Genomic DNA, 144,179 nt, shown 5'->3' on the forward strand with positions numbered 1-144,179 from the left:
AGAAAGGACTAGAGAACATCTCCAGAAACACCAACTCAACAAGCAACACAATGACACTAAATTCCTATTTTTCAGTACTCAGTGTCAATGGACTAAATGCTCCAATCAAAGACACAGGGTATCAAAATGGAGAAGAAAACAAGATCCATGTATATGTTGTCTACAAGAGACTAATGTTAGACCTAAAGATATCTGTAGATTGAATGCAAGGAAATGGAGAACCATGTATCATGCTAATGGTCATCCAAAGAAAGCTGGTGTAGCCATACTTATATCAGACAAATTAGATTTTAGAATAAAGATTGTAACAAGAGATGAAAAGGGCATTATATCATAATTCCAGGGTCTATCCACCAAGAAGATCTAATAATTGTAAATATTTATGCCACCAACATGATAGCATCCAAATATATAAATCAATTAACTGCAAACAAAGAAACTCATTGACAATGGTACCATAATAGTAGAGGGCTTCAACATCCCACTTACAACAATGGACAGATCATCTAAACATGAAATCAACAAGGAAACAATGGCTCTGAATGACACACTGGACCAGATAGATGTAACAGATATATTCATAACATTTCATCCTAAACCAGCAGAATACACATTATTCTCAAGTGCACATGAAACATCTTCCAGAATACATCACATACTGGGTCACAAATGAGCCCTCAACAAGTACAAGATCAAAATCATACCTTGCATATTTTCAGACCACAATGCTATGAAACTCGAAGTCAACCACAAGAAAAAATTTGGAAAGACAATAAATACTTGGAGATAAAAGAACATCCTAGTATGGAATGAATGGGTTAATCAAGAAATTATAGAGGAAGTCAAAAAATACATAAAGGCCAACGAAAATGAAAACACAAGCCAAAACTTCTGGGTTGCAGCAAAGGTGGTCATAAGAGGAAGTATATAGCAATCCAGGCCTTCATAAAGAAGGAAGAAATGTCTCAAATACACAATCTAACTTTACACCTGAAAGAGTTGGAAAAAGAACAGTACATAAAGCTCCAAACCAGCAGAAGTGGAATAATAAAGATTAGAGAAGTAATAAATGATATCAAAATCTAAAAAACAGTAGAACAGATTAATGAAACCAGGAGCTGGTTATTTGAAAGAATTAACAAAATTGATAAACCCATAGCCATATTGATCAAAAAGAAAAAGGAAAGGACCCAAATAAATAAAATCATGAATGAAAGAGGAGAGATCACAGCCAATACTGCAGAAACAAAAACAATAATAAAAAAATATTATGATCAATTACATGCCACCAAATTGGGCAATCTGGAAGAAGTGGAAAAATTCCTAGAAACATATAAATTACCAAAACTGAAACAGGAAGAAATAGAAATTGTGAACAGACCCATAAACTGGAAAGAAATTGAATCAGTAATCAGAAAATCTCCAAACAAACAAGAATCCAGGGCAGATGGCTTTCCAGGGGAACTCTACCAAACATTTAAATAAGATTTAAAACCTATTCTTTTGAAGTTGTTCCAAACAATACAAATGGAAGGAAAACTGCAGACTAATTCTACAAGTCCAGCATTAACATGACTCCAAAACCAAAGATCCCACTGGAAAGAACTACAGACCAATTACCCTGATGAACATGGATGCAAGAATTCTCAACAGGATACTAGCAAACTGGATCCAATAATACGTTAAAAGAATTATTCACCATGATCAAGTGGGATTTATTCCTGGGATGCAGGGCTGGTACAATATACACAAATCAATCAATGTGATATATCACATTAATAAAAGAAAGGATAAGAACCAGAGGCATCTAGGTGGCTCAGTTGGTTAGACATCTAACTTTGGCTCAGGTCATGACCTCATGGTTCATGAATTCAAGCCCCCTGTCAGGCTCTGTGCTGACAGCTCAGAGCCTGGAGACTGCTTTGGATTCTGTGTCTCCCTCACTGTCTGCCCCTCCCCTGCTTGCTCTCTCTCTCTCTGTCTCTCTCTCTTTTTCTTTCTCTCAAAAACAAATATACACTAAAATAAATAAATAAATAAGACAAGAACTATATGATCCTCTCAACAGATGCTGAAACAGCACTTGACAAAATACAGCATCCATTCTTGATAAAAACCCTCAAGAAAGTAGGGATAGATAGAACATACCTCAAGATCACAAAGGCCATGTACAAAAGATCCATCACTGATATCATTGTCAATGGGGAAAAACTGAGAGCTTTCTCCCTAAGGTCAGGAACATGACGAGGATGTCCACTATTGCTACTGTTATTCAACATAGTGTTGGAAGCCCTAGCCTCATCAATCAGACGACACAAAGAAATAAAAGCATCCAAATCGGCAAAGAGGAAGTCAAACTTTCACTCTTCACAGATAACAAGATACTCCATGTGGAAAACCCAAAAGACTCCACCAAAACATGGCTGGAACTGATACATAAATTCAGTGAAGTCACATGATATAAAATCAATGTGGAAATCGGTTGCATTTCTATACACCAATAATAAAGCAGCAGAAAGAGAAATCAAGGACTTGATCCCATTTACAATTGCACCCAAACCCATAAAATACCTAGGAATAAAACTAGCCAAAGAGATAAAAAAATTCTATACACTGAAAACTATAGAAAGCTTATAAAAGAAATTGAAGAAGACATCAAAAAAAATGTTAAAACATTCCATGCTTGTGGATAGGAAGAACAAATATTGTTAAAATGTCAATATTACCCAAAGCAATCTACAAATTCAATGCAATCCCAATCAAAATAACACCAGCATTCTTCACAGAGCTAGAACAAACAATCCTAAGATTTGTATAGAACCAGAAAAGACCCCAAATTGCCAAAGCAATCCTGAAAAAGAAAACCAAAGCTGGAGGCATCACAATTCCAGACTTCAATCTGTATTACAAAGTTGTAGTCATCAAGACAGTATGGTACTGGCACAAAAACAGACACATAGATCAATGGGACAGGATAGAGAACCCAGAAATGGACCCACAAGTGTATGGCCAACTAGTCTTTGACAAAGCAGGAAAGAATATCCAATGGAAAAAAAAAGACAGTCCCTTCATCAAATGGTGCTGGGAAAACTGGACAGCGACATGCAGAAGAATGAACCTAGACCACTTTCTTACACCATACACAGAAATAAACTCAAAATGAATGAAAGACCTAAACATAAGTATCAAAATCCTAGAGGAGAAAACAGGCAACAATCTCTTTGACCTTGGCTGCAGCAACTTCTTACTTGACATGTCTCCAGAGGCAAGGGAAGCAAAAGTAAAAATGAACTATTGGGACCTCATTAAGATAAAAACTTCTGCACGGTGAAGGAAACAATCAACAAAACTAAAAGGCAACTGATGGGATGGGAGAAGATATTTGCAAATGACATATCAGATAAAGGGTTAGTATCCAAAATCTATAAAGAACTTATCAAACTCAACACCTAAAACACAAATAATCCAGTGAAGAAATGGGCAAAAGAAATGAATAGACACTTTTCCAAAGAAGACATTCAGATGGCCACCAACACATGAAAAAATGCTGAACATCATTCATCATCAGGGAAATACAAATCAAAACCACAATGAGATACCACCTCACACCTGTGAGAATAACAACAATTCAGGCAACAACAGATGTTGGCAAGGATGCAGAGAAGGAGGAACAGTTTTGCACTGCTGATGGGTAATCACAGTGGTGCAGCCACTCTGGAAAACACTGTGGAAGTGCCTCAGAAAATTAAAAATAGAACTACCCTATGACCCAGCGATTGCACTACTAGGTATTTATCCAGAGAATACAGGAGTGCTGATTCGAAGGGGCACATGCACCCCAATGTTTATAGCAGCAGTATCAGTGATAGCCTAAGTATGGGAAGATCCCAAACGTCCATTGGCTGATGAATGGATAAGAAAGATGTGGTGTATATATGTATATACGTATACACACACACACACACACACACACACACACACACAATGGAATACTATTCAGCAATGAAAAAGAATGACATCTTGCCATTTGCAATTATGTGGATGGAACTAGACTGCATTATGCTAAGCAAAATAAGTCAGTCAGAAAAAGACAAATATATGATTTCACTCACATGTGGAATTTAAGATACAAAACAGTTGAACATAAGGGAAGGGAAGCAAATATAAATTAAAAACAGAGGAGACAAACCATAGAGACTCTTAAATACAGAGAACAAACTGAGGGCTGCTGGCAGGATGTTGGGTGAGGGAAGGGCTAAAGGGATGAGCACCATCAAGGAGGACATGTGTTGGGTTGAGCACTGGGTGTTACATGCAAGTGATGAATCACTAAATTCTATTTTTGAAATTATTATTACATTGTATGTTAACTAACTTGGATTTAAATTGTAATAAATAAATACATGAATGAATGAATGAATAAATAAATAAATAAATATAAGATTTTGTTTATGAGAAAAAAGAAAATATGCATTTTCTAATGGATTATTGATAGTGGATAGAAATAAATGAATTTTATGAACTTAAATAAAAAGACAGTATTCAAGTTAGATTTAAAAAAGCTTATATATAAGAGTGAAAACATATGGTATCTGTCTTTCTCTGTGTGACTTATTTCACTTAGCATAACACTCTCTAGTTCCATGGTGGAGGGGAAGGGAAAAAAAAGTTAGAGAGGGAGCCAAACCATAGGAGACTCTTGAAAACTGAGAACAATCTAAGGGTTGATGGGGGGTAGGAGGGAGGAAAGGGTGGGTGATGGGCACTTAGGAGGGCACCTGTTGGGATGAGCACTGGGTGTTGTATTGAAACCAATTTAACAATAAATTTCATATTAAAAAATAAAAATAAATAAAAATAAATAAAAATAAATAAAAATAAACAAATAAATAATAATAAAAATAAAAAGCTTACATAGCATAAGTATTTGTAGTTCATATGTGACAACACTGAAAAAATAAAAAGGTCAGCAAAGAGAAAATTATGTGACAAAATTAAAACGAGGCCAAATAAAATATGAAATTTAAAGGGAAAGGCATGAAATTGAACTAAATAGCAAAATTTATGCAAAGAAATTAAATAATCCCCCGGAAAATGTCAGTCTTGACTAATTATATAATATATATACTGTATCTACAAACACACACAGACTAATAGAGCCTTAAAATGAAGAAAGCCAAATCAATAGAATTCCCTGACATTTTTTTAAGAATTTTTCTCACAGATCATGTTCATCAATCACACTTAGTAAAATAAGAAATCAATAATGAATTGACAGTCAAAAAATAGATATTCCTAACGAAATGGTAGCCCTACATCCTGTGAGTTTGGATAGTACAAGCCACACTCGTTGATAATTTCAGGTTACAGAATAAAGAAAAATGTAAACTTAAAAGCATTTATAACTGAACCTCAGCCTAAATGTACATAAAAAAAAGTGTCTCATGCAAATTACTTACAGTGGGATTTGTAGCTTTAAATGCATTTATTGGAAAACAAAAATAATTGAAAAAACATGGAGTGAGCATTTGAATCAAGAAGTTTAGGAAAGAAAAACAAGATAGATGCAAACAAAATAGAAGAAAGAAAATAACAAAGATAAAGGAGAAATTAATGAAGCGGTACATACAAAATAAATCAAACAGTGTTAATCAATAAAGAAATAAATGGATTCTCTGATAAGGCTAACAAAATTGAAAACCTATGTAATTGCAATTAAGAAAGGGACATGAGTAAATACCATTAAGAGAAAAAGTGATACAGATTATAATAGATATTTTTACACCACAAGACATTAATTCAAGCATAATCATCAATAACTTAAACATTTAAATGCAAAAGGAGCACCAGGGTGTCTCAGTAGATTAAGCATCTGACTCTTGGTTTCAGCTCAGGTCATGATCTCACAGTTCATGGGATGGAGCCCCACATTGGGATCCGTGATGACAGTGTGGAGCCTGCTTTGGATTCTCTCTCTCTCTCTCTCTCTCTCTCTCTCTCACCCTACTCTGGTCTCTCTCTATCTCTCTCTCTATCTGAAAATAAGTAAATAAATATTTTTTAAAAACTGTAGAAAAGCAAAAAAGAAAAAAGCTAAATGCAATCGGTAATTTCCCAGAAATATATGAATTATCAAAATTTATCTAACCAGGAAAAATCCTGAATAAACCAATCCTTTTTTTGCTCAAATGCACTCAGATTTATAAATGTCCCCCATTGTATCCTCAATAGCATAAGACTGGGTCTGTTTTATGGGAGTTCTAGAAAACTCTGAGACCATTAATTCTGGGCTTATTTAATTTCTTCCAGACTCTAGAAAGAAACAGGAAGATATTCAACTCATTTTATGATACTAGTATAATCTTTATGCATGAACAGAATATGGATGGCGCAAGAAAATGATATTATTTTGGCCCATCTCACATATAAATACAGATATAGCAATTTTTCATAATTTTTAAAAGACAATATTAAATACAAAAAGGATCATGCTAAAAATAATACATCACAGAAAAAACTGCTTATGTCAGGAATACAGGTATTATTTTGCTTTAGAAAATCTTCTAACACAGTAACTACATAATAGTTTACAGAAGAAAAAACAATGTAATTATGTCAATAGCTTCAAATTGAGACAATGAATGTATTTAGCACTTTAGCTTGGTAAATTTCTAATTGTTAAATTCTGACTGTATCTCTTGCTGAATGAGGGTGAAAATAAGTTCTTTTATACAATGTTAGGTGTGTAAATTGATATAGTTATCCTACAAAAAACTTTGTATTATAAATTATTTTTTTAATGTGCAGGTGTTCTACCTGTAGTTATGTACTACACAAAATCATTCCAGGGCATCTGGGTGGCTCAGTTTAGCTCCAACTCCTGATTTTGTCTCAAGTCATGATCTCCTGGTTCTCGGGTTCAAACCCAGCATTGGGCATTGCGCTGATATGTGGAGCCTGCTTCCCATCCTCTGTCTCCCTCTGTCTCTGCCTCTCTCTCTTGCTCGGATACTCTCTCTATATCATAAATAATAAATAAGCATAATAAACAAGCATAAATAAATAAGCATTTAAAAAAATCATTCTCACAGGGTCACCTGGGTGGCTTAGTCGGTTAACCATCCGAATTTGGCTCAGGTCACGATGTCACAGTTCTAGGATTTGGGCCCTGCATCGGGCTCTGTGCTAAAAGCTCAGAGCCTGGAGCTTGCTTCGGATTCTGCGTCGCCCTCTCTTTCTGCCTCTCTCCCACTCACGCTTTGTATGTCTCTTTCTCAAAAATAAACATTAAAAAATAAAAAAATAAATAAAAATCTAATATTGTGTGTGATATATATACTTAGATATCATTTATGTAAATTTTAAAACACTACTATTTGTATATTTTTTCTTTAATATCATAAGATAATATTTGGAAAAATACAAACCTACTGATAATCATAATTGCCTCTAGGCATAACTGCAGAGACTCTAGATAAATAACAGGTGACAATTTCAAGTTTATACTTTAGGTTCTGTTAACTTTAAAAATAAAACTGTTATTTTAGCAGCAACAGTGAATTTATTCCGAAATAGCAGAAAATTGGCAATTCAGGACAAACAAGCTATGGCAAATCTTAGGCAAGTCTGGAGAACAAAAGAAAGTTATATGCCTTATAGAGGATGGGGATTGTTATAGAAGGGCTGTTATAAACAAAACATAGCATGTTGTTTACATTATAAACACAACAGGAGGTCTGTTATAAACAAAAAGTTCATTGGAGTAAACTGGGAGTTTGAAATGCAGTGGCTTTTCATTGGCTGAGTTGTGACAGTCTCTCATTGGCTGAGTTGTTGCTGGGGGAGGAGCAAAACCTTTTCCTCCTGCTGGGTAGTAAAGTAGTAGCTAAAGTATTATCATTTGCAAGTTATGTCTCTTCCTGCCCGGCTGCAATGGATGACAAGTGGTAGGGGCTAGGAGCTTCCCCTTCTGGTCTCCTGGATCCATTTTAGTGAGGTTTCCCTTTATCAGGTTTCATAGTTCTAATTAAAAAACCAAATAAGACAAAGTATTCATATGTTACTTATCAATAAAATGAATTAAAAAATTCAAATCAAATATTTCAGAAAGTTAGAGTGATTTAATTCTCAGTGTTGGAAAATAAGTAATTATTATATTTCCTTTACCATTTTTCTGATTGTTTTCCATTCCCACAGATCTCTCTTTCATAGATACACACACCTGTTTAAAAGCATAATAAAGGAAGATAATTCAAGCATCAAAAAAAAGAAAAAGAAAAGTAGTTTTGTATAGTGCAGTGGTGTGAATGTTTGGGCTCCCCCAAATTCATATGTTGAAATCCTAATCCCAATGTAAAGGTGTTTAGAGATTAGGCTTTGGCGAAGTAATTAGGTCATGAGGGTGGAGTTCTCATGAATGGGATTATTTCTCCTAGAAGAGGCCAGAGAGCTAACGAGCTCTCTTTTTGCCATGTGAGGACACCACAGAAACATGGCCCTCTGTATGCCAGGAAGAGTTCCCTAAGAACTGTGCTGGCACCCTAATCTCAAACTATCAGACTCGAGGGCTGTGAGAAATAAATGTTTGTTGTTCATCCAGTCTATGGTGATTTCTTATACTGGCTCCAATGGTCTAAAATACATTGGTAGAGAAATAATCTGGAAAACTACTGGAGACCAAGCAAGACACTAATTCAGGTCCCTTACCCCGTACGTTGTGAGGGAAGATAAACAGGGCCCATCTGAAACTGATATAGTTGATAACCACTTTTGATTAAGTATGGGCAAGGCAGGGGAATGAATAAAACACATAAAGCTTGGGGCGCCTGGGTGGCTCAGTTGGTTAAGCGACCAACTCTCAATTTCGGCTCAGGTCAGGATCTCACAGTTCCTGAGTTCCAGTCCTATGTTGGGCTCTGTGCTGACAGTGTGGAGTCTGCTTGGGATTCCCTCTCTCTCTCTCTCTCTCTGCCCCTCCACCACTCATGCTCTCTCTCCCAATAAATAAATAAATAAACATTAAAACACACACACATAAAGCTTAAGGATGATAAGATTTTATTTATACCAGCATGGGCATTCCAGGGGGCACAGAGGACACATGCGGAAACATATGGACCTGAGGGCACGAGAGGAGGTTGAGCCATGGAAGTGGAAGAATGGAAGAAGAAGGGCTGCCATCTGGGCTGGGATCAAGGATGATGACTCACGAATAGACACCAAGAGAAGGAATCCTACCAAGACAGGATATTCTGCAGTTGCCAACCTGCGTTGGAGGACAGGACTGACACAGCGTTTGGTGGAAGGAGTTAGATTTAACCTGAATCATGGGCAAACTCAAAAGAACTGGACTAAGAGAAATGGGAAGGCAGCTGGGTGTGTTTCCTTCCTGAGCCCTTTGGAATGTAAAAAACAGGAGTTGTTCTTGATGTATAGAATGATGTGGGGAGAAGCTATAGTTCATTTTATGAGGTGGGGCAGAATTAACCTGGGGCGTATACAAGAATGGGAGTGTTTTCAGTGAATAGCACACAAATAAATAAATGGAACAATCTGTTGAGACTAAGTTTTTCTCTATGGGCCATCTGGTTCATATCAATTAGCACACACTGATTTTATTTGATCCTTAAATAGGCATTCTCTCAAAGAGCTTCTAATGTAACCTTAATGTGAAACTGTTCCATATATACATAAAATAGGTACCCTTTAGTACTTCATAAAGGGCAAAATATAGTATGTCTTAGTTGCAAATAAAACACCAATTGTTACTATACTATGTGTGTGTGTGTGTACACATACATATATATATATATAATATATATATTCACTTACACCTATTCATACACACACACACACGTATACTAAGTTTTTACTTTAATATTTTCACAGCATTACACCTGTTAGATGTCAAGTTTTTAACACAAGTTTCTTCATAAATGGATAAATACTATGGCTATCATATAAATTATGTTGCCTTAAGAAGTTCAATATAATTTTGTTACTTAGGGGTTGGCCTCATATATTTTCAATATAAGTTCAGAATGCAACACATTATCATTTATACGGAATTGGGTTAATTGGATATTTGGGTTAATTGAGAATATGTTCAGTACATAGTTGGGTTACCAATCTTCAAAGAATTAAAGTACAATAAAATATATTAAAATGAAAATTCTACTGAACATAATTTAGTATTCCCTCTATGTTTCAGAAAGAACTTGAGAATCGTGCAGTTCTCCAGGATAATTGTTACGAGCATTAATTATCTTGTATTACTACCATACATTCATGGGTTATTAGAGACTAAGCTCAATTTCAACAAGATGGGTAACATATCTAGAAAATTCTTTTCTGTATTATTTTTTAAAAAATCTATAATATTCTCATTTATCTATTTGTATAGGATACATGTAGAATATGACCCTTAAATATGTGGATTCTGAGTTTTTGGCATTACTATATTCCGTTACCCACAACCTAATGTTTACATTATGGACTTCCAAGTAAATAGTCCGAAGATTTTTTTTTACACATTCCAAGAATATTTTAATAGGCAATTTATAGTTCCTGATGTTTCTATTTTTAAAGTCCTTTATACTCCAAATTGATCTCGATGATTATGAGTGCTAAAATACCTGAAGGACAGATATAATGTGAATCTATTGTCAAAATGTCAGTGTATTTTTTAGCCCAATACTCGTTATTTTAATAAAGAACTTTTGAAAAGTGGCAGCTTCCTTAGAAATAGTGTATAGTGGTAAGAAATAAAATGAAATGATAAGAACCATAACTTATTACACGTACTATGTGCTGGGGACTCTGCTGAGCATGTTACCTATAACAACAAATTAAAACGCCACAAAAACGTTACGAGGTTGTCATTGCGACCCCTGAGTTAGAAATAGGCAAATTGTGGCCCACAGATGTTGAATGACTTGCCAAGATTTACACTAGCAAATAGGATTCTAGCCTCGATTCTATGTTCCCAAATCCTCGTCTATAATGGACTATAAAAGGCAGGCTTACATGTTGTAATTGGTCATTCTTGCATTATTTTTATTCCCTCTTTAAAAATAGGGTAACGGAGAAAAAGATTCTTTGAGAAGGTTTGCAGGATTGTATATGGCAAACTCAGAACTATAACCTAGGTCCTATAACTTTTAGTCTTTCTGCTACCCACTCCCGCCTCCCTATATAATACAATAATTGGCTTTCGTCTTTGTTTAGACCCTAAGATTATTTTTATATGATGCATGTCCCGCATATATTCATTAGGAAAGTTCACATTTTTCTTTAGACATTTAAATTAATTCATCTAGAAATTTGGAAGCTTCTAAGATGCCCGTGGACTGATTGGAAACTCCAGTGATTTTTGAATGAAAGGGCTTTTGAGTACACAAATGAATGAACCAGACAAGTGCAGCTGTGTTTAGAATGAGGCTTTATAATAGTCTAAGGCAGACTTTATTAGGTATTCCCTCTTAATGAGTTCCATATAATTCTCCCAGTTAATAAGTTAAAGATCATCTTTGTAGCTGACAAGCCTGAAAATTCTGACTTAGATTTATAAAAAAAACAAAAACAAAAAACAAAAAACAGAACAAAACAACACAACAACAAAAAAACCCCTGTTAGCAAAGCAAGCGGATGTGCTTGTGTGCTTGTGTCCTAAGGAGGAGATACCTAAAAGCTATATGGCGTGAGGTCGCAGTCCTCAAAGAGAAGTGGACAGGGTGTTTACTATTGTTAAATGCCATTTCCCTCCTGCTATACTTCCAACTCTAATAAACACTTAAAAGAATATCCCATGGGAACATACAGTGAACTGAGCTGAGCTTTTCAAAAACTGAAATCATTTGCCTCTTCATCTTGTTTACCGTTTCACCAAATGGGGGGTTTCTGTTATGTGTCATCGATGGCATAGGGTGAGGCAATGCTAATTGACTAATAAAATCCCTGTTTGATGAGGTAATTGGGAAAGGACCTGTAGTTTGACTGCATTCTTGCTGAAGGGGTGGAGGGCTCTGACTCCTTTTGACAGCCTCGCTGTGAATGATATTAATTGAACTGCAGTTGCCTCAGGCTGCAAATTGGGATTTACTGAAAAATGTTTCAAGCTACAGGATTAAGATCAGATGGGAGTTTTAGTTAAGAAACAAACATTAGGTAAAGTGCATTACATCATCAGCTAAGGAAAATTTCCTTTACTGTTCATTATTTCCTCAGCAATGTTAACTAGGAAATAAAATTCAAATAGCACTTCGACATTTTTAATTGCAATGTTTCTGCACTTTACGCATCATAATTTTCTTTTTTTAGCTAATGTCTAGCTTCAAAATTCTATGATCAATGGTAAAATGGCCTTTATTAATGGGTATATTAAAGTATTTCTTACTTACTTTTTCTTAAGACAGGTTTTTTTCCTTTTACACAAATGATTTTGTTCCTCCTTATGCTTTGATAATATGCATTATGCGTTCTGATTTGTTTTATAGTGATTTGGGAATTTAACATATATTTCCTTCTCACACTGTTGACTCTCATTTAGGAATGGAATCTCTGTCTTCACAGTTTTTGGTTAACACCTATTAAGATATTAAATACCCAAGAAGCATTTACCGAGCTACATTTTTTTTTTTCAGTATTCTAGGCTAAAGAGGGTTTAGAAAGAATTGTCTGGGGTATGATATGTGAGATGTGAGAAATTTTAAAGTACTTGTGGAAATGTAAATGGTATTTATTGTTTAGAATATAGAAATTCCAAAATTTCATTGTTCTTGCTGAGTAAGGACAAAATAAAATAATATATATGCATATATAACAATATATGGGTATATATGTAGAGAAAATATAAAACATATTAAATATAAAATATTAAATGTCTGTATATATGTGTATACACACACTAAGATTATAACCAACCTTGAATATAACATTCATATTATCCATTAATATTAGTCACAAGAAAGTCTGTTTAGTTAAAAAGTGAGGGTGAGTTAATGAATGCTAAATTATTAATATGTTATATAAACATATGCTTTAATGTGAAAATATAATTGGAATAAATCTGCTATTCTAAAGCAAGGTAATATTCTAACAAGAAAGCATTGAGTAAAAGTTATCAAAAATATTTCTAACCATTTATCACAGGCTTGGTATTGTATTTTTAATATTTATTTATTTTTGAGAGAGAGAGAGAGAGAGAGTGCAAGAAGGGGAGAGGCAGAGGGAGGGAGACACAGAATTGAAGCAGGCTCCAGGCTCTGAGCTGTCAGCACAGAGCCCAATGCGAGGTTTGAAATCACAAACTGTGAGATCTTGACCTGAGTCGAAGTCAGACGCTTAACTGACTGAGCCACCCAGGCACCCCTAGGCTTGGTACTTTAAAATTTTATATTCAACTATTTGCGTAAGCTGAAGTTTTCAGTGTAATAGATGATAAATTGAGTTGTTTTTAGAGCAGCTTAAGTTAAACACTGTGTATGTAATGGGAAATATTTTAACTTTATTTTTCAATAGAGATGTAACCATATGACTAAAAGACAATGTTGAGTGAAAACACATCAGTTAAAAGGAGTATTTAAAGACATGACATCCAAGGCTGGCACACGTAAAAGAAATAGTGAAACATAAACCACTTTCCTGTAAGGCAAGGTACCTGGCTGAACTTGACACTCCAATCACTACTAAATGAAACATAAAGGTCAAAATCAATTTGGTTGGATTTCAAAATGTGAGCAGAGGAGTAGTATGAGAAATAGCTTCAGGGATAAATTAAACATTTAACAGGAGAGAATCTCATGTCAGAAAGAGGATTTTTTTTACTTAGCTCATTGGGCAACACAAGGCACTTGAGATGTTTGACCAGAATGCCACGATCACAGTTTTATTTTACAGAACTTAACATCATGATAATTAAGTGAAATATATGAAACTGGATTGGATCTTGAACACCCCCTCCGAACACAGTGGGGCAATTGGCAAATTGGAATAAAGTCTCTAGAATATAGCATTTTATTAATGTTAATTTCTTGATATGGATACTTGGCATTATGGTGGTACCAAGTTCTTGTTTAGGAAACGTACACTGAAGTTCGTAGAGGTAAAGGGACATCACATATCTTCATGCAACTTTATTTTAAATGTTTCAGAAAAAAAATGTCTCAAGGACACACACACGCACTCACACACGCACACTTACACACACACACGCACACATGCATACACACACAGTAGTGGGGAATAAAGCAAATATGATAAAATATTCACATTTGAGGAAACTGGATAAATGGTACACAGGAATTCTTTGGAATATTTTTGCAAGCTTTCTAAAAGTCTGAAACAATTTCAAAAAAGCTATAAAAGTAATATGTCAATGACATAAGATAGGTTAAGAGATGACTAGGTTGTGAGAGTTTATCATGATGAAAAGCTACATTTGTAGCTTTTAGGAGGGAAATCTGGGAGAACTCCCCAAATCTAAAATGTATACATCTTTCAACTAAGTAACTTCACTTCTGGCATTTGTCTCATGGAAGAATACTCATATGTGCACAAATTTCTGTTTAAGAGGAAGCTACATTCAGGCATATTCATGCTATAAAATAATAGGAGACAGAAGATAGACCTATGAATGTCCAATATGTCCTCACAAAGAAAGATCTCCAAGACATATTAAATAAAAAATAAGCTAATTGCAAAACCAAACATATGGTAAAATCCCCTTTATGTTAAATCCCATTACATTAAATTATCTTTCATATTTAAAAATTGGATGGGGGGGCACCTGGGTGGCTTAGTCAGTTAAGTGCCCAACATTGGCTCAGGTCATGATCTCACGGTTCATGGGTTTGAACCCCACTCTGGGCTGACAGCTCAGAGTCTGGAGCCTGCTTTGGAATCTGTGTCTCCCTCTCTCTCTGTATCCCTCCTTGACTTGTGCTCTCTCTCAAAAATAAATAAATGAACATTTAAAAAAACACAACTGGATAAGGGTGCCTGGGTGGCTCAGTCATTTAAGGGTCCAACTTTGGCTCAGGTCATGATCTTGGGGTTCGTGGATTCAAGGCCCACATTAGGTTCTGTGCTGACAGCTCAGGGCCTGGAGCCTGCTTGGGATTCTGTGTCTCCCTCTCTCTCTCTGCCCCTCGCCCACTCATGCTTTGTTTATGTGTCTCTTTCAAAAATAAATAAATGTTAAAAAAATTTTTAATTAAAAATTTGATTTAAAAAAATGGATAGAGTTGTAAATGCCTAAGGCAGATGCCTAAGGTGGTGACCTCTGGGGAAAAGAGAAAAGAGCTTGGAGAGCAGCTGCCATGACAGCAACTTTGAGTGCTTACTCGAAATACATCTTGGTTTCTAATACATCAAGGTATTCATATCTTACTTGGGTAATTAAAAAAAAATGAGTATCACACAGTTCAAAAAGAAGCTGATTTGAGGTGCCTGGATGGCTCAGTCAGTGGAGCATGTGACTCTTGAGCTCAGGATCATGAGTTCAAGCCCCACATTGGGTGTGAAGCCTACCTGATGAAAATAATAATAATAATAAGCTGAGTTCTAGTGGAGCGAGTCTGCTGTAACAGTCTGATAAGGAATGGGAAAGGGCAAGTGAATTAGGGTTGTGTCAGCAGAAACAGAGAGGAGGAAGTGGTAGGTGTGAGAGGGAGAATCCATATGCCTCGGTACTTGAACGGGTGTAGAGTGAGAGAAGGAAAGAAGATTTAATATGGCTGACTGCAACAGGGACGGCTTTAACAGGAATAGGGAATAAGAGAACCTACTGATTGTGAGGACAAGATAATTTTTATTTTGGAGACACTGGATCTGAGATACTGAGATACGGTAAATACACTGCAAGTCTCCTAGAAAGACATAATATTTAAAGACACAGACCAGAACTACCCTGGGGTTAAGCGACTAAGTCCTTGAGCTAATAATTATAGAACAACTGTTAAGTGGACACTAATTGGACTTCATTGTTATGATCACTGTCTAATGTTCCACTTGAAGTTCTATATACACACTTAATCCTTAGATGGCTATGTATTTAGTTTGGTATTAAAATTGATCTTAGGAGGCTAAAATATTACAGAAAGGAATTCATTCACATTATTTTCAATAAATAAATTCTTGTATAATGAAACCTGTCTTCCATTTGGTACATTTCCCACTTAAAACTCTATATCTAAATCAAACTTCTGAATATGAGTGAAATTTGCAGAAATATAAAAAATGTATTATAAGCAAATGCCATTTTTATAAATAAAAGTTGTAAATGGTTTAAGTCTTACTCAAGGCATTTTCTTCCTAGCATGGTTCCATTAAGATGTTACTGCCTTGGGTCCTTGCAGGATATTGAAGTCCATCAGTGGGGTTACTTGTGGCATTTTAAAACTATTCAGATGCCTGAGCTTTTGCAACTAGGGGGTGCTGAAGTTCTACAGAGGATTAGATTACATCTTATTTTTTTAAAAATTCGGTAATCGGTGAAAATTTTTAAAAGTTAAAGTCTTTAATAAAATAGCATTGAATGACACATAGCAATTTGCATAAACAATATTTAAACACACTTTATTGTCGAATTAACCATATAAACTCTCATCTGCGACAGAACTCTCCAAATAATGTAAATATACTTATTTGGTCTTATGTTTGTGTTATATGAATTACTGATAATTCCAATTTCAACTATGGAGAAATAAAAAGGTACATTGGGTGGATACCACTAGGATATAGGACACTTAGAGACCAGAAATTGCCTACTTTCAAACTGAAGATCAAAGTAAATAAATCTAAGTAATCTAGACTTGTAGCAAGAACAAAAATACAACTAGAAGGCCTAACATAGACAAAGACATTATATACTTAATCTTTAAATGTTTTATAACAAATCCGAAATTATTCAAATAAAAAAGAAATGAATTAAAAAAATTTAGTTTTACTTTAAAATATGTAAGCATTTTAATAAAATAAAGAAGCTAAAATCCTTCAAAGATTTTTTTTTTCAAACTCGTTACTTCTAATAATAGGGTATTTTCCTCTTGGTTTCTTAAAAATTATGTGGAATCATATATCCATTATTATATTCCAATTTAAAATATTTATGACTCTTTAAGGCACAATGATTTTGTATATTCTATATCAACAAAATGAAATCCATGAAAATATATTTAGGCTTTAAGATGGATTAAATAGAATTTCTTTTGTCAGAAACATTTAGTCAATGTATCTATCCTTTATTTTTATCAGAAGCCAGAATTCAGTATGAATTTATGTAAATCCAGATGTCCCTCTGTTTCAAAAATGCTTACCGTGTTTCATAACCTGGCATTTTGACAACACAGACACACTTTAAAATGAGCTGATTTTACAAACTAGTAACTTTTTGAACTTTATTTCTCCACAGAGCCCACATAATTATAGTTAATATATTTCTACTTACAAAGTTTAAACAATATGTAATATAATTTTTGCTTAATCTGTGATAGTACCATCTAAAATTATACAAGAATAAGATGGCTTTCTCTGAAAGTTACAAGGAAGGAAATCCAAAATACTACATACATTAGAGTGGTCATCATAACAGGATCCAGCGTGCACATCATTTTATTATCAGAATTATGTGAAATATTTGCAATTTACACTAACCGAAGAGAACGGTTTAGATTTTATTGTATGGAGTATGCTTATCCTTCATTTATTCCTAAAGCAATATGTTTGCTATACATATATACATCATCAGTAGAGCACAGACGTAACAAGATCATGCTGCCATTCGAAAGTTAGGTGCCACATTTTTATTACAATCACATGGCATCCAAAATGCAATATATTGCTATGAAAATGCAAAATTTTTCAGACTGGCATTTATGAATGAGGTTGGTCACAATGACATGGGATTTTATTTTACACAAATGAAAAAGATTTATCATAAATATATAGACCAATATATAACATTGAAGAACAAGAAGCAGAAAGGAAACAATGCTCTTGCGTAAAGATCAATTCGCTTAGCTGCTGTTGGAATAACAGGTTTGGCAGGGGGCGGCTTCTTGTTGTTCTTTGCCTGAGATTTCCCAAGCCCATTGTTGACTTCAATAGGTTTTCCATAGCAGTCATAATTGGATAATTCGAAATCTCTTGGTAAGCTTCCAACAATGCTGAAGTCATTAGACCTCAGGTCAGACTTAGAGGTGCAAACCTTTTTGCATCTTGTCTCTCCAACCTGAGAATAAAAATTAAGGACAGGGTATATTTAATTTTTTTTCTATTCATAAAACATCTCTTCAAAAGGATATTTAAAAAATCTGATGGTCTAATCAGTTGACTATTATCTCTGTTTGGCAAAACAATTTAATAGCAACTGATTAGACCATCGGGTTACCTGAACATTTAGGGCTTGAAAATGTTGCCCATATAACAAGGCTTATGTCATGGAATAAACTTTTGACAGGTTATTTTATGTCAAAGGATCAAAGCGCAAACCAACATTTATCTCAGGCGCTTCCAGGCTTGTGAGAGTTCTCAGCTGAAATACCAATGAATAAAAATCCAATATTTAACCATAACACAGACCACATTACCACAATATGTGGATTACGGAAATCTTCTGGTATTTCTAACCTTTGACTTCCCCATGGATTCTATTTCCAAAGACGGTGGTTTATAAATGACTGAGGCATTTATCTCCTCAATGAGACAGACTCTGTCTCCAAACCACACTCACAAACAAGATCTAAAAGATGGTCACAATTACCATGAACCAAAGATTTACTGGTGAAAGGCATCCATTCCTAATTTGTTGACTAAATTTGAAGAGCCAACCACACTCAGAGAATCTAAAGAAATTGTGTGTATTTCAGCCAGATCATAAGCCATAGAGATTATTCAGTTGATGGTCTCTGAATTATTAAATCTGCATTCATTCCCCATAACATACATAACAATTATTTTACACTGAACTCTAGCAATCAGAAATGCTCTTAGAGAAAACAGAGGTGTAGGCTAACCCCAGTGTCTAGGATAGCCCTGATATTACAAAAGGCCACAGAAGGGCCAGCTTTTGACTCTACTGCTTAATTTCCTACTGTTCTTACTCCTGAGTTCTATGCTTCACCTTTGGGATCTCCATTATCGATATTTACTGATTTTACTGAAAAAGGAAACTATGTCATTATATATACTGTCGGTATACTATAGTTTTTGCCTTGTTAGTATAATACATATGGATTCTACTTACCCTAAGTTACGGCTGGGTAAAAGTTATGCTTACTCTAAGAAATAAAACACATTATTTCCTAGAAGTACTTCAGGTAGCAGGACCTTATCCTTTATCTGAACAAACACTGAGACATATTTTCTGGGCCAGAGCCAGATGGCAGTGTCTAGAGGTGGATAGCACACATAATTAAGATACACTGAGTGGAAAATCCAAAATGTGTTTATGCATCTCCTGTCATTATATATGTAGGTTATTTCCATTTTTTTTTCAATTATGAACATGTATTGGTAATGTTATTTTTTCAGCTGGTATGCAAGTGTTAGCTTGATCATTATATACTTTACACCACATAGATATTTGTACAATCCCATTGAGTAAGAATGTTTAAAAAATACGTTTCTATAAACATAATTATACAAAAATACACAAGAAAGAAAAGATATGGAGTGCCAATATATTAACATATTTAGAGAATGTTTGTTATTAAATAGCCCAAATGGAAACACATTTCCATCCTGCTTTGATGGGACTTTGTTTTAGCTACCAGCAGCCAACCTTAAGAAAGAGGATCCCCACCGCTTTTCTAATGTGCCGTTACAATTTGCCAATTGTGAGATCTCAGCTGAGCTTAGAAGAGTAATTGTGTCTTGATGAGGTATCTGGTTTTGACGGAGCAACCACAGGTCTAGTGTCTAGTCCATACCAATTTATGCACTGTGTCTATGACAATATCTGGCAAAAAAGAGGGGCTGGTGAATGAGAAAGACAGCAAAGGTAGCAACTAAAATCTAAATTATTTAAATAGGACTTTGGGAAATCATATATATATATATATATATATATATATATATATATATATATATAAAATTCATGAATATATATACTTGACTATTATAAATATTTGACCGTACATGAGTATTGTATATGTGAATATTATGAATTATGAATATAATGATTATATATGATAGAAAATAGATTTTATATATATAAAATTTACCTTTAGACCTTCCACTTAAATTTCCCAATTGGAAATTTCAAAAGGCCATTTTCAGCAAGCGGTTTGTCATTTAAGCTCCACCACCATGACAGACTCACGCACATACACAGACTCATCTTATTCACATTCACACACCTTCCGTGTAAGTGTGCCAGAAGGAAGCCCGCACTTAAAGCTCAAATTTTCCAGTGCTATCTGAGGAGTCGGTCTCAGTATGTACCAGTGAACTTTTGTAAAGAGTAAAATGACTACCTTCACTGGAACAGAGGTTGAGAACAGGCTCTACATATCAAATCTGTGCACTATCCTCAGACTCTCAGAGTAATCTGCAAAATCTGGGACTCTGTAGCTATCCCAGTCTTTCTCCCTTTAGAATTCTCTAAGAAATCTAAAGTTTTAGATTCACTAACTGTGCTTTAGAATCCACTTATCAAAACAAAGGAGTATTCGGGCTTCTGCCAATAGACTTAAGAAGCATGTTTCTTCTCAGTGACTTTACTTTTTCACAAAGAAAGAGATGCATATTTACATGAGAAATACATTTACTTTAAGTCATATTTTATAGACACCTACATAGCTCTAAGTATAGTTTTAGTATCTATAAATAACTAAACAAGTAATCAAATTTATATGATATTATAACCTAAGTCACACATAAATGCTTCACATTTTCTAATCTGTTTTATTTACGTAAACATATTCTTAGATTCTGCTAGCAATTTTAATAATTTTAAAATTTTACCTACACAGTTTATTCAAAATGTGACACAGGATGTTATATTTATTCAGAGAGTTTATTTAAATATAGTAAACATGTCAGTAAGAGAAGAATAATTTCTTCAATGTTAAAATAATAAAATAGAAAAGTACTCCAAAGGGCTTCAATTTGGTTACACTAAATCTTCAATCATTTTATTCATTAAAACCTCTTTTAGAAACATAGTTGAAGATTCTTCTATTTGAAAAGAGTAGGTGTGTGTGTGTGTGTGTGTGTACTGATGGAGAGAACCTCTTCTACAGAAATATTTTTTAATTATGTGACACGACTGAGAAAGAAATAAGAAGTCCTCAGATTCCTTAAATAAGTCATGATTCATTAACAAGTTGGCTGCTCTCCCCTTTTTCCATTCATCAGAGATTTTATACAAACATAACTTTTTATTTAGTTAATACTCTCCACACATAATTATCATATCTAATATGTACATAAAAGTATAAATTTATTAAAATGTTTTAAGCAATTATAATATCACATGAAGAGGGATTCAATAAACTCCTTATAAATGAGATACTAACCCTACATAACACATTATTAAAAGTGATCTTAGTTATATTAATCTCCAATCTAAAATTTCTCAATTTTTCTCAGATAAATATGTGTCGTAATTTCATCATATAAACTTGTCACTTTTGAAAATCACTGGTAGCAAAAATGAGGTAGCAAAAATGATAATGAAACTGTCAGGAATAAAAAAAAATGATGCAGAGAATAACTTACTAATGTTTCAAACTGAAGCCTTTAAGATTTTCTTTGTTGTCCTTTTCAGTTTGAGTCACACATTTAAAAGCAAATAACCTTATGCAATATTCCTTGACCAGAAGACTTACGCATGATTTCGTGGTGATAAAGATACCTTCTGCAGTTGATGAAAATACGTTCAGAAGGGAATAATCTCTATATATTTTACTAAATTTAAGTCATTCCTTATTTTTAAAAATTTAACATTACCATAGGAAACAACTATCCCATTGAAGCATGAACAGTAGATTTTATTTTTAATTCAATCAAATCCAAAAGCAAGGATACTATTTTTGTCTTTCATTCACAACTTTCTTGTGAATGGTACACGGCACACACTAGGCATTGAGAATAGGGTGGTATTAACAACAGTAGGTCCTCACTGTTTTTGCTGAATTAAAAGAAAGAAATGTGCGAGTGAACAAATTAGTAAACAAAATATTGTAATGGTTGAGGAAGTCCTAAATTTACCTGGAAAATTATGTATGTATGATGACAGATTTATGTATGCAGCTAAAATTATAAAAACACGTTAAAAGCTAGATTAAACTATCATTGCTCTTACATTTTTTTATATCTTCCCTTTTCTTAGCAAGGACAGTATTATTTTAAATATCAGCATCAAAAATTTCCTATAATCCAAATTTCACTGTGTGTCCAATTACTATTCCTATGCTGTCTAAAAATAAATGACATATCATTTTGAAACCATGCCCCACAGTGTTAATGAGACTGAAACCAGCAGAAAGTTTAAAGGTTGTTTTTTAGAGAATTGTTTCTCCCTAATCAGCTATTGTGTCTTTTCAGACCCCACTAACAAATCCACTAGCTGTTTCTACAGAGACTTGAACTCAAGGTCAACTGATATAGTTCCAGCCTATGAACAAGCAAAGCCCTGCATTCCTTAACAGATAATGAGCCTAAGACCCCATTCCAGTTTATGACAGCTCTTGGAACATGCCCATAGCCCCTTGTCCTTGGCGTAAAATAACCTCCTGACTGACGCCAGGAGCTGCATTTTTCCTTCTCTGGTGTTAAGTCCCCACCCCAAAGTGAACACGGGATGTATGCTGCATGTATGTTTGCTCAATGTGTGTATTCCACCTTTCCTCATGAATAGTCATAAGTTTCCCTGCCCTTTTCACCAACATATATGTAATCTCCTACCCTGAATTACCCTTTAAAAACCCTGCTCCTTAACCTGGAACCTCGGAGATGGTCCTTGGACACCAATCCGCTGTCTCCCCAGGTTGCCAGACTCCTAAATAAAGCAATCTTTCCTTTCCAGCCAGCACCTGTCTTTTGAGTATTACCTTTCCAGTGGCAAGCAGCCGAAGTTGGGTTTTGCTAACAATTTCATTGAAATTACTTAGCAAAAGTTTGTGATTTGAAAGCAAAATACACTGGAACAGATGCATTTTGAAACCAAAAACTATATTTTTCACAGCAAAACCATCAATGAAAAAAGAAACAATTTTTTAATTTCTTTTTTACATACTTTTATGTGTCAATGTGTAACAATCTTATTGAATTTATCAAGCTTACACATTTGCTCTAAGTTTGAGATATATATATATATATATATATATATATATATATATATATAAAGCTAAGTTATTTTCGGATGCATTCACATTCTGAAATCTTTCTCAGGGTACAAATACTACATAGGTCCAATGTTAGATTTAGAAATTGCATTTGGGGGCGCCTGGGTGGCTCAGTTGGTTAAGCGTCCATGTTAGGCTCAGGTCATGATCTCACGGTTCATGGGTTCAAGCCCTGCACTGGGCTCTGTGCTGACAGCTCAGAGCCTGGAGCCTGCTTCAGATCCTGTCTCCCTCTCTCTCTGTCCCTGTCCCCCACTTGCACTCTCTCTCTCTCTTATATAAATAAAGATTAATTTTTTTTAAAAAAGAAATTGCATTTGGCCTGTAAGCAATGAGAGTAATTTACATTTATTTCTGGAGATAAAAATTTCTGGCCAACTTTTAAACTCCCTAAGCATCACTCAGAATGTAGCAGGTTCAGAATTAAGACACGTGCATTTCTATTGGCAACCCAAACATAGAGAATTGAAATACAGAAGTTCTTAAATATGATGAAGTTTTCTTCATTGGGAAATTATTTTAATGCCTGAAGACTAAAACTTAAATAATATAATTCTGGGGGAGAGTTCAAGATGGCATAGAAGATCCTGAACTCACCTCTCCCATGGACAGAACAAATCCATAACTGCATATGGAATAATTCCCTCTGAAGGGGATTGAGAAACTGGATTGAGAAGCTCAGGTGCTGACTCACGTGACATGGAAAGCAGTGCAATGAAGGGGATTGAGAAGCTGGATGAACAGAGCCTCTGCAACAAGGAAGAACAAAATGGGTAGAAGAGGCAGAGACACTGTCTCACTAAGGAAAAAAACACACCCGAGGTGCAGCACTCCATGGATCGGAGGGATCTCAAAGATACAGAAGTTTATTTACCCTGAGGAGTGAAAGATTGGAACTCCATGTAAGGCACATTACCCCTTAGATTCTACACAGGAGAGAGGAGCCCCCAAAATACCCAACTCTGGAAAGTTACAAGGCATATATTCAGGAAAACTATGAAACTATAGTGACAGAATAACCCACTTTTAAAAAGCTCATGTGCTGGCTCACTTGACATGGAAAGCAGTGCAAGAAACACGATCAAAAAGTGCGTATCTATAGGTGAAGGAGGCCTCCTTACTAATGCACCCACTAGAGAGGCAGGAGAAAGCTGGGCCTCTCTCTCCCCAGGAACTGAGACACTGGAGGCAGCCATTTTTACTATCTTGTTCTGCCATACTGATTTTGGCACTGGGGAGCACCATTTTGGATTTTCCCTTTAGACTGCTAATGTCAGAGGGCATGATCCACCAAGAGTGTCAAACAAGCCTGGGCCTTGTCTAGGCCTTACAGCCAACAGCATAATAACCCTACCCACCAGTGCATCTGCACAATGACAGCCAGGCATCGCAGCCAGCTGGTCCAGGGCCACTCCCACCTATCATGTACCCACAGCAGTCATTTCCCCACCACAACAGGAGAGTGCACACAGACTACACAGGGGACATTCCTGGGGCAACCTTGTTCTGGAGACCAGGGGGAATTGCACTTCTGGGCCCCAGAGGAGAACTTCTACATAAAGTTACTCTTCAAGACCAGGAAAAGGATCTGAACTACCCAATACATATAGAGAAAGTCAGGCAAATGAAGAGACAGAGGAATATGTTCTAAATAAAAGAACAAGACAAAACCTCAGAAAAAGAACTAAATGAATGGAGCAAAGCAATCTACTTGATAAAGAGTTCATAGTAATGGTCATAAAAATGCCTATCAAACTCAGGAGAAGAAAGGATGAACACAGTGAGAACTTTAACAAAGCTGGAAAATATAAGAAGGTACCAACCAGAGCTGAAGAATGCAATGACAGAAATGATAAATACATCAGAGAGAATAAACAGCAGATTATATGATATAGAATAATAGATCAACAATCTAGAGGACAAGATAGTGAAAATAACCCAAACTGAACGCGAAAAGAAAAAAGGATTTTAAAACGTAGGATAATTTAAGGGATCTTTGGGACAATATCAAATGTGCTAACATTCACATTAGAACTCATATAACTCAATATCAAAAACAAAATAAAACAGAAGATGGCGGCTTAGGAGGACGCTGGGCTCACCGCACATCCTGCTGATCACTTAGATTCCATCTACACCTGCCTAAATAACCCAGAAAACCGCCAGAGGATTAGCAGAACAGAGTCGCTGGAGCCAAACGCAGACGAGAGGCCCACGGAAGAGGGTAGGAAGGGCGGCGAGGCGGTGCGCGCTCCACGGACTGGCGGGAGGGAGCCGGGGCGGAGGGGCGGCTCGCCGGCCAAGCAGAGCCCCCGAGTCTGGCTGGCAAAAGCGGAGGGGCCTGACGGACTGTGTTCCCACAACAAGCGCGACTTAGCGTCTGGGAGGTCATAAGTTAACAGCTCTGCTCAGAAAGCGGGAAGGCTGGAGGACAAAGGGAGGGAGAGCTGCTGAGCCCCCTGACAACAGAGCTCAGTTTGGTGGGGAACAAAGGCGCTCGCCAGCGCCATCTCCCCCGCCCATCCCCCAGCCAAAATCCCAAAGAGAACCGGTTCCTGCCAGGGAACTTGCTCGCTCAGCGCAAACACCCAACTCTGCGCTTCTGCGGAGCCAAACCTCCGGCAGCGGATCTGACTCCCTCCCGCTGCCACAGGGCCCCTCCTGAAGTGGATCACCTAAGGAGAAGCGATCTAAGCCTGCCCCTCCTGCCCCCGAGCACCTTGCCTACCCACCCCAGCTAATACGCCAGATCCCCAGCATCACAAGCCTGGCAGGGTGCAAGTAGCCCAGACGAGCCACACCACCCCACAGTGAATCCCGCCCCTAGGAGAGGGGAAGAGAAGGCACACACCAGTCTGACTGTGGCCCCAGGGGTGGGCTGGGGGCAGACATCAGGTCGGACTGCGGCCCCGCCCACCAACTCCAGTTATACACCACAGCACAGGGGAAGTGCCCTGCAGGTCCTCACCACGCCAGAGACTATCCAAAATGACCAAGCGGAAGAATTCCCCTCAGAAGAATCTCCAGGAAATAACAACAGCTAATGAGCTGATCAAAAAGGACTTAAATAACATAACAGAAAGTGAATTTAGAATAATAGTCATAAAATTAATTGCTGGGCTTGAAAACAGTATACAGGACAGCAGAGAATCTCTTGCTACAGAGATCAAGGGACTAAGGAACAGTCACGAGGAGCTGAAAAATGCTTTAAACGAAATGCATAACAAAATGGAAACCACCACAGCTCGGCTTGAAGAGGCAGAGGAGAGAATAGGTGAACTAGAAGATAAAGTTATGGAAAAAGAGGAAGCTGAGAAAAAGAGAGATAAAAAAATCCAGGAGTATGAGGGGAAAATTAGAGAACTAAGTGATACACTAAAAAGAAATAATATACGCATAATTGGTATCCCAGAGGAGGAAGAGAGAGGGAAAGGTGCTGAAGGGGTACTTGAAGAAATCATAGCTGAGAACTTCCCTGAACTGGGGAAGGAAAAAGGCATTGAAATCCAAGAGGCACAGAGAACTCCCTTCAGACGTAACTTGAATCGATCTTCTGCATGACATATCATAGTGAAACTGGCAAAATACAAGGATAAAGAGAAAATTCTGAAAGCAGCAAGGGGTAAACGTGCCCTCACATATAAAGGGAGACCTATAAGACTCGTGACTGATCTCTCTTTTGAAACTTGGCAGGCCAGAAAGAATTGGCAGGAGATTTTCAGGGTGCTAGACAGAAAAAATATGCAGCCAAGAATCCTTTATCCAGCAAGTCTGTCATTTAGAATAGAAGGAGAGATAAAGGTCTTCCCAAACAAACAAAAACTGAAGGAATTTGTCACCACTAAACCAGCCCTACAAGAGATCCTAAGGGGGACCCTGTGAGACAAAGTCCCAGAGACATCACTACAAGCATAAAACATACAGACATCACAATGACTCTAAACCTGTATCTTTCTATAATAACACTGAATGTAAATGGATTAAATGTGCCAACCAAAAGACATAGGGTATCAGAATGGATAAAAAAACAAGACCCATCTATTTGCTGTCTACAAGAGACTCATTTTAGAGCTGAGGACACCTTTAGATTGAGAGTGAGGGGATGGAGAACTATTTAACATGCTACTGGAAGCCAAAAGAAAGCTGGAGCAGCCATACTTATATCAGACAAACTAGACTTTAAATTAAAGGCTGTAACAAGAGATGAAGAAGGACATTATATAATAGTTACAGGGTCTATCTATCAGGAAGAGCTAACAATTATAAATGTCTATGCGCCGAATACCGGAGCCCCCAAATATATAAAACAATTACTCATAAACATAAGCAACCTTATTGAGAAGAATGTGGTAATTGCAGGGGACTTTAACACCCCACTTACAGAAATGGATAGATCATCTAGACACATGGTCAATAAAGAAACAAGGGCCCTGAATGAGACATTGGATCAGATGGACTTGACAGATATATTTAGAACTCTACATCCCAAAGCAACAGAATATACTTTCTTCTCGAGTGCACATGGAACATTCTCCAAGATAGATCATATACTGGGTCACAAAACAGCCCTTCATAAGTTTACAAGAATTGAAATTATACTATGCTTACTTTCAGACCACAATGCTATGAAGCTTGAAATCAACCACAGAAAAAAGTCTGGAAAACCTCCAAAAGCATGGAGGTTAAAGAACACCCTACTAACGAATGAGTGGGTCAACCAGGCAATTAGAGAAGAAATTAAAAAATATATGGAAACAAACGAAAATGAAAATACAACAATCCAAACGCTTTGGGACGCAGCAAAGGCAGTCCTGAGAGAAAAATACATTGCAATCCAGGCCTATCTCAAGAAACAAGAAAAATCCCAAATACAAAATCTAACAGCACACCCAAAGGAACTAGAAGCAGAACAGCAAAGGCAGCCTAAACCCAGCAGAAGAAGAGAAATAATAAAGATCAGAGCAGAAATAAACAATATAGAATCTAAAAAAACTGTAGAGCAGATCAACGAAACCAAGAGTTGGTTTTTTGAAAAAATAAACAAAATTGACAAACCTCTAGCCAGGCTTCTCAAAAAGAAAAGGGAGATGACCCAAATAGATAAAATCATGAATGAAAATGGAATTATTACAACCAATCCCTCAGAGATACAAACAATTATCAGGGAATACTATGAAAAATTATATGCCAACAAATTGGACAACCTGGAAGAAATGGACAAATTCCTGAACACCCACACTCTTCCAAAACTCAATCAGGAGGAAATAGAAAGCTTGAACAGACCCATAACCAGCGAAGAAATTGAATCAGTTATCAAAAATCTCCCAACAAATAAGAGTCCATGACCAGATGGCTTCCCAGGGGAATTCTACCAGACGTTTAAAGCAGAGATAATACCTATCCTTCTCAAGCTATTCCAAGAAATAGAAAGGGAAGGAAAACTTCCAGACTCATTCTATGAAGCCAGTATTACTTTGATTCCTAAACCAGACAGAGACCCAGTAAAAAAAGAGAACTACAGGCCAATATCCCTGATGAATATGGATGCAAAAATTCTCAATAAGATACTAGCAAATCGAATTCAACGGCATATAAAAAGAATGATTCACCATGATCAAGTGGGATTCATTCCTGGGATGCAGGGCTGGTTCAACATTCGCAAATCAATCAACGTGATACATCACGTTAACAAAAAAAAAGAGAAGAACCATATGATCCTGTCAATCGATGCAGAAAAGGCCTTCGACAAAATCCAGCACCCTTTCTTAATAAAAACCCTTGAGAAAGTCGGGATAGAAGGAACATACTTACAGATCATAAAAGCCATTTATGAAAAGCCCACAGCTAACATCATCCTCAACGGGGAAAAACTGAGAGCTTTTTCCCTGAGATCAGGAACACGACAAGGATGCCCACTCTCACCGCTGCTGTTTAACATAGTGCTGGAAGTTCTAGCATCACCAATCAGACAACAAAAGGAAATCAAAGGCATCCAAATTGGCAAAGATGAAGTCAAGCTTTCGCTTTTTGCAGATGACATGATATTATACGTGGAAAATCCGATAGACTCCACCAAAAGTCTGCTAGAACTGATACAGGAATTCAGCAAAGTTGCAGGATACAAAATCAATGTACAGAAATCAGTTGCATTCTTATACATTAATAATGAAGCAACAGAAAGACAAATAAAGAAACTGAGCCCATTCACAATTGCACCAAGAAGCATAAAATACCTAGGAATAAATCTAACCAAAGATGTAAAGGATCTGTATGCTGAAAACTAAAGAAAGCTTATGAAGGAAATTGAAGAAGATTTAAAGAAATGGAAAGACATTCCCTGCTCATGGATTGGAAAAATAAATATTGTCAAAATGTCAATACTACCCAAAGCTATCTACACATTCAATGCAATCCCAATCAAAATGGCACCAGCATTCTTCTCGAAACTAGAACAAGCAATCCTAAAATTCATATGGAACCACAAAAGGCCCCGAATAGCCAAAGGAATTTTGAAGAAGAAGACCAAAGCAGGAGGCATCACAATCCCAGACTTTAGCCTCTACTACAAAGCTGTCATCATCAAGACAGCATGGTATTGGCACCAAAACAGACACATAGACCAATGGAATAGAATAGAAACCCCAGAACTAGACCCACAAACGTATGGCCAACTCATCTTTGACAAAGCAGGAAAGAACATCCAATGGAAAAAAGACAGCCTCTTTAACAAATGGTGCTGGGAGAACTGGACAGCAACATGCAGAAGGTTGAAACTAGACCACTTTCTCACACCATTCACAAAAATAAACTCAAAATGGATAAAGGACCTAAATGTGAGACAGGAAACCATCAAAACCTTAGAGGAGAAAGCAGGAAAAGACCTCTCTGACCTCAGCCGTAGCAATCTCTTACTCGACACATCCCCAAAGGCAAGGGAATTAAAAGCAAAAGTGAATTACTGGGACCTTATGAAGATAAAAAGCTTTTGCACAGCAAAGGGAACAACCAACAAAACTAAAAGGCAACCAACGGAATGGGAAAAGATATTCGCAAATGACCTATCGGACAAAGGGCTAGTATCCAAAATCTATAAAGAGCTCACCAAACTCCACACCCGAAAAACAAATAACCCAGTGAAGAAATGGGCAGAGAACATGAATAGACACTTCTCTAAAGAAGACATCCGGATGGCCAACAGGCACATGAAAAGATGTTCAACGTTGCTCTTTATCAGGGAAATACAAATCAAAACCACACTCAGGTATCACCTCAGGCCAGTCAGCGTGGCCAAAATGAACAAATCAGGAGACTATAGATGCTGGAGAGGATGTGGAGAAACGGGAACCCTCTTGCACTGTTGGTGGCAATGCAAATTGGTGCAGCCGCTCTGGAAAGCAGTATGGAGGTTCCTCAGAAAATTAAAAATAGACCTACCCTATGACCCAGCAATAGCACTGCTAGGAATTTATCCAAGGGATACAGGAGTACTGATGCATAGGGCCACTTGTACCCCAATGTTCATAGCAGCACTCTCAACAATAGCCAAATTATGGAAAGAGCCTAAATGTCCATCAACTGATGAATGGATAAAGAAATTGTGGTTTATATACACAATGGAATATTACGTGGCAATGAGAAAAAATGAAATATGGCCTTTTGTAGCAACGTGGATGGAACTGGAGAGTGTGATGCTAAGTGAAATAAGCCATACAGAGAAAGACAGATACCATATGGTTTCACTCTTATGTGGATCCTGAGAAACTTAACAGGAACCCATGGGGGAGGGGAAGGAAAAAAAAAAAGAGGTTAGAATGGGAGAGAGCCAAAGCATAAGAGACTGTTAAAAACTGAGAACAAACTGAGGGTTGATGGGGGGTGGGAGGGAGGAGAGGGTGGGTGATGGGTATTGAGGAGGGCACCTTTTGGGATGAGCACTGGGTGTTGTATGGAAACCAATTTGTCAATAAATTTCATAAAAAAAAATAAAACAAAATAAAACAATCCAGTTAAAACCTGGGCAGATGACCTGAATAGATACTTTTCCAAAGAATATATGCAGATAATCAGCAGGCACATGAAAAGATGCTCCACATCACTAACAATCAGGAAAATGCAAATCAAAAACACAATGAGTTATCATACAACATCAGTCAGAATGGCTACTATCAAAAAGATAATAAGTAACAAGTGTTGGTGAGGATGTACACAGAAGGCAATCCTTGTGCACTATTGGTGGAAATGTAAACTGGAAAGTAGTGTGGAGGTTCCCAAAAAAAATTAAAAAGAGAGCCACCATTTCATCCTGCAATTCTGCTCCTGGGTATTTATCTGAAGAAAATGAAAACACTAATTCAAAAAGACATATGTACCCCAATGTCAATTGCAGCATTATTTACAATAGCCAAGGTATAGAAGCACCTAGGTGTCCACTGATAGATGAATGGATAAAGAAGATGTGGTAAATACATACAATGGAGTATTACTCAACCACAAGAAAGAATGAAATCTTGTCATTTGTGACCACATTGGGAGACCTAGAGAGTATTATGCTAAGTGAAATAAGTCAGTAAAAGGTAAATACTGTATGATTTCACTTACATTTGGAGTTAAAAGCAAAACAAACAAGCAAACAAAACGAAACAAATAGACTCATAGATACAGAGAACAAACTGATGGTTGTTGGAGGAGGGGGGCAGGAGGATGGATGAAATAGGTAAAAGGAATTAAAAGACACAATCTTCTATTTATAAAAATAAGTGAGACACTGCAGGTAAATTTCAGCATAGGGAATAAAGTCAATAATTTTGTAACAATTTTGTAAGGTGAGAGATGGTGACAAATCTTACCGCACTGAACATTTCCTAGTGTATATAAGTATCAAATCATTATGTTGTACATATGAAACTAATTCAATATTGTATAGCAATTATTCTTTGATAAAAAATAAATAATTCAGCCTAATGTTCTAGATCCTATTTATCCTTTGTATCTATTTTCACAAATAATTTTGATATGTTCTATAGTACTCTGAAAATCTGCTTCCAATGAATCTCTTGTATCAATCCCACTGCATCGAATATATTAAGATTCCAAATTCCTTGCACATTGGTGTTCCCTATTACTAGATAATTTCTGCAATTATCCAGACCCCGTGACATACCATAAAATGGAGCTGATTGTGGCACTACTGAAAATCAAGCACCCATTCCATAGAACGTCTTTGTTTTCTTCTCTAGATCACTTAACCAGAGTTCAAGTTAGTGGGTAGGGGGATTAGGAGGTAGGAAAAATGAGAAAGTGGTAAAAGACTAGGAGATATAAATTGGGGGACTGATAGCTAGGGCCACATATTTAAGGAGTCCATATAGTGACATGTCCATATAAAAAAGGGGGCTCAAGTATTCCTCCTTCCATTTCTGGAATGGGGAAATAAGTATGTTTAGAAGGAAAAACAAACTTCCTCACAAGGAGCTAGCATGCTTCAAATACCAGTTTTTTTGTTTTTTTTGGTTTTTTGGGTTTTTTTAATGTTCTGAAGCACCCTTAACCAGCCATGAGCTCTTCCAAGGTACTATTTGGTGGTTTGGGTCATAACAGAAAGTAAAAGTAAAATACTGGGGGAAAGAACCAATATTTCTCTGAAAAGGTGTGTTCCTGGTGCATGAATGCAGTAAGTCTGAAACAGTCCAATAGGTAGAGCAGCTGTCACATAACTGAAGTGTTAAGAGTAGCTCAGTGACATGTCTAATCACTAGGGTGTGGCAGCCAGGCTACAGGTTCAGTGAGGATGCTGGGAGACTTGAAAAGAGTATTGGGGAACTCTGCTCCCGGGAAGATATAGTAGACATATACTGGACGTTATATAAAACAAACCTAAGAAGACTGTGAACAGTGGAGAAACAACCATTCTCCAGTTGTGGACCTTCAGACACATGGAACAACATGGTGGTGAGTGTCCTTTTCGCCTCATATATCCCAGATTTGAAGCTGAAGGAGCTGAAATTCAAAATGAAATTGGTACAGATAAAAATAGCTCCAATAAAAGTCTAATTCCTCTAGCCAAAGGACAAAGAAAAGAGTAGCTTAGCAAGACAAAAAACTTTATTTTTTAATTTTTATTTATTTTTTTTAATTTTAGAGAGAAAGCATGCCAGGGAGAAGGGCAGAGGTAGAGAGAGAGAATCTCAAGCAGGCTCCACACTCAGGACAGAGTCCAATGTGGGGCTTGATTCCATGACCCTGGGATCATGACCTGAGCTGAAATCAAGAGTCAGACGCTCAACCAACTGAGCCATCCATGCGCCCCAAGACAAAAAAACTTTTAGACAATGTTCTCTCTGGTCCAGTCAAACACCACACACAAAAAGGTGACCCCATCCCCACCCATGCCAGCAAAGGTTGAGTGGGGAGCTGAGTCTTCCACCTTTAGAGGCTGTAACAAGGTGCCCAACACTCCCACCGCAGTGGTATCAGAGAAGACCCATTAAGGTGAGAGGACTCCCATCTCCATAGACCACTAACAAGGCCCTGCTTCCCCCATTGCATCAGAGGAGACTGTGCAGGCAGCATGGACTTCCACCCCTACCCAGCAGAAACAGACCGCTTCTCCTCTTCCACACTGGAGGTGATGTCACAGGAGCCCTAGCTGAGGGGCAGGAATTTTATCACCACAAAGTGGTAATGAGGGCACCCCCCCCCACACACTGTGTATCAGTGGAGACCACATGGGTAATTAAAAACTAGCAGTCCCACCCTGCAACAATAAAGAGCCCCCAGCTATACTGTGTCAAGCCCTGGACTTCTACTTCCACTGAAGTCCTGAAGCAGCACCCTTCCTTCTCCCAGCAGGACAGGGCCAGAGAAAGCCATCTAACACAGAAAGTTTCAATAAGATTCATAGTCCATAACAAACTATGAAAATGTCCAGGTTTCAATAGAAAACCATTCATAATACGAAGAACTGGAGAAGATCTCAAATTGAATTTTTTAAAAAACAGAGTCTGTAGATAACAACACCAAAATGAAAAATGTTAGAATCATCTGAGAGAGGTTCTAAAACATGGATGATAAAAAAAAATATATTTCAATCAGGTATTATGAACATTTGTTTGAAAGCACTGACAAATAGAAAGACTGAGCAAAGAAATACAAAATCTCAGCCAAAAGAAAGTCCAAATGGAAATTTTGTAACTAAAAAATACATTCAGCAAAATATAAATCTCAGTGGATAAGCTCATCAGAAAAAATGGAAGGGGCAGAAAAAAGAATCAGTGAATTAAAAGATATAACCAAAGAAATTATCCAATCTGAACAAAACAGAAAAAAATTGACTAGACAAAATGAAGAGAGTCTCAGGGATCTGTGGGACTATAACAAAGGATTTAACAGTTGCGTCATCAGAGGCTCAGAAAGACAGGAAAAAGAAGGTGGGTCTGCAAAGGGTACTCAAAAAAAAATAACAGTCAAAAACTGCAAATTTGACAAGAAACATAAGCCTACATTTTTAAATAAGCTGACTAAATCCCAAACAGGATAAACCCAAAGAAATCCCCACCAAAACACAGACTTTAAGGATAATAAAGACCAAAAGAAGTCTTGAATGCAGCCAGACAAAAATGAGTTTACCCTCAGGGGAAAACCGATATGAATGAAGAGGAGTTCTCATCAGGAGCCATGGAAGCCAGATGGAGGGAGGAGGCACAATAATTTTTACATGCTAAAAGAAAAGAATTGTCAACCTAGAATCTTATACCCAGTGAAAATATCCTTCAGAAATAAAGGGGAAATCAAGATTTTCTCAGATGAAGGAAAACTAGCTGAATATGTTACCAGCAGTGCTCCTCAAAATATTGAATAAAGGAAATTCTCTATAAGTAAACAATGAAAGACATATCAGAGTAAAAGAAAGAACATGGTGAGCAAAAATATGCATAAATGCAATAAGCTTTCCTTCTCCCTTGCAGTTTCCTAAAGTATATTCAATGGTGAAATAAAAAGTAGAATGCTTTCTAATTAGATTCTCAGAAATATTTACAAGTCTATCATAAATAGAAAGTTAAAGTGACATTAAAGGATGTAATATTTTTACACATCACACAAACTGGTAAAATAATGACACCAGCAGACTTTGATAAGTTATGTACATATAATTAGTACCTAGGACAATCACTAAACAAGATGGATAAAGAGACACACTTTCAAACACAATATAGAAAACTCACAAAATGTCATTCTCAAAAATGTTTAAGTAACCTTCATGAAAGCAAGAAACAGAAAAGAGGGAGATAAAAAATGGGATAAGCAGAAAAGAAAACATAAAACAATAGACTGAAGTCCTAACATATCACTACTTAGATTAAATCATATCATCTAAACATACCAATTAAAACATGAGAGTGGTGGAGCGGTCCAAAGTCATAAATCAACTATATATGTTGTCGACAAGAAACTCACTTCAAAAATAATGATTTAGACATGCTGGATGGAAAAGGATGGAAAAAGATATGTCAAATATATGACTTCTCTAAGGTCATGATTGTTCTTTATTAACAAACAGTTTAGCTTTATTTATCATAAAGAGAGTTAGGGTATGAAAGAATCATAAGGCCTTAAAAACCCTCCCACAAGGTAGCAACTAACACTACAGAGACTTGGCTGTAGATGCAGAAAATGAGTTTAATGACTTTACAAGAAATTAAAATTTTCTAAAAAATATAGCTTCAGGCAGCACCACAAAAATAGTTTACTTTTCATATCTACAAATATGCACCTGGCATACTTGTCTAACATTCTAGGTAAGGGGTGTGATGGTAGATAACAAACTGAAAGAGTAATATTGGGCCAAAATACAGGCAGAGAAGGCAAGATTTTCAAGGTTGTAAGATGGTGTGAACCTATTAGTCTCCTGTGGAATGTACCAGGCTAATAAGCTCAATGGCAATAGCCTCCTGGTTTACTGGTCATCCCAAACAGAAGGTATCAATCAGGGGAGCTTTGGGGTAAGTAGAAACCTATCCTAAATTCATGAAACAGCCTGTTGATCCAGAATTTATCAGAATCTAAAGGCACTGACCATTACACTTAGACCAATGATCAAGTGACAAGGCAAGGTCCAATTCTGCTGCAAGTACTCACCACTGGGCTGGACAGATCCCTGACTACGGTATAGTTTTCCCATGGGCCAGGCATCCCGTAAGTAAGTAGCCTGCTGGCCATATTCTGTGTGGAGCTCTCTAACTTGATAGGGAAAGGAAGGGGGTTTTATCAAGAGCATGGGCTACCCTAAATCTACCAAGTGGGCAAAAGGTCAGTGCTTCCAGCAATCCTCTGGCCTTTGAGGCTTATCAGGTGAGAAAGAACAGGAGGGTCTGTAGCTTTGACACTATCTCCACAGTCAATGGTACCCATCAAAGAAGAAACATCTCATTAAACTCCATGGAAAGTCTTCTAGAAAGTTGATAAGGTGTTGATTTCTTTTTATTAATTAGTATTTGACCTTAGTATTTTTTATTTCTTTTACAAAAAGGTTCGCTGTGTTTCAGTTCCTTTTTATCTGTGAGAGAAGAATGAGGGAGCACCAATTCTATCAAAGCTTCACACCCACAGAAAAGTACCGTTCTCCTGAACTGCAGAGCAGATGGGGGAAATACTTTCGCCAGTGTCATTCTTACCTGCAAAGTGCTAATGTGAACAGGAGTCCCTGTACCATTCACAGTATTCTTTTTAGCAGCATTTACATTTCCACCTTTTCCATCTGCCTGCTCAGCCTTTGCAATTCTGGCTTTCTCTGCTTCGACTCGTTTGGGGTTATTCAACATCACCTGCACGACAGCATACTCCACCAGAGAAGCAAACCCAAAGAGAAGACAAGCAATGAGCCACACATCAAGGGCCTTCACGTAGGATACTTTGGGAAGTTCAGCAGCAAGGGTTGTGCACTCGGAGGCCAAGCTGAGTACTGAGAAGATACCTACAGAAATAGAAATAGCAGTTAAAGTTGCTTCTTACCCCTGTGAAATGTTCTGCAAACATTACTTTTTGATGATATCCCTCTGCAGTTAACTCCCAATGCTCATCAGATCTCTTTCAAGCTCAAAGAGTAGAAAAAAAATAATATTGACATACTTTTCATGCAAGTATTATTTAATGTAGTTGGAGATGTTTGTAAATATTTAATATTTAAAAGTAAATAGAAATTTAAGCCAACATGTAAAAACACAATTTAGATCTGGTTTAAATATTAAAGATGTCTGAAATTATTTTGTAGTATCTCGGAGGAAGCCACAAAGCTCTCTAGTTAGAGTTATTTCATTTTTCAGCTTTATTTTAGACAGTCACAGAACTGCATTTTACCCCAAGAACAACTAAGTCTGAACAAGAATAGAACATATAAAGCAATTTTCTGATAAGGCTCACAATTTAAAATATCTAATAGAAAAGACAAAGATAGAGCATTCCTGATTATTTCAGGGGAAACAAATGATTTCAGCTTTTCAAGGAAAGAGTAATATTCTGCTATCTGTATTAACCATTTGTGGAAGGTTAACTAGTTACATATCAATTTAAGCCAAATAATTGTAAAATCCAAAAGGAAAATTGCAATAATTTATATCCCTCCTTTTCTTTGCACTTGCCACATTCCCACTGACTACCAGTGACACCCTGTGTCAGAAAAAGTCTTCTATGATGTCAAAGGAGGCTCACATTAAGTAATGTAGAAAACAGGTTTGCCTAGGATATGCACTTATGGGGCCAAATGCACTTTTTATTCTTAGATTTGACCACCACAGAGAATTAACAAATAGATCAACCTAACAAAGATATACTTGGTGTTCTTGTCTCTCGCCTTGGAAGTATGGTAAGCACTATATTAGTATTAATAATCAGTTAAAACACTGAAAAATATATTCCATCAGTTGCACTGTTTTAAAGTCTCCTGAGAGGGGTCAAGTTTGTTCGGCTCTTTTTTGTGAGTATTGAAGAGCTACGAGATTCTCTACTAGAAAGAAAGGTTTCTAGCAAAATATAGTAACTTCTGCAGATAGAAACAATATTACTTAGAATGTAAAGACTTGACAGTTATATTAATTACCCTTGGTCCTGAGGAAAACTAAGAACTAATTAATAGAGACTACATCTTAAAAGTTAATATAGGTCTTAATGTTTCTAACCTGGAAGTGGAAACTAACATAAAAACCAAGATCTTATCACGTGTTGCCCGAAACTGCAATTAGTTATACCTATGGGCATTAATTTAACAAGTCATATTTCCAAGTCAATTTTTCTATTTTTAATCAAATGCTGTATGTCAATCTAGCAATCAAAAACAACCTTACTTAATTCCTTGAAATAGAATATATTGACACACCATTCTCTGTTTCCATAGCATTTCACTTTCATCAATAACACAGGATAGATATATCAAACTGTTGTAAACTCAGTAATATACCTGAAAATTTCCTGATATATCAGAAACTTCATGAGAAAATGGAGAATAATGGCAGATTTTAAGGGTCCTGAAAGCCCTATAATGAATTTACCATACCTGGTAGAAAATATTAAGAAACTTTAAATTTGGGGAAGAGAAATGACATTACCAAAAGAATGCTGAGTAACATTATTCTGGTAGGGATATATACAACAGACTAAGAAAGGAAAAAAATAGTAGCTGCAGAAACAAAGCACAGAACTGATGCAAAAGGATTTTGACAAGACATTTTAAAAGACTTGGTTACTGATTAAAGGAAGAAGGAAAAGATTGAGACAAAGCTCTGAAGAATGGAATAACTGGAAGAATACCCATGAAAGATGGGAAGAGGAGACGTAGGAAAGAAATGACTTTGGTATGAAAACATTGAGGTGGGTTAGAGAAAGGCCAAGAAGCATAAAACCGATGACCATGACAAGAGCATGATACACTTGAGAATGTTGTAAAAGAAAAGATTAGCCAATATTATTCAGATGGAGGTCATTTTGAAAATGCAGAAAACCTTGTGAGTAAAAGATGCTGGAATGTCAAAGAAAGGAGACCAAAGAAACAGAGAAGGGACTGTCCTTTTAAAGGAAGAATATGGCATTAAGGGTTTTCTGGGGAGAGGAGGGAGGCATTTATAATTCCAGATATTAAGTTAGAAACCATGATGGTCAATTCTATTAAGATTTTTATCATTTCAGAGATGAAAGAATAGAAATGGAGAAAAATGTGAACATCACTGTATGCCTTCTCTTCAGGAAATCATATTAAAATTAGAAAATATCCATTTGCTTTTTTAATCCTAAAATAAGAAATCTAAGCAAATAATATTTCTTTGGACAAGTATTATATCATTCACTTAACATAGTCTTCAAATAAAATTACTTCACTGTTAAATAATGCATAGTGAAATTTTGTCTGAATTTTAATAATTTATAAACCAATCAAAAGAAATTTCACTACTGGGCATCTACCCAAAGAAAATGAAAATTCTAATTTGAAAAGATATATGCATCCCTACGTTTATTGCAGCATTATTTACAATAGCCAAGATACGAAAGCCTACCAAGTGTTCAACGATAGATGAATCGTTAAAGATGAAGTGCATATACATACAATGTAACTTTACTCAGCCATAAAACAATGCCAATCTTGCAATTTGCAGCAAGAAGGATGGAGCTAGAGAGTATAATGCTAATATAATAACAAATGTCATGAACCAGTAGAGGTCAAGGAGTAAACTGCAAGTGTTTACATACCTGTCTAAACTACAAATAATTTTTATCTCATACTGCAATAAACTATCAAATTCATACATGGGGAATTGTGATTAATAAGATGAAAATTAATTTAGAAGTACTACTAAATTATATTAGCATGTTATCATTTCATAACATTTTACTCTAAGGATACGAAAAGGAAAGCTATTATTAATATCATGTGAGAATCCAAAAAAACCTTTTTGACATTTCTGTAAGAGGTCCTTATAATCCCTGAACACTGTTCTAGATGATCAGAGTATAAAAAAGAATGTGTGCATGCATGGTCTGCTAGAGGTCTGCCTTGTAACCTAAATTATTAATGTTTTTACACTTCAACTGAAAGTTACGTGTTAAAAAAACTCCTTTTTAAAAAAAAATTCCCTTTTAGCAACAATTCAAGTACTATATGTACCAGAGAAATGGAGTGTTATGCATAATTTACTTAAGAGTATTACAAAAAGTTGCTTCAATAATTACTTCCATACTCAGAGAAAGAGCTACAGACAAAAGCCTGTACCTAAAATTCATAGAGGGAGCTTTCATGTCTGTTAACAATGGAAAAGGTAAATTCAAATGAGATTAGGAGAATGTTTAGCATCTTTTCATGTGTTTGTTGACCAATTAGATGTTGCCTATTCAAGTCTGCTGCCCATTTTTTAACTGGACTTTTATTTTTGGTTTTTCTGCTTTTTTTGTTTTCTTTTTGTTTTTGAGCCGTATGAGTCTGCATATTTTCAATATTAGCCTGTTATCAGATATATGATTTGCAATTACTTTCTTCAATTCAGTAGATTATTTTTTCATTTTATTGATGGTTTCCTTTGCTGTGCAGAAGTTTTTTAGTTTGGTATAGTCCCACTTGTTTATTTTTGCTTTTGCTAAAATCATCAAGATTGACCAAGATCTATATCAAGGAGCTTATCACCTGTTATTTTCCAGGAGATTTATGGTTTCAAGTCTTATAGTCAAGTCTTTAATCCCCTTTGAGTTAATTTTTGTGTAGGGTATAAGAAAATGGTTCAGTTTCATTCTTTGGCAGGTGATTGTCCAATTTTCCAAACACTATTGAAGAGACTGCCCTTTTCCAATTATACATTCTTGGCTCACCTGTCATAAATTAATTGACATATATATATATATATATATACATATATATATATATATATATATATATATGGGTTTATTTTGACATATATATATATATATGGGTTTATTTTGACATATATATATATATATATATATATATATATATATATGGGTTTATTTCTGAGGTCCCTATTGTTTCACTGAACTATGTGTCTCTTTTTTACCACACTGTTCTAATTGCTACAGCTTTGTAGTATAGTTTGAAATACTGCCATATATATATATATATATATATATATATATGGGTTTATTTTGACATATATATATATATATATGGGTTTATTTCTGAGGTCCCTATTGTTTCACTGAACTATGTGTCTCTTTTTTACCACACTGTTCTAATTGCTACAGCTTTGTAGTATAGTTTGAAATACTGCCTCCACCTTTGCTTTGCTTTCTCAAGATTTGGGATCTTTAGTGTCCACACAAAAATTTTAGGATTATTCTATTTCTGTGAAAAATACTATTGTAATCTTGATAGAGATTCCACTGAATTTGCATATTGCTTGGAGTAGTATAGACATTTTAACAATATTAATCTTCAAATCCATGGGTATGGAATATATTTTTCTTTATCTGCACTGTCTTCAATTTACTTCATTAATGACTTACAGTTTTCATATAGCTGTTTCACATTCTTGGTTAAATTTATTCCTAAGTATTTTATGCTTTTAATGCAACTGTAAATAGGATTGCTTTCTTAATTTCTCTGATAGTTCATAATTAGTGTAAAGAAACAACAGACTATCTTGAAACTTCACTGAATTCACTTATTAGTTCTAGCAGTATTTTGATAGAGTCTTTACAGTTTTCTGAATATAATATGTCATCTATAAATAATGACAGTTTTACTTCTTCCTTTCCATTTTGGATGATTTTTTTATTTCTTTTTCTTGCCTAATGACTCTGACTAGTATTTCCAACACTATGTTAAATAAAAATAGCAAGAGTGGCCATCCTTGTCTTGTTTCTGATCTTAGAGTACTGTTGGGTATAATGTTGGCTGTGGGCTTGTCACATATGGCTTTTATTATGTTGAGGTACATTCTCTCTATATCCACCTTCTTACAAGATTTTTACTATAAGTGGATGTTAAATGTATCAAATGCTTTTTCTGCATCTATTGAGATAATCATAGGAGTTTTATCATTCATTTTGTTAATGTGGTATATCACACTGATTGATTTACAGATATTGAACCATTCTTGCATCCCTGGAATAAATTCCACTTGATCATTGTGTATGATCTTTTTAATGTATTTTTGAAACAGGTCTGCTAATATTTGGTTGAGGATTTCTGCAGGTATATTGATCAGGGATATTGGCCTGTAATTTTTATTTTTTTGTGTGTGGTATTCTTGTCTGATTTTGGTATCAGAGTAATGCTGACCTTGTAAAATACGTTTAGAGGAGTTCTTCCTTCTCCTATTGTTTGGAAGAGTTTGAGAAAAAAAATGATATTAATTCTTCTTTAATGTTTGGTAGAATTCACCAGTGATGTGTCTGGTCTGGAGCTTTTGTTTGTTGAGAGGTTTCTGATTACTGATTCAATCTCCTTACTGGTAATTTTTGTTATCTGTTCAAATTTGCTATTTCATCATGATTCAGGCTTGGTAGGTTGTATAGTTCTAGGGATTTATCCATTTTGCCTCAGTTGTCCATTTGTTGGTATATAATTATTCCTAAGAGTCCCTTGGGATCCTTTGTATCCCCTGATATTAGTTGTAATGTCTCCTCTTTCTTTCCTGATTTTATTGATTTGAGTTTTCTCTCTTTTTGTTTCTTGGTGAGTCTAATTAAGGGTGTGTCAATTTTGTTTATGTTTTCAAAGAGTCAGCTCTTAGTTTCATTGATCTTTTCTATTGTCTTTTAGTCTCCATTTTTTCCTACTATAATTTTTAGTTCCTGCCTTCAACTTAGTTTGGACTTCATTTGTTCTTCTTTTCCTAGTTCTTTCAGATATAAAGTTAGGTTGTTTATATGAGACTTCTCTTGTTTCCTGAGGTAGGCATTTATTACTATAGACTTCCCTCTTAAAACTGCATTTGCTGCATCTATAAATTTTGGTATGTTACATTTTCATTTTCATTTGTCTCAAGGTATTTTTTAATTTCTCTTTTGATTTCTATTTTTGATCCTCTGGTTGTGTAGGTATATGTTGTTTAATCTCCAGAAACGTGCGGAATTTCCAGTTTTCTTAGTGTTATTAATTTCTAGTTTCATATTGCTGTGGTTTGGAAAACTGCTTGATGTGATTTCAATCCTCTTAAATTTATTAAAACTTGTTTTGTGGCCTAACATATGATCTATCTTGAAAATTGTTCTATGTACACTTGAGAAGAATATGTATTCTGTTGCTCTTAGATTGAATATTCTGTAAGTAGCTGTTACGTACATATGCTCTAATGTGCCATTTAAGACTGATGTTTATTGATTTTCTGTTGGAGTAATCTAGGCATTGGTGTAAATGGGGGGGGGGGGATTAAAGTCCCCTACTATTATGGATTGCTGTCTATTTCTTCCTTTAGGTCTGGGAATGTTTGCTTTATTAATTTAGGTTCTTCCATGTTGGGTGCATAAATATTTGTAAAAATTATATCATCTTGTTGGATTGACCTCTTTATCATTGTGTAATGCCTTTCTTGGTCTCATTACAGTCTGTATTTTAAGTCTATTTTGTTTATATAAGTATAGCTTCTCTAGCTTTCTTTTTGTTTCCATTTGCATGGAATATCTTTTTATTAAAGTAATATGATATATTAAGTAGTACATTAAAGTAATATTATTTCTCTTTTAGATAAAATTATAAATATGTATAGGTTTAGTAACAGAGCTTCTAAATACCTACAGCATAATTTTATATAGTTGGAGATTTTTAACAACTCTCTCAACAATAGCTGTAAAAATAACTAGACAAAAGGCATAAAAGATTTCAACAGTACTATCAACCAACTTGATATTTACAGAACACTACATCCAACAGTGACAAATATACTTTGCAAGGGAATGTGGTATGGTTACCAGGAGATACATGTTAGGCTAGGCCATAAAAAAAAAAGTCTGAATAAACAAAAAGTTTGAAATCATATTCTCTGACAAAGCATTTAAATAAAATTAAAATCATTATCAGGTACTTATTAAAAGTAAATATTTGGAAATCAAACAGAATCCATGGGCCAATGAAGAAATCACAAGGTAAATTAGAAAACATTTTTAACTGAAAGAATATATCTATTTATAACTTTAAATGCTCCTGTTTAAAAAGAAAAAAAGATCTAAAATCAATTATCTGAGTTTTCACTTTAAGCATCAAAGAGAGATCGAATTAAATGCAAAGTAATTAAAAAGAAGAAATTAATAAAGAGCTAAAAATCAACCAAAAGGAAAATAGAAAAAAATAAATGAAATAGTTACTGATATTTTAAAAATATCAAAAAAAAAATAAGCCTTCAGCTAGAATAATCAGGAAAAAGAAAATTCACAATTTAACAATATCAAGAATTAAATCTGACATACCACTAATAGCCAGACATTAAAAGGATAAGGGAATATTATGAAAATATTTTGTGCTAATAATTCTTGCAACTCATGTAACATCTAGAAATCAATGAATATAATTCACCAAAATAAAGAAAACCCATCTAAATATTTAAGTATATGCAGAAAAAGAATTTGGCAAAATTCAATCAAATTTAAATTCAACTAAATTTTATCATACATGATAAAAAAAACAACTCTCAGCCAACTAGGGAAGCAAAGGAAATCTACTCAATTCAATTAAGACATCTACAAAAAATCTACAGCTACTATCACACTTAATAGTGAATGGCTGTTATTTCTACTAGAATCAGGAATAACAATTGTCAACAATTCTATTCAACATTATAGTAGAAATACCACAATGAAGTAAGAAAATTAAATGTTGGGGAGTATTTGAAGCAACTGGTAAGAATGCAAAATGGTACCATCTTTTTGAGAAATAGTATCTCAGTATTTTATAAAAGTAAGTGTATCTTGATATCACCTCACACCTGTCAGCATGGCTAAAATCAACAACACAAGAAACAATAAATGTTAGGGAAAATGTGGGGGAAAACAACCCTTGTACATTGTTGGTGGGAATGCAAACTGGTACAGATACTGTGGAAAAGAGTATGGAGGTTCCTCAAAAAGTTAAAAATAGAACTACCACTGAGTATTTACCCCAAAATTTAAAAAACACTAATTCAAAGGAATGCATGCACCTCTGTACACACACACACACACACACACACACACACACACACACAAACATACTATACATATATATATATATATATATATATATATATATATATATATCACATATATATATATATACACATATATATATATCACATATATACATGCCATGGAATATTATTCAGCCATAAAAAGAATGAAATCATCATTTGCAACAACATGGATGGAGCTAGAGATAGACAGTATAATGCTAAGTGAAATAAGTCAGTCAGAGAAAGACATCACATTATTTCACTCATATGAGGAATTTAAGAAACAAAACAAATGAGCAAAAGGAAAAAAACAAAAGGAGGGAGAAAGAAAGAGAGAAAAGCAAACCAAGAAACAGACTCTTAACTATAGAGAAAAAACTGATGGTTACCAGAGGGCAGGTGGCGGGTGGGGGGGGGGTGTGAAACAGGTGATGGCGATTAAAGAGTACACTCATGATGAGCATTGAGTAATATATAGAATTGTTGAAACACTATACTGTACATATGAAACTAATATAACACTGTACATTAACTATACTGGAATTGAAATTAAAAACTTAGTAAAAATAAAATAAAAGTTTTTCAAAAAGTAAAACATAGTTTTACTTTAAAATCCAGAAATCTTATTCCTGGGTATTTATCCAAGAGTAATAAAAACATATGTCCATACAGAGACTTGTACACAATTATTGAAAACAACATTTGGGTTATTTATAATAACCCAAACCTAGAAATGATCTAAATGTCCATCAACTGTGGAGTGGAAAAATAAACTATGAAATACTGCCCAACAATTATACGGAGTCAAATATAAACATGAGCAACAACATGGATACATCTCAAAAACAAATATATTCCTATCCTCTAGTTTTCTTTTAGTGGGTGTGGCTAGAGATAATCATCCCAACATACTGAATGATCTTAGTTGAAATTTATAATCACTAACCTCAGGAAGCCCATAATCACAGCAAGCATTGTATATGTCCCCTGTCCATTCACTACCTTCTCTCTTCAAACTCACAACAGTCTATCCTATCTCACTTGCAACTCATGACCTTTCTTCCTATTTTACTGAGAAAACAAAATCATTCACAAGCCCCCACTACCATGTCTACTTACCTATCTCTGTCTATACCTATATACTCTGCCTTCCCTCCTGATATTGAAGACCAAGGATTAGTAAACTGATGCATAGGACACCCATTCAATTATGTATTGTCTAAGGCTGCCTTTAATGCTACAACAACAGATTTAGGAGTTGGACCAAAAACCATATGGCCCACAAACATAGAGTATTTACTATCTGGCCCTTCACAGGAAGAGTTTGCTGATCCCTGGGACCAATCCACTTTGTCCTCGAAAAGGCCAATCTGTCTACCTGACCTCATCCCCTCTCACTTCTCAAATTCTGCTCCTGCACTTCTTCCATCTCTCATTTTTTCCTTTGTTATTGGTTGTTTTCCTCTAAATATAAACATGCTAAGATTTTTGTCCGTCTTAAACAAAAACCAGAAACCCTCTCAACTCCTATTCCCACCCCAGCTATTTCCCCATTCTCTTTTTCTTTTTACAGCTGACAATCTCCAGCGTGTTGTTTCTACTGGATGCCTCTAGTTCCTCCCCAGATGCCACCATTCTCTCTTGAAGTCACTCCAATCAAGCTTTCCTCTGTTCACTCTACAGAAACTGTTCTTATCATGGACACCAGTGACTTCTCCAGGTTAATGAATCCAATGACAATAGTTAGCCCCAAACTTACTTGATTGGCAAGCAGCTTGACTGAGCACTCCTTTAACCTAGAAATGCTTTCCCCGTTTGGCTCCTAGGAAACTGCATCATACTGGTTGTTGCTCATCTTCTCAGTCTCAAGGGTTTAACCTTTATACGTCCACCTGCACTCCAGTCTCCTCACGTTAAAGACCATCTATGTTCTTACAAATCTAAAGTTCTTACCTCCAGGCTTGATCTCTCTTAAAAACTCCATACTTGTATAGCCAACTATCTGATATCTCTACCTAAAAGAGATCTCAAACTTAACATGTCCAAAACCAAGCTCCTCATCTTCCCACCTTCTCAAACCTCTTTTACATGCAGCGTTTCCCATGTCACTAAGTGGTAATTTCATCCCTCTAGTTTCTCAAACAGACAAACAAAAAACAAATACAAAACCAAAAACCCTTTGAGGTCAGCTTCGATTCTACTTTCTTAAATCCTACATACAACACATCTACACATCTCTTTATCTCTACCATATCCATCATTTATTATGAGCATCTCTACCCTCTGGCTCATACCGTGATCATTTCACTTAGATTATTAAAATAGCTTCTTTTTTTAAAAAATTTTTTTAACATTTATTTATTTTTGAGACAGAGGGAGACAGAGCATGAATGGGGGAGGGTCAGAGAGAGAGGGAGACACAGAATCCGAAACAGGCCCCAGGCTCTGAGCTGTCAGCACGGAGCCTGACGCGGGGCTCGAACTCACGGACCGTGAGATCATGACCTGAGCTGAAGTCAGACTCCCAACCGACCGAGTCACCCAGGCACCCCTAAAATAGCTTCTTAACTGATTTCCTTGCCCCCACCCATGCCCCATTTTAGCGGGTTCTAAACAAAGAGGCAAGGAGAATTTGTTAAAATTTATTTATTTTCTTATTTTTATTTATTGATTTGGGGGGAGGCAGAGAGAATTTCAAGCAAGCTCCATGCTCAGTGCAGAGCCCGACATGGGGGAGCTCAATCCCACGACCCTGGGATCATGACCTGAGCTGAAATCAAGTCTGATGCTCAACTGAATGAGCCACCCAGGTGCCCTGAGATCTGTTAAAATTTAAAGCACATCCTGCGGGAAAAGCCCTCAAGGGCTTCCCATTTCACTTTGAATAAAAGCCAAAATAATCAGAACACCTTAGGACATATTACACATCTCCTCCCTTTTACTGTCTTTCTGACATCACCCTTTCACTTATTCTGATCCAGCCACACTGGCTTTCTTGGTGTTCCCAAAGTACTCCACACATGCTCCTGCCATAGGAATGCTGGCCTTGATGATCACTAACCCAGCCCATTCTTTCCTAGATATCCACCGTGATTTATTTCTTTACCTCCATCACATTTTTACCCAATATCACTTCTCTTTCAACAGTTCCCTAAAAGCAGGCTGCTGTCCCTGAACTCTCTGTCCTTATGTCACTATCTTTCAACATTCCCGGACGTTAGGATTTTTTTTTTTAATTGAAGTGTAGTTGACATACAATGTTATATTGGTTCCAAGTGTACAACAGAGTGATTCAGCAATTCTATACACTGCCCAGTGCTCACCATAATTACATACAGTCATCATCTGTCACCACACCCTGTTATTACAATATAATTGACTATATCCCCTATTTTGTACTTTCCATTTCCATGACTTGTTTTATAACTGGAAGTTATATGTCACCGTCTTATACATCATATATTGTACTTATTGATGTCTATTTCTTTCCAAAAAAATACATACTCATTGAGGCTTAGAGGTTTTCTTTTGTTTAATCTATTTTATTAACTATCTCTTAGCTATTTACTTTGTTAGCTATGTGCCCATCTTCTTGAATATTGCTTAGTACACAGTTGGCACACACTAAATACTTGCTGAATGAATCAAGAGGGTAAACGTGCTTTACAAAGTGTAAAGTAATGTATACATGTGGCATATTATTAACTCCTGAATGTGTAATAAGCACTTTACACTCATATTTTCAGTTCTCCAAGTAACCCCTTGAGTATTTTTTGATACCTGTTGACATTTCAACAGAGTATGTTTAAAGAGGTTAGATCTGTTTGTTATCTAAATTGTCACAATTTAGACAGAGAGCAGGAATTGAAATCCAAGTGGAACTCGAGGGACTGATTTTCAACCATGAAATACTTCTGCTCCATACAACAGGTCTACTGGACGTTAAGTGGACAGCTCAGGGACCTTATGTCAGAACTCCTGCAATAGATGGGGATTTACAGAGAAAAATCCTTCAAGGACATATCAGGGATTTAAGTGTCTCCAGAGTACTCTTGAAAGTCTGACATTTCAATTTATATTGGTGCATAAGAGTAAGATATTTTTAATAAGCAAAAAATTGACTACTCGGGGGAAATGGATGATATTTTTGACAAGTCTAAGAATACAAATCTAGTTTTCCAGTAGTTTTATTCTCAGTTCAACATACTACATAGTTAATTCTCATCCCCTAAATGAATTAATCTATGAGTTGCCATTGTCTTCATTATACATACATAACCGCTAGGATGAAATCTCCTACATTTTTGGTCATTAAGATGTAGATTTGGTCTCTGTGGCTTTTATTAAATGTAAATCACCAAATGTCTTATTCAAGTAAAACTGTCATTTTCATTGCTTCTTTCCTGGTTTTCTACTCTTTAAAATCTGTATTTCATTTAATTCCCCTAACAAGTCTGGGGGGAGATTTGCACAAAGCCTTTTTGATGGAAATAAAAAATAAAATGCTGCAAGCAATCAGTCACCAAGAGGTCAGATATACCACAGCCCTACCTATATAAGTTCCAGGTGAAAGTCAGAGAACACACACACACGCGCACACACACACACACACACACACACACACACGGAAATGAAACATTTTAAAACATTCCAAACAATCAAAATTTGTTGTAACAAAATCCTTATTTTCAAGATTATTCACTTCACCCACTAGTAGGGCTCTTGATTACTTCACAAAGCAAAGACTTTTTCACCCCTATACAGACACAATTTTAAGACTGGCTAATGATGTTTCTATGTGACAGAGCATTAACAATAACAAATAAGAGAACATAGATAACCAGCTCTTCTTCTCCCTAGCCACTCCTGATGATACAGCACACAATATCCGATGTTTAAGAAAATGATGCAAAGATGGGGCGGCTCAGTTGGTTAAGTGTCCAACGTCAGCTCAGGTCACGATCTCATGTTTCATGGGTTCGAGCCCCACATCAGGCTTTGTGCTGACAGCTCAGAGCCTGGAGCCTGCTTCGGATTCTGTGTCTCCCTCTCTCTCTGCTTCTCTGTCTCTGTCTCTCTGTCTCTCAAAACTACACCTTAAAAAAAACTTAAAAAAAAAGAAAATGATGTAAAGTCACTTTTAAAAAGATAAATTGTACCACATACTCCCCAGTGAAGAGCATGAGATAGTATAAAATATCACTGAGAAAGATTCTCATCAGTATAGTTTTGTTTTTACGTCTGGCACTATTGCGGCTTTTAGACTTTAGTTACCTGTGGAAATCACTTCTTAATAATTATTTCACAAGAGTCAAAGTTGGACAGATCAGCTGTTTAAAATACCCAAAGACATGAAAGAAGAAAAAAACTTAGTTTAATTATTGACTGCATAAACACTGAGAAAATACAGTACGATGTCAAGTTTTGAAGGAAGCCTAAAAAAGAAAAGAAAAAGGTTGCCTTCAATTCTACAGTTCTGTTTGAAAATAGTTGATTACACAGTTAGGCAAGGACATAACCCACGTCAGACATCGAGAGAGAAGCACAGAACGCTTTACCCAGGGGCACTCTGGCAGCGCTTGCGTCCGGGTTGATCCAGAAGGAAAGCCAGGAGAGAACCACTATCAGCAGGGTGGGGGCATAGACACCCATCATGTAAAACCCGACCTGTCTCCTCAGGGTGAAGATGACTTCCACACATGTGTAGTACCCTTTCAGAAACAAACATGTTAGAAATATGAGGTGCTCACCCACGTGCAACTGCAAAAATCAACGATGTACCTATAAATTGTAAGTCACTTCCATTTGAGGCAGTTTCACAAAGTAAACTCAGAAAAAGATTTTTTTTCTATAAATATATAATTCATTTGATGCAAAAGGTTGACATTATGGGACCTGTCTCACCTGACCTTTCACAACTTTATTATGGCATCGAGAAATAGATACCACATGCTGTGCCACTATGTCAACATCTCAGCTTTTAAGTCTTTGTTCAGAGAATTCGCAATGAACTTAAACTTTTCATTACCCATGGGTCCTCTCAGAGCAATTGATCTAAAGGAGTCATATAGGGAGCAGTAAATCAAAGTGGAACAAGTCTAAAAAGAAACACTCCACGACTACGCATTATCAGTATAATTTTTCAGCTACATGTACCACTTCTTATCTAGAAAGTATGGCAGTCTACAATAACTCCTATGCGTACTTAAACCTTAAAAGTTAAGAGTATTGGAAGTAAATGTTAGCAGCAATAAGAAATATGTGTTTTCAATCTATGTAGATAAAAAATTATAAAGGGCAAATATCCAACGTTCTTCTCAATTCTCTCCTCCACTCTAGACCCTCAAGCATGCTTTATGAGGCAGAGGATCTCATTTTCACAAGCGGAGACAAATGCAGAAATTGCATTACAGCATAATTCTAGAGATGCCATGACACTACTAGTCCCCCGGTTAATCACAAATTATGGGCAGCCTCATAATAGCCTTTGCTGACTTGAGAAACAAAATAAGTGACAAAATATTCTCCTAGCACTGGAATAGAAGACACACTTCTAGATGTTTGAGATTATTTTTTTTAAATGTTTTAGTTCTTTCAGTTAGCAAATTAAATATAATATTTAAGGCCTACAGTGCTTAATTTTGATAAAATTGTCGTTAGCCATTCAAACAAAAGCAAGGTTATGTGCAAATGCCAAAAAGTTAAAATATCTCCAGTTGTGTTCAGCTTAAACCTTGTTATTTTAAAATGTGGAAATATATAAATGAATGATAAATGAACACATAAAATAATTGTGGGGAAAGGAAAATATTGCTTTTTACTATTTTAAATTTTAAAAGCAATATTTATCTGATTTTCCTAGTTAGGAAGGATATATACACTTCTGGCACTAGAACAGTCTTCATTTTTATTCATTAATGGTATTTATGGCAAGAGTGGCACAATTAAAGAATGTTAAATAAAAGAATGGCTATTCACGTCCTCTTATTAAATAACTTAGATTAGAACCCTATCTTTTCCCCAGTGTGAATCATAATCATCGCCACCTCTGAGAGATTAGAAACATATTAGGGCTAAATATGTAACAAAAATAAAGAGTTGATTTGAACTGCAGTAAATTCTACTTATGCCAAATGTTTCCATATTATATCAGAAAACAAAAAAAAATGCAGAATGTTTGTCTCTTTTTTTAATTTTAATTTCATTAAAACCAGGCAATTAATTTAAATTGTGCATAGGTTTTAAAAAGATGCAAAAGGTCAAATAATGAAACCTCCCTCCCTTTTCTGTTCCCCACCACTCATCTTAACTTCCTGCCTGGACAAACAAGAACATATGTTTCTAACTAACAATTATGTGCAAAATTTCCAAAATAGAATCTTTTAAAAGTCCCATTTTCTGCAATTAAGAGGCTCCCAGTACTCCTTAAAAGTAGTTCTAAAGTACCTGGCTTTGCAATAGCATCACTTACTCAATTTAATTTTACATTTACCTAGCACATGTGAGATAGGGAATGACATACATGTGCTTATCACATATTTTTAAATTTATTTTTTTATTGTTTTTTCTTTTCAAATTTTTATTTAAATTCTAATCTGTTAACATACAGTACATTATTCATTTCAGGAGTAGAATTCAGTGATGTATCACTTACATACAATACCCAGTGCTCAACACAAGTGCCCTCCTTAGTACTCATCACCCATCTCGCCCATCCCCCACCCATTATCTCTCGGTTTGTTCTCTATCTTTAGTAGTCTCTCACTTACTGCATATTTTTAGGTAACCTGAATTGTCACAAATATTACAACAATTTACTATGGAGTTGCTCACTTTAAAATGAACTTTTGCATTCCATCCCATCATATTTAATTGGCAGCCTAAATAACAGAAACCCTGTACTCTGAAGCAAGTTTCCACCCCCTCCTTTTATGAAGGCACCCACTAGGGGAGCTTCCCAAGACTTGGATGAATTTGGCAATAAAATACATGCTTGGATATTATAGTGATTTGCTCCATAAACTTTTATGAGAAACATTTCTTGATCTTTTTTGATCTTTTCCTAGTACTGTTACATTTATGAGAGGCAGGTGGGCAGCTAATTGATATAAATGTTCATTGGCAAATTCAATTTACTTTCTATTTCCTGTGGGGTTTTATTTCATTATTATTCACCTAGGCTTGCAATTTAAGTATTTTTCATACTTGTTTTCCCATATATTTCTCCTTTGTAACATCTACAATTATAAAAAACCTGTAACTTTTAATAAAGTTAAAGCTAAATTATTATTTCTGATTATTTCTGTACAAGTTAAAGAACATATTGTTCATCATTCTATATATGTTGCTATCTATATCTTTTTCATTATTCTACATTATTAAGCATCCCATATATTTAGAAGTTTCTTTATTTCTTTTATTTAAAAAATTATGTTTATTTATTTTTGAGAGAGAGAGAGAGAAAGATAGAGACAGAGCACGAGTGGAGGAGGGGCAGAGAGAGAGGAAGACACAGAATCTGAAGCAGGCTCTAGGCTCTGAGCTGTCAGCACAGAGCCCGATGAGGGGCTGGAACCCACGAGCCACGAGATCGTGACCTGAGCCTAAGTTGGACGCTTAACTAAGCCACCCAGGCGCCCCAGAAGGCTCTATATTTCTAAGTACATCTCTAAATATCCAAATATTAAATATATTTTACTAGTAGTCATATGATGATTCATGTAAACACTGATGATAAAGCATGCTTACTGAAACATAATAAATCACAATTATTATGATGTTAGAAATAAGTTTTTTTTAGGGGGGAGGGTGCCTGGGTGGCTTGGTCAGTAAAGTGTCCAACTTTGGCTCAGGTCATATCTCATGGCTTGTGAGTTCAAGCCCCACATCAGGCTCTGTGCTGACAGCTCAGAGCCTGGAGCCTGCTTCCAAATCTGTGTCCCTCTCTCACTCTGCCCCTCCCTCACTCATGCGCTCTCTCTCTCTCTCTCTCTCTCTCTCTCTCAAGAATAAACAACATTTTAAAAATTTTTAAATAGAAATAAGGGTTTTTTTTTGTTATTTTCTGTAGCTAATGAGAGTTCAGTGACTTATTTACAATAATTCAAAAAATACCACAAAATCTTTACTTATTATAATCTGAAGTAATCTCTCAACTACTCTCCAGCACATCTTATTTTCTTCTTAAAACTAAAATAAATTATTTTGCTTATGTGTGTACTATACTAGAATACATATGTACAAAAGGGCAGGGATCTTGCCTTTATTCCTTGCTGCATCCCCAAAAGGAGACTTTTAGATATAGGGCTTAAGATGTAGGGCTTAAAGGTGAAAAAACAAATATCCCAGGATTTTCAATGCTATGTCATCATTTTATGCTGTTACATAAAATCAGAAATAAAATTACCAGTTTTATTTTCATCTTTTAGATGAAATTTAAAATTTCACTAGGGTCTATTTCAAATTTCTTAAAACAATTTAGAGACTATTCATTTTGAAATGTTAAGCATATAATCTAGATGTGGGTAACTATTTGCAGTGCATATTTGCAGTGCATAATGGGACTGACTCCACAGGTAGGGTAGCAATACCAGACTCACTATTCCAGTGCTTCACCTAGATAAGTGTCTTTGCTTTATTGTCCTAACATGTAAAATAGGGAGAAGAAAAGTATCGAAGTCATGGCATTGTTGTGAGGATTAAGATACAGAATTCCTGTAGACTACTTAAAATAATGCCTGACATACACCAAGAAATCAAAGAGCTATGTACTTAATATGTGCTTCTACACAACAATCCCAAAACGCTGCTTCTTGGCTTTCAAGCTTATTTTTTTCATTACTAGGTGAGCTGTAAACGTTTCTAAACACTGTAGCTCATCTCCTTAATTTGAGTGAGTACCAAGAAGAGGAACACTATGCTTCGTGCAGTCGCCGACATCGAATTGCCTGGAACATTCGGTAAATCACTCAGTCACCCTGCTCTTCAGTTATTTTATGTGTTAAATAAAGAAGCTGGCTCAGAATTGTCAATAAGATCACTTCCATATCTAGCAGTCCGTGTATCTATGACTTCTTCACTGAGTACTTTGGTGGTCAAATTTTTAAGAGCTTTCAGGTTTTCCTTTTAAAAACCTTCATAGGGGCGCCTGGGTGGCGCAGTCGGTTAAGCGTCCGACTTCAGCCAGGTCACGATCTCCCGGTCCGTGAGTTCGAGCCCCGCGTCGGGCTCTGGGCTGATGGCTCAGAGCCTGGAGCCTGTTTCCGATTCTGTGTCTCCCTCTCTCTCTGCCCCTTGCCCGTTCATGCTCTGTCTCTCTCTGTCCCAAAAATAAATAAACGTTGAAAAAAAAAAAATTAAAAAAAAAAAAACCTTCATAAACTCTTTCGCAGTGCACTTCCTTATTGTCTCTCCCGTTCTAAAATATATAAGCTTTATAAGAGAAGGAACTCCTTATATATAAATGCTATATAAGCTGTTAACTTATGTGAAAGTAAACAACACATGCTTAAACTAACTTTATCTCCAAGTTGCTTAAGTGTTGCATTTATTGTAGCACTGTAAATATGCAAATGTTCACTCTACCTTTTTTAATATTATATTTTGTCTTCGATGATGTCACGATGACAGCATTTTTGCTCAAACATCTGATCTCTCTGAATTCTACAGAATTATACTATACATGTTTTATTTTTGCAAGCCAACATAAATGTTGCAATAAATTTAAACTTTTATTGTATCTATTTCTGAATATCTTCATCATATCTTTGTTTACTTCCTGAAAATTAGAAATTGTATGGTAATTTACAAGTTGAAATGATAATTTGAAATAATAGTTTGATATAATGATCAAAATTCAATCATCTTTTTATGTATTTTACTAAGAGAAACAATGTTATTATATTTAATATCTAAAACTCTCTGTAACTATCAGTTGTGACTCAAAGGTTGAATATGAATCATATTATTAAAGTATTGATTAGTATTATATTTTTATTTCTGCAAAGTTTGAGGTAATTTAATGAATGAGGTTAATTTGTTGTGCTTTTCGCAATTAGCTGCTCCATAACGTATGCCAAGAATATTATACAGGGAGTGTTCACTGATGTCTAGTTATTTCCTAGACATGCTATTGATTCCTGCACAGCATAAAGATCAGTGCTTTGTAAAACTAACAATATGGCTCAACCAACATCTAAAACCTGCCTAAAAGACAAGAGACAAATGTATATGGATTACATCGATCAATTCCATAATGTTTGGCCCCAAAATGAATCTTGCCAGAAGCAGAGTTTCTTCAATACTTAAGCAAACCATTGCTTGGGAGAGTTCATATTATTAAAATAAAAAATTGAAAACCTCTTGTTATCTAGAATTACAAAAAGAAAAGCAAAACTAGAATAAAATAAAATTTTTTTAAGAACTTCAGTAAATGTAATTTTATGAAAGATTTAAATATGTAATTTAAGTATATGGATATATGATAAACTACTTATAAATACTGAACTTTCTTTTTAACTAAGTTTTTTTCTATCCTGTTCCTAGCATATATAAAAATTAAAATGAATCTTTGAAATATGACTTAGTTTTGTTTAATTCAAAGAATATTACTTACCAGTGCCTTTATAGTATTTTGTACAGTTACCATATTCGATATCTTCCTTTTTAATATCAAACTGAGGCAATGCAATTTTTTCTAACTGAACAGGATCCCCTGATTGCCAGATAAACCGTAAATCATCAGTTGTGTAGCCAACTATAAACAAAAGTAAATAAATAAAAATATTAGTTTGGAATATGATTATTAATACTTTTAAATATTTTAGTAGTTCAATTATCAAGTTCAGCAACGGTAAGATCATAGGCCTTACTTATATAAAATTTTTGTTAAAAATGTGAAGAGATAAAATCTATGGCCATTAATGAAAATATTAGCACAAATTTACAGATAATTAGTTGGCTTAAAGAAAGAATAAGCTAAAATATTTAGCATATTGCAGTTACAATCCTACGGCATCATATGTAGTAGCACATTTCTCTATATCAAAATTCTGAACTGTTGTTGATAAAGAGTAGTGAATAAGTCATTCTAGCTTTTTTGCATATCTACATTCACAACTATACAATATGCTACCTGAAAATTAAAAAACAAAAAACCAAAAACATTTAAGCACGAAATCACCTATATGTTTGAAGACATGACCACAAACTCCCCTGAAGGAGTTGCATGGCCACAGGAAAGCAGTAAAACAACCTCTCAAGTGGACAGTATTACAGCAGGCCGAAGCACACATTTTGGGCTTAGGTAATATGGCTACAATTCAAGGGTCCTATAGGGTTTTACAGCATAGAGTAGCCTACCATTCAACTCTTAAAGTGTATGGATTTTCCAAAGCAATATTTCAGTGCATCTGGTAATAGATTTGAATGTAAATACTTAAAATTTTCTACACAAATACATATTGACACACAGGTATACACTGTACAACACATTCACAAAAATGTACATACACACACTTACATCTACAAAATCCCATTTTATACTTAGAAAGCAACCGATATTGTTCAAATGTAGGATCAAACTTCAGTACACTTAAAATAACAACAAATAACCACAAAGTAACTTTAAAGCACATCATCTAGCAAGTATATATACAATATTTTCCAAGGCTATCACTCTTTATTTTTTGCTGAAATAGCTCACGGTATATAGGTATTCAGGCTAAGGATTCCTTGTGTTAGTGTTCATTTTTCAAGTTTTGTGTCCCACTTTTATTTTCAAAAGATAAGCATCATAGTGAATTAATATATTTTAAAGGTAAATAATCATTTCAATAATAATTTCAATTAATATACTTTATACCTTAATATAGTGCACCCTTCATAAACTGAAAAACATATGATCATAGAAACACAAAAATTCCAATGTTGTCGAAAAAATTTTTACACATCCAAAGAAAATGACTTTTTGGCAGGATTTAGAGACAGTTTTTCAATGTTTTCAAATTTTCTGCTCTGAACACGTGATTTTAACAGCAGAACAGTTGTTAAGACATATTTTTTTTTCATTTATTTTACTTACTTTTTAAAATGTTTATTTATTTTTGGGAGAGAGAGACAGACAGACAGAGCGCGAGCAGGGGAGGGGCAGAGAGAGGAAGACACAGAATCCGAAGTAGGCTTCAGGCTCTGAGCTGTCAGCACCAAGCCCAACATGGGGCTCAAACTCACTAGCAGTGAGATCAGGACCTGATCTGAAGTCAGATGCTTAGCCGACTGAGCCACCTAGGTGCCTCATCATTTACTTTAATTATGATGCTAATTTCAAACGAAGTTGGCAATTATAAGAAGTTATAAGTATACACCTACGTAACTGAAAGTAAAACTAGTACCAAAGGGATCTATCTTAGTAATGATTACGGTAAAAGAATAACAATAATTTTCCTAAAGAAATTATTTTACTGACTATTTGTAATCAAAAGCATCAGTTTTATCATTGTTATCCAAGATATTAGTAGAATATATTGTCTAGAGGTTTTAAACATATAGTCACATATAGATTTTATGCTATAGTCACTTTGGGTCTCATTTACATACAGCTCTCCAGCTGCATCTTGCAACGTTGTGTATCCATGGGAAACAAGGTCAAGTCCAAAGGGCAGGAAAGAGTAATAGATAACCTGAAAGTAGAAACAGAGGTCTTAGAAGTTGCTTAACATGTTTCTCTGTGATACACTGACTTAAAATATATATATATACATGTATAAATGTACAAATATTAACAAGTACCTCATGCTGACAAGAACATCTCCATCACGAAAAATAAATAGAAGGATATTTTCCTGGGTCACATCATGAAAATTGGCACTTTTTTCATTTGCAAAAAATAAGTCAGGTTTCCACAGACACTTGTACATCGTGGGATCCACTGTCAGTGCATCTGAGCCCCGAAAATCACTAGGGAGCTTCAACCTGGGATCGTTCCATTTTTGTCTCAAGAAGATGTTAACTCTATAGTCCTGGGGGGGAAAAAAATGTGTGCGTGTGGGTGTTTACTGCTATTTGAAAGGCATACTGAGCACCAGAATAAAAAGAGTTTCAGTGATTAGCAGCACCGATATTTTTGGTCTTGTAACGTCAACCAGGATCAAAACAGTTTGGTCACTAAATAAAAAGAGCAGTCTAAAAAGACCCTTGTGTCTCTATAGACATTCCAGCAGCACTTGCTAGCTCCAACATCAGAATGTAAGTTTACCAACAATTGCTTTACCTTTATACAAATGCCAGTTACGGCAGTTGGGTAAGTGGTGTCATAAAAACCTGAGACTGCTAAATATTACCATATTCTTCCCCCCCCCCAACACACCAAAAAAAGAATAAAATTTAATTCAAAATAGATGACAAGTAGGTGAGGGTATGGACTAAATAGGGAAGGGGCGTTAAGGAGGACACTGGTTGGGATGAGCACTGGGTGTTACACATAAGTGATGAATTACTGAATTCTATTCCTGAAATCATCATTACACTGTATGTTAACTAACTTTGATTTAAATTAAAATAATAATAATAACAAAACAAAATAAACAACAACAAAAAAGCTTCAGGTTATTAATCAATATATGTGTACATTGTGTCAATATATCTAAAATAATTTTTCTTTCTTGCTTATGAAATGTGCCTTTCCAACACTCACTGCCTTATGCTTAATGCCCATCTTTAATTACTCTTACTCCTATACCTCAATAAAGCTAAAAAAAAAAAAAGGAGAGTAAAGAAAAAATTTCTCCTGGCCTTTTAATAGTTAGCAAACTACAAAAATAATATATATGTGTATATAAAACATATACATTATATAATATTATGTATATATGTATATAACACACATACGTACATATGTTTACCTAAGAAGGAAAAAGAAAAACTGTCTTTGAAGATTCATACATGTACGATTATAGAGAGAATTTAAGATAGTCAAATGAGATTTGCATTGGATGCAAAACAGGTACATCAAAATTTGTAAATGTTATATTTTATTTAACTATAGTAGAAAAATGTTTTGAAATCTACTAAATAGCTGATTATTTTACTTGAGTTTTTTGTCTATCTCCTAAAATTTTTACCTTAAAACTTTGTAAAAATTGAATTATGTCAAGACATAGATTTTAAGAGTATGTGCACTAGGAACAAGTTTAATACCTTAATACATCTTATTATCTGCCAGTTAAATGGGGTTCTAGCACAAATCAGGTTGTTAGTATATACGAACTTAACATTGAGCATCATGCTCACATCTTTTGATTTTAATTGTATATACTATACTCAGAACGTGCACAAAAGTGTCCAAAGCATAAATTGCATTGGGCTTCAGCTTCCTTATTTTCAATCATTCAAAATTCACAAAATACTATCTATCCATATAGTCTTTTGATATTATCAAAATGAATGAAATCATAAACTTCAAATCAAAATCCAAAATAATTAACTAGGGAGAGGTTATAGATATCTTTTACTAAATAATAAGACCTAATAGATTTCTATAAAACATAAATGTACATGCTTTACATATGTGTAAAATATAAAATAAAGCATAAGCAAGGAGCAATCTGAGACATTTTACTTTCTCATATGATCTTCAGAATGTATAGTAATCGTAGAAGGGTAAAGGCACACAGTAACAATATCCACACACTTAAGTACAGAGAGTAAAATAAGATTTAACCTACCTATATCTCATAGCTACTCTAAACTTAAGGTTTCTAAAGGCTTCAACATATACAACACAAATGGTTTCTTAAAAATCATATGCAGATGGTTTCAGAGTGTCCAAGGCAAATAAACCAAGGATTATATAAGCAGGGTGCCTGGGTAGCTCAGTCAGTTAAACATCCAACTTCAGCTCAGGTCATGATCTCACTGTTCATGGGTTCCAGCCCCACGTTGAGCTCTGTGCTGACAGCTCAGAGCCTGGAGCCCGCTTCGGATTCTGTGTCTCCGTCTCTCTCTGCCCCTCCCCTTCCCCTGCTGGCGCACGCGTGTGTGCTCTCTCTCTCTCTCTCCCTCCCCCCACACGCCTCTCTCAAAAGTAAATAATAAACACTAAAAAAAAAGGATTATATAGGCTGACACTGAACTTATCTGCACCATTGGGGGTGGGGGGGGGGAAGGTAACATTTATCTTATTAAATGAACATGGAATTAAGGAGGGAATAAAGGAGGCCAAGGACTCTAGAAAACAAAGAGTTATGTTGCACAGCTACATAAACTGTTTGTTAAAATATATGCATATCTTAAAATTCATAATGGGATCTAACTGCTTTATATCTGACTGTGGTTGTCACGACTACAAGAAATAACTCAAACTCATCCAAGACAAAGGCTTCTCACCATCATGTGGTGACACTTCCAGCAGAAGTAATGCTCTTCCCACCCCAAGTTTTTATCCATTCCAGGCAAATATCCATGGCTCTCCCCTTTAAAAGGCATACACATTAGGTTCAATTATTTTCTAATAAAATAACAATTATACTGCCTTCACTAAGCGCATGGTTGACATAGACTTGTCATGACTTTGAGCACTTATGAGTATTCAACTTCATATTATTTGCTAAAAAGCTTCCTTGAAATGATCAGCTAAAATTATTGGTATTCTAAAATTACACACACTAAAACTATTTTATTACTTTCTTTATGTTCTATGTCTTGTCAAAAGGTAATTCATCGAAAACCACATCTTTAAACTTCTATGTTTAAAATGTGCATTCACATGTCATGATAAAATACATGTCCTTAACTTGTTGTCAAGGATCAGTATGAAAAATAACCAGATGAGGTTGCCTATCTATCTTCTGTAAACATGTTGCTAAAGCCATGACCCCTTATTTTGGTCAACGACCATTATATGAAAATACACAAGATAAATTCTTCTTTATTTATTAATTTTTCACTTGTTTATACATATATTACTATATCATTTAATAGATATTTACTGTGTGCTAGGCACACTTACTCTAAGCGCTTTGCAAAAATAAATCTACTCCTTAGAGTTTATTCCTAAAAATGCTCTCCTGATTCTCTTACATGCCTCCTATTACAGGAAAGTGAAACTGAAGTATCTCATCATGTTTTTCTTTTTGTCTGGCAGCTAAGGAGTGAAGGCTAAATTCTACAGCCAATTGAATTAATAATTCATCTCTCATATCCTGGTATGACTATCATTGCATGGTTCTTGCACATTTAGTCCTATTTCAATTATTTGCTTGCATTTTTTTTTGTTGTTATTATACACCTCAAATCCTTGCCAGAAATAGAGATGGATGAAAAGTAAAATGTCATTTGAGGGATTGTCATATACCTGACAAGAGACTGTCAGCATTATTTGGATGCCACTGTTAATTAAGCAACTCTGCCAATGTGGCTTTTAGAATCTAGATGCTTTATTTTAGTCTAATATTAGGTATTCTTATTTTAATAGAATGTTAGATATATTTATAGAGATACTAATATTAAGATCTATTGGTATTCTGTATCTAGACTAAAAACAACTACATTTTGGGGTGTATGCTGGTTTGCCCCGTAGTAATTAATTCCCAATGATATTATATCAATATTTTTAATAATACTCAAGATATCTGACAGGAATGAAAGCAATGCCAACCTTTAACTTCAGCATACTTTGCATAATTAAAAAGAAGCCACCTTATAATGTTTGGGGTAACCTGAATTCTCCTTAAAATCTCCACACATACACATATCCTATGTTCCACTATTCTGTCTCCAAAATTGTATGGATAGTTCATCTAAAATTATACAGCAAAATTATTTTTCTTTTAAAAATTCTATAGCAATTTTAAGAGTGTTTCTCCATGTGAAGATCATTATTCCAAATCCTTCTTGAACTCTAAACAGTGTTTCCATCAATGCATGAATATCTTTATATCACTTATACCTTTATATCCATGATTAAGTTCAAAGCATTTTAACCAGCTGAAAGCTGATTAAAGCCTTGCATAGCCCTATACAGTACCAGAGGGTTTTGACAAAATAAAACCTATCTGTGGAAAAAATTGCAAAATTACAAATGATACATGAATGTTTTAATGTCACCACCTTTTTATTCTATATATCATCATAAATAGTGTTTTTGAAGTTATATTAGCCAAATTATAAAGCCTAGTATAATGGAGTCAACATGGGCTAGAAAAAATAAAGTACTTGACTCAAATTTCAGCTCTGAATCTTTAGCTTTGACCCTGAGCAAGTTTCTTAACCTCTCTGAGCTCAGTTTCTTCATATAAAAAGCATGAATATTAATACCCTAACGTGATAATTCAATAAAATACTCAATTAAAAGATTAACACAGTGACTGCTATATAAATAAGTTAGTTCTCTTTTCATTAAACATCCTTGAGAATCTAGCTACAGAGTACATTCTATACTTTCAGAAAATGTTTACTTAAATTCCTCCTAAATCCCTAGGTGATGGGTTGGCTCATTCATTCAATTCAAAAATTATTTATTAACCATATATTCTTTTCCAAACACTGGATACTAAGGATACATCTGTGAGTACTCCCAGACTTCAAAGATAATTGTAAGTTACACTGACAATCAGTCAAACATAAAACAATTTGCAAAAGGCTATAAAAATGGAAATAGTTTGCAACAGGGCATCTAATCTAGACTCAGGATTAGATAAAAGTAGCCAAGCGAACTGACATCAAGGCAGGGACCTGAAGACAGGACAGTCAGACAAATATGGGTCTGAATTATATATATTTTATGTGCCCTAAAGCAATTCACTTAATCTCTCTGAGCCTCAAATTCCTCATCAATAAAATTAATCCTAAATTATTCACAGGAATCAAATGAAATGCTGTACCTAAAGCATGAAACCTGGAACAAAGAAGTACTCATAGTTAGCTAATTTATTATATGTATTATTAACATTATTATCAAGATAGCTATATCACCCCTGTGAAAAGGCTAACAATTACTATTGAAAGCATTTCTTTTCTATTGTTGTAAAGATGCCACCTGTAAGTTTTAATTGGTTACCAAACATCAAAACTAACTTTAATTCTATTAATTCTTCAAAAGCTTTGAAAAATCATTGTTCATGTACCAGATGTAAAGTACTATATTAGTTGCTGATTATACACAGATCAACATAATACAATATTAGAAAACAAAGCAGATTTCTGATTATTAACATTAATTATTAATATCTGATTAATCTAATATTAAGATTTCACAGACTTTAGATACATCAATGAGCAATGGCAAGTTTGTTTTATAGACTAACAAAATAAAATATCTACTTGCTATTATGTTCCAGACTAAATTCAATGATTACAAAAGAGGCTCGGTTAACAATCAGTTTTACTATGCTAGGTTAAACATTCATTTCTTCCTTCATTTGTTCACTCACTAAACAGTAATTCATTAAGGACTTTCTATGTTCGAAGTTCTGAGCTACCAGTCTGAGAAGGATAAAAACATGAGGGCCACACTCTCAGGAGGTGATGAGGATACAAGTAAGGAAATAATTGGTAAGGATTCTAAGGGTGACAGTACTTGTTAACAGAATAAATGATCACTTCAGACTAAGGGTGACAGTACTTGTTAACAGAATAAATGATCACTTCAGACACCAGTCAGGAAAGGCTGTAGAATGTGAATCTGAGGAGGGTCCCTGAGAGTGGGCAGAATTCTGCCAGGTGCTGCGATCAGAGAAGGTCAGGTAAGTGTTTTATCAGTAACACAAAAGAATCATTAAGGGGTGCCTGGTGGCCAGTTGGTTAAGCATCCGACTTTGACTCAGGTCATGATCTCACAGTTCGTGGGTTCAAGCCCCGCATCAGGCTCTGTGTTGACAGCTCAGAGACTGGAGGTTGCTTCAGATTCTGTGTGTCTCTCTCTCCTGTGTCTGCTCCTCCCATGCTCCTGATCTCTCAAAAATAAATGAAAACTTCAAAAAAATTAATTAAAAGAATCACTAAATATCAAGATACATAAATTGACAAACATAATCAATATCATCACTAAAAAGAGGCCAGAACAAGAGACAGAGGTTTTGTAAGTAATCAGTGGAAAGACATTAGTTAAAAATCAAGAGCAAGAAATATACGAAGGACTCTTTTTAATTTTTTTAATGTTTATTTATTTTTGACAGAGAAACAGAACATGAGTGGAGGAGGGGCAGAGAGAGAGTGAGACACACAGAGCTGTCAGCACAGAGCCGGATGCGGGGCTCGAACCCACAAACCATGAGATCATGACTTGAGCCAAAGTTGGATGCTCAAATGACTGAGCCACCCAGGTGCCCCTACAAAGAACTTTTGAAATGCAACAATAGGAAAGCAAACAACCCCATTAAAAATGGGCCAAATATCTTAATAGACACCTCACCAAAGAAGATATACTGATGGCAAATAAGCATATGAGGAGATGTTCCACTTTACATGTCATTAGGGAAATGTAAATTAAAACAATGAGATACCACTACACCACCTATTAGAAAGGGCCAAAATCCAGCACACTGACAACACCAAATGCAAATGAGGATGTGGAACAACAGGATCGCTCATTCATTGATGGTGGGAATGAAAACGGTGCATCCACTTTGGAAGACAGTTGGAAGTTTCTTACAAAATGACACATACTCTTACCACACTGCACTGCTTGGTATTTTTACCCAAAGGAGCTGAGAACTTACACTCACACAAAAACCTGCACATCCATGTTTACTGTAGTTTTATTCATGATTGTCAAAACTTGTCCCTCAGTAAATGAATGGACAAACTGTGGTACATCCACACAACAGATATTACTCACCAGGATAAAGAAATGCACTGTCAAGCCACGAAAAGACATACAGGAATGTTAAATATATACTATTAAGTGAAAGACCCAAGTCTGGAAAGGCTATATGCTGCATGATTCCAACTATGTGACATTCTGGAAAAGGCAATACTATGGATACAGTAAAAAAAAAAAAAAATCAGTGGTTGCCAGGGGGAGATGAATAGGTAGAGCACAAAGGATTTTTAGCTTAGCGAGATTCTTTTGTATCAAATTATAATAGTAGATCATGTGTTCACACCTTTGTCAAAACCCATGAAATGAACAACACCAAGAGCAAACCCTAATGTAATCTAACAGACTTTAGGTGATGATGTGTCATTGTAGGTTCACTGATTGCAACAAATGTATCTCTTTGGTGCAGATGTCCACAGTGGGGGAGGCTGTAGGCAGGGAGAGGCAGGGGGTGTATGAGAGTTCCCTACACATTCTGCTCAATTTTGCTGTGAAGCTAAAACTTCTCTGAAAGAATCTACTTTTGGAGTGCCTGGGTGGTGCACTAGGTTAGGCATCTGACTCTTGATCTTAGCTCAGGTAATGACCTTGCGGTTCGTGAGCTCAAGCCCTACATCAGGCTCTGTGCTGATGGTGCAGAGCCTGCTTGGGATTCTTTCTCTCCCTCTCTGCCCTCCCCCACTTGTGCTCTCTCTCTCTCTCTCTCTCTCTCTCTCTCTCTCTCTCTCTCAAAATAAATTAAAAAAAATAAAAAATAAACTCTACTTTTAAAAGTGAATGCACTTGGGGCACCTAGGTGGTTCAGTCGTTTAGAGTCCGACTTCAGCTCAAGTCATGGATTCTGTGTCTCCCTCTCTCTCTGCCCCTCCTCCGTTCACACTCTCTCTCCCTCTTGATCTGTCTCAAAAAGAAACATTAAAAAATACATACATACATACATACATACATACATAAAAGTGAATGCACTTGGCACATAAATATATTTCAAGGATGTTTATTGCACACATCTATGTAATAGCCAAACAAACCAACAAAAACCCCCAGAAACAATATAAAATCTATCATGGAGGAACAGATTAGTAAAATATGTTATTTTCATATGATATAATGAATTTACCATTAAAAATATGAACATAATTTATATAAAACAATCTGATCATTCTCTCAAAACACTGATACTACGAGTTTCTTTCAAGAAAGTAACATTTCTCATGGAAAACCCAATAGCGAAGTCTGCTAAGAAGAGCCAATGAACATGAAGATATGTTCCGCCTCACTAGAAACGGAACACAATCAAAAACAAGATTCAATTTTTTTCCCTTTGTTCATGAAATTGGAAATGAGGATGATGAGTAATCATATTTATTATTCACAAGGCATGGAGACCTGGCACATTCCTACACTACGGATAGCAAAATAAACTTAAAAACTTTCTTGGAGGGTTATTTGGCAACATATATCAAAATTTAAAGGAAAGTAAACAAATTCCAACAAAGTAATTCATCCTAAGAAAGGTATGTACGAAGATGAAGCTACAAAAAAAATTGAATGCAAAACATAGTATAAACAAAATAAAAGGGAAAAGGAGGTAAAGTAAAATAAAATCTGGAAATAGAGAAAAAATGCTGTTGTTTGCCTTTTTAATATCATGCTGAAAACATTGTCTAACAAGCCCACTTAAAGGGTCATAGGATTCTTCGGGAAAATGTAACTTTGTCTGACTTGCCATTTTCTACTGGTTAGGGGCCCAGATGCCATAAAATCATATAACCTATAGCAGGTTTGTAAATTGCAAATGATTTTTGCCTGATGTAGATGCAAATGTTTTATGTCAGGTAGAAAAGATATCCACCAAGAATATGTTTTTATTGCCCTGTGAGACATTAACAAGTCTGTATCTAATTTAGCAGTCTAATTTCAGCATTCATTCCTTCACTTCCAGCTCCTGAAGTCTCCACTGAAGCAGCTTTACTATCCCACTGGATCCCTCACTAATGAGTTTCAATAAATCACTAACATGTCCTCACTCTACGTACATATTTAACTTTTCAACAATTATAGTCTGTCCTCACAAAGTTAAACATAGGAATACCATATGCCCCAGCAATTCCACTCCTAGGTATAAGCCCAAAAGAACCAAAAGGAGAGATTCCAACAGATACTTGCATGCTCAGATTCACCGTGGCATTATTCACAATAGTCAAAAGGTGGAAACAACCCAAGTGTCCACCAAGAGATGAATGGATAACCAAAGTGTGGTATGCAGGCATACCTTGAAGATATTGCGGGTTCAGTTCCAGACCACAGCAATGAAGTAAATACTGCAGTAAAGCAGGTCAAATGAATTGTTTGGTTTTCTAGTGCATATAAAAAGTATATTTACACTATACCGTAGTGTATTCAGTGTGTGACAGCAGTATGTCTGAAAAAAAACAAAGTACACGCCTTAATTAAAAAATATGTTATTGCTAAAAAATACTAACCATCATCTGAGCTTTCAGTGAGTCATAATCTTTTTTTTTTTTGCCGGTGGAGGGTGTCTTGCCTCGGTGTTGATGGCTGCCGACTGACCAGGGTGGTGGCTGGCGAAGGCTGGGGTGGCTGTGGCAATTTCTTAAACTGAGACGACAATGAAGTTGGCCACATCCAGTGACTCTTCCTTTTGTGAATGACTTCTCTGTAGCCTGAGATGCTGTCTATAGCATTTGACCCACAGAAGAACTTCTTTCAAAACTGGAGTCAATCCTCTCAAATCATGCTGCTGCTTTACAACTAAGTTTATGTACTATTCTGAAACCTTTGTTGTCATTTCAACAATCTGCACAGCATCTTCACGGAGGAGACTCCATCTCAAGAAATCACTTTATTTGCTCATCCAAAAGGAAACAACTCCTCATCCATTAAAGTTTCATCATGGGATCGCAGCAATTCAGTCACATCCTCAGGCTCCACCTCTAATTCTAGTTCTCTCCCTGTTTCCATCACATCTACAGTTATTTCCTCCACTGCAGTCTTAAGCTCCTCAAAGTCATTAATGAGGGTTGGAATCTCTCTCTCCAAAGTCCTATTAACGTTGACATTTTGACCTTTTCCCATGAATCACCAATGATCTTAATAGCATCTAAAACACTATCTTTTCCAGAAGGGTTTCAATTTACTTTGCCCAGATCCAATGGAGGAATCACTATCTATGACAACTATAGCCTTGAGGAAAGTTTTTCTTAAATAATAAGACTTGAAGTTCAAAATTACTTCTTTTTTTAAATTGTTTATTTACTTTTGAGAGAGAGAGAGAGAGACAGAGCACAAGTGGGGGAAGAGCAGAGAGAGGGGGAGACAAAGAATCCGAAGCAGGCTCTAGGCTCTGAGCTGTCAGCACAGAGCCTGACACAGGGCTCGAACTCACAAACCATGAGACCATGACCCGAGTCGAAGTTGGACACTAAACGACTGAGCCAGGCACCCCAAAGTTCAAAATTACTTCTTAATCTATGGCTGCAGAATGAATGTTATGTTAACAGGTATGAAGACAACATTAATCTCTTTGTCCATCTCTGTCGGAACTGTTGGATGACCAGGTGCATTGCGAATGAGCAGTCGTATTCTGAAAGGAACCTTTTTTTTAGAGCAGTTGGTCTCAACAGTGGGCTTAAAATACTCAGTAAACCAGGTTGTAAACAGAGGTGCTGTCATACAGGCTTTCTTGTGCTACTGATAAGAGCACAGGCAGAGTGGAGTTAGTATAAAGCTTAAGGGCCTTGGGGTTTTCAGAATGGTAATTAACATTGGTTTCAACTTAAAATCACCAGCTGCCTTGGGCCCTAACAAGTGAGTCAGCCTGTTCTTTGAAGTTTTGAAGCCAGACATTGACTTCTCTTCTCTAGCTGCTAAAGTCCTAGATAGTATCTTTTTCCAATAGAAGGCTGTTTTGTGTACATTGAAAATCTGCTGTTTAGTGTAGCCACCTTCATGAATTATCTCAGCTGGATCTTCCGGAGAACTTGCTGCAGCTTCTCCATCAGCACTTGCTGCTTCATCTTGCACTTTGATGTCATAGAGATGGCCTCTTTCCTTAAACCTCATGAACCAACCTCGACTAGCTTCACACTTTTCTTCCGCAGCCTCCTCACCTCTCTCAGCTTTCACAGAGTTAAAGAGAGTTAGAGCCTTGCTCTGGATTAGGCTTTGGCTTAAAGCAATGTTGTGCCTGGTGTGATCTATCTGGACCACAAAAACCTTCTTCATATCAGCAATAAGGCTGTTTTGCTCTCTTATCATTCATGTGTTCACTGGAGCAGCAGTTTTAATTTCCTTCAAGAACTTTTCCTCTGCAACCACAATGTGGCTGTTTGGTGCAAGAGGCCCAGCATTTGGCCTATCTCAGCTTTTGATATGCCTTCCTCACTAAGCTTAATCATTTCTAGCTTTTGATTTAAAGTGAAAGACATGCGACTCTTCCTTCACTTGAACACTTAGAAGCCATCGTAGGGTTATTAATTGGCCTACTTTCAACATTGTGTATCTTAGGGAATAGGAGGCCCAAGGACAGACAAGGAGAGAAACAGAAAATGGCTGGTTTGTGGACCAGCCAGAACACACACATTTATCAATTAAGTTTGTCATCTTTTATGAGCATGGTTTCTGATGCCCCAAAACAATTATAAGACTAACATCAAAGATCACAGACCATCATAACAAATAATAGTAACAAAGTCTGAAATACTGTGAGAATTACCAAATGTGACAAAGAGGCAGAAAGTAAGCAAATGCTGTTGGAAAAACGGCACCGATAGACTTGCTCACTGCAGGTTGCCACAAATCTTCCATTTGTAAAAAAGACAAAATCTGCAAAGGACAATAAAACAAGGTATGCCTGCATACACATACACACCGAGGAATATTATTCAGCCATAAAAAGGAATGAAATTCTGTTATACATTATGGCAGAAATAAATCTTGAAAACAGAACAACAACAAAAAGAAGACTAATGAAGAGTTTGTCTAAAAGTATTAATCATAGTAGGAATGCAAGGCAAAAAACAAACAAACAAACTAACTAACAAAGCTCTGGGAAAGGCAAGCATTTAAGGGACAGGCTAGAAGACTGAGGAGAAAAGGAAACCCTGAGAATGTGATTTCATCACCAACCCAAACAGGCACAAACTTTGAGAAGGTCAACATCAGCAGACGTCACAGAAGTTCAAGTATAATCACACTTTCAGCAAATGAGGAAGCCCCTGAAAATTTTAGCAGAAGCATTTTAATAGAGTGACATAGTAAAAGCAAGATTATGGAGGATTAAGAACTGAACAGAAGACAAAGTTTCCTATCTATAAGATGTGGATAACAAAAATATACCCACAAAGATAGCATTTTTATAAGGATTAAGTGAGGTAATATATTCTGCACTTGGCTATACTAAGGGCTAAACAAGCACATTGCCTTATTAGGATATATCTTTTATGCTGCTGTTATCCTTTTATAATATCGGTAATACCTATTAATAAAATTTTTGCCTCAAAAAAATTCTGCATATAGTGTCACTCATTCAATTTGTTCTGTACTGTGCTGATCAACCAACAGTTATTCTTTTTTTTTTAATTTTTTTTTAAATTTTTTTTTCAACGTTTATTCATTTTTGGGACAGAGAGAGACAGAGCATGAACGGGGGAGGGGCAGAGAGAGAGGGAGACACAGAATCGGAAACAGGCTCCAGCCTCTGAGCCATCAGCCCAGAGCCTGACGCGGGGCTCGAACTCACGGACCGCGAGATCGTGACCTGGCTGAAGTCGGACGCTTAACCGACTGCGCCACCCAGGCACCCCATCCAACAGTTATTCTTAACAATAATTTACTTCAAGGTCACAAATCCTGACACAGTACTAAAATATACTTCTGAGCATCTCCTGTATTATTCTTCTTGCTTTCAACTGTTCTGTTGTAAGCTCAACATACCACATAATCCTCAAGCCTCTACAGTTATCCTTTTCTTAATTTTATTTTTTAGAGTACTCTAGAGTTGTATTACAGTAAGCATCACTGAAAAACTGGAAATTGCTTTTCTTGTTCTATCAGTCTTGGTCATTGTATCTTATTATCTCATTGTGAAAGTACTTCAACAATGTTTTTCTGTTAGCTATGTAGCCACATAGTATTATGATTCAATCCAAGTTGCAGCAAATTTATATATCTTTTAAGAATGTTTTAAAATTTTACAGTTTAAATTAATAATTGGAGTTTAACATTCATTAAAAGATAAAAGCTCATTAGTTGCTTTGGTGAATGTTTTATGGGCATTTCTAAATAATTGCTAGTTATTGGCATTTCCAATGCTCTATATTAAGATAACTATCTTTGAAACCTACTTATTTTCATTTTCAATTATTCAATCACAATAATTATAGCTTTATCGTTTGTTTTGCAATGAAAAATTCCCATCAGAAACAGACTTCTTTTATCAGTGGAAAATTACTTAATTGTTTTTAAAGAACTTGGTGACAAATACCACTCATTGTTCATTCCAAAGAGCATACGGTTATTCATTATCTAGAAAATGGATGTTCTCCAAAATTTTCAGTCCCAATTAACACCCAAATTCAACTATTTCTTCAAGGCAATAAAACACTTCACAACAAGACATTAAAACTGGTTGAATTGCATTATTGATATTTTAACACTTAAAAAGTTTTTATACTTTGTATTATTGTTAGGATAGCTATTCTGGTTAGTCCTGATTTTTACCTAGCCTTCACATATGCAATCTTTAATTTAACTCTTGGGTAGTCTTTACATTACAATACAAATTGAGCATTCAAAGAAATAAAGGAGATCAATTCTCATAGCATCTGGCAGCATAATAACTAAAGTTCTGTCAACAAAGCTGTTATAAGGCTGTTTGAAAAGGGTTAAATTTAGTCATTGGTGAGGTTAGATGTTTCGTGTAGGAATTACAAGTTAACAAAATGCCACTAAAATTTTTTAGGTCATATTTTAGCAATATTTCTCAATGTGTAATTTTATTAAAAAGTTTTAGTTAAATGGCGTTCAATAACACCTTATGAATATTTAAAATTTTCTAGTCCTATTCCAATATTCCATGGATATTAGGAGTGCCTGGTAGGTGGTACTGTGGTGCCTCTCTGAACTCAAAACTCCATGAGAGTAGCAGTCTGCTGGGCTGCATATTCCAAAAGAACCTAGCATAATTGGGATGATCCTCCAACAGAATTTGGGAGGAAAAACTGTATTAAAGTATTCATCAGCATGTGTCTTAGTTTCCCATTGCTGCTGTAACAAAACTACCAAATCTTTAGTGGCCTAACAGATAACAATTATCATCTCACACTTCTGGAGTTCAGAACATCAAAATTAGTTTCACACGACCCAAGTTACAGTGTCTGCAGGGCTGACTCCTTCTGGAGGTTCTGAGGACAGATTCCATTTCCTTGCTTTTTTCAAGTTCTAGAGGGCACCTATGTTCCTTGACTGATGATACATCACTTCCTTGTATTACTCCAAGTTCATATAGGTTTCATTGCATCTACTACTGACTCTGATCCTCCTGCCTCCTGTTTTTAAGGACCCTGGTGATTATAGAGGCCTTGCTTGGACAACAGAATAATCTCCCCAGCTCAAGATCCTTACTTTAATCACACACACAAAGTCTCTTTTGCCATGTGAAACAGCATATCCACAGACTCTGAGATTAGGACATGGACATCTTGCAGGAACATTATTCCTACCATAGGGTACAAACCTAAAGGTAGATCATATGAGAAAAAATATATATATAAAACCTTTTGAAGGTTTGTGTATCTAAGATGTAAAATAGAAAAAAAAATGGGAACACATATGTCTAATTTTATTCTATAATGAATTAATGTTGGAAAGTTAATAATCAAAGCAACAAAATAAAAGGAATAGTAAACTAAGACTAGTTTCAAGGAAAAAATGTAAATCTCTATATAGAAGGGAAATATACAAAATTGTTTTTAAAACAACAAAGATAAATCATTGCCATAAACCAGAATTAAGCTCTTTTAGCAGATCCCAAATGTGACTTTTTTTTTTCCTGATAGGCTCAAAAAGAGCTGAAGTCTATTATTAAGACAAATAAAAAGTCATACAGCAGAAAGGCACAGAAAGTCTGACAGGATCATGAGTTATAGTGCAATAATAATTCAATATAATTATGAAGCATGACTAAACCAAAGAAAGAATATGGATTGTATAAACAGGCTTTGATTTCCATGAAAGAGCGCTTACGTATCTCAGATGAGGTGAAGTGTCTGTGTATAGATTATTATAATAAACCATAATACCCAACTTTTCCCCCACAAGTGTAATAGTTCACATTTTCAATTATGAAAATCCAGTGATTTAAGCCAAAGTAAGAACTGAATAAAAAAAAATCAATAAATATTATAAACATAACCATAGAACAGATGCCACCTGGCTTCTAAAAAACCATTCTTCTCACTGTTCTGAATGTTCCTTTTCCAGTTGTCCCAAGCAGTGGCATCTACACTGATAAAATTAGAACTTCAAATTAGGATGATTACATTTATTTGACAATTTTGGTGATGCTACCATTAATGTCAGGAAATACCACTTGTAGTATTAATTATGATATTTTACCAAAAAAAGTAAGGGAGTAGGATGCAAATAAACACATCGAAATGAGAAATAAGAATTTTGAACTATAATATGGGATCGTAAATCAAGCTGTAGGGGCATATAACATGGAAAGATCTTAAGGAATATTAATATGACTGTAATTTCTCCTTCACTACACAATTATGGCTTGTGAATCAATGTGAGATTACTTTTAGTTTAGCCAGCAATAGTTAGCATCTGAGTTAAACAAACAAGCACAAAGAAATGGTTGCCAAATTGAATTGGTTAAAATTTCCCAACAACAATGTGAATGCCTGGAACCCTGATTGCTTCTTCGATAATCAACTTTATCTGTTGGAAGAAAGGACTGGGTTGCCTTCTTTCAGAAGCTGCCCTACATCTGTCTGCCACCTGACTTGAAGCTACTGATGTTACACACACCCCTGAGCTTTGTGTTCTGCATTATGCCTTCTGGAACAAGAAACTGCCAGTTGAGGTAGAAAGGTTTGAACTATAGAGAAAAGCTTTGGGCAATATTGAAGCTTCCTAAATTTTAGGAGTTCCTTTATTTCAGCATATCTTTGTAGGGGAAATTTCTAGGCAGCTATTAATAAACAAAACCACAACTTTACAATGGGGCTACTAACAAACTTATAAAGAGTTCATTCTCTTTAGCATTTCCTTTAAGATGCGATTCTATTGTGAAACAGTACATAATTTGAAAATGCTTGACAACCAGAGTCACCGTCACTGAGAGCTAATATGCCAGGCAAAATACTGTTGCTTTATTTTTGTAACTTATTCCCTCTTTTTAGGGTATAGCACATCAGGTACACAACACAAGTGTATTCAACACAAGTACATTCAGGTGTTCAAGCACAAGCCTGTCTGCTATCACGGCTTGCACACTGTGCACCATACTGTTTCCATAAACATACATCCTGTATTTAGACAAATCTAATACTCTTTTTTCCCAACCTCTTGTTTTAGGGCACTTTTTTGTTTGTTTTGTTGCTAAGAAATATGTTCTCTAGTTATTATTTTAAACAAAAAGGTGGGGAGAGAGGTAACAAATACCAACAAGGATGTGGAATAAAGGGGACCATTGTACACTGCTGATGGGAACATAAACTGGTATATACGCCACTATAGAAAACAGTATGGAGGTTCCTCAAGAAATTAAAAATAGAACAACCATAAAATCCAGTAATCCCACTTCTGGGTATATCTAAAGGAAATAAAATTATATTCTTGCAGACATATCTGTATTCCCATGTTCACTGCAACATTATTCACAACACCCAAAGTATGGAAACAACCTAAGTGTCCATCAGTGGATGAATGGATCAAGAAAATGTGGGGTGTGTGTGTGTAATGGAATACAATTCATCCTTCAAAGAAGGAAATTATGTTATTTGTAACAACATGGATGAGCCTGGAGGGCATACAAACAGAGTAGAAAAGTGGTTGTCAGGGGCTTGGGGTGTGGTTGGTAGAAGAGTACAAACTTTTAGTTATAAAGTGAATAAGGTAAATAAGGTCAGGATCTAATGTATAAGATGGTGACTATAGTTGAAAACACTGTTTGTGTAACTGAAATTTGCTAAGAAAGTAGAACTTGAATGTTCTCACCAAAACTTTAAAAAATAAGATAAGTATATGAGGTGATGGATGTATTGATTAATTTGATGAGGGGACTCCTTTCACAATGGAGACATATATCAAATCATCACAATTTCAAATCTCTTACAATTTTTGTCAATTATACATCAATAGCTAAAACAATAATAATAATAAAGTAAGCCCACCCTGGCAGATTGGAAGGGAAAAAAAAAGAAATATCCTCTCATCCAATATACCCTTTAAGTTATTCTCCTGAGTCCATCACTATTATTCCTGACCAGTGTTTGTATCTAGTAACAAGGAACAAATTTTGTTTTAGACCTTGTTTTTCCTTAGATGATACCTTAAAGTTATCTATGTACCTATAATACCTTGTGACTTTCCCTACTTGGAAGGAACAAAGTCTGAGGGCACTATTCTTGAAAAGACTGAGCAAATCTATAAAATATGACAGTCTCAAAAGACATGTTTAGGAAACTGTTTTATGGGGATGTATAAAATAAACATTGCTGAAAGCAAAACATAATAATAATAATTATTATTATTAATAATTAATATAATATAATATAATATAATATAATATAATATAATAATATAATATATAAATATAATAATAAAAATAAAGCAGAATATTTAAGTCTATTCCACGAGCAAAACTTTAGGCTGTGTTTACACAACACAAAGTGAAAGGCAGATTGATTTTCATCCAGCAAATATATATAATTTGGCTCCTCTGGATAAAGGTCTCTAAAATTTCCAAAATCAATGCTCTACAATAAAAACCTATTTCAGTCTGTTACTTAATCAAATAAGTGCTTGACATAAGTCTATTAATTACATTTGCCCTGCCAATTGTTTTAACACTACTTTGACTCTGTGCTAGGCAAAGAGCAGAATATTTGTTCATTTATTCAATCAATATTAGCTAATATAAGAAATTATTTATAGGTTTACTATTTATGGAGCACCTTTTGTCTCCTGTATCTTGGAGAAAATGAAGTGGGATACATTATTCCTGCCTTTAAGAAGTTTACAGTCCATTAGAGAATAAAAGAACACACAAAAATAATTTAGTTACAGTAAAGAAGCTATCAGATGATAGAGATGAAAGATGTGGTTTGAAAAGAAAGCACTAAGTGAGTCAGAATAGCCATAAAGGGCTCTGATTAGAAGATAAGAGACGGAAATCAGGGATAAATAGGAGGGACAAAGACTCCCTGATGAAAATTGGATGAATCCGGTTCCAGCAGGAAGTACTCTGGGCTAGCTACCATGATGAATCCCAGCAGGAGGACAACAAGAGGATACATTATAAATATGCAATATTTTATTATAATCCTCAAATATTCTGTAAGAAAGTTCCTCTCCCTTTTCTAGCATCCCTTTTCCCCAGGTGTTTTCAACCCAATACAATCAAGTAACTACTGATGGGACCTGGAGAAGTTTAGGTGTCTGACATTTGGAGGGCATTCAATAATTACTAAAGCATAGATATATTAATGATACCTCCTGGGTTGGGACACATGGTAGCCTTTATACAAATGAGAACAAATATCCTTGCATTAGCTGTCCCAGAATGCAAGATACAGTAGGAATGTCTCCAACAGCCCAGAATATCTTTCAGGGATGATTTAGGATTAGGGCAACGATGCCACAAAAGACAAAAGAGGGTACAGAGGAGAGCACAGACACTACGTAGATCCTCTTAAAGTTTCACCTTGGGAAAATAACATCTCCTACTCTTGCAAAGTGAAGTGCTTAGACAGACTAACCACATTTTCAGTTAAAGCTAACTACACTTGTCTCCTGAGTGCTGAACAGTAGTCTGTATCTTATTCCACAGCTATCTTCTAGTGATCTATACTGTATGTTTCTGTCATTTAGGTGAACTAAAAGGTCACTGGAAGTAAATGAATTTGATTCCAAAATATCCTTTTGAATAATTCTCCAAAAACATCTATCAGCTAATAAAATAATCAAGTTATTCAGGGGCTAAATACATGCTTCTAAAAAAAATAAATAACATTCTCATTGCAATTAGATATAAAAACAGTTGTCATAAATTAAATGCAATACACAGTTGCTTTTATAACACACTGTGCTACCCTGAGGAATAATGGAATACATATTTTAAATCACTCTTACTCTAGTGTGAGATATTCCCTGAAAAATTATACTGTGCCTTATCTATTACTAGGCTTTCAATCTGGAACATATACTATATTGACAAAAATGTAAGTATTAATAAAAATATAAGTATCTCCAAAAAATACAAAAAACTTGAGCCTTCTCTCTCCCACTTGAAGCAGCATTTCGGCATGTGTTTTTTCAAAAAGGGCAAAATCCAATATTCTAAAACATCAAAAAGCAAGTAGACTTTATTGAATGTCTTTTAAGAGGCTGAAGAGGAATTACATCACACATGATTCAGGTAATCTGCTAATTAGTAACCTACTAATAAAAAAGTACTTCATGGAAGCTGCAATACAACTCATCACGGATAACAGCCACTCCTCCAAACTCTTTTCCGTGCCTTTCAAGACAGGAGCCTGCCTGTCACTACTTTCTGCTCTTCCTTTGCTTTTCCTTGACCTTTCCCCTCACTACGTCAGTTTTTTAGGGAGCTCTGCTGCCATATCTTAGAAAGATTGATTTTCTTCTTTGCTTTCTACAATTCTCTGATCCCAACATCACAATATTAGCACAACAGAGGAAATGAAGATTCTCCTCAAGAAACCAGAAGATAAATAAACCGTGAACACTTATTTTTAATGCTCACACAGATAAGCATATTAGGAAATAAATGTTGCTCCAGAATACATTGCAGAAGTGCTTTTCCCAGGTGGTAACCAATTAGTTGCTCAGAGTGAGTATATTAATTCTTCCAAGTCCGTAAGTTTTAACTAACATTAAGGCTACATTTTAACTGCAAAATTATATAGGCACTGAAATCATTGATGTAACAAACCTTGGAACTTGGATATTTTATACTAGAAGGAAGCATGCATTTTGCCTTAGAGTTATTCTTTATTTTTCAGTTTTTTGTTTTTTTTTTAATTTTTTTAATGTTTACTTATTTTTTGAGAGAGAGAGAGAGAGAGCGCAAGATGGGGAGGAGCAGAGAGAGGAGACACAGAATCCAAAACAGGCTCCAGGCTCTGAGCTGTCAGCACAGAGCCCAACACCAGGCTCGGACTCACGAACCGTGAGATCATGACCTGAGCTGAATGAAGTCAGATGCTAAACCAACTGAGCCACCCAGGTGCCCCTTTATTTTTCAGTTTTTTTTCATGTTTTTATGTTATTTTTGAGAGAGACAGACAGAGTGCAAGCAGGGGAGGGGTAGAGAGAGAGGGGGAGACAAAGAATCCGAAACAGGCGCCAGGCTCTGTGCTAATGCCGCAGGGCTCAAACTTTCAGACGGTGAGATCATGACCTGAGCTGAAGTCGAATGCTTAATGGACTGAGCCACTCAGTTGCCCTCATTTTTCAGTTTTAATATTAGTTTCACTATTCTCTAGTTAAAATTTTGATAATTAAAAATATTAAATTAACTGCAGTCTTACCATTGTTGTCTCTTGAATGGATCCAAAACTGTTGATAAAAATGTTGACTACAACATCAACAGGAATGCCTGTGAATAAAAATTAAGAATACATTTAGTAACTATAAAAAACTTGGTCAGAATTTTCAAATTTTAATGGTTTATGCACTTGATTTTTATATTTTTTCCAATCCACATGGGATATAAAAAATTAAATCTATGGTCTCAATATTCCATGTTCACAATTGCTATTAACACATTTTTCTAAATAAGGGATCATAATAAAAATAAAAATGAGTTAAGTTGTATTTTCTCATGTTATTTATTCAGACATACTTATCTCTTAAATTGTAGAGACTCGGAGTAAGTTGTTCACCTTTAAAGAATTTTAAATTGAGCTAATGCATTTACCTTAACAAAATGTAAATTATTCTTTAAAAAGCACCATTTTCAAAATGTTTTAACTTTTTGCATTTTTATAATCACTTCAAATCTTACTTGAATTAGAAAGCGGTATTCAATACATTTTACTTACAATTATTATATTTTGATTTTTAATTCATAAATATGTGAAGTTAAGCAGACATATAACAGAATCATTATAAAGATTTTTGCCTGACCTGTTGGAAAATAATTTGAAAGTTCATGGAGTGAGAATTAAGGTATAATGTTGCAAATTTCTTTCTTGCTTGCTTTTTTTCTTTTTTCTTTTTATTCGTTGTGGGCTGCTGGTTGGGCTAACAAAGGGAAAATGTGAATTTAGCCTTTTAGCCACAGAACCACTGACTGATGAAAAACAGGTGGTGAACCAATATATGGTAGACATGAGACAACCCAGACCATGGCTGTTGTTGAAAGTAACTGAATAGGTTCTGGTAATGAACAAAAAACCCTGTTTTTACAACATAGTTGTATAACTTCAGTTGACTAGAAACAGCTGCAGACATTTTTTTTTTTCTGTAAAGGAAGAAGAAAAAAATATCAAGCCTTATAATGTTAATCTGATCTACATTAATACCTGTCTTTAGCCGGCAATAAGGATTACAGTTTTTCAGAGGAGAGCTTTTCATATAGCTTTTCCTAACTCATCAAAAGGACAAAAAAAAAAAAAAAAAGAAAGAAAGAAAGAAAAAAGAAAAGAAGGAAAGAAAGAAAATTTGCACAACTAAACAATATTTCCGTGACTTTTATTCAAAGTATAGTTTGGTTCTTGAAAGGTGTGATAAATAGTAACATTCTGTTGGAGTAGAAGCAATCTATGTGGTAGAAAGCATAGTCACTCTTATTCACAAAGTTAACATGTTTTTTAAAACCATATGGCCACCTTTTTCCAGCGAAAGAGTAGAGGGAATTTTTAATCAACGTTTAATGCTAACAAAAATTTTGAAATAATCTAAATACATATAGGAACTACTGTCCATCCCTAATGAGTATATAAGCTTTTCTACAAATTATAACATTGGTGTCTGTGAATGAAAGCCAGACTGCATCCAGAGCTTGAAGTTTAAATCACTAAGGTTAAGAATACGAAGTACTACTTAGAAAACCCATGACAGAGGTTGATTGTTAATTCACACTATACCTATTTTTGTTTTTTTAACTGGGAACCACATGAAACTATTAGAATTAATGTTCTGCTTATCTTTGAATACCTTTGTCATTAAGTTGCTCTAAGTCTAAGCACATCACAGGACAGTAACATGACAATTTGACATCTTATTGTTCTGAATATCACAACTAAATGATTTTATACAGGTAAAATAATTTTTAAACTGCAGAGGTTGAAGACTTTTGGTGGGGGGAGAAACAAACCTTTAAAATTTGGTCTTATCCTGGGATCATAACTGACCAATAGCCTATTCAAGATATTGCTAGTGGAGTTGGCGGGTACGCGGGCAAGGTCCTCTGCCGACTGCTGGCTATAAAAGAAAACGAAACAAAACTCTGGTAAGTATTTAGAAATGGCCAACAACAGAAATGGGTAATTGTCATTGGGGAAAAGACGCTTTTTGAGACAAATTCACAACGAAAGCATGGTGTTCCCAAATAGAAGTAACTAAAAATAGTAGACATTGTCAGATGCCCAACAAATATTGGTTATAAAAAATAAAAAATGAAAAAAGTATCTTACCACTTAATTTTACCACATTCATGAAAACACTGTTCTAAACACTCCATGTAACTCTCTTTCAAATAAAATTAAGCAGACATCTTACTTGCCCCAAAACAACCTGCAATCAAAATCTAGACAAGCGCAAAGGGAGTGCAGACAATGAGACAATAGGAAAAAATAAGAACAGCAAAAAATATTTTTAATGATGTATATTAACCTAAGCAAGGAGTATGTGAATACTATTAAGAGAATACAGCCAGAGAGATAGTCTAAGAATTCATAAAACTATCATGTTGACATTTATAAAATAGTATTACCCAAGAAATAACCAATGAATGTTCTCATTGAGTTAAATATGCTGGGGGGAGGGGGGTGGAGGGATGGTAAAAGAAGTTTCTCTATTACCAGATCAATTAAACAAGGAAAATACAGAGCTACAATTTACAACTATCTTTTCTACATATGTTTGCTGTCAACTATCAAAGAAAGGACAAATTGCCATATTTTTCCATTTTAATTAACTTTGAACAATGAAGCTTGACTAAATTGGTATCCTTTGAAAGCATTTAACAGAAACAAAAAACGCACTTCCTTAGATCTAATAAAAAATGTTTTTGTTGTTTACTGTTTGTTTGGGTTCCTTTTATGACCCATAAAATCTTATATAATTATTGCCCCAATACAAAAAAAAAATCCATTACAATTACAAAGAAGTTTTCATTATACTTGGAATACCTAGCAGTCTACTCTATTCTGTATTGATATGGTGAAACTATTAATTTCACAAATGATATTAATTTATGTGAAACAAACTTAGAAGTAATGGCTTTGTTTTGAAATCCCAGCTCTTACCTACCAGTCAATTCTGTTCTGAGTTAATTATCGTACAATCTGCTGATAAGAACCAGTAGAGGTGCGATGTGACTGATATTAAGAAGTTTATAAAAATCAGAAAATACTACAAATTGATACAGAAAACCTTTTCAAGTAGATATCAGAGTCCAAAATATTAAAGAAAAAATTGATAACCAATTAGTTAAAACAGCTAAAGGTGCAAAAGACTATATAGATTTTTAAAATTGCTTCTCATGGTCTTACCAGTTCTAATATCACAGCTGTTGGGACTTGGGGACTGGTAATGGGATTTTCCATTTCACTGCAGGTGAAACTGTAATCTCCCTAGAGCCAGTTGTCATCCCTTATCAAAAGATTGAAAATTCTAAAGAGAATGAGGGTATGTGGGAAAATTGGATATTAGGATGCAAATTAGTGTTCAAACCCATCTACAAGGTTTCTCATTCAGGGGAGGAAAACAGAACTGATTACAAAATACACTTCTATTGGATCAATTAAAGACTGCATTATTGTGTCTCTTGATGTAATATTCCTTTACAGGTACATTCATTCTAAGCAATGAAATGACCAGACACCATAAAAACAATGAATACTAATTTTAGTAGTAGAGAAATTTCCAGCCCGATTTTTCCTTCCAGCTGTGGAAGATGTCTCTTTGGCAGATGGATTATCTGGAGCTAAAGCCACTTGAAAAAGAGCAAATGCAGGGGAGGCTCTCTCTGAACTCCCATCTGCCTAAAGACAGATCCTCCAAACAGAATTTATTGTCCTAAATCCCTTCCCTGGGAGTTTCATCAACTAAAGAAGATTGAATCTTATCACAGAAGAGGACACTCAAAAAACTTGGTCACAAACTGTCATGATCTCCCATCTATTCTTCTGGGGGCCAATTCATCTTTCCTAAAATTCCCGTACTCCCCCTTTACGAGGCACGTATTCTCCACTATCAAGACATAATATCAGCTCTCAAATCTCATCACACTCTGGGTATTCACTTGGGTTTTTGCTCTGGTGCCCCTGATGCATGTAAAATTAAAAATTAATAATTTGTATACCTTTACTCCTGTTAATATGCCCATTATTTCATAGACCTAGCTATCGACGATAGAGAGAAAAGTCTTTCCTCCCATTCAGCCGTAAGCTTGTGTCAAACTCACTTCCTAGCCCTTGTAATTCATTACCAAATTTTATCCTTCCCCCCCTTCACTGGTTCAGAATAAATCCTCCTTTCTAGAGTACTGTAACTTCCTCTTCTCATTGTCCTCATCTAAATCCAGCCTGTCCTTTAAGGTTGCCTATCTAAAATCTTGCCTTAATCATCCCAGCTTACTCTAATGAACACAAACATAGATATACTGTTTGGCAATCATTTTGTAGCTTTTTTTTTCATGCACGCGCGTGCATGTGTGTGTGTATTACTAACTGGACTGAATGTAGACAGTACGATTCTTGAGGGAATCATGGCTTCCATATTTTTGTAATTCCCTATAGTGCTTGCATAGTATGAAATACACACTGTCTCAAGCACTTCCCATCTGCCAGTGCTTCTAAATTGACCTCGGCCTCAAGATGCCTGCATGCTCTATAGGAGTAGCAGGCGGCAGCAGGAGTCGCAGTAGTAGTACACACATCACTTGCAGATGAAGAGCATTTCCTCCTGAGATGTCCTCTTAGGATCAAGGTTAGTTTTTGTGGTTCTGTGGTTTTATGTTTTTGTTTTCCTCAGAAGCTTCCCAGCATTGGCCACTGCTGAACCAATCACTGGCAAGGAGAAAGAAACAATCACTATTGGCTCAGATCAGTAGTCTGGAATGAAATAGACATTGAGGAATCAACTGTCATGTCCACTACATTCTTTCATTTAATAATCACAAATGCTCCTCTGATGAAATAGGAGAGATTCTTAACCACCCAGAGAGCTCTTTTTCAGTGGAGAGAAAGAGAAAATCCTGATATATATATATATATATACACACACACACATACATATATGCATACGTATATATGCGTATATACGTATGCATATATGTATGTGTGTGTGTGTATATATATATATATATATATATATATCAGGTTCTACTCATTAGTCTTACTAATTTTTAAAATCATTAGTCCTGAAAAATCTGAATTTGCTCTTTCCATAACTTATCAGCACCACTCCTCCCTCCAGCCATCTCTAAATGTTTTTATTTCTTTCCACAGCTAAAAAGAAACAACAAAAACAACAAAAATTCTTATTTATTAATAATAAAAAATCAATGTCGCTAACAAAAATCTCTTGAAATTATAAGAAGGAATATATCAAATATATTACAGCTCTTTTCTTTCATTCTTATTTGTATCAATATATATTTTCAAGACTCTGCTGTAGTTAATCTGATATGAATATTTATTCAATAGTTCAGTAGTTCACCTTTATTATATTAGAAATTCAAAGATGTTTTAAAACTTAAGTGAAATCCCATGTAGTTTATATTCACATGCATGCATTCAGGGGTTTTCCTACCTAAAAACAGTAGAAATCACTTGTTTAGCTCAATCAATACTAAATAACATTAAAGTCATCTCTACACATTAAAATATATTTTAAGAGTCTAGAAGCTACACCACTTTCTGCCAAAGAGTTGAAATAATTTGCATATTTTCAAATTATGCCTGCACTTTACATAATTTTGCAATTTGGTATAGTGACTAGTATGTACACAAAATAAGCAAGAATAAGAAGAGTTAAATGCATTTAATTAGGGCACATACTTAATTCACGTTTCATTGTTAGTCTTTATATTCTGAATCTCAGTACAATATTTTATCTATTTGACTATGCCATTTTATTTCAAGAAATCTATCAACAATTCTGTTATTACTACAAAAGAGGATTTACTGCATAGAAATACGATACTAATTTAAGAAAATAACTTACTTTACTCAGGCAAAGTGATCAAATGACTAGAGAAAATAATGTTTTATATCAAAAGCCTTTTTACAACCAGTCTTCTTTTGTTCACTTGCCTAAACTTGAACCGATGTCATTACTAATATGTGAAGTTATGCAAGGAATGCATCAGGCTGTATAGCTGGATGATGTAATGTTTTCCAGCACCAAGGGAAAAATCCAGAACTTTCTTTCCAAAGGGGAAACTCAGTTTTCCATTAACTGAAGAGCATTCTTATTTTTACATGACCCTTTAGTGACCATACTGCACAGCTCCATTTCAAAACTGGTGTGTTTGAGCATATTATCTCAATATCCTCCCTCCAACCAGGAGGGAGTCCAAACAGATGATTTTGTTTTTATAGAGTTATAAATGCAACAACAATGGTCAAAATTCCTTTCAGACTTTGAAGTAGTATGGCACATGCCAGCATGAGTAATCTGGGTGTGGGAGCCACAAAGCTTTGAGCCTCACATGAACTGAGGCAAGCAAGCACAAAGCAGTAAGCAAAGAGGAAGGTATGTAAAATGTGTAGGTTGTATTATTTCTCCTCTTTACGGCAGCGATTCCCTCTTTTTTAGGGTATGGACAACACTGAGAATCTGGTAAAAGCTATGTTCTTTCCTGAAAACATGCAAAGTTTACAATGCTGAGGGATCGTGGACCTGAACACCTCAGGTGGTAGAAACCCTCTTTTGTGGAAACAGATGTTGGTATTCTCATCTAAAATGGGAGGAAAAGAGAAGATTAAAAAACAAATTAGATATCATGTAGTGACTGCAAGTAAGCTCAAAAAAAAAAAAAAAAAAGATGATAAGAGTGTATCAAAGAGACACAAAGCCAACAGAAAGGTCTCCCAAGAGCCAAATTTGAATGATTTGAGCAATAAAATAAAGTCATATTGGATTATATCCCAAAGTATAAAATAAAAATCTGTGAGTCCATAAAGACATGCACAAATGATTAAATAAATAAACAAATGGAAGAGAACAGACAATTCTCTCATGCAGAATTCCAAATAACTGGAATTCCAAATAGACCCTTTATTTTCAGGGTAGAAGAGAGCTCTGCATTTCTCAGTGTGAGCTGTGCATAATGACTTCCTTCCAAAGAGTACATATAGGAAGGGGGAAAAGAGTTACTTTACAGCAGAGAAACCTGACAAATACTATCTCAACCAGAGGATCAAGGTTAACCTCTACAGTGAAAAGTCATGTCAACTTTATGTACCCTTAATAAAATGTGATGAGAATGGCAATGAATCCTGTGGTCTTCCCCCACCAAAACATGTAACTCCAATCCAAGCATGAGAAAAATATCAGACAAATGGCAGTAAAGTGACATTTTATAAAATACTTGACTAGGACTCCTCAAAACCATCATGGTCACGTAAAAAAAGGAAGGTCTTAGAAACTGTCACAGCCAACAGGAGCCTAAGGACACATAAAGACTACATGTACTATGCTGAATGGGATCCTGGAACAGAAAAAGAACATTGGGTAAAAACCAAGGAAGCCTGAATAAAGCATGGACTTTAGTTAATAATAGTGTATCAGTATTGGTTCTTTAATTATTAAAAAAAATGTATTATACTAACATAAAATGTTAATGATAGGAGAAACTTTGGCAAATTTTCTATAAATCTAAAGCTGTTCTAAAATAAAAAGTTTATTTGGGGGGGGGGGGGCGGGGAAGAGCAGAAGGCCAAGGGCCTTAACAGATACCACACCAAAGATCGACAGATGGCAAATAAGCATATGGAAAGAGGTTCCACATCATACATCATCAGGCAAATGCAAATTGATTGAAATAATGAAATACCATCTATACCTATTAGAATGGCCAAAGTCTCCAACACAGACAGCACCAAATGCAAATGAAGATATGGACAAACAGGAACAGTAGGAACTCTGACACATTTCTGGTGGGAATGCAAAATGGTGCAGCCACTTAGAAAGACAATGAGTGTGGCAGTTTCTTCAAAAATTAAACTTACTCTTACTACACAATCCAGCAATCTCACTCCTTGGTATTTACCCAAAGGATATAAAAACTTAATGTCTACACACACACACATACACACACACGCACAGGTACACACACACACACACACACACAAATAAAACCATGCACACAAATGTTTATAACAGCTTTATTCATAATTGCCAAACTTGGAAGCAACTAAGATGTCCCTTAGTACATGAGTGGATAAATAAGTTGTGGTACATCCAGATAATGGAATATTATTTAGCATTAAATTATTTGCTCTATCAAACCATGGAAAGATATGGAGGAACCAGAAACGCATATTACTAAATGAAAGACGATACAAAAAGGCACTGTATGATGATTTTAAACCTGTGACATTGTGGAAAAAGGCAAAACTATGGAACAGTAAAAAGATCAGTGGGTGATAGGGACTGCGAGTGAGAGGGAGACTAATAGGCAGAGCACAGAGGACTTGTCCAAGAGCCAAGAGACTAGCATTTTAGACCCAGACAGACTGGAAGATTACCACATAATATTGGGCAAATCCCTCTCTGAGTCTCTTCTAGATAATCAGATAGATAGACATACAAAGACAGAGCAACACTTTATATATTCAGGTAATCAATTAAGTCAATAGTTGTGTACGAATCCAGGGTTATTATATTTTTATTTATTTTGCATTTTCCTAATTACAGTATAACTTATTATTACCTCTCTTGACAGCTTCTATATTTATTTTCCATTCAGTTTTCACAGATTAAACTGTGAACAGGTTTATGAATATAGTGAGTGATACCTTTTACAGGATTAGTTGAGTTTAATTAGTTTATATTTATTTGAAAAGAATGTGTTTATGGGCATATGTGCATGTGTGTGGCAAAGTCTACTGTGTTATTATAGGCCAAGAATCATAATTAAGAACAGTGCTTCACAGCATTCATTTTATTTATCCCTCAATTGGGCTTAAGGAACTGTTGGATCTTGTGGAAACATTTTCAAATCTTGTCTACCTACAATCATGGAATTACATCATCCATGGCCCAAAGAAAAACATTTTTCACAAAGTAGAAACATCTATGTCTAGAGATTCTGGTTTTGGGATACCAGCAATCTCCCAATCTCTATGGTCTTTTTTAACTTCATATCACATGAGATTACTCATCCTATGAACACTACAAAGATCTATTTACATGTTATGTTTCTCAGACAGTGTAAAACATTATATATTCTCACTACTTCTTATTGGTTTACTAATTTGATACAAACCTCATGACATAAGGAGTCAAACTTACGCCTCAGAACATTCACCGTGCAATTACCTTCCACCCACAGGGTATTACAGCAGATACAAATCCCGAGTAATACCTCTGACTCCAACACCGACTGCAACTGCTACGGCGCTTACCTTTTCTCAGTTCTCCATACAGAACATAAATATAAAATATTTCCCTTCTGGCCTCACAGAAATGGTGAGAAGATAAGTCCAGCACTCATGCACACATGATCAAGTTACGTGTGGTTATAATTGAAGAGACACTTGTCAAAGAGCCAAGAGACTAGCATTCTAGACGCAGACAGACTGGAAGATTACTACATAATATTGGGCAAATCCCTCTCTGAGCCTCAGTATACTCACCTTTAAATCAAAGGTCAAAATCAGGTGTCTGTAAGATCCCATTCAATTGATAATCTGGTTCCACTTGCAGCGGATGCTGTGGTGCCCCATCCCCCAGATCACCCCTTCAGAATTGAGGCTGCTGCCAGGAATGCTGGCTGCCTAAGGCTCTGAGCCAGGTCACTTCCAGAACAGCCTTCCTTCAGCCTTGCCCTGGAGGCAACCCACACTCAAAGACTTTGATATGGGGACACAAAAGCATTCAAGGTCCCTTCCTACAGACAGACATCTCTGCAAGCCATCCAGGCTTCAGAGCTCCCTGGAGCATCCTGATGTCTCAATTGCAAAGGCATTATTCCTGTGCTTGAAACCGCTTCCTCATTCCCTAGAAGTGTTCCAAAAGCAATCTCTTTTTGCATGTAAATCTTCATCTCACAGTCTGTCTTAGAGATAACTCAACCCACACCATCAACTAAATAATAAAACTCCTCAAAGAACAACGAAAACTTAACCATCATTCCACTGTCTGCATGCTGAATTTCTCCTTGCATGCATTTTAGTCATTACTGAATTCATTTAACAAAGTTTTTGAGCATTTGCTATATGCCATGCATGGTGCCATATGCTGGCTATGCACTTAAGAATGAAACACAAATGTTGGTTATTCTGATGCAAAAGTAGTATTTAAAATTGTGGGTTCTTGGGACACTGGGGGGGCTCAGGACGTTACTGTCCGACTTTTGATTTCAGTTCCCATGATCTCACGGTTCCTGGGATCGAGAGCCCTGCATTTGACTCTTACTGACAGCATGGAACCTGCTTGGGATTCTCACTCCCTCTCTCTCTGCCCCTCCCCCACTCCAATACACACGCACATGCTCGGTCTCTCTCTCTCTCTCTCTCTGTCTCTCTCAAAATAAATAAACTTTAATACTGTAGATCCACATGGATTTGTCTAGTGATTCTCAGCTTTGTTGTGCATGGAATTCACCTGAGAAACTCTGCAAACTACTGATGCCTAGTCTCACCCCAGATTTAATTAGTTTGGGGTGAAGTCCAAGCATCAGGATTTTAAAAGCTCCTCAGATGATTCTAATGGTCAGATGAATCACTTGTTAGAGAGAAGAACATGGAATTAAAACCTGAGGAACTCCACCATTTAATGAGCAGATGGAGGAAGATAAGCCAACAATTTAGACAAAGAATCAACTACCCAAGAAGAAGGAAGAAATCCAAGAAGTGTGTGGTGACAACAGAAATTAAGGAGAAAGGGTAAATTTTATGGAAGGGTTGGATAACGGGACCAAATACCGCTGAGAGGTTAAGGTGAGGACAGAAAATATCCCCATGGCATTTAGCAAAAGGGAGAGCCGTTTTTCAGCTGAGAGAGACAGAAGCCTGACTGGCATGGGCAGAGTAGTGAGCGGTAAGGTAGGAAATGAAGTAAGGGAGAATACCCATTGAAAACTTTTGACTAGGAGAAACTTCAGCAAGGGACAGGAAGCTCTGGACCCTCCTTCCCCTCTTGAACATACCAAATGAACAGCAAAACCCAAATCAATTCTTTTTGTCAGAAATCCAAAAGCTAGTTGAGAGGCTTCTACACCCAAGCGTGTGTAATGAAAGTAGCAGGAAAAGTGGAGACACCCTCTCGCCATAATCTCCACCTTAGCACAATACAGCACAGTGCAATGCCATCCAGAGATGTCCTTAGCTCCTGCTTCTTCCTGAGGAGGGAAAGAGACCTCACATCCAATATACCAGCTTTTCTGAGTCTACCTTAGGAACCAACTCCTATCTCACCATCTGGGGCAACGATGGGATCCAGCACACACGTGGTAGTCCCCCGGGGAATAGAGAGAACAAAGCAGCTGTTTGATCAAGTGGCACTCACCACAGCTCTGCCCCCCACTTTGCTGTGAGTGGGCTGGAAACCCAGCTCTCACTGCATTCACAGTGCCACAATATAGAAGTAACCTGAATGCCCACTGACAGATGAGCACATTGAAAAATGTGGTATATACATACAATCAAGGACTTCAAGCCTTAAAAAAGAAAATCCTGCAACATGCAGCAAGGGTGAACACTGAGGACATTATACTAAGTGAAATGAGCCAGTCAAAAACATAAGTACTGCCTGATTCCACTTCTATAAGGTCTCGAAGGTAGTTAAACTCAGAGAAGCAAAGAAGAAAATGACGGTTGGCTAGAGTGAGAAGAAATGAGGAGTGGCTAATCAAGAGGTAAAATTTCTGGGGTGCCTGGGTAGCTCAGTCAGCTCAGGTCATGATCTCACGGTTTGTGGGTCTGGGCCCCACGTCAGGCTCTTTGCTGACAGCTCAGAGCCTGGAGCCTACTTCAGATTCTGTGTGTCTCTCTCTACCCCTCCCTGGCTCACACTCTGTCTCTCTCTCAAAAACAAATAAACATTAAAAAAAAAAAAGGTAAAATTTCAGTTATGCAAGATGAATGAGTTCTAGAGATCTGCTGTACAATATTGTGTCTATACCTAATAATATTGTATTGTACATGAAAATTTGTTAAGGAGGTTACATGGTATAGTAAGTGTTATTACCACAATAAAATGGAAAAAAAATACAATTTCTAGTGACAACCTCCAAAAAAAAATCTATACTGTGTGTATACATAAAATAAGTTTTGCATGAGTTACTGCTCAATTTGATGTAGGAAAAAAAGTCAAAAATTAGTCTGCTTTTTTAAAAAACTGAGTCAAATAGCTTATTATTGAACTATTTGCACAGCTATTATTTGGAAATCAGAGAAAGGATGGCCTCTTCAATCAGTGTGCTGCACTGGGGTACCTGGGTAGCTTAGTCGGTTAAGCATCCAACTCTTGATCTCAGCTCAGGTCATGATCTCACAGTTTGTGAAATTGAGCCCTGCATTGGGCTCTGCACTGGCAACATGGAGCCTGCTTGGGATTCTCTTTCTCCCTCGCCCTTTCTCTCTTTGCCCCTCCCTGCTCACATATTCTCTCTGCCTCTCAAAATAACTAAATAAACTTAAAAAAAATATTAAAAGTAAATAAGTAAATAAATGTGTTTATTAACTGGATATGCCTATTTTAAAAAATGAGTCTTGACCCTACCCTACATCATATACAAGAGTTAAACTGAAGCGGATTACACAGTTAAATGTGAAACATAAAACAATAAAGGTCTCAGAAAAAAAAAATAGATTATCTTCATGACCTTGGGCTAAAGAAAGACTTAAAAAACCATAAAAGCATTAACAATAACTAATAAATCAGAGCTTATTCAAAATAAGTACTTCAATTCATCAAAAGACACCATTGAGAAAGTGAAAATGCATAACAAAGATTGGAGAAGAGATCTGTAGTACATGTATTGTGACAAAGAATCCTATCTAGAATGCATGAAGAACTACATACCAATAAGAAAAAGAAAACAAATTTTTTAAGTGGGAAAACACTTGAAACAACACTTTGCAAAAGAGATAGCTAGAAGTCCAATATATGAAAAGGTGCTCAATGAGATTAATCATCAGGGAAATAAAATTAAAATTACACTGTGGTATCATTATACCTACACAAGATGGCTAAAATTCAAGAGATTGCTAATAATATCAACTTTGGACATGAATGTGGAGTGGCTGGAACCCTCATACATTAATGATGGAGAATAACTGGAAAACTGTCCATTTCTCCTAAAGTTCAATATTCATATACCCTATGATACAGAAATTTCATTCTTAGGTGTATGCTTATGTCTACCCAAAGGCATGTATAAAAAGGTCCATAACACTTTTAATGAACCCAAATAATAATGACCCTAAACTGGAAGCATTATGAATATTCATCAATAGTAATGATAGTAATATTCGAACTTTACCTGAACTCCTGGAACACTGAGATGTTAAGAAATACCTCCATCATTCCCAGCATTCTGGGAAGCACTTTACCTCAAAGAGTTTGTCCCCAGGTGACCTAAGTAAGACTCACAGTTAACCCCTTGTTTACCTATGACAAGACCAGAAACTCTCTAAACTCCCCTTTTTTGTCTACTAAATGAGTACCTGAACTGTTTGTCACCACTGACCAATCTGAATCGGAGACCTGGCAACTTCACCTGACCAAATGTGGCTTAGGCTTCTCTCCTCCCACGGGTTCCTCAGTTTTCTCTAGCCCCTAAGATTAAAAGCAATCACTTGGAACGCAGAACAAAACCTCCTTAATGGACTCCTCCAAGAACTGGCTCACAGCAAAGAAAAACTGTCCAATTTTGCCACCTGCTCACTGCAGTCTTCAACAACTGGCTCCTTCTGGCCACATTCACTCCTATAAAAGAGAAGTTCCTTCTGCCTGACCTTTCAGATGCTTATCGTTCTTAAAGTCAGAGTGTCCCTCTACTACAACAGTCCTTTCCAATAAAATCTTGCCTAAGTATGGATTTGTTTTTCATTTGACATAAAGTGGACGAATACACTGCAGTATATTCAAGACAATTAAATACAACACAGCAATGAGGAAGAAAGAGCTATCGCTATACCAACAACATGGGTGAAATCTCACAGATATGATGTTGAGTGAAGTGATTTTCCAGGATTATTATCCCTGTTCACAGATGAGCTAACTGAGGCAGAGAGCCTAATTATTCTAGAAAATCCTTTCTTCATAAAAGACCTGTTTTCAATATTAGACAATTTAAGTAAAGAGCTTAGAATAGTACATTATACATCGTGTTATGTATCAATTCACAGTAACCTATTTTGTGTTATAAGCAAAGCAAAAGGAATCTGTTACAAAATAAGACAACCCAGTCAGAAAAAAAAAAAAATGGAGTCCAAAGCAAGTGAAATTTATCACTATTGTGGTTTGGTTTAAGCGAATATGTAGAATATTCTGATTTCTTGCATATATGCAGGCTGTAAATTCAGGCATCTTATTTTCCAAAACGATATTCTAATTTTACTGCTCTCTAGAAAATTATGGTACTGGGCTAGTGAAAGGAAGTAGTTTTCTTACTACCACAAACCAAAATTTAAAAACAGGACATTAAGTCAAGAGAAGTCAGAGCAGAAATCAGGAATTGAAATAAAATATTAAGCCTCAACACCCTTTAGAGTACAGAGCTCCAAGAGACACTGCAGAGCCTTTGGAGAAAGGGGCTTTTGCTACTGTCCGGAAACCCAATGAGCTGAATGAACTGCTCGCTGAAAAGCCACCACAGTTGATTCTGTTTCTGCTGTAACTGCTCATTGCAACTTCTCTTTGCAGCATTTCTAAGGTGTAAGATTACTTGTGAGATAGAGACAAGAAAACCATCTCTTTTGAATTATATCTTCATTAAAATATCCGCAGGCACACATGTCTGAACAATGATACGTGTCCCCAACAAAAATCCCATGACAAGATACAAAGGCCACAAGTATGAGTGTCATTAGGTGAGATGAACTACTTCCTTGCAGTATGTGGTAGCATCCGGATAATGAAAGATAAGCCTTTTTTTGTCCTTATCAACCACTGTTTGGAAACGAATGTGACTCTTTATTGAATGAGCTAGAATCTGGAGGACTCAATTATAAAAAAAATAAAAAAATAAAATTCTGTTTTCTCCCCAACATCCATCCAAACCTGGATGTGAGCCAGCATTCCACTGCACTTGAAGGAAATCTCCAACAGGTCTCATAATATTTTCAGTCATTCTCTGATAATAAAAAGTCTCCACCGGCACTTTCAGTCCCACTAAAATTGTCACTTTTATATTTCAGATGCCCAGTCCCTGGTAATGATAAAACTTCAGAGCTTGATTCAGAAATGACAACACCTCCCTCTCCTCCTCAAGTCTCCCTCAGAAAGGGGCTGCAGGCTTGACTAGGTTTTGTTCTGTCTTCCTGCCTTGTTAGTTTACAGCATTTTTGTGGGTTTCCCAAAATCCTCTCTTCGAGAACCTCAAAGTTCAATCACTATGAAATGGCTATGGCTTTTTTTCAGCTGGCAACTTCACCCCAGGTATTCTGCAGTCCACACCTCACAGGCACACTACTGGGGTTCCATCATCTTCCCAGCCCCTTTTGGGCGAATTTCCTTTCTTTGTTTTGTTATTATTATTTTTTAGTTTATTTATTTATTTTGAGAGAGAGAGAGCGAGCAAGCACACAGAGGTGGGGCAGAGAGAAAGAGAGAATCCCAAGCAGTCTCCACACTGCCAGTGCAGAGCCCGATGTGGGGCCTGAACTCACAAACCATGAGATCATGACATGAGCTGAAATCAAGAGTCAGACACTTAACCAACTGAGCCACCCAGGCTCCCCATATTTCCTTTGTTTTAAACATCAAACCGGCACTTTCTTACTTACTTTGCTCTCACCCTGTCACTGTCTACTCCTATTCTCTCTCATGTGACCAACATCGGAGTCACAGTGAATGCCCAAGTATTCTTTTTCCTGACACACAGAAAGCAAATCTCCATGTCATGGTAGCCCTCTTCTCTCTGTTCTACAGCCTCTAGCCAATACCTGCAGCCATGACTGATGACTTCTCCAGTGTGAGTCAGATACCAGTCTACTATGAATCCCCCAAACTACAGGAGACAGACATGGTTCCGCCTCTCAGTAGCATTGAGAATAAGGCAAAACATTTTCCTCCCAATTCCATGGCAGGGAGTATGGAAAATGTCACTGGGCTCCAAAGAATTTCCTCCAAAGTATTTCTATATGCTCTCTTCAATCTTAACCCTTTAAGGCCATTGAGGTAGATGCTGAGTAAAAGTCACAAAGCCAGTTTTCAGCACCTTTTTTGCATGACTGCATAAGAGGTCTCTTTCCTAACTTTGGTCTGTGGGGGTTCGTGGCACCTATTGTTTTGTTCTTGGCCTTTGGAGCCTCAGCCAAAAGCTGAGTCAGAAAGAATGCTATTCCAACTTCCTGATATACTAAGCTAACTTTTAACTGCTCTTAGTGGTCCTTTCTAACAGAAAATGTAGGTAATTATAGATTATTTATATAATTAATGAAGTAAATATTAATATTTACTTAACATTAAATAGAAGTACTTAAAATGTTCCTTAATATCAAATAATCAATTATCATTTCTATATTTTGGATTCTGGCAGGATGTAACATAAGGATAAAAGACTTTCCAATACAGAAGGTGAATTAATACAGATAGGCAGACTTTTTGAAGTAGAAATTTAAGAATTTTCACATGAGCTAAGATTTAAGAATTATGAACATTATCAACTAGAATTTTTATAACTCAGCTTTCTAATTAAATAAAAGTTCTTTGCCCTAATTAATAGTTGAATCAACAACTGGTCATTTCTAAAGGAAGAATTAAAAAAAAATAAAAACATTTATCGCAAAAATATTCCTGTTCAGGTGGGTTTTTCTCTAAAATCTCACACACTATTGAAAGGTAATTTGTGCACTATGGCTTAGAAATGGAACTTCAAAAGCAAACAAGCAAGTACATATATGGAAAGAAAACAATCTAAAGCTCTGTACGCTAATCTTCTGGAACCCACAGAGAGAGAACAATGAACCATAAGCAGTTATCTACTGCATGGCACAGGGGTATCAGTCAATTAAAACCTGCTCAGGTTGTACAGATCCTGTAGGGCAATACAAAGGAGACTTAACAGAAATACAGTTGATGTTCTGCTATCTATCCAAAGATTTTTATTTTGGTATCCGTGTCCTAGTGCAGAATAAGTGGCAAGGTTATCAGGTGCAATATGTCGATACCAGATTAAGTCCCTTTTATATTTTCCAATGTAATATGATTTTTTAACCAAAACAAATGCTTATCTAATTTTCCTCTATCTATCATTGTGAACCTCATACAAAAGCTGGAAAAAGAGATAAAAAAGCTACTGAAGGTTACATTTTCCACTTCTCTGTGTTTCTGCCATTGTGAAAAAACTCCAGTAACTGCACCCTCTCTCCTGCATCATAAACGTTCTCTCTCTACTAGAACCTTTCCACCACCTTACAAATATGCTTTATTATCCCCCATCTGTAAAAAACTTTCTCTTGACACTGCATCCTCTCTGACTACAGCTCATTACTAATGCGCTTTTTTACATCAAAATTCCTCAGAAGAATTTTAATACTTGCAGCCCCCATTTCTTCCCTTAATGTCCTTTAAGTCCAATGTAGCAAGATTTTGTAACCATCTATAGAAACAAGTCTTATCAAGGTCAATGATGTTGTCAAATGCAATGACCAATTCTCAGTGTTCACCTTCTTGATCTAACCACAATACTTGACATTGTTGATCATTACCACCTCCCTTAAAAGATTTTCTTGGCTTGAGTTCTAAGTAAAAAGACATGACCTTAATTCCAATCTTACTTCACTAGTTGCTCCTTTCCATTCTCCTTTGCCTGTTCTTCCTCATTTCTTCAACTTCATCCCCAGTCATTTCTCAGATGTTTTCACCTTCCTAAATAACTCAGTTTCTAAGTGACCTCATTCATTTCATTAATTTACAACTCACAAATTTATACCTCCAGACTACACCATTTCCCAGAATTTCTGATGCTATATTCAACAGCTTATTGGACATTTCTCCATTGAAGTCTAATGAAAACCTCAAAATTAAGACAACCAAGACCAAATTCTTGATTTCCCCTCACCTCTGATCTACTCCTAATGTAGTCTTTAACAGACCTCTCAGTATATTAAAACAAATAAACAAACAAACAAACAAAAACCTTCATGCTTTCTGTTCTCAGGCCCAAAACATGGGAATAACCCTTACAATGACCTACAAGTTTTCTGACTCTTCCCATCATTCACTCTGCTCTTGGTCTCCATACCATCATTTAAATACATAAAGCCTGCTTCAGGACTTTGATATTTGGTGTCCTTTTCCTTGAATCATTGTTCCCCTAGAGATCTCCATGGCTTCATCTTTACTTCAGCTCCCTATTAAAATCTTACCTTATCAGAAAGATATTTTTGACCAGCATGTATAAAATAGGAACCCCCACCCCTTAATTTTCCTACTCTAATTTTCCCCATAGCCGTGATCACCATCTGCCATATTATTTTTTTTAATGTTTATTTGTTTTTGAGAGAGACAGAGTATGAGTGGGGGAGAGGCAGAGAGAGACAGGGAGACACAGAATTCAAAGCAGACTCCAGGCTCTGAGCTGTCATCACAGAGTCTGACGCGGGACTTGAACTCGTGAAGTGCGAGATCATGACCTGAGTGGAAGTCAGACACTCAACCAACTGAGCCACCCAGGTGCTCCTCACCACCTGCCATATTAAAAATTCATGTCTACATATCCATGTTGTCTCCCACTAGTACCAAACTTTCTGAGGGCAAGAACTTTGTTTTGGTCACAGCTATAGCCCAAGCACCTAGATCAGGGCCTGGTACATATTAAATGCTCAATAAAGGGTAACTGAATAAACTAAATGATTCATTTTTAAAACATAAAAGAAGTAGACAGTATATCAGTTAAGTGTCAGAAAGAGATTGTTTGCTCTAAGTTGAAAATTTGCATTAAGAATTGTGAAATCTTAGAGCACCCGGGTGGCTCAGTTGTTTAGGTGTCTGACTCTTGATTTTGGCTCAGCTCATGATCTCATAACCTGGGATTGAGCCTGGCATCGGGCTCCACGCTGGCAGACAGAGCCTGAGTGCAATTCTCTCTCTCCCTCTCCTGTCCTTCTACCTCTCTCAAAATAATCTTAAAAAAAATAATAATAATTTTGAAATCCCAGAATATAATCATATAATGCACTCAAAATTGTAATGACTGTGCCTTCTTTTTTAAAGCTACCTATAAGACTACTCTTTTCATTTCCATTGATAAGACAGAATTGACTATACCTACCTAATTTTTATAAGCAAGAAGATGCACATTTCCAGAAGTTACTTACAGGAGTCCATCTTTATTATGGATACTTTAACTGTAGCTCCAAATGTCTATTTTACCTTTTTTCATATAATTCTTATTCTAGATAACCCAATCTATATTAGTACTATCAAAGTTCTAATTCCTGCTGCATTGCCAAATGCATTAGTCCAAAATTTTGAATATTTTGAATCAAAGAAACACATCTAAACTTTAAAAAATGAATTATATTTTTGGTAATTAATTACAAACAGTGCTTCTATGAACATTCTTGTACATATCTTTTGGTACACATATGTACACATTTCCACTGAGTATATACCTAGGAACAGATTAGCTGGGTGATAGAGAATATGAATTTCAGGTCTTGGATGCTGCTAAATGAGTCACCAAGTCTTGTACCAGTCCATACTTTTCATCAGCAGTACATGAGAGTTGTAGCTCACATTCTCACTACCACTTGGTATTTTCTTTTTTCTTTTCTTTTCTTTTCTTTTTTTTTTTTTACTTTTAGCCATTCTAGTGGATGTGTAATAGCATGCCATTGTCATTTTAATCTGCATTTCCTTAGTGACCAATGAATATGCTTATTGACCTCTTGGCTATAGTCTTTTGGTCATTTTCAATTAGGTTGCCTGCCTTTTCCTTAATGATTTTCAAAAGCATTTTTTTTTTTATGTTCTCAATAAAAGTCTTTATTGGTGTGTGTGTCTGTGCATTTGGAAACAACCCAAATGCCTTCACAGGAGAATAAAGTGTAGTGATTCATATGACAGAATACAATGCAGCAATGACAGTAACAACTACTGTGACATTTAACACTGTTGATGAATCTCACAGATAAAACAAAAAAAAAAGCCACTCGTTAAAGATATTTACTGGATTATTCCATTTATATGCAGCTGAAAAATAGGCAAATTTAACATACTGTATGGTAATCTTCAAAAAGGCAGTGAGTAATTGGAAGAAGAATGAAGTGGCTTCTCAAGTTTGAGTAACGTTCTATTTCTAGATCTGAGTGCTGGTTCCATGGTTAAATGTGAAAGGTAATTAAGTGGTACACTTATGATTAGTGCATTTCTATATATGCATATTAGACTTCAAAGCGTGTAAAACAATACACACAACAACAACTTTTGTGTTTAAATATATGTGTATGTATGTGTACACCCACATGGACAGACACACACACGTATATACATATATGCACGCACACACACACACATGAAAAGAGAAACAGAGAGACTGCATAAAGCAATTAAAAGGTGATTCTGGAATTATTGGTAAGTTAAAACTAAAATTCTCTAATATTCTATGTGAAAGGGGATAAATACACGCATCCAAATTTGTTATAGTCACTAAAAGATAATTCCCTTTTGTATCTCTCAAGAACTGGTCTATTGCTTTTTATCCCCTGAAAGCAGAGTCGAGGAGAACTGTGTGTTTTACACTTCATTTCCTTTGTAGTTATGCCTTTGTAGATCTTATTGTATGAGTACAGGCAGTATGAAACAAAGAGTGCACAGATACTGTTTCCTGACAATAGTAGCTTAGAATGATTTCTTATTTACAAAACTCTATTGGTAACCAACATCCAAATTGAACACCATTAATCAAATGAATGACTATTTTTTATATGGTGGAACCCACATCAATGAACAGGAAGATTGTAAGACTATGTCCTCAGAAACTGACATTCTGTTATTTAGATAAAACATCGATGAGTTTTAAATCTCAGTAAAATCCCACAAGCAAACCTAATGTGTTACTTGAAAGTGGTAAAAACATACAAAGGATAAGTGAAATGAAGGTAAAGAAAAATGAGTTCTCATTGGTGGAAATAACATCTAGATAAATACAAACTGGAAAGAAGGCTCATAAAACAAATTGCACTGAGAATCAGAAGACCTAAGTTTTACTTCCAGCTCCTAGCCTGTGGTGTGCCTTAAGAAAGCCATTTCCTCCTGTGACCTCAGCTTTCTTATCTTCCAAATAAACGGAATGGACTATGATGCTGTATGACCAAAAAAAGAAAAAAAAAGTCCTAAAATACCCATGTGGATTAGATAACAAGAATACTACTAAATTTATGACCTTAAGAAAGCTATATAAACATGCTCCACAGCACAAACTTTTCACATGTAAAGGGAGAAGGATGCTGCCTCCTATATAGATTCATTGTATTAAAAAGGGTCATAGGTCAAGTACATGGCACCTGCCCTCACGTTGAGAGAGTGTGCCACATACGTTGTATTCACCCAAATCTTAGCATTCTGAATCTATGAAAAAGCTATGTCTAATAAAGTTACTCATATATTTTCTCCATGATTAGTTTTCCTGCCTATAATAATTAGCTTAAGTAATGATAGAAGAATGAGACCAAGAATAATATGAAATACGTAAAATTCCTTTGAACCTTTAAAAAGGTTTCAACAATACACAAATATAGGTAATCCACTTTGTAGAACTTTTACAGTTCAGAAAATACTTTCATATACAATTTCAAATTATACTATCAGAGAAGCTCTGTGAAATAGAGATAATTATTTCCAATTTACAGATAAGAAAATTGAGGACTGGAGAGGCAAAACAATTGCTTATTCAAGGTCACAAATGTATTAATCTGTTCTAGAACAGAACCATGGTCTTCAGACTCAGGACAACATTGTTTCCACATGTTAAAATCCCAAATAATCTTTTCTCCCCAAACTGTGAGAAATTCATAAATCTTATTGCTAATTCTTTCATTTTACAGATCAGGGTTATTAAAATGAAAAGTGCCTTATCTGAGAACACACCACGAGTTAGTAACAGAGCAGAGCCCAATTCTTCTCCAGAATTTCAATCTAATTCTTCTTCCTCTTTATTAATTCAACTAATTTCACTTTAAATTTGGCATTAATTTCAATCATTTAATTGCACATAGAATAGGGCTTTCGTAGAGTAGGTAGGTGGCTTTTGAGGTGGGGTTGGAGGAGGAGGAGGCAGGTAACCGGTAAAAAAGGAGAGGACAAAGACAAAGTCAAGGCAGTGGTTACAGTATGCACAACAGCGCACAAAGGGATGTTTGTCAATGACAAGTTAAGTATGCCAAGAGCATGCTAGAGGTGTGGAATAGAAGTGAAAAGAGAAAGGGTCAGCCATAGTCAGAGAAATAAATGATGGGATATACACTGAGCATCACTGATCTGCTGACACTATAAAACAGTAGTTTTCAAGGTGCAGTCCACAAATACCTGAAGGTACCCAAGACCTTTTCTGGTGGTCCATGGAGTCAAAATTACTTTCATAAAAATAATAATTTTAAAAATATTATTTGCTTTGTTTCACTATACTGACATTTACACCGATGCCACAAAAGCAACGGTGGATAAACTGCGGTGCGCAAATCAAGAAAGTAATACTTATACGTATTAACAGTCCTTTACTTTTGCATGTTAGCAGTAAATAAATAAATAGTTTTAAAAACAGTGTTCCTGGGGCGCCTGGGTTGCGCAGTCGGTTGAGCGTCCGACTTCAGCTCAGGTCACGATCTTGCGGTCCGTGAGTTTGAGCCCCGCGTCGGGCTCTGGGCTGATGGCTCAGAGCCTGGAGCCTGTTTCCGATTCTGTGTCTCCCTCTCTCTCTGCCCCTCCCCCGTTCATGCTCTGTCTCTCTCTGTCCCAAAAATAAATAAACGTTGAAAAAAAATAAAGAAAAAAGAAAAAAGAAAAAAAAATAAAAATAAAAACAGTGTTCCTAAGTAATATTCTTAAAGAAGCACTAAAATGCTAATTTTGTTGAATTTTGAAATTTAAATCCACACTGTCTTAATATTCTGTGTGAACAAAATGGGAAGCACCCACACAGAACATCGAACTATGCTAGCAGATCCAAAGAAAAGCAATTGGGTCACTGATGTTCTAGCCAAAGCAATCACTTCTTATGGAACACCATTTTCATGGAACAACACAGAAAAACTATGGTAATTTAGTCTTAGTTACTTAGCAAACAATTTTTCAAAAGTGAATCAAGAGAGCTTCTTAACTTTGAGAAAAACTGCAAAGAGCATAGTATTTGCTGCCAATAATACATTGGAAATTTTCACACAAAAACTGGAATTTTAGATAAGGTAATACACACCATCACGAGCTTCAATACTTCGCAATACTTAACAGACTTTCCAATGAGATTGGAAGTGACATTAGATAGATGTGATTTTTTGATATTGTATAATGAAATGTGTCAACATTTGCAAAACCCAGCATGCCAATATTTTCCTAATGGCCAATGGAGAATGTTATAAAATTATGTTATAGTCATTCACTGTAACTATAGTTAACAATATCATGCTGTATATCTGAAAGTTGCTGAAAGAGTAAATCTTAAAAATTCTCATCACAAGAAAAACAAAATTGTATAACTATGTGTTGGATATTAACTAAACTTACTGTGGTGAGCATTTCACCTTACTTACATATGCCAAATCATTATGTTGTACACCTTGGACTAACACAGTGTTATAGCCAGTTACATCTCAATGAAAATAGAAAAAAACCCAGAAATCAAATTGTTCCAAAAACAATTTAAGACACTAAAAAAATGTGAACAGTAATAAAACTAAGAAAGTATAAAAAAAAGGGGGGGAAACCAACAGATTTTTGTACAACAGAGAACAAAATGTTCACTGATCTGATTTCAGAATTAACACCGCAATTAACTTTTAAGAAATTATCACTTGTTAACTTTTAGCATGGCATTAAAAAAGAATATTCACAGCTATGAAAAGGCTATTAAAATAAGCTTCCCTTTTCTAATTACATGTCTGTGTGAAGTCATACTTTTTTTACCTACTCCAATCAAAACAATATACCACAAAGCCAAAATGAGAATCTGGCTCTCTTCCATTAAGCCAGCAGGAAAAAGATATGCAACAATGTAAAACAACAGCCACTCCTCCCACTATTTTTGTTTGTTTTTGAAAATATAGTTCCTTTTCATAAAAATTAAGTTGCTTATGTTAAGATGTAATAAGTATAGTTAAGTGATTTAATTAATATTTTAAAAATTTGTCTCAATTTATAAGACAATATCAGTACATATAACTCAAACAAACTAAAGCTCTTTGTGGCCTTCAAAATGCTTCAGACTGCAAAGGGGTGCTAAGACCAACAGTTGGAGAGCCACTGCTGTGCAGTATGAACTAAAGTGGAGAAGGCAGGCTGGAGTTCAGGCAACTAGGTAAGCAATTTCAATAAAAGATTCGAGATGAAATGATGAGAAAATGACCAAGATCATAATAGCAGGGATGGGGAGAAGCAGCCAGATATGAGTCATTTCTAAACAGGAATCAATAGGATAAGTAACTGATGAGATGATCAGGGAGAGAGCTCATGGAAGAAAGATGCTTCTGCCATTTTTCATGAAAGGCTGAGTACAAAGTTGAGAAATGCAGATGGTAGAGCCGGCTTGATACATGAACTCTGAGGTCCAGCAGGAAGTTGAAAATAATTACGGGGGACCCACAGGAGTAGTTACACCTAGAGATAAAGTTGTGTGGATAACCACAGATACAAGTAGAAATTACTCAGGAAAAAAACTGATGAGTAAGAAGCTAAAAGGACCAAGAATGAATACCTGGTAAAACCCAGTATTTCAGGATACACTAAAAAGGAATAGCTAGTGAAAGTGGCTAATCAGTTAAATCAGGAAAAAAGTTCCAAGAGTGAGTCAAGTGCTAGTAGCCAAAAGATGGATGATTAGGGTAGGAGACTGAGTCAGGATGTAGAAGACAATCATTAGTCCTTATCAAGTCATAGAAGGACTCAAAAGTCAATAGACTTGCTTAAAAAGAATAAAATATCTTTACCAAAAAGTACAATGGTAACAGGAGTTAATATTAACAGAGGAGTGAACATTAAGAATATTAAGTAGTACACATTGTTTCATTTCTTACCACAATAATGTATGGCTTTCATAATTCCAAGAAATTCAAGGAAAGGAAAGGAAAGAAATAATGAATAGCCTAGAGAAAGTATAGACCATTGTAGGCTATTAATTTAAGATACATGGTAGTGAACAGAGGGAAAAAACAAAGTTAATGAAATAGGAATACAAAAACTATACTAGGAAGGAAAAAACAAAAACAAAAATAAAAACTATACAGTAGGGGCGCCTGGGTGGCTCAGTCAGTTAAGCATCTGACTCTTGGTTTCAGCCCAGGTCATGATCTCATGGTTTGTGGGATCAAGCCCCAAGTTGGGCTCTGCATTGATAGCATGGAGCCTGGGATTCTCTCTCTACCTCTCTCTCTGCCGCTCCCTAGCTTGCACTCTCTCTCTCTCAAAATAAATAAACTTAAAAAAAAAAACAAACTGCATATATTTTTTTTTCAGTTGAGAGACAATTTAGTATATTTGTAAGCCCTTGTGGGGGGGGAAGCCAAAGAAAGAAAAGCAAATTGAAAACTCGGGAGAGCAGAGGTAAGGCAATAGAGGTAGGTCTCAGAAGAGAGTAGAGGAGATAGGACAAAAGGAAGTCCCTTTTCCTGTTATGTCACATGGAAAGGAGAAAAGAAAGGATAGTATAGGTAGCTTTAGAGTGAAGATAGGCACTGGGAGAGTTTCCACCCAATTACTTCTATTTGTTTGTCTTTGAAATAAACTAAGACTGTATGCTAAGACTCAAAGGGGTAGGCTCAAGGATAAAACAATTATTAGAGAGAGAGAAAAACAGAGACACTAAGGGCCAAGTAAAAAGATTATTGGAAACATTGTGAAGACCCAGCCAAGACTAGATCACCACACAAAATAAATCAGTACAGATTCTGAATAACTGAAAGCATCTACATCTGAAGAATTAAGCCAAAAATATCATAGTCAAATGAATACAAAATTCTGGGTGATATTGAAAAGTGTTGTAGTAAGAATTTGGATCATTTTGTCAGTCATGCCCATGGTGTAATGGAGAGCTAAATATTGATGCAAAAAGGCACTCATTACTCATCTACTCATTAATACATTGGTATTTTCTATGAGGTTATTCCCAGGAATCATGGTAGTAAACTTCCCTGAACAGTCATGAATCCATACTATTGTTCTCCTAAAAGAGGACCAATAAAGGTCAGATGTTTCAAGTTAACCAACATATTCTATTAGTGATTTAATCAGTGTTTTGCTGTTATTCCAATCAGAGCTCTAGAAATATTATTTCATATTTACATCATGTCTCGGAGGAGCTATTTGTATGTACATAAATTTGAATAATTTGCCTCATGAATTCTAAGCGTAAATTTCCATAAAATGTCTACGGTAAAAGAAATCCTTTATAAAAGGTTCTCTGCTTTGTGGAACACAGCAGTGTTCTGTCTCTTTCAGGTAGTAACACAATGAGAATAGAGAAGATCTCTGCAAATATACTCTGTGCTTTACCATATTACTGTATCTCCAAAAGAAAAAAAAAAGGCACATTTCTGTAAGTCAAATTCCTTAATGTACAAAAATTGGTACGCTAACAACGCAAACAATTCACCTTCTACATACATTAATCTACTTTGGAATACAATGAAATACATACATTTTAATAAGTCAACTCTGAAATTTAGCTCCCTTTGTAATTAACTTAGTCAAGAAACAGAATTTTGTGTATTCTTTTTCTGTTGGTAGGTTTGGCTGGTTTTTAATCTGAAAGCAAAAGAGGAACAAAAACAAAAGGAGTTAACCCTGAATATAAAGGTACCAAAAGAATGATAAATAAAACTTGATTAAGTCATAAAAGATACAGTTGTCATAAATGAATGATGGATGAGTGAAATTGGGAGACTACTGAAATCAAACTTTTCCCTATACAAATGAGTAGAGACCCCCCAAATTAGTGACTTATTCAAAGTCATAAAACCAATCAGCAACAGTTTTAACTGAGATACAGGAGTGTTCTTTCTCCCATATTACAATGCCTTGACCATCATGATTTAGCAGACATACAAAGGGAACTTTAAAGGTGTTACCTTTAATCCCAGTCCCAGTCAGCCACTGACCCATCAAAAGATTGATTTATATTATTTCTGTATAGTCAGTCACCCATTTTATTCCATTTGACTTGGCAGGCATAGTGGGGCTCTTATGCAAAGAATTTTGAAGTAGACAGAATATAAAATTGTGTATGTGTGTGTATACTATGCATGTGTGTGTATACACACACACACACACCTTCACATATATACTAAGTATATGTGTATATATGTATATACATTAAACTTTCACATTCTGCCTATTTTGAGATACTTTGCATAAGATTCTCATTATGCATACTAAATAAAAGTGTGTCTGTGTATACATTTGTTATATATGGTTAGAGTTAACATATTGTGTTAACCATAAATTGTAAACACTTGAGATATATGTATATATACGTATTAGATGAGGGGTGTGTGTGTGTGTGTGTGTGTGTGTGTGTGTGTATGCATATATTTGTTAGAGTTAATACTATATATGGTTCAACAAGAAAATAAAAGATACCATATAAAGAGTATTATTATTAAATATAATCAAATATCAAAACATGCAGTATGAACAAAAAAGACTCAAGAAGAGGGAGTTAAGATTAATTCTAGTCATAGACTCATGAAATCTTGGGTATGAGAACAACTTTTAAATTCTGTAATTTCCCAGTGAGGCTTGATTTGGGTAGTATCTCTACCCAAGCCACATTTTATTAGCAACAAAGAACTACCCAAAGAAATCCATTTTCTCTTTGGACAGTTCTATCATATCCTTTAAAATTGAACTTGTCTTCCTCTATGTTTCTCTTTGATCTCGGTTCTATAAGTCGACATCATGCAAAAGAAGTCTAGTTCATCTTGTGTAATAACTCCTCAAATAGCAGGTAACTACTCTTCTATTCTTCAAGGAAAACAACTCACAGTACAACCAACCAAACAACAGACTTTCATGTTCCTGCAAATCCTGATCATGATTCCTTAACAAATTCCCATGAAATTCTAACCATCGCAAATGATGGCAACCAGAATTCATACCCACCATGATATTAATACTTTTTTCTTTCTAAAAATAGTATTTCTATCAATGTCCAAGACTAAGTATTAAATAGCCAGCACATGCTATCAATTTATATTAACCTTATTCTCAACTGAAACTTCTAATTATTTTTAAAAATTTCATAAGGTAAGGTAATACTTGAGGTGAATCATGAAGGACGACTGAGACCTGCATAGATTAACCAAGGTGTTATCATTCTAAACATAAACATGTCTAAGCATAAACAATGGCAAGAGTAGTTTAGGAGCAAGGGCAGATCAACCTTTCTAAAACTAGAGGGTAGTTTCACATAAAGTTTGGGATGTAAATTAGAGAGGCCCTTGAAAATCAAAGTAAAGAGTTTGCACTAGGATCCATCAGGCAAAAAGAAGACATTGTGGGTCTTGAACATAATATTAACAAGATGAAAATGGAAACAATATATAAGATGAGTAATAATGACCAGAGAAAAAATAGGGCAAATAATTAGAAAACTATTGAGGAAAAAAGTTCAAAATGATGGTAAGTAGAGATGCAACGAACATGACAGATAGAGGAAATCATTCTAAGAGAAAGAAAGACAGGTTCCATTTAAGTTTCATGCCTGAGTAGCTAGAGTAATGAGGATGCCAGTTTCAAAACCTAGGAAATTATTTGGAAAGGGAAGATCATTAATTCACCTAATGGCAAAACAACAGCATGCCAGTAAGCTGGGATTGTTTAACAGGTAGTAAAAAAAAATGCATAACTAAACATAAGTGACATATTCAACCTAGATGTGTTATGGTAATAATAATACAGACAATTTTCAATTGTATTCATTACAGAAATTACCCACACCCTTTTGCAATCAGCTTTTCATCTTTTGGCCACCACATTTATCTTGAATGTTTCCATCAGGAAGAAACTAGAACTAAACTAAAATCAATCCACTCTATTATAATCAATAGTAGGTAAGAAAATCAGAATAGGAAGAAAATAGCTAATATTATACTTAGACAACATGTAATAGCTTTGATTATTCAGTACATCTACCCTTCTACCACATATAACTGATATATACAAATGCTATCATTAAATGGTCAAATCTCTAAGAGACAAAAAAATTTCTCATAACATACCAAATGCTTTTACACATATAGTTGTTTTTTTTTTGTTTTTTTTTTTTTTTAGTTTGTGAACAAATTAATATAGAGAAGCCACATCGTTTACCATTATACACACAGAACCAAATTCCTTTGTCATGATTTTAAAAGTAGAGTACCAACAGTTTGGAGGAAAAAAGATGGGACTCATTTATGCTAACATGACTACACACTAATATAAATAATAGCAGCCCTCATCTAGTATCAATCAAGGGTATATTATTAAGTCTCCCCATATTTCAGATACAAGTATGGGCCAAAAATGGGAGAAAGGAAATTTTAAATTTAAGTTATAAACATATTAGTGCACTTACTATCATATATTGAAATTCAAACAGTCCTCAACAAATGGTAGAAGATTCCCTAGGCTCAGTGATGGCAAAAATGGCAGCATGTGCCAAAAGGTTACAGCCTGGCCAAATTCAGTATTTAAAAGTGACATTATGTCTGCTGATAGCACAAACAGAAGTGACAAGTAATGTTTTTTGTTGTGATAATTCTATTTTGTTTTGGTTTATTCAATCAAAAATTCTGAAAGTATACTATATATGTTCTGGTTTCATATATAATGAACATATAAATACAAATATATCAACATACACCACCTTCTTAAAAATTATGGCAGGTATGACTAGATCACTTAAATCTGCCATCCCTCGGGGCGCCTGGGTGGCGCAGTCAGTTAAGCGTCTGACTTCAGCCAGGTCACAATCTCGCGGTCCGTGAGTTTGAACCCTGCGTCGGGCTCTGGGCTGATGGCTCAGAGCCTGGAGCCTGTTTCCGATTCTGTGTCTCCCTCTCTCTCTCTGCCCCTCGCCTGTTCATGCTCTGTCTCTCTCTGTCCCAAAAATAAATAAACGTTGAAAAAAAAATTAAAAAAAAAATCTGCCATCCCTCAATCATTATTTGAGAACAGTAGCTTGACATATTTCTTCCTATTGGTTTAGATCAGAAAGGAGAAATATTTTCTGGGATTGAAAGACATACTTTAAAAGTATGATCGTTCATGAAATTCCAAGAAGAGATTCTACCACTGAAGGTTTTTAAATCCTTATTATTAACACAAGACCAAGATATATTTATTTTATATGGGTGGGCTTTCCAAGACAATGCACCAAAAATAAAGGCAGATCTGTTTAAATCTGCACTGAAACAAAATTTTCAAATGATTCTATCCCATTCTATTGGATAATAGTAAGGCTGTAATCAAATACAATATATAAAATCAAAGAATCTTAAAAGTATGACAAATTAAATTGACCTTAAGTATCACTATCTGGTCTAACCACCTATCCAATGTTCAAATTTTCTATAAAATATATCTGCCAAATAATTACCCTTCATGCCGAGTGCCTCCAGTTACTACTTATTTTAACTATTGGTGCCAAGCAGCAAAATCTACTTTCTCATCCACATCAGAGTTTTTCAATGATTTGAAAACAACTTTCAAATACCTCAGTTTCTTCAGTTCTTCCTAGTATGACATGATATTAATTATTTCAATTGTTACTGCAATATTGATTAGCGCAATGCAGAAATCTCTGTAAATCTTGCTTCAAATAATATCATTCTACTAACACACTTAACATAAAATTGGTAAAATAGAAATACTAACTTCTTTAAGTAATGATATATACTCATTTGTATCATATATATTATATACATGTAATGCATATATATACATGTATATTATATATATATATATATATAATTAACGTAGTATCTCATTTTTTCTTTCAAATGTTTTCTACCATATTTTCCCCCATCCTATCCTTGCACAGGTGATTTCTTGACAAAAGTGCAATTTATACTTCCATCTTTTTTAGATTTAGCCCATCACTTTAACCCTTCAACATCACAGTGGATCCTAATTCTGTCTCAGATATTCACTATATGTTCCCAAATCACACGATCCTCAGTTTGGGTGTTTCCTCTGTATAGTCTTATTTTAGTCATTGAAAAAAATGTTAAACTTGATAAAGCCAAAATTTCACAAGGAAACATCATCCATTTTGGAGATGTTCCACTAATTACCCAGTTGTTAACTCATCTAGTTGTCCCTATATTGAGACTATATTTCTAAATATGGTCCATAGGGACTTATATAAGTTCAAGTATCTTAACAAAACCCAGATATAATGACTTATATGAGCCAAAGATCTTTAGGTTTTTATTCATCCTTTAAACAAATTTTTATTGTATGTATATATTCTGTGATCTCTGATGATTGAGTCAATAAGACACTGCTCTCTAGGAGCTTACAATCTAGTGGGGAAAGCAGGCAATTACAACTGATGATTACCAAACAGTATTATAATAAACATGATAGGCAGTTGGGGAACTATGGAGGCACAGAGTGTCATTATCTAGATCAAATGATCAGATTAGGGAAGGTTTCCCAAGGTTTGAGATCTTTATGGAACAGTCAGATTAAAATTTGGTTATATGGGTGTGATGCTCTTCAGAGAGAGGTCTGGGCCAGACATACAGAGTTAGGTGTATTAAAAAGAAAACCACAGGCCCAAAATGGTGTCACTTAAGCCAAGTCACCAAATATAGACCTAATACCTAACCCAACTACATTTCAACGTCCCCTAAAAATGTAGTTTTAACTAGTCAGTCAGGAATGTTCTGATCAGCATCAATGAGGAATCTGTCACATGTGCCCTCTCCATTCCCCAAAAGATGAGATAATGCATCTAGTAAGATCCCTTCCCTCTAAGGGAATGTAGCCTTGCCTGCAATAATCCTTTTTTTGCTAAATAACTTCTTGCCACACTCTCCTTCCTGTAAAAACCTTCCATGTTGTATAACTCCTCAGAGCATCTCTGTACTTGCTAGATGGAATGCTGCCTGATTCATGATCTGCTACTAAACCAATGAGATGTTCAAATTTACTTGGTTGAATTTTGTTTTCTAAGAAGAGTCAAGAGTGAATAAGTGATATTTACAGCCATGGATTTAGACAAGACCACTGAGGCAGGAGTTAACTAAAGACAAAGCATTGGCATTTCAGGTAAAGGAAAGAACACTTCAAGAGGTGTGAAAGAGCAAGTGTGTATGAGATCTGACTCATATGTGTTGAGGTGGGAGGGGGACTGGGATAGCAAGATATTGCTGGAGATGCCTGGGTGGCTTAGTCGGTTGAGCATCCAACACTTGATTTCAGCTCAAGTCATGATCCCAGGGTCGTGGGACAGAGCCCTGTGTGGGGCTTCGTGCAGTGTGTGGAGCCTGCTTGAGATTCTCTTCCTTTGTCCCTCTCTCTCTCTCTCCCCCTACCCTCTTCAACATGTACATGCTCTCTCTGTGTAAAAAAATAAAAGTGGTGGCAAATGGCAAAAAAAAAGAAGAAGAAGAAATAAAGAAAGATATTGCTAGAGGTGTCAGAGGCCAGCTTAGCAAGAGCTTTGAGTCTGAAGCCAAGAAATGAGAACCTTATATAGAAAGCTATGGAGGCGCTTAAGGGGCTCTAAGCATTGGAACTACTTGAGTAGACTGAAGATTCAGAAAACACACTCCAGTAAAATATGAATTAATGGAGGAAGACAAGAAGCAGAGAGACTAATAAAAAGTTCACCAAAACAGGTGGAGAAGAGTAATTAAAGTAGTGTGTCCACAGGGGAGTGAAAATGAAGGACATATTCCAGAGCTGATGAAGACTCTGAATTGAGAAGTCTTGGAGACTACTCAATTTGAGACGCTAAGGTAGAAAGAGAATGTCTAAGGTGATCCCCAGTACTTCCGTTAGCAAAAGAGGTAGTGGTATCATTTGCTGGAAAAATGAACACGGTATTAGGAGTGGTGGGGAGGATTTCTGAACTCAGGTTTTATCATGTTGAGTTGAGCCCGAGGTCAAAATAAGTATGGCCACATAAAAATATTGGAGTTATGGGTATGGCATTCTTCAAAGAAGTCTGAAATGGACACAGAGATTTAGGAATACAGTGAATAAATGGTAGTTACAGCCATAGATTTGGACAGAATCTCTCAGGCCGACTGTATAGACAACCAGAAGACAGACCAAGGAATGAAGGTTAATGTCAAATTCAAACTGGAAAATAAAAAGCTCACTATGTCCAAGGACTTAATCAAAATTATCTTCTCATTTACAGTTTATTTCTTATATTTTAAAATATATTAAATTTCTAAAATGTTTGAAAGGAGATTTATCAGATAGCTTGTCAATGTCATATGACTGTTTCACTTACACATCAAAAAACAACAGCATAAATTTATGTTACCGCATCTCAAAAAAATGTGAATTAAAAAAAATAGTAAAAGAGCCAGGAAAAGCTTATGATATAATTCAAGCTCAACATCAAAATTGAACCCTAGAATGTTAAGGACCCCAAGTCTTTTATTTCTTCTACATTTTAAAACCTTTTTCTTCTTATATACAGTCTTGGTTGGGGGAAGGATATTATCACAACAGTGAAACAGAAAATTTGTGCTTGTGTTTGCTACACTCATACATTAACTGCCTATGTCTATACAACTCCAATGCCTCAACTCTACTAAAAAAAAATTAAATAAATAATCACTAAGGCTTCCCCATATTAAAGAGTATTATGATGTGATCTGAACCTAACTTTCATAATCTCAAATATTCCTCTTAGTCAAAATGTTTTATACTTTTCAACTTATATAAGATGGGCTAACTGGATCATCCTCTAGATACAAATGATTTGCATATTCTTTCACAGCACATTATTAAAGCTGAGGTTGTTAATCTGGATGTTCAAAGAAATTTAATATAATGGATCCAAACATAGCCAGAGAAAACTCTAGTCTTCTGAAGTTCACTGAATTCAGTGATAATAAGTCAAAATTCTTAATAAAATGCTCAAACAAAAACTATGTAAACCTTATTCTCCAAGGCACACTTACTTTTTAATAAGTCAGATTTTTGGCAGCGTCACCATGGCAGCTGTTAATAATGCTTTAGGTAGTCTCATAATTATAAAAAAAAATAAAATACTAAAAAGTTTAAAATTGTGTTAGAAAATTTCAAAGATAAAATTTCAATTAATTACCAACACGTCTAAAATACTGTGATATGGGCTTACCAAGTGTATGTTGGGCCTTCTGCTTGAAGATATTCATATTCATCAGAACAGAACCTTTATGGTTTCACTCTTAATTAACCTACTAGATTTAACTTTAAAAATCTGTCTCAAGTATAGACACTTAAATATATAGCCATTTTATATATAAGACAATTTAACAGCATAATTCTGAAAAGGGATAGAATGTCCTCTAAAGAACTCATGTAAGATACATGGTAGTTCTCAGGCTTGGTGTTGGCATCTTCAGAACTCTCTTAACTCATGACAGTTGATGGGGGAGGCAGAAGGAAGAGGAAAAGAGCCCTGTGAACCTCCACATATAGAGAAACCTGACTGATTGAAGTTGGCTTGATTCCACACACAGGATGACCATGACTGTTAAGACACACGCAACAGTTTGTACCAATATGCCAACAATCATCAAATAAATGGTTAATACAAAGAATATCTAAAACATGAGAATGTGTCCTTTCACTTGGGAGGAGTAAGGCCTGCCAATGTCCAGTTCCCTAAAATGCTTATCTCCTGGTTGTGACACCAAGGCTCTTGACATTGAAGAACAGTGATAGTTGCAGATGGCAATTATTCCTGAACCTGCTCCATCAGATACCTCATACCCAGTTGGGCAAATGGCCAAGGAGGGGCACATGAGTAGAATTCAGGGCCATCCTATTACACACCCAGAAATCTGGTCCTGACATCAGACTGTGCACCACTGAATTAAGCAGCAGGACTATTAACCCTGAAAACCAGCAGATACTTCTAAATAGGGAAATTTATTTAATTCTAGACTTTGATGTGGATCATGATACTGTCTCCAGACTTTTAGTCTCACATACTCATATAAATACCCATTCCAAAAAACAATTTTAATAGCCTTTCTTTATAAAATAAACTTCCTAAAATGTGCCTTAACATCTCTTACAAAGTATCTACAAACTGTAATAGTCTACCTTTAAATGATGTTGATCCTGAAATTACCCATGATCAAAATACCCATGGCATTTAAAAAAATCTTAATTCAAAACTGACCTATAACAACAAATTAACTTTTATTTCAGACCACCACATATATTATTACCTAAAAACACATTATACTGGTGTAAGTTGTTTGCTTACACACTGTTCAATTTCTCTAACCATTAGGTACTATTTGCTGTTATTCACCAGCAATATTAACCCTTCCTATTTAAAAAAAAAAAAAAAAGAGTCCAATCCACAAAAGGAGGAGTGGGTGATTTGGATTTGTTTTCATGTTTTTTTGAGAAATAACCTAATCTCCTAATCTAAGTCCTTTGCAGAAAAGTACTGAAAAAGAAAACTGATCTACCATGTGAATTTTCTTCTTCCATGTATCAATATAAACTAAATACACCTTAAAATCCCATTTTAGCTATCTAATTTTTAAATTAATGTTCATTTTTAGGAATATTTTTTAAAACCATCTTTTTGAACTGGTATTTGCTCAAAACACAGAATTCCAGTATCTAATTATAGTTGCATATTTAGGGTTGAAAGAAATAGTAATGCTTTTTTCTAATTTTATAAAAGATGGATAGAAACCATATAATCCCAGAACATGAACAAAACTTTATAAAACTTTACCTCAAACACTAGGAAATAGCTATCACGTGCTAAACCTCTCTTGTGAAACCATTGGGTACATATTCTGATATGAAAAGTTTTGCTGATACGTGTTTTAATAAACTACCTTACTTTGATAAAAAATGCAGTAACATTTCTCCATATAAGAATATAAGACATGAAGAACGTACGATGGGCATAGATACTGCTTCTTTTTCCCCTTCCCTTTCTTTGAAGACTTCTCTTTAGAATAAGCTTCTTCAACCCACAAGGAAATTAAAATAAAAAAGGCAATCGCCAATAAAAACTTCATCTTGAAAGTTAAATTTCAGGAGATCAATCTACAAGAAAGAACAAGAAAATGTTTACATTAAATGATAACAATAGGACTCTACAGAGTAGACCATGACTACCCAATGGCCAAGGGCATTTATACGTGAAAGTTTCATTGCTCAAACCTAAGTGGTAAGCCTTCATTATACATGTGTGATGTTTAGTAGTAAAAGTTAAATAGTGATTCACAGAAATACAATCCCAATGTTTAGAAAGCTACCTGGAAGGATGTTTAACACAGTGTTAAAAGGTTATCTTCTTCTTGTACATTGGATTCTTTATTTCCTTTTTAAATTTCTATATTGTTTGAATTTTGCATGTACATTTTTTTTCAAAAATAATAAAACTACTCTAAAGGAAAAGATAGTTCTAAATATTAAAAAACTGATAGAGATAAAAAATTAGTACCAAAAGTTTCACACTTTATATTCATTGTTTTTTACTTATATGCATTAAATTTGCAAGTTACATTTTACTCAAAATAGGATCATAGTGATTTAAGTTAGCTTGTTGGCTTTCCCACTTTCGTGTTACTAACATTTATCATCAAGATGATTTTCGACTCCACAAATTCTGTAACATTATATGAAAAAAATAGCAAGTGTGGTCAGACCCTTCCAAATAATCTTTTCAGTCCTATTTTAATAACATTCTCTATGCTCAAATGAGAATTATATTCTTGCCGGTCCAATGCATTAACAAAAGGGAGAGAAAGAGAGAAAGAAAAAAAACTTTAAGCATCTAGTGACACTGGAATATTTAAGCCTCTTTTTCAGTCCTTCATTTCCAAACCATAAATTGTTTCCCCATCATTGTTTTCTGCAGACTAAGAGATCTATCATAATCCTCAACACTAACTTAATTCCTATCTCACCTGGATAATTCTCCTTCTCCAATGTCATAATTTGCATCTCCCTTTCTCCCAGGAACTCTCATTTTCTCCCATCTATCCTTTACAGCCCCTGAGGGAAGCCAGAAGGGCTTCTTCCCTGGTTCTCTTTACTGAGGACAACAGAGGGGGCTTATCAGGCCAAGGGCAACAACAGAAGGCTCTCCTCTGTCAACTTCCAGCATTGGACGCTCCCTTCCCCATCCTACGGTGGCATCTGCTTCCAGACACCTTTGCCCACAGCAGCAGGTACTTCTCCCACCTTCACATTCTTCCCCGGGAAATCAGGAGGGCCATCCTTAACGGGCTGAAGGGTCGACAGAAATCCAAGCCTACGCTCTCTGTCTTCACCTCCAACCTTTCAAAGGGGACAACTGCAATGACTGAAGGAGCTTCACAAACAAAACAACGCAAGGAGCCCTCCCCGCAAATCCTGCGTTCCCCCAATGCCCCCCCAGTTCTCTGCATCCCTCCTTCCGGAGCGTATCCGCGGACGCCACCGCATCCGTGACCCGGCTGCCGGGCGCCCCGTGCCCCTCTCCCCGCGCAGGGCAGCGCTCACCTCCTCCCCCTGCACGCCGCAGTGCTCCCCGCGCCTCCCAGGCTTGACCCGGTCTCTCCGCAGAGCATTTATTCCGGTCCCCAGACCACCGCCGCCGCCCACTCCCCGTCCTCTCTGCCCCCCACCCCTACCCCCAGCCGAGTGGAGCCCCTGACTCTTACCCGAGGCGCCCCCGCCCGCAGCCGCCAGGCGAGGACGCGGCGGCGCGGGGCCCAGACGGCGGTGGCTTCTGGGGGTGCGGTGGGCGCAAAGCGGGGGCAGCTGCGTCCCCGCCGCCCGCGCCACCGCCGAGCTCGGCTGACGCGCCTGCTCGGGCCGCCGAGCCTGCGCCGTGCGTGGCGCGCCGCTGCCGGCGCGTCCGCAGCCGCGCTCGGGGACGCTGCGGGTCGCGGGCCGCGCTGCCGTGAGCCGGGGCGGCTGGCCCGCGGGACAGCCGGCTGGCGCGACGGCGGGCCGGCGGGCCGGGAGGAGGGAGAAGGTGTTCCGACCGAGCGTGGAAGGACGTCACAGCACCTTCCCCTCCAGGCCCTGGAGGGGGTTCTGTGAAATGTAGTCCCCCTGCAGGGGACTAGAAACGACGGGCGCGGGGAGGGGGGTGGGGGGGTGAGGACCAGTTTGGGGACAGAAGGAGACAGACCTTTCAAGGAGCTGAAATCGTTTAGGGTCAACTTTTGATCACTAGTTACAAAAACAGGAAAACAACAAATGATCTTGGATAAAGCAGATGAACACAGCTTCTGTAATTTCATCATCAGACTCTTGGCATCTAACTTAATCCCTTGAGTTTTACCAACTATTTCTAACAACGTGACCTTTCTAAGCAAGCTTAAATTGGTCGAAATTACTAACACCATATAATCTTTCAGGTAATGCTATTTTAACATTTGTTACGTAATTAGCATGTGTCTAGAACTTTACAATTTCAAAACCCTATCCCTGCATTATATCATTCATTCCTGGGCAAGTTTTATGTCGTCATTCCCGGTTTGCGGATGATGAAAGTGAAGCTCAAATGTATTAAGGAATTTGCTTAATGTTGAATGGAATTTACCAGCAACTCAAAGTCTGATTTTTACATTTGAGTCAAATATGATCTCTGTCTTCTGGTAGCAAAGTGTTGGTTGTCGCTTTTTAGGAAGCAGCGTTTTATTTGACTATGCACCTTCAGGTAACAGACAAAACTTTCCTATTACTGCTTGACTGTATGCCTAACTGACTTTTTTATGAACAAAGCATTGTCCCAGATGAGCACCATTTAGTACTGTATATTGGGGCCTACAGATGTATCCACTAATAAATATTTCAAACCAGATGATATGAGCAGAAGGGGACATTTTCCGTACCTAACCCTGTTTTATAAGCTTCACAAGACGTTCTGCTGCCTAAGGTTAGCATCTGATCATTATTTTACTTAAAGAACTGTTCTACTGGGAGCCTCCAAATTGGATCAGAATAGGACTTTGGGATTTTACAAGTATATAAAGGAGAATTGCATTGACCGTATAAGTTTTATAAGATGCAAGTTTTGGAGAATATGTGATGTAAGGAATTGAAGGGGAACAGAATTTGCTACCCCAAACTATATTTCTTTGGGATAAGGATTACTTTGAGCTGATCATTTTTTAAGATACAACAGACATAGGAGAAAGCTCTGGAAACTGAGCAGAAGTTACCCTTTTGTAAAAAACATTTCACTTGTAGAGGGGAAGTCTCCATTTGTAAGGGTGTCTCTCTCTCTCTCTCTCTCTCTCTCTCTCTCTCTCTCTCTCTCTCTTTGTCTCTCTCTGTCTCTCTTTCTCTCTCCACCAGGTAGAGGAGGTTGACTAAATCTCTAGAAAGTTTTATGAGTGGAGAAGTCATTGACTTAAATCTGCATAACAACGATACACTTGTTTACTGTGCTTTTCCTGGAAACCTCCCATAACTGGCCTTCCTGCTTGACAACTGCCCCACCCTCTAACATCTTATTTTGTCTTTAGCAGTAGATGGTATTTAAGATGAGGGTTCGATGGGGCGCCTGGGTGGCTCAGTCGGTTAAGCGTCCGACTTCAGCTCAGGTCACGATCTCATGGGTCCGTGAGTTCGAGCCCCACGTCGGGCTCTGTGCTGACAGCTCAGAGCCTGGAGCCTGTTTCGGATTCTGTGTCTCCCTCTCTCTCTGACCCTCCCCTGTTCATGCTCTGTCTCTCTCTGTCTCAAAAATAAATAAACGTTAAAAAAAAATTAAAAAAAAAAAAGATGATGGTTTGATGGACTTCAGAGAATTGCTCAGTTTTCCTGGGTGTTTCCCATGTGTACAAAGAGGTATACATGTTATTAAACTTGTTTGTATTTCTCCTGTTAATCTTTTATTGGGTTGGTGGTGAAATATAGCAGTTCTTAGCCAAGAATCTAGAAGGATAGAGGGAAAATTTTTTTCTCCTCCCCTACAGAAAACTAAAAGAATAAGTTTCATGCAACCAAAGGAGTTCAGAAGTTGAAGAAAACCTTGAACTTAGTTTTCTCATAATCAAGGAATCACTAAGAGTTTGGAATAATAGGATATTCAGATTCCAGTAATGAAATAGACTTACCTTTTATTTACAAAATCTTAGGAACACATTTGGAAGAATTTATGTGTTGTAAACACATAAAATTGACGGGTTTACTTTCCTTAGAAGTGTTTTGTAATTATGCCACCTGTAGATATAATATTGGGAGAATTAGTTATTCATAAGGAAAGGATGTCCAACTGTTTGGATAGGTTTGGGTTTGTTTTTGTTTTTTGCCCAGAAGTTAGGAAATACAGTTGGTGACCTAAAATGACCACTTCCAGGCCTATGAAGCTGTAAGTTCAGATTTTTGAATATTATCTATGAAGATATCAGCCCATCTGCATTTATAAAGCTGCTTTGTATATTTCCAAAAGGGAAGCTTCCCAATGATGTCATGAAATAATCTATTTTCTCAGTCTTGTCAAGTGTTGGTTCACTTTCTCTATTTTTTTTTTTTTTAATTTCCATTCACTGTCTTAGTAATTTCATCTAGTTACAGGTCTTTCAGTACCATTGTTGATGACTCCCAAATTTATTTCTCCCAACTAGGCCTTCCTCCAGAACTCTAGACTCCTATATCCAATTGCGTTTTCAATGTCCCAACTCACATATTTAATAAACATTTAGTACTCAACAAGTCCAAAACGGAGCTTATCTTCTTCTCCCCAAAATCTGTTCCACACTCAGTCTTCTTCTCAACTGATGGCAATGCCTGCCTTTCTTCCTTCCTCAGGCCAAAAAATAAATCTTAAAAATTGTTCTTTATTCAATATCACTTTGTGTCACTCTCCACATCCAAACTATGAGAAAACTCTGTTTCTCACTATTTTTACTGTAACATACCTGGACTGAGTCACCATCATCTCTAAATGGATTATTTGTACAGCTTCATGGCTGCTCTTCTTGCCTCTGCCACTGCCTCCCCTATTCCCTAGTATTCTCAGCACAGCAGCCAGAAACCTTTAAAATATGTCATATGTCAGATGACGTCACTCCTCAGCTAAGAACCCAGCAATGACTCATTTCATTCAGATTCTAATCCAAAGTGTTCACAATAGTCTGCAAGGTTCTAGTTGTTATGTACCCTTCTCCCATTTTTCCCCTTGATCCCTAGGGTCGATCCACACTGATCTTGATGCTTCTCCAACATGCCAGTGCCACGCAAATGCCACCTTGGGTTGTTGGTTCCCTCTAGTCTGTTCTTCGTCCAGACAGCCATGTCTAACCTCCTAACTTCTTCAATTATATCTGAGATGTAACCTCTCAAGGAGATTTGTCTGATATTATTTAAAAGTGCAAACTGTCCCCCCTCCAAGGATTTCTGATCCCCCTTTACCTGCTTTTCCTTTTCTTTTTTCATTGTATTTTTTTGCCTTTTAATATATTACACAACTTATTAATATATGTGTTGCCTCTCTTTCCATACTTAAAAATGTAAGCTCAATGAAGGCAGTGATTTGTGTCTGTTTTTGTCCATTGATATTGCCCAAGCACATAGAATGGTGTTGAATAAATGAGTAAATCTTGCCCTGGTTGCTTAATCTCTTTAATGTTGTGTTTTTCTATCAATAAAATGAAGAAAAAAAAAGTTCATAACTTATAGAATTGTTCTAAAAACTAATCAGGTTCATTTATGTTAAATATCTGGTACAGAGTAGAGAGAACATAAATAATTACTTCCCCTCTTCTTGTGTGGTTTTTTTTTCTATTTAATGGAATGATAGTGTTTTTTTGTTTTTTGTTTTTTGTTCTTTTTATTAATGGGATCCCATTGTACATTTCTTCCTACTTTTCTGTTCTTTTATTTACATCTACCTGGAATGATATTATGAGACCTATCTCAGCATATTCAATAGGAACCCTATTTCTTATGTACCCAGCTTCATGTAGCCTATAATCTTTATTTTAATTGATCATCAAAAGTAAATGCTGTTCTATATATCTTGCATTAGACCGAGTAACCAAACATAAGAAGAAGAGAGATTTTTCTCACCACATTATTTGTTCATATGGAATAAGCACTTAGCACTCCTGCTACTGCCTTAAGTCTGGAAACATTAGTCTGCAATATGTAAATTCATTCCCTTTCTATTTCTTCTCTATAAGATCATGTTGATTTGTTAATGTTAGTCTGAACTGTAAATCATTAATGAGGTTTTTTCATCAAAACTTGAGTCCAAATTCAATTTAACCACCATATATTTTCAAGAAAAACATGTTCAGCTGTTTTATTTTTTCCAGTTTTGTTGAGATATAATTGACATATAACATTGTATAAGTTTCAGATGTATACCATAATGATTTGATGTATGTATATATTGCAAAATGATTACCACATTCATCACCACATATAGTTAACAAATTTTTTTCCCTTGCGATGAGAATTTTTAAGATCTACTCTCTTAGCAACTTTCTTCTTTTTAAGTTTATTTATTTTAAGAGAGAGAGCATGCAAGAGAAGTGCAGAGAGAGAGGGAGAGAGACAATCCCAAGCAGAGCCCGATCTGGGCTCCATCTCACAAACTGAGATCATGACCTAAGCTGAGATCAAGAGTCAGACACCCAACCGACTGAGCCACTGTGGCACCATAATAACTTTCAAATAGACAAAATGTATGTTAACTATAAACATCATGTTGTACATTACATCTCCAGAACTTCTTTACCATATAACTGAAATTTTGTACCCTTTGACCACCTTCACTCAATTCTTCCATCATGTCCAGCTATTTTATTTATTAAAAAAAACTTTTTTTAATGTTTACTTATTACTGAGAGACAGAGCGTGAGCAGAGGAGGGGCAGAGAGAGGGAGACACAGAATCCAAAGCAGGCCCCAGGCTCCAATTTGCCAGCACAGAGCCTGACGTGGGGCTCGAACTCACAAACCACGAGCTCATGACCTGAGCTGAAGTCAGACGCTTAACCGACTGAGCCACCCAGGCGCCCCTCATGTCCAGCTATTTTAGATGTGTTTTTTTCCCCCAATTCATCATCTTTAAAAATTGTTCAAAAATAGATAATGGGATTATAAGTACAAATAAAGAGAATGTTAAAACAGAGGATGCTTAAAATAATGTGTCAGTTATTCAGCATCTTTTAAGTACTATTCACGAATTTCAGAAGACAGCAAAATTAGTATTAGGAAGTGTCAATGGACAGCCAATTTTAATGTATTAGAATAATGAAAACAGTATTTGATAACCCACGATCACTTCCATGTTTTTCCAAAATACCATATCATCCTTAAAATATTCTCCGATCTCCAATTATTTTTAAACTAACTTTTAATCTATAATAGCCAACTGTTATTGATTAAATTGCCAGAAATGGCACTGATACCATACTTTAAAAATTTCAAGCTACCTTTGCAAGTTATTTTAATACCCATATTTTTTGTCAGAAATCAGAGGCTTCAAAAGGGAAAATAACTCATCTAGAATAATAGAGTTAGAAAGGGAAGAGATGGGATTGTTCCATCTTTAATGTCCTGTTAGAACATTAAGACTCTGATTCTGGTGAGTTAAAGCAGCTTAGTTTTTAGACACAGACATGGCTTATACAGAATTCTGGCTGCAGATTAGGAAATTGAAGTCAGAGAGGCCGTTTAAGTATAGATTCAGGCTCTTACTTCCAAGTCCAGGTTGGTCCTAAACATGAACTAATATGTTAATCATTTTTCACTTAATTTTTTTGTTCAACATAATGGTCATAGTAATAATTATCATTATTGATAGAGTGTACTATTTTCCAGACATGCACAAAGTGTGCTAAATTCATTATCTCCTCAACGATTTTATGGGGCCAATATTATCTATTCTTACTACAATTTATAGAGGAAGATTCAGAGGCATCATATAACCCTTATAAAGTTTGCAAATAACTTTCCTAATAAGTGATAGAGAAGACATACACTTACATATTTCTTAAAAGTAAGCATTTAAAATATTTTCGTGTGGGGGTACCTGGGCGGCTCAGTTGGTTAAATGTCCGACTTCGGTTCAGGTCATGATCTCGCGGTTTGTGAGTTCAAGCCCTGCATCGGGCTCTGTGCTGACGGTTCAGAGCCTGGAGCCTGCTTCGGATTCTGTGTCTGCCCCTCTCCTTCTTGTGCTCTCTCTCTGTCTCTCAATAAGAAATCAATGTTAAAAAAAAAATAAAATATTTTTGTGTGTACAACTGCAAATTATATATTCAATCATATCCCATGACACCTAGAATAACATTCATATGCAACCAAAACATCAGATTAATAGTAATGTGATTTTGAGAATATAAAATAAGAAATATGAGTGAGACTTTCCTGTTTATGAATTTGAGCATTATGCCATATCATGCAGTTGAGAAAACAGTTCTGCACAAAGACCCACTGTACTGACTATCAATCCATCATCAGCCCTTACGCCCATGGAGAGGAACAATCTGTGATTGGAGGTGCAGGAACTTAAAATAGATCAAGGTTTTGATGTTTTATCAGAGCATTCAATGCAAAAGCACCTACATAATATGATATAGCTTTTAGATAGACCAGATATGTATCCCAGGTCCTTAGCAAAAAAAGACAAAAAATTACTGAGTTCTATAAATAACATGATACTGTTACTATACTTCCAGAATATGCCTTCAGAAAAAAAAAAAACAACTATTATTTAGTGTCATCAAAGCTAGTCCAATATCAATATCATACCAAAATCGCTGATTTGAGCCAAAACTCTTCACATCCAAGCAGATATGACAAAGCAACAGTCATCCAAAGATCAGTTTATGTACATTATTTTTTCTCTTATTTTATGGCTAATGTGTGATAGATTGTCTCATTCAGGACTATTCAAAGCCAAACATTCCTCTGGAGTAATAGTAACAATTATTGCAGCAGAAGCAGATGACTAGTATGTCAGGGCACAACTCTTCCAGTCAAAGGCAGTTTCGCCAAGTCTGAGCAAAGTTGTATTTGCCTCTTTTGACAAATGTTGAATCTGCCCATCAACATTGCTGCAGCTCTGAGGTCATGCTTTCCTCCAGCAACCAGGATTTTAAGTCTTAAATGTTTATGACAACATGTCCTCTTCCTCTGGTATCCAAAGCAAATATGTTATTTCAATTTGATAAGCAATCCAAAAAATCTGGTTTTTAGAAATTTGTAAACAACGTCAGCATTGATTTTTTTGTTGTTGTTGTCTCTTTTTTAAGACCCGAGGAAACAATCAATATTGGTCAGTATTACAAATGTATTCCTCTAGGTTTTCTAAAGTCAAGCTAGATCCACTGAAAGTTCCAAACATGCAGATGATGAAGTCTAAATCTGTGCCTTTGCAGGAAATGTTTCATTTTTTACCACACTAGTAAATCCCATTTATAATTTATGTATATGGCATAAGAGCTGATGAATAAAGAGGTGCCTAGGTGGCTCAGTTGGTTAAGTGTCCGACTTCACCTCAGGTCATGATCTCACAGTTCATGGGTTTGAGCCCCGCATTGGGCTCTGTGCCAACAGCTAGGAGCCAGGAGTCTGCTTTGGATTCTGTGTCTCCTCTCTCTCTGCCCCTCCCTTGCTCATGCTCTCTCAAAAATAAATAAATCTTAATTTTTTTAAAAAAATGAGAGAGATGATGAATAAGAACAAGCATTCTGTTTTAGCAGATTTTTTTTTTTTAGAATAAACACATGAATGGGTAATGGTCCTACAAATATTGAAAGTAAGTTATAGAAAAAAAAACATGGTATTTATCACATTAATATAGTTTAAAATAAGACTTTAAAATGAAGCTTACCAAGGAAATTAAGCTCATCATGTCATCATTAACTACTTAAGCTTGCTGTGGATTGTAATGATTATATATCTCTAACCTAATTTTTAAAACATACTTTATTAATAGAATTTATATATATATATATATATATATATATATATATATATATATATATATAGTACTAGTGCAGGAGAACTTTGGTTCTAGGGCAATAGCATCAGCAGAGGGGGTGAGGGGTGACAGATAAAGGTCCAATTCTGACTCTGGCTTGGTTGTGAAAGAGAAGCCACGAAGAAAGTCAAGAAAGCATTGGATTGGGTTAGGAAAAATGGGATCAGAATAAAACATTTGGACAAAATCTCTCAGTTAGCATTTCCTGAAGGATGTCCTATGCAAGCTTAGCCCTCAGTATGCTTCAGGAGAAAAAAGAAATAGTCAATGACTAAACAAACTCGGCAATTTTTATCTTCTCAAATTTACAAAGTATTTTAGCATACTCAATGTTTTGCTATGTCATAAAGAAACATTTCAACATTATCTAACCCAGTATCTCCATAACATGTTTGCGTAAGATTTATTTTTAGTGCTGCAAGTTTAAAAACATAGACCTAGGGTTCCAAGAAATAGAACTCAGAAAATCTGTAAAAAACAAACAAACAAAACAAAACAGTATAAGATATAGGTTCCTGGTAGATTAAAGGGATTGTGTGAACAATGCTTTTTGTGTTCATTTAGGAGTAGAATATTAGCTAAAATAAGAGACTAGTGGCATAGCACCTGTCTAGAAGGATCTTAACAGTAATCACAGCATAAGATGAAGGGCTAGATGAAATGAAGGCTATGAAAGTAAACACAAATGATCAACCTTATAGACATTCCAGAGAGGCAATCGACAACTCTTAATTCAAGAGTTTATGTAATAGTTCTAGAAAGTCTGAAACGTGGTAACCTTCCTTAATAAGCTATCTTTCAGTGGGAGGGATAGCAAACAATAGATGTGAAAAACTGCAAGCAACATAAGAGGTTTCAACATTGAGCATTAAATCTTGAGAGCACTAATGGTAAATCAAGTAGATAATCAACAAGAATAGCAAAAATAAAACTTGTCAGGTGGTAGGTCTTATGCCTTAAATAATTTGCCAAGAACCAGGATAGCAGTGCTAGCAAAGAGAAGAATGAGAACTTGGTGACAGAAGGGAATAAAAATTCCAGTATTTCCAATGATTCCAAGACTTAAGCCTTAGAAAAAGAAAATTAGAACTTTCGCTAACAATGAGCAAGACGGGGTGCTGGTCCACAGGGGCCACACCAGTAAATGTCATATCCATCCGTCAATCCTCAAATGAATCGAACACAATATTACCATCTCTTTTAAGTGCACCGCTTCCTCATAGGGTAACAGTAGAGCATAATCATTACAACAACAACAACAAAACTCATATACAAGGCACTCATGGCCTCCTGAAAGTGAGTTATTAACAGACTCCGAGGTATGGGGAAAGGATTGCCATTTCTCATCGAAATGATGCCTGAGTTGTTTTTCTAAAGTCAATATGCCAGATTGCCCAAAAGGAAAAAAGGAATTCCTAACAAGTAGAAAAATGCGTGTGAGACATAGATGTAGATTGCATGTTATATCCATATTTTTGTGGTTTTGTTTTGCTGGAACATAAAGAGTTGATATGAGGGAAAGAGAACGGAACAGAAAACAAAGCTGGAGAAGTTGGGATGGGTCAGATTATGAAGGGTCTCATATACAGTGAAGTTCATTTTATAAGCTGTAATGAAGCAGCCAAGGGTCTTAAGTAAAGGGAATTATATGATCAATTTTTTTTTTTTGTAGAAGGATCACTTGAACAGCCACTTGGAGACAATGATGGGAGACAAAACAAGGAACAAGTAAGAGCACTGAGGAAGTTGTAAAAGTCCACACAAAATAATATGGGTCCAAACATAGGTAGAGTCTTGGAAAATAAGGGGCCAGAGAATATAAGAGATATCTTCGAAGCAAAATTCCCAGGATTGGTGACAATTTAGATGTTAAGGAATGAATAATGGAACATGATAGGATGAGGATGGCAGAACCAAGCATGTGGATAACCAAAAACATAGGAACAATGGGGTAGTTATTTTGTGTATTTTGTTTAATCTATTTCAGTTCAGTGGCTGAAATGGGAATGTAGATTATGGCTAGGCAGTTTCGAGGAATAACTCTCTTATTAATATCCTGAACTATTCCTTGTTCTTCTGCTTTATCTCCTTGATAACATTCCAACCCTGAGCGAAGCCAACTTCCTGCTTTCTCCAAAACTGAGTGAACAGATTAATTACTTAACAATAGCTTAAGTGACATTTATAATAGATTGGCCCTTTGAAAGCACAACAATCTTACTACCTTGGCTCCTGTTTTCCATGATTATTTCATACGTTCTCCACTCTTGCAAACCTCCAAACATCTCACTTCCTACTCACTCTCAACCAATGAGAAAATGGAAGCCAAAAAAAAAAAAAAAAGAAAAGAAAATGGAAGCTATCAGAATGGAAATTCCTCAAGTTTTATTCAACAAACCTACTTCTGATAAGAATTTTTCTTTTCTCCTCCCATTCAGTTAAATAAAACACTTCTTCTACGTTCCTTGTCCTCTCCAAGAGCAATTCCCATACCTGTGCCTTAAATCTTATCACCTGTGTTATATTCAGGAACTATAACACATCAATTCTCCTCTCTCTTTCCTTTACCTTCATCTTTAACTTCTCTACTAATTCCATCATTAAACACGCTAATGCGTTCCAACACTTAAAAACAAAAACCTTCTTCTGAAAGACTAGTAATCGATAATAAACTTCAATATTAAATGAAATAAAGCAGTGGGTACGAAGCATTCCAACTGTGAAGATCTACATCTACAGAACTGTGGCTAGAACCTTCTTTCTCTCTCTTTACGTGATCAACTTTACTATGTAGAGGAAGAACATGAGGATCCCTTTTGATTGGAAAGTACTTGACCCAAGTTCAAAACTGTACTGGTTTGTTAGGGCCACCATAACAAAATACCATAGACTGGGGCTTAAACAACAGAAATTAATGTCGTCGCAGTTCTGGAGGCTGAAAGTCCAAGATCAAGGTGCTAGCAGTGTTGGCTTCCTTGTAAGGTCTCTCTTTTTGGCTCGCTTCCTACCTCTTCATATGGTCATCCCAATGTGTGCACACATGTCCCTGGTGTCCCTTCCTCTTCTCATAAGAACACTAGTCATATTGGGATGGGGCTCCTTCCTAACAATCTCACTGTAATTTTTTCACTTCTTTAAAGACCGTATCACCAAAGATGTTTACATTCTGAGGCACTGGGGGTTGGAACTTCAATGTACACATTTTGGGAGGACATAGTTTAGCCTATGACAAGTACTATAAGCAGATATGAAAGAAGAGCACAGTGAAGACTCACAACTTTTTTTGACTACTTAGATATTATTAGTTTATTATTTTTTTTCTCTTATTCTGATGGTAGAAGGAAAAGTTTCAGGCCTACTATGTTAGACTTTGGACAAAGCACCTGGAATGGATGGCAGAGACAGATGTGTGAAAGGACTTTGAAGAAACTGCTGAAATACGAAAAGGAAATATGTGAGAGAGATTTCAAAAGTAGGTCCATATTACTTATAATGTGATTGAATGTGGAGGGCAGTGAGAATCATTCATATATAACTCATGGTTTTTGAACTTAGATGAGTAGGTCTCTGATGGAATATTTATAGAAGGGACTAGGAGGAGGAGTGCAATTGGAAGAGGAAATATTCTATTTCAGATGCACCGAAATTGAGGCACCAAATAGTGATGTCCGCCAGGCTGTAAGAATTGAAAAACCTACACTTAGGAAAAAGTCAAGGATGGCAATGTAATATAACGCACAATACCAACTTACACATTAAAGGAAAATACAGAGAAAGAAGTCTAGCTATACCTTTGGAGATGCTTCCACTTAGAGGAAAAATGGAAGAATTATTAAAATAAATGAGGAAACAAAATTCATGGAAGTAAGGAGAGGAGAGATTTTGAAAACAAACAAATAATAATTACCATAGTGAAAGGCTGCAGTCTGTCATTCTCAATGACTAAGATGTGTTTCACAGGAAAATGGAGTAGGAATGAAATAAAGGACCAAAAATAAGCATAAATCAGTTACCTTATACCAGAAGCTTTAGGTACAGTATTTCTAACTCTGGAAGCATATGTCTTTTGTCATTTTCTATGTATTAAAGCCAAGTTTGAAATCTAGGTCTTTTCATTATCATATCCTACTTTGTGTAAATGGTTTACAGTTAATTATCTATATAGAACTTTAGAGATAATATATTAAAAGTCAAAACACAGAAAGGAAAATGGAATTGGTAAAAATAAATAGATAAATGGACAGATAGAGATATAAAGATAGTCTCCAAAAATATTAACAGAGAGCAAAGTCCAACATTTTCAACATTATATGTACGTCATCAAATGTCAACAGGAAGAGAATTCCACAAGCATTTATGGACATCTTCGTTGGTCAAAATTGATACTTCAAAAATAAAACTTTTATCCCAAGACAAATTAGTTAATTGGCACTTTTGATATTTATTTCTCATTTTTGTGTTCAATTTCCTTTTTATTAATTAATTTCAATTAATTCAACTCAGTTTCCTATACAGTCTTTGTAAATTAATGAAACCTAGGAAAGATATGGTTATTAAAAATGTATAGACATGGAAATGATAGAGTACTAGAGCAACACTAGACATTATATTTTTAAGTAAGAAAATTACCCATTATGACTGAAAGAATACTAGGTAACTCATTTTCATTTTATTTTTATTTGAATGAAAACATGTTTTAGATATCCACTATGGGCCAAACATCATATAGGCAACTGAAATATAAAAACTAGTAAGAAATGATACCTATACAAAATTGGTATAAAATAGGAGAAACAAACATTTGTAAAACAGTGTGGTTAAGAGTTGTCACACAGAGTATTCTGGGAGCATGTAGCCCAGACTGGGGGAATCATGAAGGTTTCCCAAAAGAGATGAATCTTCCAAAAGAATGAATCTTGTCAAAGATTAGGAGTAAACTGGATGAAAGTCCTTCTGGTGCAGATTTTTTTTTTTTTTTCTAAACATACAGACCAGGATGTGGATGGATATTTGAACTGAGTGTGAGCCCAAGAGGTATTCAGAACTTCAGTATGGCTGGGACATTGTAAGAGAATGGAAGAGCATAGAACAAGAGAGGTAAGCCAGATAATGAAGAATGTTGAACACCAGGCTAAAGAGTTAAAATTTTAAGTAGGAGATAAAACATTACTGGATTTACATTTAAGAAGTATGATTATTTTTCCTTACCTTCCCCTATGTTCATCTGTTAAGTTTCTTCAATTCCACATATACTCAGAGTGAAATCATATGATATGTCTTTCTCTGACTGACTTATTTTACTTAGCATAATACCCTCCAGTTCCATCCATGTTGTTGCAAATGGCAAGGTTTCATTCTTTTTCATTGCCGCGAAGTATTTCATTGCATATATAAACCACCTCTTCTTAATCCATTTATCAGTTGATGGAAATTGGGGCTCTTTCCATAATTTGGCTATTATTTATATCACTGCTATAAATAAGATAAAAACAGAGACAGAGGCAAACCATAAGAGACTCTTAAATATAGAGAACAAACTGAGGGTTGATGAGGATGTTGGGGTGGGTTAAATGGGTGATGGGCATTAAGGAGGGAACTCTTCGGGATGAGCACTGGGTGTCATATGTAAGAAATGAATCACTGGGTTCTACTCCTGAAGCCAAGACTACACTGTATGTTAACTAATTTGAGAATAATAAATAAATAAATAAATAAATAAATAAATAAATAAAATAAGATAAGATAAAAGTTAAAAAAAGAAGTATGATAAGCACAAAAATATGTTGATTTTTAATTAATTCCAAATATTAAGGAATTTCATTAAAACAGATTAAGCAAACAATGTAATGAATTTGCACTGAAGCAAACCTTTCAACATAACATATTGTGATTCCAAGATAACACAACACTGTTGTTTCGATTTTGTGGTATATTAATTCATTTTTGGCATTTTTATTAAATAGCTGAAAAAGTAATTTAGAGGGTTATTTATGGAATTGTTTAAGAATTTAAATGTCTCCATTAATGAATTGTGTATGAAACTTCAGTGTCAATCAATCTATATCCTCAACTGGTAACTGGCTCTATCCCAATGATATTTGCAAAATAACTTTGTACCTAAAAATTAAAAATAAAAATGGTACTGGCAAGAATTGCTGCTCTAACACAAGTCAATGTCATTCAAGGAACTTCCACCTTGACTGCAGTGCCAGTAACCTGGAATCCCTGAGCTGCAAAAAACTTGAGGCCACAACAGGAGGCAGGTGTACAAAAGGAAGTTTACATATTTGCATGCAGTGGATAGGCCTGTATTCAGAATACTTAAAGAAGAGGAAGAGAGTCATTTATATCTCTGGCTTGGTATTTGGAACATCCCTAGGAAATCTTTTCCACTAGATTTATGAGCCCAAGATTTCGTCAGCCTTATTTTTGGAGAAATCTATAGCAAAATAAAGTCAGAATTCCTAGCTGTTTAACATAAATATTTGTCCATACATTTTGGAAAATTCCCAGATGAATCCACATAATTGACTTTCATAAGGATAAAATAGTTATTAACTTTTTCTAATACAGAATAAAATGAAATATTCTTAAGAAAACAAACATAAAAGAGGTAAATAAGATACTTGAGACCTGAGTCAATGCCTCTTAGGAAGTTATAGGGTTTTTGTTGTTGTTGTTCTTGTTTGTATTTTAGTGTGTTGCCAAAGGAAATATAGGAATATCCAAAAATAATTCTTCATCTATTGCCCTTCTATTTTAGTTAGTGTCATTCCTAAAGAAACTGTGTACAATTGACTGAGTTAATTGCTTTCATTTGAAAACCAAGATAGAAGATGTCTCAATCAGATGCCAAATCAGGTTAAGTGTTAATGATGGAATAGCTAAAAGCAATAGAGGTTTTATTAGGTTAGTGAGAGAATATATTTTAAAATTTATAATAGATGGCATTTAGTGCAGTTTCACTGATTTTTATTATGAACACTTAAATGTCGCTTTCAACAAATTTGTAGCTCCAAATGGAATTGATCTGGAAGAAGATGAGAAAAGCCAAGAAGGAGGAAGTATGCCAAAATTTAAGAAGGTCAAAAGAAACTGGAAGGTTAACATGTGAATAAAACTTAGTAAATTTAATGTTTTCCATTGTTTTTGAAGCAGTGTACTTTATAATCTCCACATTGACAAGTAGACAAAAATACATTTCAAGAAATAGACCTCTTCATTTTCCCAATTTATAAGGATAATATTATGTCGTGAATAAATAGGGCACTATTGACGTGAGTGCTTTAGCTTGGCCAGATACAAAATAATAATCAGAGTGTTTTTCTAATAGACAGATATAGATATATTTCTTTACTTTAGCTAATGCAAATGCAAGGTTCTCTTTTATTTACAAAGAACAAAATAAAAATAAATTCTTCAGTCTTCTTCAGGCATATATTGCTATATACTTAGCCTCCAATATGAAAGCTACTTTGTCTAATATTGTTATTCAAGAAGATGGAAAAAGTTAATGATAACTAACAAGATTCTATACAGATGTCTTCCTATGTTACTAATGAATTCTGTCTTTTACAAATCACCTCTTTAGTAATTAGTGTGTGTGTGTGTGTGTGTGTGTGTGTGTGTGTGTATGTGTGTTGAGGAATTGTGTTGGGTGGTTGGGCCAAAGGATACAGCTTAGGGAGAGGCAATCAACCTCATAAAAGGTTTTCTTTTACAAGGGAAGTCTACAAAGAGTGATTTCTGTCATGCAAGACCATGGAGTCCTAATGGAGAACCTACATGAGGAAACTGGGGTGATGCCCTCCCATGCCATGGCTTTCACAGAAGAACTGTTCATATCTGCACTGTGATCAGAGTACAGGGAAAAGCAAAATGCACTTACCTGTTGTGTCCCCCTAGGGAAGGACTGTGCCAGGGAAATGAGAAGCCAGGAGGAAGATGCATCTTGCTGCTCACTCCATAAGAGCTTACTAATGTGGAGGCTTCCAAAGAGAGCTCTCAACCGAGGTGTCACAGCTTGCCAGTCCATTGGCTCCTAGCCAACTGGTGACAGAATTCATTTTTAGCCTCTTATTACCCAGGTAAGACAATCCCTAAATACGAGTAAGGAAATAAAAATGAATCCATAAAATGATATAAGAAAACATTTCAAAGAAATTAGAGAAGAATAAAAAAAGAAGTTAAACAGTTTAAAAACAACAATAGCACACTTTTTTTATATAAAAAAGTTAATAAAGGGAATTTAAAAATAGAGTGCTAAAAACAAATCATCAATTTGGAAAATCAAATGTCAGAATCCTCACAATACAGAGCAATGACAGCGTAAGGGGTTGAATTACCCTATTAAACGATAAATGCCAGGTTAGATTAAGAAACCAAATCCAGCCATGTGCTTTTTATAAGGAACAAAACAAAATAAAATCACATAGGCTAACAATAATGACATGACTAAGAATGTTCTAAACAAATGATAATTTTAAAAATCAGATAAAGTAAGATATAACACTACAAGTATTAAATGAGGCCCCAAACAAGTATATTTATAAGGATAAAGACTAGATTAGAGGCTTCTAGTTTCAGATGTAAAGACTTGGAAGTTGTCACTCCTATCCTTACAAGAGAAAGCTAGACAAACCGGAAACCAATGATTTTTCTTAGACCTATCAGAGAACTAAGTCTATAGTGCTAACGTCGGCCCTGGAGTTTGGAGAGACGGGAAATTCCAGAGTCTCATGGCCAAAATCTGCTCACATAGTACAGAGGCCACTGGAGCTGTAAACTGGTAGGAATCTTAACTGGTAATTTTGACAAATTACTGGAGGCTGAGTGTGGACTAGCATGAGAATGAGATACTCCTGGGGGCTGAAGTCCTAGGGGGCTTCATACTTCATGGACTTTACCCTGAGGAAACCAAACAGGTTGTCACAGTGAAGACTGGAGAGAGCAAGGAAGGAAGAGTAATCCTTGTGATGTACGCCCAGAGCCTTCTCTGTAATGATGACCTACTCTCCAGGGGCAAAGACTTCATCAGAGCCTTGTCCTAGAGCTCTGGGGAAAACTGTTCTGCTCCCTCCAAACCCGCCGGCCTTCCTCTCTACCTATGGAGGGAACCTGTACAAAAAAACAAAAACAAAAACAAAAACAAAACACTTGTGAAAAGTCATAGGCCAGATACACAGGCCCCAGTGAAAGACTGATTGGAAGATTATAGAATAACCTCCCCCATCCATACCGCCACACCCGAAAGCCTCCTGGGTAAGAATGGTGTGTTACAACTGAAAGAAACAGAATTTTCCTGAAAAATACTTTAAAATTCTTTTTTTTTTTTTAAGTTTACTTATTTATCTTGAGAGAGAGAGAAGAATGAGCAGGGGAAGGACACAGAGAGAAAGAATCACAAGCAGGCTGTGTGCTTAGCACAGAGCCCGAGGCGGGGCCCAAACTCACAAACTATGAGATCATGACCTGAGCTGAAATCAAGAGTTGGGCACTTAAACTGACTGAGCCACCCAGTTACCCCTCCCTGAAAACTACTTTAAAAAACCCAAGGTTAAGAAACATTGATGGTTTTGGTACCTATAACGAAGCAAACAGTAAGTGAAGCCCAACTGTTAACCAGATTAACATAAAACTTCACACTAAATGCCTATTTACATCAGTTCCTATTACCCAATAAAACACGTATAGCTTTCATCAAAAATAAACGAAAAAACAAACAAGACAAAATAAAAAGCAAGAACAAAACAATATAAAGAGATAAAGCAAGCATCAGAAACCAGTCTTAGATACAGGTGCTTGAATTGTCAAACAGAGAATTTAAAACAGCTATGATGAATACGATAAGGACTCTAATGGGAAAAGTAGAAATATGCAATAATAGATGGGTAACAAAAGCAGACATGAAAATTCTGTCCGGGGGGATGGACAAAATGGGTGAAGGAGTATGGGAAGTACAGTCTTCCAGTTATGGAATAAGTCACAAGGATGAAAGGTACAACACAGGGAATAAGGGAATAAAGTCAGTGGTATTATAATAGCATTTTATGATAACAGATGGTAGCTACACTTGTGAGCACAGCATAACATACCGACTCATCAAATTATTATGTTGTACACCTAAAACTAATGTCATATTGTGTATCAACTATACTTCAGTAAAAAAAAAAAAAAATTGAAACAAAACATAAGATTAACAGAAATGAGGAATGCGTTTGATGACCTCATTAGAAGACTGGCCACAACAAAGGAAGAAATAACTTACCTAAAGAAATTATAACAATCACAAACTTTCATTCTATAGCTAAGACATGTACAACAAAAATTTCTCCAAAAAAAAAAAAAAAGAAGAAGAAGAGAGAGAAGACTACTTGATCATCTACTTACAGGTTTATTTTTAGGGTTTTGTTCTGTTCCATAGATCTATGTGTTTATTTTTGTACCAGTGCCATACGGTTTTGATTACTACAGCTTAGTAATATAACATGAGGTCTGGAATTGTGATAAATTCAGTTCTGTTTTCCTTTTTTAAGATTGCTTTCGGTATTTGGGGTCTTTTGTGGTTCCATACAAATTTTAGGATTGTTTGTTCTCCTTCTGTGAAAAATACTGTTGGTATTTTAATAGACATTGCATTACATCTGTAGATTGCTTTGGGTAGTATACACATTTTTAACAATACTTGTTTTTCTAATCCATGAGCATAGAATGTCTTTTCATTTCTTTGTGTCACCTCGAATTCCTTTCATCAGTGTTTTATAGTTTTCAGAGACTACTGGTCTTCACCTCTTTGGTTAAGTTTATTCCTAAGTATTTTATTTTTAGAGTAATTGTAAATGGGATTGTTTTCTTAATTTCCCTTTTTGCTGCTTCATCATTGGTATATGGAAATGCAGCAGATTTCTGTATATTAACTTTGCATGCCATGACCTTATTGAATTCATTTATTTGTTCTAGTAGTTTTTTGGTAGAGTCTTTAGATGGGCCAAAATCTTTTGAGTAGGGTCAAAGCACAAATAGTCTGGGGGCTCTGCAGGAACACCAGCAACTTGCTACAGTAATGGACTTTTGTTCAGTGATCACCTCAGCAACCAATTCTATTTAGCCAAGGTTAGTTTTCTGCCACCAATATCAGTCACAGTTATTTGTAAACAACATATACAGCATTCCGTTTTGTCTTTAAAAACCCCTAACTTTGTTCCTTAGTAGGACACAATTTGGGTTGTTACCTGAATCTGTGCTCTCAAATTGCGATACTATGACCCCAAATAAATGCTTTTGTTTAAAAAATAATAATAAAGGGAAGTGGGGGGGGGAGGCAAATGGATGATGGGTATTAAGGAGGGCACTTGATGGGATGAGCACTGGGGGTTGTATGTAAGTGGTAAATCACTGAGTTCTACTCCAGAAACCAACTTGAATTTGTTTTTAATTTTTTTAATTAAAAAGTAGTAATTTAAATTTTTTAAATGAAAAGAGAAGTACATGATTCTATAATCATGGGGGAAGATTTTTAACATGACTTTCTCAAAAATTATCGGATCACATGGCAAAAACCCTGAAAGATACGGAATTTGTTTGCATTTTTTGCTTCTTCTGTTTCTTTTATTAATAAATACATGATTCTTTTTTTACCTGAATTGGTCTGAACTGGTGACTAAAATGTAGAGTAACTAAAACTGCCCTTAATTTTGTCTTGCTGTTGTCAGTTTTCCTCTCCTTTCCCTATTCCTATCTCTCTCTGGTTTGGGACCACAAAATGCTGAAGATAAAAATCTGAATGACACAATTAACATGACTGATCTACACAGAATTTTATAACCAGAAAAAAAAAAGACAAAAACCTTGTAATTTATGCATGATCTTTTCCAAAGCCCAACTTATTTGCCCCTGCAATAGTAGATAATGACTATTTATAAAGCTTCAGTAAATCACTCAACTAATTTCCGGGTGGGAAAATCTATATCAGCTTAATTTTCAAGCTACAATACAATAAACTAAAAATTAAGTATAAATGACTAGAAACATACATACACATAAAGGCTTTCATTTCCAAAATGAAAAAAACACATTTCAAAATACAACTTGAGTTAAAGAGAAAATCAAAACTGAAAATATAATTTTTCAAAATTAATGAAGAAGCTCTGTATTTCAGAAGTAACGGATTTTAGACCAAAGCAGTACCAAGAAGAAACTTTATGAATGTATTTATTAGAACCCAAGAATATTTTAAATAAATCAATTAAGCATTCAATCCAAGAAGTTGCATAAAAAGAACAGTTATTTTCTTTTAAATATAAAAGAAAACATAAAAGCGAAAGCAAAAATTAATGAAAATAAATAACAAATTATATCAATTAAAGTAAAATAACTTCTGGCAAAGTCTTATTTTGTATCAAAACAAAAGATATTAGAAACATCTACATATTGGGGCACCAGAATGGCTCAGCTGGTTAAGTGGCCGACTTTGGCTCAGGTCATGATCTCATGGTTCGTGAGTTCGAGCCCCACTTAGGGCTATGTGCCAACAGCTCAGAGCCTGGAGCCTGCTTCAGATTCTGTTTCCCTCTCTCTCTGCCCCTCCCCCACTCGTGCTCTGTGTCTCTTGAAAATGAATGTTTAAAAAAAAAAAAAGAAACATCTACATACAATTACTAATGAGAAAAGAAACATAAAACAAAAAAAAGAGGATGAATTTAGATGCCATTGATAATATTCAAGGATATAAAGAACCAAAATTGACTCAGGAAGACATAAAAAACACAAAGACCAATACACACAGAATATATTGAAAAGCATATTGGATTTTCTATTGCAAAAGTTGACAAACTTTTTCCTCTAAAAGGCCAGATAGTGAATATTTGAGTCTTTACCAGCAATATTGTCTCTGTTGAACATACTCAACTCTGCCATTGCAGCATGAAAGCAGTCATAGAAAATTCCGGGGAGTGGCTGTGTTTGAAAAAAGCATGTGGCAGGATGGAATTGCCCCTGTGGCCCCTGTCTAAAGTCAACTCAAATCACTGCTACTCTTTTCTTAGGTCTCCTCTATATTTTAGAGGAGAAGCTTGAAATTATCTTTTCCCAAATCCACTTACAGTATGGTTCCAGGTTAGAGTCTATACACAACAGAAATTCACATGAGATACAAACAGTGGAAGGGTAGGGGAAAGCCAACAGTGCTCAGCATCAACTTCAGATAGTCCATCAGTGCTTGTAACTAGGTGGGTTACATTTGCCAAATTCTGGGACTTGGTTAGCAAACCTGTTTGACTCTCCCGTTAAGAGAGTCTCTTAATTGACTCTCTCTCCATTTCCATTTCACCCTCCATTTTCCATGCTTTATTTTCTTTATTTATGTAGAACTTGGGGAAAAAAGAATGGTGACATTTGGGGAGAGAGCCTCAAGATACCACAAGTTTTTTGAAGCTATTGTTACAAATAATACGTATTATAAGAAAAACAAAAAGTTCAGGTGTAAAACTTGAAAAAAAGAAAAGGAACATGTACATCAAGGAGACTTTAAAACTCTACTGAAGAATGTAAAGAAAGACCAAAATAAGTGAAGAATGAGACCATACTCCTAAATAGGAATTTTTCAATACTATAAAGATGATGACACTTTCCAAATTAATTTGTAAAGTCAATGAAATCCTCAAGAAAACCCAAGCAAGTCTGGAAGCCCAGAGGTTATTCTCTTAACAGTTAGGTCCTAATCCATATGGAGTTTACGTAGGTGCTGGCGTGAAAATTAGTCTAACTTAATTTTTTTACCCCAGTATTTATTTGATTGCTCAAAGCTCATTTGTTGATTAGTCCATCTCTTCCATGCTATTTTGGATTTGTGAAACTATTTCTGGGCTCTCTATCCTGTTGCATTAAACTTTTTATCTACAATTCAGTGGTTTTGAACAGGATGCTTCTTTTCAAAAGGCATATAATTATCCACTGAAGAGGGCATGGCCTTGCTAGAAACCCTAAGGGTCTATGTTATGATTCTTTCATTGAGACTTTCCATAAACTTCTCATAGCATCTTTTACCACTGATACATTAAATATCATACAGTCCATCAATTTTAATAACCTAGAGTTTGTCTCGAGGCCAGACTCTAGAACCTTTTTCTGCTCAGTGCCCTACTCAAAGTTGACCAACTCGTGTTACTTGACACAAAAGTCAGGGCAATATTCCTAGATATGCCACATGGTACCGCCATAACACAAATGAGCCTACTTAGCAATGTCCTTTCTTCCTAGTGGTACAAAACGCAATAATCCATCCTTTACTTTGGAGAATAAAGGACCTCTGGACCCTTAAAAGTTTTACTGATGTAATGGGTCTCAGAATCCTTGCATTTTTTATTTCCCACCCTTTGGAATATATGGGTCTTATTCAGGCCTCTAATCCAATAGCCACTTCTGGCTCATTCAGTCCGATTAGCATAAAGGCATCAATCTAATAGACCAATGATGTCCTGTGGGCTATTCAACGGCACAAATCCCCTTGGACTATTTCATGGCACAGTGTAAGAGAGTTAGCATAGCCCTGGGACAAAACTCTAAATGTCTATACATGCTTCCTCTATTCCAAATAAATTCTGTTTATGATCCTCTTTTCTGATAAGAGTGGAAAAGAACACATTCCTTAAATCAGGGGCTATATACCACGCACCTGCTACTCTACGCTAGCAGAGATAACCACATCTGGCCCAGCAACTACAATTTGGGCTACCACTTGGTTGATTTTGCAGTAGTCCAGCCATCCTCCAGTGAAGCAACAGATGATCCATCTCTGAAATCGCATATCAGCATCTGCTTTTTAGAACATTCCTGGCACTAACTGCTGCTCTTTGGCTTCTCTATTAAAAAGATAAAGGTTAGCTTGCCAGACATTCGTTAAGGAGTGCTCTTGGGAACGCAGAACTGTAAAAGAGGTAGAAGGGAAAGAAGGTTGGACAGAGAGAGAAGTTAATCTGTAATGCTGCCCCAACAAGAGCCTCTGTGGATTCCGTGCAGACGTCTGGAGCTGGGATGGCCTTTCAGAGTTTCTTGAGTTAAGGAGAGGGTTCTGGCCTTAATACAATGGTGCTGATCAGTCACTGGATGCAGGCTAACCCTGGAAATAAGTGCACCCCTTGAGTGAGAGTTTTCTTTAGCCAAGGCAGTCCCCATAAAGGGTTGACAGTTGAGAACTATCTTACCAGCAGCTGAAATAATAAGTCCTTTATTTATTAAGGAAAATATGGGCAGATCACTCACCACAATCAGATGACAGCGTATGGGGGCTATTTCTGTGCTTTCTATTCTATTCCTTTATTCAACTTCTCCATCCTTACACAAATATCATGTTGTTTTAATCATGGTAGTTTTATAACAGATCTTGATAGTTGGTAATGCCTAGCAACTTTTCTTCAATATTGCTATTGCTAATTTTTTCCATATACATTTTAGAATAAGCTTATCACTTTTGATTAAAAAAAAAATCTACCGGGATTTCAGTTAGGATTGCATTGAATGTAAACATACTTGGGAAAATATTGGTATGTTTACAATACTGAGCCTTCCAATAAACATAAATTATTCCTCCTCTTTCTTCAAACTTAATAAAAATTTCCATTTCCAGTGCAGAAGCCTTGAACATCTTTTGATACATTTATTCCTAGACATTTAATGTTTGTTAATGTGTTATAATGATACAATTATTTTCTGTTTTATTTTGTTGTTTTATTGCTAGAATGCACACAATTTGTGTAGATTGGACACATATCCAATACCCTTGCTAAATTCAGTTATTAGTAATAATTGTTTTTAAGCTTTTTATATTTCCTAGATACAAATTATTATGTCTACGAATAACGATCACTTTATTTCTTCTTTTTTTCATTATTATGTCCTTTGTTCTTGCCTTGTTTCCTGACTGAACTTCTAGTACAACACTGAGTGAAATAGTGATAGTCGACATCTTTGTCTCCTTCCAAATTTCAAAGGAAATTTTTTTGATGTTTCCTCATTGTGTAAGATGTTTGCTCTAGGTTTTTTATAGCTATTCTTATAGATTACTTATAGATTAAGATATTTCCCTACTATCCTAGTTTTCTTGGAATTTCTACTATGAGTAAGTGTTAAATTTTGTCAAATGATTTTTATAAATCTATCAAAACAATGATGTGATTTCCCCCCCTTCCTGCCTCTGTGTGTGTGTGTGTGTGTGTGTGTGTGTGTGGTAAATTATGATGATTTTTTTAAATTTTTTTAATGCTTATTTATTTTTTGAGAGAGAGATTGACAGAGTGTGAGCAGAGGAGGGGCAGAGAGAAAGAGGAAGACACAGAATCTGAAGCAGGCTCCAGGTTCTAAGTTGTCAGCACAGAGCCCGACATGGGGCTCAAACCCACAAACCGTGAGATCATGACCTGAGCTGAAGTCGGGTGCTCAACTGACTGAGCCACCCAGGTGCCCCGAAGATTGATTTTTTTTTAATGTGAAACTAAATTTACATATGGAAAACCCCACTTGGTATTGGTGTATGTGTGTATAAATATACATACAGTTGACCCATGAATAATGCAAGGATTAGCAGCACTACCGCCCGTCCCTATGGCAGTCAAAAATCTACATATAACTTTGACTCCCCTAAAACTTAACTACTAATAGCCTACTGTTGATGGGAAGCCTTACCAATAACATAAACAGTCAGTGAACTGTTTTTTTTCACTGTATTTTGTATGTTATATGTATTATACACTCTATTCTTACAATAAAGATGTACTGTGTTCATTGAAAAACATCTGCGCATAAGTAGACCCGTGTAGTTCAAACCCTGTGCGGTTTTTCAGGGGTTGACTGTACTAAATCCTAATTGCTAATATTTTGTTAAAGATTTTTGCACCCATGTTTACAGTCGGTCTGTAATGTTTTTGTCTTGTAATTTCTTTGCCAGGTTTGAATCAGAGGGTGGATGCTATTCATATAAGGAGCTATGACTTCCACCTTTTTTTACAGTTCCTGGAAGAATTTATGTTGGGATGGTATTATTTCTTATTTCTTCTTTTTTTTAAGTTTATTTATTTATTTTGATAGAGAGAGAGAGAGATCACACGAACAAGGGAGGGGCAGAGAGAGAGGGAAAGAGAGAATCTCAAGCAGGCTCCATGCTGTCAGTGCAGACCCCAGTGCAAGGCTTGATCTCACCAACCATGAGATAATGACCTGAGCCGATGTCAAGAGTTGGATGCTTAACTGACTAAGCCACCAGGTGTCCCTCGTTTCTTCTTAAGTTTGTAAAGATACACCAGTGGAACTTTCTGGGCCTGGAGTTTTTACTGTGAGAATAATTTTTAAAGTTTATTTATTTATTTATTTATTTATTTATTTATTTTTGAGGGGCCCCTGGGTGGTGCAGTCGGTTAAGCATCCAACTTCGGCTCAGATCATGATCTCACGGTCCGTGAGTGCAAGTCCCGCGTAGGGCTCTGTGCTGACAGCTCAGAGCCTGGAGCCTGCTTCGGATTCTGTGTCTCCCTCTCTCTCTCTGCTCCTCCCCCACTCATGCTCTGTCTCTCTCTCTCCCCTTCAAAAATAAATAAAAACACTTAAAATTTTTTTAATATTTATTTATTTTTGAGAGAGAGAGCACATGAGTGATGTAGGGGCAGAGAGAGGAGATCCAATCCAAAGCAGGCTCCAGGCTCTGAG

General features: G+C 35.8%; 1 protein-coding gene across 3 annotated transcripts; it reads right to left on the reverse strand.

Moving 5' to 3' along the window:
- Nucleotides 1–16,548: 16,548 nt before the first annotated feature.
- Nucleotides 16,549–118,570, reverse strand: GLRB (glycine receptor beta). Of its 3 annotated transcripts, none has more exons than XM_043566752.1 (10): nt 118,193–118,570; nt 116,439–116,588; nt 81,892–81,998; nt 80,102–80,169; nt 59,270–59,499; nt 59,078–59,160; nt 57,096–57,236; nt 51,040–51,192; nt 37,019–37,317; nt 16,549–18,229 (listed from the first exon to the last, which is right to left on the reverse strand). In XM_043566752.1, exons 2-10 carry the CDS (start codon nt 116,558–116,560, stop codon nt 17,933–17,935), a joined length of 1,500 nt encoding a protein of 499 aa, XP_043422687.1. In that variant the 5' UTR covers nt 116,561–116,588; nt 118,193–118,570; the 3' UTR covers nt 16,549–17,932. The 3 variants fall into 3 exon arrangements, with proteins under 3 accessions (XP_043422687.1, XP_043422706.1, XP_043422697.1); XM_043566771.1 differs by lacking the exons at nt 116,439–116,588; nt 118,193–118,570 and adding exons at nt 80,700–80,816; nt 83,291–83,395; XM_043566762.1 differs by lacking the exons at nt 116,439–116,588; nt 118,193–118,570 and adding an exon at nt 83,291–83,400.
- Nucleotides 118,571–144,179: the final 25,609 nt, after the last annotated feature.

The sequence above is a fragment of the Prionailurus bengalensis genome, chromosome B1 (genome assembly GCF_016509475.1).
Source record: "Prionailurus bengalensis isolate Pbe53 chromosome B1, Fcat_Pben_1.1_paternal_pri, whole genome shotgun sequence".
In the NCBI taxonomy this organism is placed as follows: domain Eukaryota; kingdom Metazoa; phylum Chordata; class Mammalia; order Carnivora; family Felidae; genus Prionailurus; species Prionailurus bengalensis.

Bases quoted from the DNA above. Each gene is read 5' to 3' on its own strand.
- GLRB (XM_043566752.1), bottom strand. From the start codon at position 116,560: ATGAAGTTTTTATTGGCGATTGCCTTTTTTATTTTAATTTCCTTGTGG. The intron at 59,500-80,101 runs GTAAGACTGCAG...TTTCCCCCCCAG, and splicing joins CCATTCAAGAGACAACAATG to GACTATAGAGTTAACATCTT. The intron at 51,193-57,095 runs GTAAGTAATATT...TGTTTCTGAAAG, and splicing joins AAAATACTATAAAGGCACTG to GGTACTACACATGTGTGGAA.